Raw genomic sequence first — 111,671 nt, forward strand, 5'->3', positions numbered from 1 at the left:
AGGAAGGCTGGGAGTAAAAAAAAACAAAAAACGCAAAAATGAAAAATGGCTGCGTCATAAAGGGGTTGAAAAGATAAATAATTTATATTTAATAATGTTAATAAAAAATTTCAACAACCAAAGTATTCACAGCAAAAGATATTTTATGATCCAGAGCCAAATCTAGTTCCCAGAACTCTAGACAAGCTGTGATTCCTTAGGTCTTAAAGTTCCTGGCCCCATCTTACCCTTCACTGCATCATAATTCTAATCCTACTCAAATCCCACAGAAGGTCTGTGCCTTTAACTGTGCCAGTGTCCAATATCAGGGTAAATCCCGTGGGAGAGGGCATCGTGTGTTTTCAAAACAGGTGCCCGCTCCTATTTCTTATCATGGCGCCCGGTCAAAAGTGGCCTGAGGAGCCAGTAATAATAAGGTGTATGGTGACCTTACTATGCGACATATGATCAATATCAGACAGGAACATTTAGGCTCAATTCACACCTGAGCGTTTTACAGCTCAACAAGGAGAAACCAATGCTTCCCTATGGGAATGGTTCTCACCTGGGCGTTTTACAGCGCGTACGATCGCGCTGTAAAACGCCCGACGCTCACACAAGTACAGGAGCGTTTTTTTGGGCGCTTGTCGCGCGTTCCCGTACATAGACTTTCGGGAACGCGCGACACTGTGTGCACACTTGTCTCTGTATGCGCGCTTGTAAACGTCCGTACAATCGCGCATACAGAGCGCTCCTTTCAGAACGCTCAGGTGTGAATTGAGCCTAAGGCTCCATTCACACGTCCGCAAAATGGGTCCGCATCCTTTCCGCAATTTTGCGGAAAGTGTGCGGACCCATTCATTCTCTATGGGGACGGAATGGATGCGGACAGCACACAGTGTGCTGTCTGCAGCCGCAATTGCGGAGCGCGCCCCCGATTTTGGGTACGCAGCTCCGCAAAAAGATAGAGCATGTCCTATTCTTGTCCGCAGCTTGCGGACAAGAATAGGCATTTCAATGGGGGTGACGGGCTGGTGTGTTGCGGACCCGCAATTTGCGGGTCCGCAACACATCACGGACGTGTGAATAGAGCCTTAGGCTGGGTTCAGACTTGAGCGTATTTGATATGCGCGTTTAACGCGCGTTTTTGTTGCGCGTTTTTATGCGCGTTTTTTGCAATAGTAAACGCGCGTTTGACGCGCGTTTGTGTGATTGACTGCAGTGTTCTATGGCCACAGACGCGCGTCCAAACGCCCCAAAGAAGCTCAAAAACTTGTTTGAGCGTAGGGCGTTTTTCAGCGCGTTCAAACGCGCTGTAAAACGCTCAAGTGAGAACCAGGGCCATAGGGAAGCATTGGTTTTCATGTGTTGAGCGTTTTACAGCGCGTTTGAACGCGCTGTAAAACGCTCAAGTGTGAACCCAGCCTAAAAGGGGCTGCTTAGGATTAGAAAAAAAAAAGTTGCAAAAGCTTGTATATCCCTTGATAGTATCTTTGTAGGGGCCCGAAAAATCGTGATTGTTGGCGGTACATCGACCCATGTAAACGGGGGATGTGCTGCTGTCAATATGGAGACCATGTAATTTGCATTGGGCAGTGTAAAGAGCCCTTTAAGTGAGCATTGATCAAGTGGCTCAGATAAGCTGTTAGGGGTGTGTCTGACAAGTTTACGTCGACTGTTTCCAATGGCAACCAGCATCATTGTAACATTTGAAATAATTAAAAAAAATAGGTGAAAATGAGGGAGGAAGTGTGAGTAAACCTATCGATATACCCTCTAATATTCAAGTCAATGGGACCGCTAAAACACGCGGAGGCACACAAGATTGTCATCCGCGTCCGTTTTATTCCTATCATTTGCATGGCAAACCTGTCTTATACTTTTTTTTACATTCCTTTATGTCTGGTGATCCTCCAAAAATAAAGGAAGACACACGAAACAAAAACGGAAACGGATGACGGAACAAGGGAACCCCATTTTGCGGAACGGAACACAACAACGGTCGCGTGGCATGAGGCCTTAAAAAGTGAACTACTTCATTCTGCCACCAGCTGCATGAAAGATATTGAGGGAGATTTATCAAAACTGGTGTAACATTTGATTTATCAGAGCTCCTTTGGAAAATTCAAGGTGGAATCTGATTGGTTGATACGAGCAACTAAGCCAGTTTTATTTACAACCAGTTTTGATAAATCTCCCCATTGGGCCTCATTTATCAAAACTAACACAAAGCGGGAGAATTCTGAAACTGTCTAAAAGAAAAACCAATCAGAGCTCAGCTTTCATTACTTAGACTGCTCTGGCAAAATGAAAGCTGAGTTCTTATTGGTTGCAAAAAGACAGCCAGATTTATAAAACTGTTTCCCATAGCAACCAATCACAGGGCAGCTTTCAATTCATATTATGCTGCTGGAAAATGAAAGCTGCCCTGTGTATGGTTGCTATGGGAAACAGACAGTTTCTCTTTCAGTTTTATAAATCTGCCCCTAAGACTCCTTTGTTGCCAATAACAACATTAGAGCTCAGCTTACATTTTGCCAGAGCAGTTTTAAGTAATGAAAGCTGAGCTCTGGTTGGTTTGGCTGCTATGGGCTGTCAATAGAGTCAACTATTAGACAGTTGTGATAAAAATGGTCAGTTGTATAGAAAAATCCTATTATTACCCTTATGTCCCCCTTTATAGGGTTCTACATATGACTAAAATCGCCTACTCCATGTGCCCATTAAATGTACACGGTGGGCTACAAGACGGGTGATGGGAGAAGAGTGAGGGGCTTACATATGGGTCTACATATTACAAATGGCAGCTCTGGTGTCCCTATAAGGGCTCATTCACACAACCGTATGGTGCAGACCCATTTATTTCAATGGGTGTTCCGCTCCGCAGGGTGGTCCGTTCCGCGGCCCCACAAAAAAGATAGAGCATTTCCTATTCTTGTCCGCATTTACGGACAAGAATAGGCATTTTCTATCATAGCGGCAGTCGTGTGCGGATCGCAAATTGCAATTGCGGACCACAAAACACTACAGGCTGAAAATGGGCAGGGCTAACAATAATATCGCCCATAAGTGGACGTTTTCAGGCAGAGTCTGGGCATTCCCAGGGGCAGGGTTTTGGATGCCCCTATTTTACCAACATAAACGTTGGTAAGTATGCAAAAATGTCAGGAATGGTGCCCTGTTCATGGCACAAAGAGGAAATGGGCCCTGTGCCGCAAATACAGCGGTGCGCATGAACCCTAATTGGAATTTATGGATTTAATAAAGAATAACTGAACCCAAAAAAATGTGTAATGTCAGTGACCCCGGGTGAGAGGCCGAGCATCAGAGCCTCATGATGTCCGATGTGCCACATTAGCACATGTGTTGACCCCGGCCCCCTCGCCTTTATGCTGCTTTCTGTAAGTCCTGCTGGATTTAACACTTAAACGCTGCGCCCGGACTATATTAGAAATCTGCATCATTATCCGCCGCTCAGCTGTTCTCTGCTAATCCTGTGCTGTTCCACAACGTGGATTCAGCGCGGCCTAAAAAAAATCTGTACACGTCACCATGTGCCACCTGCAAGGGCTTATTCACATGTCAGCATGGAGAACACGCACAAGCATACATTGATTTAAATGTTTAGGCCCCTTTCACATGGGCGAGTTTTCCGCGTGGGTGCAATGCTTGAGGTGAACGCATTGGACCTGCACTGAATCCGGACCCATTCACTTCAATAGGGCTGTTCAGATGAGCGGTGATTTTCACGCATCACTTGTGCGTTGCGTGAAAATCGCAGCATGTTCTACAGTACAGACCAAAAGTTTGGACACACCTTCTAATTCAAAGAGTTTTCTTTATTTTCATGACTATGAAGGCATCAAAACTATGAATTAACACATGTGGAATTATATACATAACAAACAAGTGTGAAACAACTGAAAATATGTCATATTCTAGGTTCTTCAAAGTAGCCACCTTTTGCTTTGATTACTGCTTTGCACACTCTTGGCATTCTCTTGATGAGCTTCAAGAGGTAGTCCCCTGAAATGGTCTTCCAACAGTCTTGAAGGAGTTCCCAGAGATGCTTAGCACTTGTTGGCCCTTTTGCCTTCACTCTGCGGTCCAGCTCACCCCAAACCATCTCGATTGGGTTCAGGTCCTGTGGAGGCCAGGTCATCTGGCGCAGCACCCCATCACTCTCCTTCATGGTCAAATAGCCCTTATTTTCAAAGTTTTCCCAATTTTTCGGCTGACTGACTGACCTTAATTTCTTAAAGTAATGATGGCCACTCGTTTTTCTTTGTACTGTATATTCTTTTTTTCACGCAATGCAGGCCCCATAGAAATAAATGGGTCTGCGTGAAAATCGCAAGCATCCGCAAGCAAGTGTGGATGTGGTGTGATTTTCACGCATGGTTGCTAGGAGATGATAGGGATGAGCAACCCCGGAACCCATTAAAGTCTATTCACTGTATTATTTTCCCTTATAACATGGTTATAAGGGGAAAATATAGCATTCTTAATACAGAATGCTTACTAAAATGTGGCTTGAGGGGTTAAAAAAAATAAAATTAAATTAACTCACCCCATCCTCTTGTTCGCGCACCCGGCATGTCTTTTTTCTTCTTCTTTTAGGACCTGCAAAAGGACCTTTGATGATGTAATTGCGCTCACCACGTGGTGAGCGCGGTGACGTCAGCACAGGTCCTGCTGAATGAAGATAGAAGGATCCTTAAAGATCCTTTTGCAGGTCCTGAAAGAAGAAGAAAGAAGACGATGCCCGGCTGCACGAACATGGGGATGAGGAGAGTTTAATTTTTTTATATTTTAACCCCTCAAGCAACATTTTACTAAGCATTCTATATTAAGAATGCTATTATTTGGGGGCGTGGCCGGAAGCTGATATGAGCGGTCGCATGTAGTGGAGCTCCGACCCAATACCCTAACTTCTAACTAATCCTGACATTATTTGCCGGAAAAATTACATCCAAAACAGGCAGGAGGTCGGGAAAGACCCGCAACACAAACATGTCCCGGAATAGAGCGCAGTCGGCCGCTGACCGGCTCCGAGAGTTTACCCGCGTGGAAGACCAAGATGGCGCGGACTCTCGTTCGCCATCGTTAGATGGGACAAAGGAAGATCCTACACTTGAAGGAGCGGAACAGGCAGCCACTGAACCATCTCTAAAACAGGTCACTGAGCATCTGCTGCAAGCGATAGCCACCTGCCGCAAATCGATGGTGGGTAAGCTGGAGGAATTGAAGGTGGATATAGGCCTACTCCGCCATGACATGCAGGCCATACGTGACCGTGTAAAAAAGACAGAAAATAGGATCTCAGACGTGGAAGACCGCTTGCAACCACTTCCCACAAAACTACAAGAGCTGGAGCAGAAGGTTAATTTTTGGCAACAGAAATGTGACGACTATGAAAATCGCACGAGACGCAATAACTTGCGGATAATCGAGATGCCTGAAAAAGCAGAGGGCAACAACCCATGTGCGTTTGTCACTACCTGGCTCCGCAACTCCTTTCCAGAGGCAACATTTTCATCGGCTTTTGTCATAGAACGTGCACATTGCGTTCCCGCCAAACCCCTTCCACCGGGGGCCCCTCCAAGAGCTCTACTCGCAAGATTACTAAACTCTATGGACAGAGATCATGTGCTACAGATGGCACGCAACAAACAGGAGCTAAAACACGATAACAGCAACATCATGATCTTCCCGGATTTTTCGTCCGAGCTGCAGAAACGCAGGGCGACATTCAGCACGGTGAAGAGGAGACTTCGTGAGAAGAATCTACCCTACTCCATGGTGTACCCGGACCGATGAAGAGTAGTGGATGGGGGTGTGAGCCGGTTTTTCAATAACTCTGAAGAGGCCACTAACTGGCTGGATGGAAGAGGGAGGAATGCTAGACCTCCAAGATGACAGCCTGTATAGTCATACACAGCTTACGGCATGGAAAAGGGGTCTAAGGACTTGGACTCGGGACCAGCAGTATCTGATCTCTTGAAAGTTTTGGTGTTATATTTGCTCCTGCCCTTACTAGATCTCACAAGAGATAAATTGATTATGTCCATAGTCGGTTAAGGAAAGAAAAGTGGGATTAGAGGGAAGTTAGACAAGATAGGATAAAAATCTCACATGTTATAGGTATTATCTAGTAACTGAGGAGATATTTAGATTGACAAGAGATCCCCGCTGGACTAAACACCCGGGACCCGGGCCTGGATCCCATTAGAAGTTGGGGATTGAGTCCCTAGTTAAGTCACAGTTTTCTTATATATAAGGTACAAGATATACGGTGCTACTGGTAAATTACCATACGCACACCCCGTTCATTTGAAGTGCCACACAAAAAAACGAGGTATTCTGTCTTTAAATGTCAAGAGTGTTGTAAATGGTTTAAGGTTTCACCATGCAGGCACTCGCAGTATATATCAGGGTACGCCTGATGGTTCAAATGTTATATGTTATGTGCTGTATTGGAGAGGATAAGGTGATGGGAGAGAGGCAGGAGGTAAATAAGGTCCTATACATTAGACTGAAATGTCGGAAATACGTATAATGTCCTGGAACGTCAGGGGACTGGGTACAGCCAGGAAACGCACTATGGTTTTTTCTGCAGTCAGAAGATTCAACCCACATATTCTCTGTCTGCAGGAAACCCATTTAACAGCAGAAAATACTGGACGTATCCAAAAGCCCTGGGTCCAATGGGCACAACACTCATGTTATACTAATATGTCAAGGGGAGTGTCTCTCATGGTGCACAAATCCCTTAGGTGGGAAATGGAGGCATGTCAGATAGATTCAGCTGGGAGATATGTGTTCATAGCAGCGTACATCAACTGCATACTATATGTTGTACTAGGTATATACATTCCACCGCCTTTCTCCTTACAGATTGTTCAGCAGGCAGTGAGTTTTGCAGCCTCATATGCGTCAGCCCGTATAGTGAGTCTTGGGGACTTTAATATGACCTTAGACAAGAATCTAGACAGACACCACACGGCGGAGGCTACTGACAACCGACCTAATAATAAGACGTCATTAGCTGCATTATTGGAGGAGGTAGGATGGATGGATATGTGGCGCCTTAAATATCCTGACAGCAGACAATACTCATGTCACTCAACTAGTCATAATACGCTATCACGAATAGATTATGCCTTGGGTAACTCAACTATGTGCTCCCTATAATATAGAGTATGGACCAAGGGGTATTTCTGACCGTGCGCCGATACAACTAGCGTTGAGGCTGGGAGGGGATGCGATCAGACGCTCAGCGCGGATTAACCCTTTTTGGTTGTCCCTGTTTGGACCGTCTGATCGCATTCCTGATCAATTTAAGGTTTTTTGGAAGGGCACAAAGAGGTTACAGATTATGCATTGTTATGGGAAACTATGAAGGCATATTTTAGGGGTTGCCTTAGATCTACTTTATCATTCATTAAAAAGTCAGCAGCTAGACAGGAGGAAAGACTGGCAGCGGAATGCTCTAGACTAGAAGCAACGTATATTGCTGATCCCAATGATTTAAATAGAGAGTCTTGGTTAACAACGGGAAGTCCATATCTAAACCTACTTAAAGAAAAGGCTCAAAGGAAAATGTTCTTTGTTAAACAAACGTACTTTGAACTGGGCAACCAATCCAGCAAATTACTCGCTCACATAGTCAAACAGAACCAGGCGTCCCCAACAGTATTGCGCATCAAAGCATTAGATGGCCAGATATTGTCGGATCCGGAGAATATAGCGGGTAGATTCCAAGAGTACTATAGAGACCTATATGAGACCAAAGTGAATTATGGGGTGGATGACGTAATACAATATCTTGAGGATTTGGAATTTCCTACTTTAGCACAGGAGGCAGTAGAAAGTTTGGAGGCTCCTATAAATACCCTGGAGTTAGAGGAAACTATAGCACAGCTAGGGGTAAATCTCCCGGTCCCGATGGACTACCTCTAGAAGTATATACCAAATATGCTGCCCACATCAACCCATTACTGATAGGTATGTACAAGGATGCATTTCAAAAAAGATGTTTACCACCATCATTGTATGATGCAACCATAGTGGTCCTTCTAAAACCGGGTAAAGAGCCAGACGAGTGTGGGTCATATCGACCGATATCTTTATTAAACATCGACTATAAGATCATAGCAAAGATATTGGCCATACGGCTTGGGAGAGTGGCTAACACCTTGGTGCATCCGGATCAATCTGGATTTTTACCAGGTAGGTCCACCACTGAGAATATCAGGAGGGTGCAGGTTGTGACCCAGATAGGAATACAGAAATGGGAGAAATGGGCTCTGGCGTCTTTGAACACAGCAAAGGCGTTCGACTGTTGAGTGGCCCTACCTGTTTCAGGTTCTTAAAAGATTTGGATTTGGTCCTAATTTTATACAATGGATAGAAATGCTATACAAACATCCCAAGGCGGGCATATTAGTGAATGGGTTGATGTCGGATAGTTTCAGCTTGGGACGAGGTACACGACAGGGATGCCCTCTGTCACCATTGCTGTTCGCTCTGGCTATAGAGCCACTAGCTATGCGATCAGGGCGGATTCGCAATTTCATGGAGTCCAAATAGGAGAGCAAGAGGACAGGGTCGGCTTATATGCTGATGACATGGTGCTCTTCATGTCAAAAAACGGAAACCACACTTCCTAGAGCAATTACCATAATTGAAGTATTTAGCCAGTATTCAGAACTAAAGATAAACTGGTCCAAATCGACCTTATGCCCTCTATACAAGTTAGAAGATTCATTTCCCCATGGAGAGTTACCTATTGTGACTAGTTATAAATATTTGGGTATACACATAACAAAAGATGCCACCTCCTTTCATACACTAAATATCCAACCTCTCATAGAATGGTATGGCAGGGATTACCGCTATCAGTGTCAGGGAGGATTAATTTGATAAAACGGATTATTCTGGCAAAATGTTTGTATATTCTGCAGCATGCCCCATATATAGTCCCAAAAGCTTTCTTTCAGAGACTTACTTCCTTGATGTCACCCTTTATATGGGGTGTGAATAGACCAAAATTATCTATATTAAACCTGACACGTCTTAAAAAGGAGGGTGGCATGTCTCTGCGGATATTTACTTATATTACTAGCTGGGCAATTAACCACCTCCGGACCGCCTAACGCAGATTCGCGTTCCGGAGGTGGCAGCCCTGCGCACAGTCACACATCTACGCTTCATCTCGCGAGACGCGAGATTTCCTGTGAACGCGCGCGCGCGTTCACAGGTTCGGAAGGTAAGCGAGTGGATCTCCAGCCTGCCAGCGGCGATCGTTCGCTGGCAGGCTGGAGATGTGATTTTTTTAACCCCTAACAGGTATATTAGACGCTGTTATGATAACAGCGTCTAATATACCTGCTACCTGGTCCTCTGGTGGTCCCCTTTGTTTGGATCGACCACCAGAGGACACAGGTAGCTCAGTAATATGTGCACCAAGCACCACTACACTACACCCCCCCCCCCTGTCACTTATTAACCCCTTATTCACCCTTGATCACCCCCTGATCACCCTATATAGACTCCCTGATCACCCCCCTGTCATTCATTCACCCCCCTGTCATTCATCAACCCCCCTGTAAGGCTCCATCAGATGTCCGTATGAATTTTACGGATCCACTGATAGATGGATCGGATCCGCAAAACACATACGGACGTCTGAATGGAGCCTTACAGGGGAGTGATCAATGACGGAGGTGATCACCCCATATAGACTCCCTGATCACCCCCCTGTCATTGATCACCCCCCTGTAAGGCTCCGTTCAGACGTCCGTATGAATTTTACGGATCCACTGATAGATGGATCGGATCCGCAAAACCACATACGGACGTCTGAATGGAGCCTTACAGGGGAGTGATCAATGACGGAGGTGATCACCCCATATAGACTCCCTGATCACCCCCCTGTCATTGATCACCCCCCTGTAAGGCTGCATTCAGATGTCCGTAGGATTTTTACGGATCCCCTGATACATGGATCGGATCCGTAAAAATCATACGGACATCTGAATGGAGCCTTATAGGGGGGGTGATCAATGACAGGGGGGTGATCACCCCATATAGACTCCCTGATCACCCCCCTGTCATTGATCACCCCCCTGTCATTGATGACCCCCCTGTAAGGCTGCATTCAGATGTCCGTATGATTTTTACGGATCCACTGATACATGGATCGGATCCGCAAAACACATACGACATCTGAATGGAGCCTTACAGGGGGTGATCACCCCATATAGACTCCCTGATCACCCCCCTGTCATTGATCACCCCCCTGTCATTGATCACCCCCCTGTCATGATCACCCCCCTGTAAGGCTCCATTCAGACATTTTTTTGGCCCAAGTTAGCGGAAATTATTATTTTTTTTTCTTACAAAGTCTCATATTCCACTAACTTGTGTCAAAAAATAAAATCTCACATGAACTCACCATACCCCTCACGGAATCCAAATGCGTAAAATTTTTAGACATTTATATTCCAGACTTCTTCTCACGCTTTAGGGCCCTAGAATGCCAGGGCAGTATAAATACCCCATATGTGACCCCATTTCGGAAAGAAGATACCCCAAGGTATTCCGTGAGGGGCATATTGAGTCCATGAAAGATTGAAATTTTTGTCCCAAGTTAGCGGAAAGGGAGACTTTGTGAGAAAAAAAAATAAAAATCTATTTCCGCTAACTTGTGCCAAAAAATAAAAAATTCGCCATGCCCCTCATTGAATACCTTGGGGTGTCTTCTTTCCAAAAGTCTGGGATCCAAATGTCTAAAAATGCCCTCATAAAATGAATGTGGGCCCCTTTGCGCATCTAGGCTGCAAAAAAGTGTCACACATGTGGTATCGCCGTATTCAGGAGAAGTTGGGCAATGTGTTTTGGGGTGTCATTTTACTTATACCCATGCTGGGTGAGATAAATAGCTTGGTCAAATGCCAACTTTGTATAAAAAATGGGAAAAGTTGTCTTTTGCCAAGATATTTCTCTCACCCACCATGAGTATATGTAAAAAGACACCCCAAAACACATTGCCCAACTTCTCCTGAATACGGCGATACCACATGTGTGACACCTTTTTGCAGCCTAGATGCGCAAAGGGGCCCACATTCCTTTTGAGGGGCCCACATTCCAAGAGCACCTTTAGGATTTCACAGGTCATTTACCTACTTACCACACATTAGGGCCCCTGGAAAATGCCAGGGCAGTATAACTACCCCACAAGTGACCCCATTTGGAAAGAAGACACCCCAAGGTATTCCGTGAGGGCATGGCGAGTTCCTCGAATTTTTTATTTTTTGTCACAAGTTAGCGGAAAATGCTGATTTTTTTTTTTTTTCTTACAAAGTCTCATATTCCACTAACTTGTGACAAAAAATAAAAACTTCCATGAACTCACTATGCCCATCAGCGAATACCTTGGGGTGTCTTCTTTCCAAAATGGGGTCACTTGTGGGGTAGTTATACTGCCCTGGCATTCTAGGGGCCCAAATGTGTGGTAAGTTGTTTGAAATCAAAAACTGTAAAAATTGGCCGGTGAAATCCGAAAGGTGCTCTTTGGAATATGGGCCCCTTTGCCCACCTAGGCTGCAAAAAAGTGTCACACATGTGGTATCTCCGTACTCAGGAGAAGTTGGGGAATGTGTTTTGGGGTGTCATTTTACATATACCCATGCTGGGTGAGATAAATATCTTGGTCAAATGCCAACTTTGTATAAAAAAATGGGAAAAGTTGTCTTTTGACAAGATATTTCTCTCACCCAGCATGGGTATATGTAAAATGACACCCCAAAACACATTGCCCAACTTCTCATGAATACGGAGATACCAGATGTGTGACACTTTTTTGCAGCCTAGGTGGGCAAAGGGGCCCATATTCCAAAGAGCACCTTTCGGATTTCACCGGCCAATTTTTACAGATTTTGATTTCAAACAACTTACCACACATTTGGGCCCCTAGAATGCCAGGGCAGTATAACTACCCCACAAGTGACCCCATTTTGGAAAGAAGACACCCCAAGGTATTCGCTGATGGGCATAGTGAGTTCATGGAAGTTTTTATTTTTTGTCACAAGTTAGTGGAATATGAGACTTTGTAAGAAAAAAAAAATAAATCATCATTTTCCGCTAACTTGTGACAAAAAATAAAAAATTCTAGGAACTCGCCATGCCCCTCACAGAATACCTTGGGGTGTCTTCTTTCCAAAATGGGGTCACTTGTGGGGTAGTTATACTGCCCTGGCATTCTAGGGGCCCAAATGTGTGGTAAGTTGTTTGAAATCAAAATCTGTAAAAATTGGCCGGTGAAATCCGAAAGGTGCTCTTTGGAATATGGGCCCCTTTGCCCACCTAGGCTGCAAAAAGTGTCACATATCTGGTATCTCCGTACTCAGGAGAAGTTGGGGAATGTGTTTTGGGGTGTCATTTTACATATACCCATGCTGGGTGAGAGAAATATCTTGGCAAAATACAACTTTTCCCATTTGTTTTATACAAAGTTGGCATTTGACCAAGATATTTATCTCACCCAGCATGGGTATATGTAAAATTACACCCCAAAACACATTCCCCAACTTCTCCTGAGTACGGAGATACCACATGTGTGACACTTTTTTGCAGCCTAGGTGGGCAAGGGGGCCCATATTCCAAAGAGCACCTTTCGGATTTCACCGGCCAGTTTTTACAGATTTTGATTTCAAACAACTTACCACACATTTGGGCCCCTAGAATGCCAGGGCAGTATAACTACCCCACAAGTGACCCCATTTTGGAAAGAAGACACCCCAAGGTATTCGCTGATGGGCATAGTGAGTTCATGGAAGTTTTTATTTTTTGTCACAAGTTAGTGGAATATGAGACTTTGTAAGAAAAAAAAAAAAAAATCATCATTTTCCACTAACTTGTGACAAAAAATAAAAAGTTCTATGAACTCACTATGCCCATCAGCGAATACCTTAGGGTGTCTACTTTCCGAAATGGGTCATTTGTGGGGTGTTTGTACTGTCTGGGCATTGTAGAACCTCAGGAAACATGACAGGTGCTCAGAAAGTCAGAGCTGCTTCAAAAAGCGGAAATTCACATTTTTGTACCATAGTTTGTAAACGCTATAACTTTTACCCAAACCATTTTTTTTTTTTACCCAAACATATTTTTTTTATCAAAGACATGTAGAACAATAAATTTAGAGAAAAATTTATATATGGATGTCGTTTTTTTTTGCAAAATTTTACTCCTGAAAGTGAAAAATGTCATTTTTTTGCAAAAAAATCGTTAAATTTCGATTAATAACAAAAAAAAGTAAAAATGTCAGCAGCAATGAAATACCACCAAATGAAAGCACTATTAGTGAGAAGAAAAGGAGGTAAAATTCATTTGGGTGGTAAGTTGCATGACCGAGCAATAAACGGTGAAAGTAGTGTAGTGCAGAAGTGTAAAAAGTGGCCTGGTCTTTAAGGGTGTTTAAGCCCTGGGGGCTGAGGTGGTTAAGAAATATTAAAACGTGGATATCGCTGGGAGGCTCTCTCTGCAGACAGGAGAAACATCTTGCGGAATTTCTGAATCTTACCAACTTATGGCCAGTTCTAGAACAACCTAAACTGTTCCCACGTAGACTGTTACCGATTCATAGAGTAGCTGTTCAGGTTTGGTCAGCATGTAAACGTTTACATAATGTAGAGTCAGACCTGTTGGAAACCCCGATTTGGCATAACCCTATGTTTCCTGACCTGATGGCACTGCGGGATGGGGTGTTCTGGAGGGAACATGGGGTTGCCACATTGGGAAACCTATAGGCTGGTTTCACACGGGCGTTGCGGGAAAAGGTGCGGGTGTGTTGCGGGAACACCCGCGATTTTTCCGCGCGAGTGCAAAACATTGTAATGCGTTTTGCACGCGCGTGAGAAAAACCCGAACTTCTTGGGATCGGTGTTCTGTAGATTGTATTATTTCCCCTTATAACATGGTTATAAGGGAAAATAATAGCATTCTGAATACAGAATGCAAAATAAAACAGCGCTGGAGGGGTTAAAAAAATAAAATAAAAATTTAACTCACTTTAGTCCACTTGATCGCGGCCCGGAATCTCCTTCTGTCTCCTTTGTTTAATAGGACCTGTGGTGAGCATTAAATACAGATACAGGACCTTTGATGATGTCACTCCGGTCATCACATGATCCATCACCATGGTAAAAGATCATGTTACGTACCATGTGATGACCGGAGTGACGTCATCAAAGGTCCTGTAACTGTATTTAATGCTCACCACAGGTCCTATTCAACAAAGGAGACAGAAGGAGATGCCGGCTACGCGATCAAGTGGACTAAGGTGAGTTCAAAATATATATGTTTTTTTTGTAACCCCTCCAGCCCTATTTTACTTTGCATTCTGTATTCAGAATGCTATTATTTTCCCTTATAACCATGTTATAAGGGAAAATAATAATGATCGGGTCTCCATCCCGATCGTCTCCTAGCAACCGTGCGTGAAAGTCGCACCGCATCCGCACTTGCTTGCGGATGCTTGCGATTTTCACGCAACCCTATTCACTTCTATGGGGCCTGCGTTGCGTGAAAAACGCAGAATATAGAGCATGCTGCGATTTTCACGCAACGCATAAGTGATGCGTGAAAATCACCGCTCATCTGAACAGCCCCATAGAAATGAATGGGTCGGTATTCAGTGCGGGTGCAATACGTTCACCTCACGCATCGCATCCACGCGGAATACTCGCCCGTGTGAAAGGGGCCTTATAGTAACAATGTCTTTAACGATTATGAGTCCATGAATAATAGACATGAACTTCCTAGACATGCATTCTACAGATTTCTACAGCTAAGGCATGCCATGCAAACACACTCGTGATGCCCCAGTACTATTGTCTACATTTCCGATGATCGGAGTTATGCGCTCTCGAGGACCACGTGGCTTTATATCAGCATTGTATACCCACCTTCTTTGTGTTAAACTGAAAGGTAGCCCAATGCAAGCATTGTCAAAATGGAAAGAAGTGATCCCGGATTTGTCTAATGATGATGAAGAGGATATTCTTGAATCCCGCACCCTAGTGTCACCTGCCATAAACAATAAGTTTATTCAATTGTGTATATTACATCAAAGCTACCTAACCCCACAGAGACTACATAGGATGGGTAGGCTTGCCCATTCTGGATGTCGCAGATGTGCGTCAGAACGCGCTGATTTCTGGCATCTTATTTGGGCATGCCCTTCCATACATAAATTTTGGGAGGAGGTGGTAAATTTACTTTCAGATCTATTGGAGTATACAGTGCCACTGCAACCTAAAACGTGTCTCTTTGGAATATTGGATGAGACTGCCTACTCTCATCATATAAGGATATTCCTGAGAGAAACACTGTTCTTAGCGCGAAAAGCAATAGCCATTAGATGGATGGGAGATAGAGCACCCACTTTAGCGCAATGGAAGCAAATGGTCAACACTATTATACTGTCACGGAAGGTGTACAGAAAACTAGAAGACACAAAATGAAGATCCGACTGACTGGATCCAAAACTAAGGAACCAAAGGGATAGCCCTGCAACAGACCTGGCTCTCTCCCTAACTGCTCAGCCTACGCAAAAATCTCAATGGTAGATGATCGCATATCCTCGTACCTCGACTGTATAACACCTGAACACCCTATAATAGTGAGGGGACACGACCACCGGCTCCCTACACTTGATACAGAGGGAGTCAGGGTCACCTGGGATCCAGCAAACAGGGAAATACAAATGAATGAACAAAACTTATCTGTAGAAGACTCAGTAGAAGCATCCAGCATGCATACACTCCAGGAAGTTGTATAAACCACAAAGTGATGCAGTATGGGAAGGGATTTAAAGGGATGCAATCAGTGCAACTACATGACAGCTGAGAGAGGCTAACGAGATGAGAAAATGAAAGCAAAACAAAAGGAACCTCAAGGAGGAGGTTCTGAAGGACGTCTGTCAGAGCTTCTCAGATGTCTGGTGGTGACATATACCATATGAGAACATTGTTTTCAAGAATAGGGGCTGTATGCCCAAGTTTCAAAAGGTGTGGGGGGTATGGTGTTCATCACCGCAAACTCTTTACTCAGTTCACAGATTAGCAGAAGCTTTACGGGCAGAACAAGTTGGATAGTCATAAAGTCTGACGGGAGGGAGAAGGTGGGACAAAATGAAATAGATAAGCCACACTAAGCCGATAACCTCACTGGTCTCTTTGATTAAAATAAGATCCTCCTATCTAAAGATAGAAATAATTGTACCGATACAGCACAAGTGTTAATTGTTTATTTTATGAGTTAAATACATGATATATGTACAATCCAATTAGATTTTACTGATTTATAACTATTGACAGATTATGTACAATGTATATCAATATAATTGGCTTTGTGTGTTCAATAAAGCGAATATAAAAAAAAAAAGAATGCTATTATTTTCCTTTATAACCATGTTTCAAGGGAAAATAATAAAATGAACAGAACACCTAAGGCCTCTTTCACACTTGCGTTGTCCGGATCCGTCGTGCACTCCATTTGCCGGAGGTGCCCGCCGGATCCGGAAAAACGCAAGTGTACTGAAAGCATTTGAAGACGGAACCGTCTTCCAAATGCTTTCAGTGTTACTATGGCACCCAGGACGCTATTAAAGTCCTGGTTGCCATAGTAGGAGCGGGGAGCGGGGGAGCAGTATACTTACAGTCCGTGCGGCTCCCGGGGCGCTCCAGAATGACGTCAGAGCGCCCCATGCGCATGGATGACGTGATCCATGCGATCACATGATCCATGCGCTTGGGGCGCCCTGACGTCACTCTGGAGCGCCCGGGGAGCCGCACGGATGGTAAGTACACTGCTCCCCCGCTCCCCGCTACACTTTACCATGGCTGTCAGGACTTTAGCGTCCCGGCAGCCATGGTAACCACTCTGAAAAAGCTAAATGTCGGCTCCGGCAATGCGCCGAAACGACGTTTAGCTTAAGGCCGGATCCGGATCAATGCCTTCCAATGGGCATTAATTCCGGATCCGGCCTTGCGGCAAGTGTTCCGGATTTTTGGCCGGAGCAAAAAGCGCAGCATGCTGCGGTATTTTCTCCGGCCAAAAAACGTTCCGTACCTAAACTGAAGACATCCTGATGCATCCTGAACGGATTTCTCTCCATTCAGAATGCATTAGGATAAAACTGATCAGGATTCTTCCGGCATAGAGCCCCGACGACGGAACTCTATGCCGGAAGACAATAACGCAGGTGTGAAAGAGCCCTAACCCAAACAAAACTTCAGTGAAGAAGTCCGGGTTCGGGTCTGGGTACCACATTCAGTTTTTTCTCACGCGCGTGCAAAACACATTGCACTTGCGCGGGAAAAAACTGAACATCGGAACGCAATCGCAGTCAAAACTGACTGCAATTGCGTGCCTACTCCTGCGGGTTTCCCGCAATGCACCCGGGAGTCGCATCCGGAGCAAATCCGGGACGGCCGTGTGAAAGAGGCCTTAGTCACACATCCTTTTTTGTCCATTGACTGTGAGCAGGGGCGGACTGGCCATAGACCCTACAGGGAAAATGCCCAGAGGGCCGCCTGAGCCCTCTTCATGGCCGCCAGCCAGGAACATAATGATCTGATGCTCTAAGCCAGGGATGCCCAACCTGCGGCCCACCAGCTGTTGCAAAACTACAACTCCCAGCATGCCTGGACAGACTACAGCTATTAGCCTACAGCAGGGCATAGTGGGAGTTGTAGTTTTACAACAGCTGGAGAGCCGCAGGTTGAGCACTTCTGCTCTAAGCATTTATTTATGCTAGAAGCATCAGGTACTTATGCACCTGGCCAGAGTACTTATGCACCTCTCCTGAACTCAACTGTATCATCGTCCTCAGGATAGTGATACGGTTGAATACTGTAGCGAGGGTGGCAGTATTTTGTGCTGCACTGTTGTATTTGCTTCTGCTGGGGAGGTATTTTGTGCTACACTACGGTATTTGCTTCTGCTGGAACAGTATTTTCTGCTGCACTATGGTATTTGGTTCTACTGGGGCGGTATTTTGTGCTGCACTGTTGTATTTGGTTCTGTTGGGGCAGTATTTTGTGCTGCACTATGGTATTTGGTTCTGCTGGAGTGGTATTTTGTGCTGCACTGTGGTTTGCAGGCCCTGCCTATTTCTTTTGTCTCTGCCTACTTGTGTTGCCCCACCTTCTGTCAATTGGGACCTACCTACAACATTGGTGCCACTTTTATGTTATTTTCCAGGGCAACTTTACCGAGCAACGAGAGAGACTCCTGCGCTTTGAAAGCCGCTGCCCGGGACAGGACCAGAGATGGGTGAGCCACCTGCCTACTCTCCGGGATCAGGGACGCCGCCCTACCCCTGCTGGCAGTCATGTGAAAGTTTTCTCAGGCCGAGTCCCGTGTGGCCTGCTCCTCTAATGGAGGAGATACGCGCCGCTGTGGTGTGCAAGACAACCCAAACAAAAATGTACTTTGAGGAAATCGCTAAGTCCATCCATGAGGACCCTAAAGACTGTCAGCACCGCCAGGAACGGAGGTCGGGCACGGTCATCACCTTTGACAAGGACCAGGGTTTTGGATTCATCAAAGACCACACTACAGGCCGGGACCTATATGTTAATCGAAGGTCCATCATGCAGAGTTACTTACCGGGGTACATGCATAACCTCCAGGAGGGGGAACAAGTGGAATTCACCCCTGCTGAGGGGTCCGTACGCTACAGCAGCGACTCGCCTGCGGCCTCAGTCAGAAAATTGGGAGGACTCAGATAACCCTTTTTTCCCAGAGACTGATCAAGAGGTCCCACTGGAGCCGATCCGAACCACCTACCAGAGCCTAGATTCACCATCCATGATGACCAGGGTGGAATGGACACCTATTTGTAAGGAGGCCTGCTAGGTCAACACCTGCATCATTATGCTTTAATGACTGTTCCAGTACAGTTGTCCTTTGTTGCAACAATGTGAGCTGCTGCCAGTTCCCCACGGCCCAGTGGCAGTTCCTCAAGTCACTCTGGATACCAATGCCCGCATTGTGCCCTTTTTTCAGGACTCCCTGTCTGACAAGACTTTCTCAGATAACCCTTCGTTCGGTAAAGCAGTCACTTCCAGTAAGTCCGAAGGCAGACTCTGCCTTGACTCTTGCACGCCCCCTAGGTACTCCAGTATAGGGTAGGCGGTGCATATATTTTGTCCGTGCAAATGAGGTTATGGCGCAGCAGAAATACCGTTCCTGCTTCTCAGCACAGTGGCGCCAATATTTTCCTGCTGTGAGGGGGGTGTGACTTAGTTTTTTCCGCCAAGCTGCTCAGTGATGGTGCAGCAAACAAATACAAGTCCTTTAGGTGGCCATCTTAAATGCAAAACAGTCCATTCAAATAAAGCAAGCAGCGGTATTGACTCTAGAAAAATCCACAATTTTGCAGTTTTAAAGATGCGATTTTGTAGTAGGAGTGTAGCGCAGTACATGCAGACAGTCTATAAGCAGCCTAAACTGTTCTTTGGTCCAATAAAAGCCATAAACAGTTGGGGCTCATTCACAATAGGCAGTCTATAATGATGCAGGGTTTTGCAAGTCCTGTTCACAGCGCCAATTTATTATGGCGGTACACAAATGCAGCGATGCACAAATCCAGTTATCAATTAGGAGCAAAGGAATTGAATCGCATCCTGTTGGAGGTGACGCCAATTTATTTTATGCGGTATGCCAGACCGACAGGGGAATTACACGTGAGGTCACAGTGTGAGCAATAGGAGGGCCGAGGTAAATACAGTTCTGGTTACTCACGGTTATGTCGTCCCTGGGCAGGCTCGCATAAGTGAAAAGGAGAACGGCACAAGGATTCTCTGGGGCACACTCCGGTGTAAGGGACACTGGCCAGATGGTGGTTTCGAGGTGCCCTTGGTGGTCTGTATTAATGTGCCCATGGCAAGGTCCCTTGTAGTCGTGACGCCAGTACCTTTTGTGGTGGTACAACCATTTACTGTAGTGTTAATTGAGGAACTGAAGACTGAGACAAGGATGGTGTAATCCAAATTATAACTTTTACTGAACGTTGCTCCTAGTAACAATTCCATCCATTATAAAACAGTCCTTTGTACATCCCAGTATAAAGTACAGTCTCATGCATACGGGGGTAGGGTGATGTAAGTCCTCAGAAGAAACAGGCTCTTAGTTATATATATATATACACAGTTGCAAGAAAAAGTATGTGAACCCTTTGGAATGATATGGATTTCTGCACAAATTGGTCATAAAATGTGATCTGATCTTTATCTAAGTCACAACAATAGACAATCACAGTCTGCTTAACTCCTTAAGGACACGGCCTTATTTCACCCTAAAGAGGACCTTTCACCGATTATTACTCTATGAACTAACTATACAGACATGGAGAGCGGCGCCCAGGGATCCCCCTGCACTTACTATTATCCCTGGGGGCCGCTCCGTTCTCCCGGTATAGGCTCCGGTATCTTCAGATTTTCGGCTCAACTGGGAGGAGCCTGTCGGCGTCTCCTTCTCCCAGGATGTAGCGCTGGCCAATCGCAGGGCTCAGGGAGAAAAAAAACCTCTCAGGCTATGAGCTGAGCGCTGCGATTGGCCAGCGCTACAGCCTGGGAGAAGGAGACGCCGGTAGGCTCCTCCCAGTTGAGCCGAAAATCTGAAGATACTGGAGCCTATACCGGGAGAACGGAGCGGCGCCCAGGGATAATAGTAAGCGCAGGGAGAACCCTGGGCGCCGCTCTCCATGTCTGTATGCTTAGTTTACATTTTTTATTGTAATTAAAGGTCCTCTTTAAGGACCAGGCCATTTTCTGCAAATATGACCAGTGTCACTTTAAGTGGTGATACATTTAAAACAATTTGACTTATCCAGGCTATTCTGAGATGTTTTTTTCGGCACATATTGTACTTCATGACACTGGTAAAATGGAGTGAAAAAAACAAACCATTTTTATTTATAAAAAAATACCAAATTTGGCAATTTTTTAAATTTTTTTGCAAATTTCCAAGTTTTAATTTCTCTGCTTCTATAATACATAGTAATACCTACAAAAATAGTTATTACTTTACATTCCCCATATGTCTACTTCAGGTGACGGTTAGATTGGTACTATTTTGGTGGGAGTACGCCTTTTTAGTCGCTTGCTGTTGTACTTTTTGTGATGTAAGGTGAAAAAAAAAATGGTTTATTTAGGACAGTTTTATTTTTTTATTTTTTACGGTGTTCATCTGAGGGGTTAGGTCATGTGATATGTTTATAGAGCCGGTCGATACGCACGCGGCGATACCTATTATGTCTATTTTTTTCCCCCCTATTTTTTACCAATTTTTTTTTACTTTATTTGGGGAAAATGACGTTTTTGTTTATTTTTACTTGAAACTTTTAATTTTTTAGGGGGAAAACTTTATTTTTTCAACTTTTTTTTTTCACTCTATTTTTTGTCCCACTTTGGGACTTCAACTTTTGGGGGTCTAATCCTTTACAATGCTTTCCAATACTTCTGTATTGGAATGCATTGGCTGTATGAGTAATACAGTGTGTATTACTCATACAGCTTCCGGCCTGTGAGATCCAGGGGGCTGGATCTCACAGGCACAACACCGGAAGGCAGCGCGATGCCTTCCTTAGGCATCGCGCTGCCTTCCATGCCATCGGGTCCCCCTACAGCCCCATGGGGACCCGAAGGCACCGCCGCCCGCACCATAAAAAGCCGCAAACCACAGGTCTGAATTGACCTGCGGTCTGCGGCAATCGCCGACATGGGGTGGGTCACGGGACCCTCCCCCCCCCCCGCGCATTTAGCCGAGGTGCCTGCTCAATGATTTGAGCAGGCACCGGCTTCCGATCACCACCCGCCACGCGGCGGTGATCGGAAATACACAGGTCGTACAGGTACTTCTATTTTCCAGTGTTTTCTGACAGATGGCCTATCTGTCCTCTGGGTTTAAACTGGAAGGTATGGATGCCAGAAGCTGTGTCCTACACCTGCTTGCAAAGGTGCCTGGGAAGCCTTTAAGCCTTTGCGTCTCTGCGGACCGTAAAAAGGATACGGTGGTGTGCATGGGGTCTAACTGCAGTGTCCCACTACATGGCTGTGGGCACCGCAAACTTGTTTTATTATGTTTTATTATCATATATTATGCCTGTATGCTGTATTTCATCTGTCATATTCTCCCATGTCACAATGTGATTTTTACATGTAAGATCCTTTACACAGGCCTAGTTAGGGTGCACTACACTAGTTTCTCCACAAGATGGGGCAGTGTCACAGTGTATATATAGCTTAGCTCAGGCCTAGTTTAGGCAGGTTCAGACAAGTTTAGTCAGAGAGCAGCCATGATGTAGCTGCTTGCTGGAGGGAGGCCCCCTGCCTCTCTGCTCTCTCCCTGTTGGCTCCACAGCCCAGGGTTAAAGCCACAAGATTCAGCCCAGAGGTGAGACGTCCACTTCTACAGCTCGCTTCTCTGGGGTGACCAGTGTCCAGCTACTAAAGCAAGTATTCAAGGGGATTTATATATTGTCTTAAAGTCAAAGGATAGCATGGTCATAGAAACATAGAAACATAGAAACATAGAATGTGTCGGCAGATAAGAACCATTTGGCCCATCCAGTCTGCCCAATATACTGAATACTATGGATAGCCCCTGGCCCTATCTTATATGAAGGATGGCCTTATGCCTATCCCATGCATGCTTAAACCCCTTCACTGTATTTGCAGCTACCACTTCTGCAGGAAGGCTATTCCATGCATCCACTACTCTCTCAGTAAAGTTGCATGAGTGCGTGTGGCATGGGCAGCTTGCATGTCTGGAAAGGCACCATCAATGCAGAAAAACAAGGTAAAAGAGGAAAGAATATTTAAAAGAAGAAAAACTGCTACAAGAGGACATAGTTTTAAATTAGAGGGGCAAAGGTTTAAAAGTAATATCAGGAAGTATTACTTTACTGAGAGAGTAGTGGATGCATGGAATAGCCTTCCTGCAGAAGTGGTAGCTGCAAATACAGTGGAGGAGTTTAAGCATGCATGGGATAGGCATAAGGCCATCCTTCATATAAGATAGGGCCAGGGGCTATCCATAGTATTCAGTATATTGGGCAGACTGGATGGGCCAAATGGTTCTTATCTGCCGACACATTCTATGTTTCTATGTTTCTATGTTTCTATGACCATGCTATCCTTTGACTTTAAGACAATATATAAATCCCCTTGAATACTTGCTTTAGTAGCTGGACACTGGTCACCCCGGAGGAGCGAGCTGTAGAAGTGGACGTCTCACCTCTGGGCTGAATCTTGTGGCTTTAACCCTGGGCTGTGGAGCCAACAGGGAGAGAGCAGAGAGGCAGGGGGCCTCCCTCCAGCAAGCAGCTACATCATGGCTGCTCTCTGACTAAACTTGTCTGAACCTGCCTAAACTAGGCCTGAGCTAAGCTATATATATACACTGTGACACTGCCCCATCTTGTGGAGAAACTAGTGTAGTGCACCCTAACTAGGCCTGTGTAAAGGATCTTACATGTAAAAATCACATTGTGACATGGGCGAATATGACAGATGAAATACAGCATACAGGCATAATATATGATAATAAAACATAATAAAACAAGTTTGCGGTGCCCACAGCCACGTAGTGGGACACTGCAGTTAGACCCCATGCACACCACCGTATCCTTTTTACGGTCCGCAGAGACGCAAAATGTGGATACAGCCCATGTGCCGTCTGCATTTTTTTTGCAGACCCATTGACTTCAATGGGTCTGTGGTCCACATTTTTTAGACATATTCCATAGTTGCCAACTGTCCCAAATTTGCAGGGACTGTCTCTGGTTTGCAAATTCGGGCTGTACCGAGCCAGAAATGGGCTGTGCTAATGATAACCCTGCCCATAAGCGGCGTTTTGGATGCTCTGATTTTACCAACCTAAATGTTGGTATTCTTTTTGTAGAACGGACATACGGATGCTGAAAACACACGGATGATCTGTGAGCTTTCCGCACCCATATGTCCGTTCCACAAAAATAGAACATAGTAATGAGCGAACCGGTTCGTCTTGCTTTGGATAGATCTACATAACCCGTTTTCATTGCGATCCATATAGCCATACGTGTATTAAAATATATTGCTTGCGATGAGGCTCTTTCAATAGGGCCGCTGTTGACAGGAGACTTTATTCGTCGCTCGCATGCGCCGTAACTGTGAGTAGCGGCACATTAATTAATGCATTACATTAATGAATCCGGGTTCGGATTCGTTATATAATACATTAATGCATGCGCCGCACTCACAGTAACAGGGCATGTGCGCGACTACAGAAGTCTCGCGTTACTGGCAGCCATATTGGAGGAATACATTTTAATTCACGTACTTAGGGATCACAATGAATCGGGTTTGTCCAAAGCGGGATGAAGCAGTTTGCTCATTACCAATAGAACATTTCCCACATTTGTCCACAAAGCGTTGACCATGGACCCATTGAAGTCAATGGGTCCGCAAAAAATGCGGATGCAACAAGGATAGTATCCGTATTTTGCGGATCCGCACTTTTCAGACTGCGAAATACAAACCGGATTCCAAAAAAGTTGGGACACTAAACAAATTGTGAATAAAAACTGAATGCAATGATGTGGAGATGGCAAATGTCAATATTTTATTTGTAATAGAACGTAGATGACAGATCAAACGTTTAATCCGAGTAAATGGATCATTTTAAAGGAAAAATACGTTGATTCCAATTTTCACGGTGTCAACAAATCCCAAAAAAGTTGGGACAAGTAGCAATAAGAGGCTGGAAAAAGTAAATTTGAGCATAACGAAGAGCTGGAAGACCAATTAACACTAATTAGGTCAATTGGCAACATGATTGGGTATAAAAAGAGCTTCTCAGAGTGGCAGTGTCTCTCAGAAGCCAAGATGGGTAGAGGATCACCAATTCCCACAATGTTACGCAGAAAGATAGTGGAGCAATATCAGAAAGGTGTTACCCAGCGAAAAATTGCATCTATCATCATCAACTGTGCATAACATCATCCGAAGATTCAGAGAATCTGGAACAATCTCTGTGCGTAAGGGTCAAGGCCGTAAAACCATACTGGATGCCGTGATCTCCGGGCCCTTAAACGACACTGCACCACAAACAGGAATGCTACTGTAAAGGAAATCACAGAATGGGCTCAGGAATACTTCCAGAAACCATTGTCAGTGAACACAATCCACCGTGCCATCCACCGTTGCCAGCTGAAACTCTACAGTGCAAAGAAGAAGCCATTTCTAAGCAAGATCCACAAGCTCAGGCGTTTTCACTGGGCCAGGGATCATTTAAAATGGAGTGTGGCAAAATGGAAGACTGTTCTGTGGTCAGACGAGTCACGATTCGAAGTTCTTTTTGGAAATCTGGGACGCCATGTCATCCGGACCAAAGAGGACAAGGACAACCCAAGTTGTTATCAACGCTCAGTTCAGAAGCCTGCATCTCTGATGGTATGGGGTTGCATGAGTGCGTGTGGCATGGGCAGCTTGCATGTCTGGAAAGGCACCATCAATGCAGAAAAATATATTCAGGTTCTAGAACAACATATGCTCCCATCCAGACGTCATCTCTTTCAGGGAAGACCCTGCATTTTTCAACAAGATAATGCCAGACCACATTCTGCATCAATCACAACATCATGGCTGCGTAGGAGAAGGATCCGGGTACTGAAATGGCCAGTCTGCAGTCCAGATCTTTCACCCATAGAGAACATTTGGCGCATCATAAAGAGGAAGGTGCAACAAAGAAGGCCCAAGACGATTGAACAGTTAGAGGCCTGTATTAGACAAGAATGGGAGAGCATTCCTATTTCTAAACTTGAGAAACTGGTCTCCTCGGTCCCCAGACGTCTGTTGAGTGTTGTAAGAAGAAGGGGAGATGCCACACAGTGGTGAAAATGGCCTTGTCCCAACTTTTTGGGGATTTGTTGACACCATGAAATTCTGATTCAACATATTTTTCCCTTAAAATGGTACATTTTCTCAGTTTAAACTTTTGTTCCGTGATTTATGTTCTATTCTGAATAAAATATTAGAAGTTGGCACCTCCACATCATTGCATTCAGTTTTTATTCACGATTTGTATAGTGTCCCAACTTTTTTGGAATCCGGTTTGTACATACTTTGCATGCATGGGTGAATATAATGGGGGCATACCTGGATTATTATGGTGGCATGTGATTTCGGGCACTGTTTTAAGGGAATGAGGACGTTTTGGGTAGTATGTGACTGGCACTGATATGGGGGCATGTGTATGCGCTCACATCTGCGTCTCCTTCATACAGTGACCCTCCAGTGACCGCACAGATAGTTGCGTGAACAGCTCCGTCCCTGGAACCCTCTGGAAAATGACCACCGCGTATTACACAATGAGGAGGGGGGGGGACCAGCTGTACTCAAATGTCAAATGCATTCGCACAGCTGACACCAGTTGCTGAAAACAGAACATGGCAGCAGGGTCATAAATTCTCCGTGAAGTCTTCCATGGCTTAATATAGCTCAGGCCTCAGCTGAAGTCACTGTCGCCTCAAGTCACTCATGGTGGCTTCTTCTCGGAGGATACAACACGCTGCGCCATAATCGCCTGTATCTGTGGACCGTACGTTAACCATGTCTCAGCACAGCCAAGATTCGGACTTGGACGAACTGTTTGGAGATATTGATGAAGATGAGATTTTGGCCAATTTATCTCCTGAAGAGCTAAGAGAGCTCCAGAGCGAGATGGAGGTACTGGCGCCGGATCCGAGAGTACCAGTGGGCATGATTCAAAGGGACCAGACGGAAAAAGCACCGACCGGCCAATTCGACCACAGGTCGCTCATCGGTTATCTGCATTGGGAAAAGGAATCTAATCGGATGCTGGAAGAAGAAAGGCTCCCTGTTACTCTTCTACCATCAGAGGTAAATGTTCAGAGGGTGGAAATAAACTCACTGGAGAGGAGCGAATTTCATATTTTGAAATTCGTTCCCGCTTCGCTTGGTGGTAAAAGCAGAATGGCGTTATGGATTCCGTTACCACGGACCATGACGCAATTCTATGACGGGAGAGACATTCCGTTATTCATTCCATCATAATAGAAGTCTATGGGCTTCAAAACGGATCCGCCTCGTTTCCGTTATTAAAGGGGAGTCCTCTCTGGATAGGAGCAATGTATAATGTGATAGAAAAATGTATCAAGTCAGAAAAAGGAGGCAAAATGGACAATCACGATACATTAGTCAGCGCCTTGTATTAACGTCCTCTACATGATCAATGCCATTTGCTGGAGTGAGACGACCCCTTTAAACAAAAACGACGCCATCAGGTGGGCAAACCATTCCTCTGTATGCACAAGAGATTAAAAAGTTTGCATAAGGCTACTACATGCACACGACCGTATGTGTGTTTTGCGGTCCGCAAATTGCGGATCTGCAAAAAAAACGGATGACATCAGTTTTTTTTTTGCGGATCCATTGTAACAATGCCTAAAACGAACAAGAATGTTCTATTTTGCGGGGCTATGGAACGGTACACGGTGTGCTGTCCGCGTTATTTGCTGACCCATTGAAATGAATGGGTCCACATCCTATCCGCAAAAAAACGGAAACGGACACGGAAACAAACAACGTTTGTGTGCATGCAGCCTTAGGGCTCATGCACACGACAGTATTTTGCGTTCAGTATACTGGCCGTTTTTGGAGTTCAGTAATGCGGTACATCTACGGAACCATTCATTTCAATGGTTCAGCAAAAAAAACTGAAGTGTCTCCATGTGCATTCTGTTTCCGTATTTCCGTATTTCTGTACCGTGAAAAGATAGAACATGTCCTATTCTTGTCCGCAAATCACGGTGCTTGGCTCCATTCAAGTCAATGGGTCCGCAAAAAAAAAACGGAACACATATGGAAATGCATCCGTATGTCCTCCGTATCCGTTCCGTTTTTGCGGAACCATCTATTGAAAATGTTATGCCCAGCCTAATTTTTTCTATGTAATTACTGTATAATGTATATGGCATACTGAAAAACAGAAAGGAAACGGAAACACAACGGAAACAAAAAAACGGAACGATGGATCTGTAAAAAAACCGGAACGTAAAACACTGAAAAAGCCATACGGTCGTGTGCATGAGCCCTTAATGTAAAAAAATGCATGGATGGAAATCAATGGCTTCAAAAATAATCGATAGTATTAACTTACAGGGTAAAGCCTGATCTAGATTTAAAAACCAAATACCGTACATAAATAAAAACAAAAAACTATTTCACTCTCTAGCAGAATTATGCTCTAAAAAATTCTCATTTAGGGCTTATTCACACGACCGTGCCGTTTTTTTACGGTCCGTAAATTGCGGATACGCAAAAAAACAGATCCCGCCCGTGTGCCTTCCGCAATTTGCGGAACGGAACAGGAGGCCCATTCTAGAAATGCCTATTCTTGTCCGCAAAACGGACAAGAATAGGACAGGACTCATAATTTTTGCGGGGCCCACGGGACAGAGCAACGGATGCGGACAGCACACGGAGTGCTGTCCTTATCTTTTGCGGACCCATTGAAATGAATGGCTCCGTATACGGAACGCAAAATACGTTCGTGTGAACAAGCCCTTAAGCAGACAAGGGGCCCCGATTTAATAGGTCACCTCTCCGCCTAGTCAAGTTCTTATGGACGTGATGACTTTCCCACAATCCAGTGTGGCGACAGTGCGATCATGTTGTTGTCGGTGTAAACATGTAGCGTAACATCGATGGCATGTAAAAGGTTAAAATAGCACGAATCAGAGAAAAATCAAGTCTCTTACAAAAATTGCTGAAAAATTATCGGCATCTGGGAAAAGCTAGATGGCAACCAGTATGGCTGCTTCCGCAGCAGATTTTATGCAATGTATTTGCTGGGACTTGTAGTCACATGATGCCTCCGTTATAAGAACACATGACATGGGTTAGATGGCATGCGAGGAGAGCGTATGGTCAGAGCGATCAGAATAGCAGCAGGTCACATGACCCGTCCAGCTGTCTGTTATTTACAATACCGTCATTCACCGCCGGAGAGAAAACCAGGACGTTATTTTATTCCATTATTTTTTTTTACTTAATTTACATTTCATTTCTACTTTATCCAGCAACCGCATTGGAGAAAATACCAGTATGTAATGGAAACCATCAGCAGGCAGCTGTTGGTGGATTTGTTTAAGGCTACATGCACACGACAGTTGTTTTTCTCTGCGTCCGTTCCGTTTTTTTGGGCTGATTGGATGGGTACCCATACATTTCTATGGAGCCGTTAAAATTGCGGTGTAGTCAACCTTTTCTTTTCCGCGTCTGCTGTCCGTGTTTCCCATCCGCAAAAAAAAAACGTTTTGCGGACCCATTGAAGTCAATGGGTCCGCAAAAAAATGCGGATGACCAACGGAAGCCATCCGTATATCATCCGCATCCGTGTTTTTTTTGGCGGATGGTTGCTGGGAAACCTGTGTATATTAAATTTCAAGAATTACAGCCTTCAGGTTTTTTTTTGGGCGGACTGCAAAAAAAAACTGAAGACACACGGAAACACAACCTACAAAATTGGCGGACAAACGGAACGGATGTGGATGTAAAAAAAACAGGAACACGGATCCGCTATTTGCGGACCGCAAAAAAGCATGTAGCCTTAGAATGGGTAGTGAGTTTGATTGGCTCACCTGCTTAGTAAGACATTAAACCCATTTAAGTATCAAGTATAGGTATAATTAGAATAAGGCCTCATGCACACGGACGTTTTTTTTATTTTGCGGTCCGCAAAAACGGTTTCCGTTGTTCCGTGATCCGTGTCCATTTTTTCTTCCGTGGGTCTTCCTTGATTTTTGGAGGATCCACGGACATGAAAAATGAAAAGTCAAGTTTGCCTTTGAAATGATAGGAAAAAACGGACACGGATCACAGACACGGATCACGGACGCGGATGACAATCTTGTGTGAATCCGTGATTTTTCACGGACCCATTGACTTGAATGGGTCCGTGAACCGTTGTCCGTGAAAAAAATAGGACAGGTCATATTTTTTTCACGGACTGGTAACACGGATCACGGACGCCAAACGGTGCATTTTCCGATTTTTCCACGGACCCATTGAAAGTCAATGGGTCAGCGGAAAAAAACTGAAAACGGAACAACGGCCGCGGATGCACACAACGGTCGTGTGCATGAGGCCTAAATGTCCAAATTTGAGGTTCCTAGGCCAAATTGTAAGGACTCATGCACACGGCCATTGTGGTTTGCGGTCCCCAATGCACGGGCAATATCCGTGCGGATTCCGCAGACGGATCCAGACCCATTCAACTTGAATGGGGCCGTGATCCGTCCGCACCGCAAAAAATAGAGCATGTTCTATTCTTTTGCAATGCGGAGGCACGGAGAGAAACCCCACGGAAGCACTCCGTGGTGCTTCCGTGGGGTTCAGTGCCTCTGTTCTGCACCGGACCTTCCGGATTTCCAGGGCGCACGCTGCCAGTGCCCGCATTTTGCGGGCCACAATACGGGCACGGCCGTGTGCATGAGTCCTAATAGTTCTTGTATCCTCCTATGGGCCATTGCCCCACCCCCACCCCAGGCATTAAGGCTTGGATGTGACTTCAACGTGCACCCCCTGTTGTTATTCCCCTAAGATCCTTCAGTTGAAGCTTGCTGACGGTTTCTAGTAATGATAATAGCAAAGCGGAAAGGGAGATATATTACAGAGGTCCTATATTGTATTTTTCTATGTATCTACTGATTTAAAGGGGAATTCCACGTTAAAGAGCGGGGTTTTTAATGTATGTAAATCTTAAAGAGCAAGGTGGAGAAGATATAGAGGTCCAAGGAGACTTCACATCATCAGGACCCATCGGTCTATGAGTTACTGTACATACATCACAGGGTGGTGGGACACTTGGAAGAATTTCATAAATATTGGTTATGCTAAAATATGCTGCTCTTAGGGTAAATGTAAAATATTTTTAAGCCTCGGAAACAGATGAAAGCAAGATTCCCGGCTACCACCTAACCATTCTGTTATAGCAGCTTTCAGAGGTGCCACTTAAAACTCATGAGCCCCAGTACAAGACCTGTAATCTTGGGACTCCCCTCCATTGCCCAAAGCAAAAGAGTCCTGCAAGAAGCATCTTGTGCTCAGAGACTTGGTGCAACCATGTTTTAGGTAGGATTATATCCCTGGCTGTAGCCAGGGTGTTCCTTGCACGACATGAGGATAATTGTGGTTGAGGGACACAAGATTGTTCATCATGAACTGGACAGCAGGGTGAACTTGCACGTGAGGTGGGGGGAGACTAGCTGCAGTGTAGCTCTCCCCCGAATGTTTTAGGCCTGGGCAGTCATGAAGGTCAGATGGAAGTCTGGTGTCTGCCTGCGGGCACAGTCGTGGTAGGTGGGTATAGCTGGCCCAGCGCAAGGTGGTCAGCTGGAGGCAGGCGGGTCTCCAGCTTAGGGAATGTGGTGATTGGGGTCAGGCTCCTCTAACGCTATGTTCTTATGTTTAAGTGAACAATAAATTGTGGCACTGGCTACTAATAGTTTTGCCCCAAAAAATTCATTGTGTTTTTATTGGGGGGGAAATGGGAGGTGGGGAGGATTAGTCTCTATGGGGTTAGCGGGTGCACACCTTAATGCAGACTGATATCTACAGAGGTCTTTCGTTGAGTGCAGGCTATAGTCTGGCCCCCAGCTTCATATGAAAATTCACCATAAATATTCTTATTTTTTATTTTAGAGAATAATTGCCAGAGAGGAGGAGCAGGAGGAAATGAAGAAGTCTCGTGAACAAGATGAACAAGAAACTGAAGAAGAGCCACAAGAACCAGAAGAAGAAAGTAATGCTGAAACTGTAGAAGAGTTTTGCGAAAAAGACAATGAGACAACAGATGAAGAAGAAGAGAAGACAGAAACAAACCAAAGTGTCGGATCAGAAACGGAATCAGAAAAAGAAGAAAAAACGAACGGTGAAGTCGCTGAGGAAAGTCCTTCGGCCTCTCCACCGAATGAAGAGATTACAGAGGAAGAGCCACAAGAAGAGAAGAGCGATGAAACCAGACCCACCACTGATGAAGCTCCAGAACCTGCTGAAAACATTGAGGATAAAAAGCCACCTGAGAAGATTTCAAAATTAAATATACCAAAGAAATTGGCACTGGACTCTAGCTTCATTAAGATGACCGCGAGGCCTTCTGGCAATCAGACCAACTTGGACAGAACATTGCAGAGCATCCGGGAGAACAATCCAGATGTGAAAGAAGTCAATTTAAACAACATTGAGAATATTCCAAAGGAGATGCTGGTAGACTTTGTCAATGCTTTGAAGAAAAACAAACACGTAAAGACTTTTAGTATGGCAAATGTTGGAGCCGACGAGAACGTGGCCTTCACATTGGCCAATATGTTAAGAGAAAATAGGAGCATTGTCACCTTAAATATTGAGTCCAACTTCATCACTGGCAAAGGAATTGTGGCCATTATACGATGTCTTCAGTTCAACGAGTTTTTGACTGAGCTGAGGTTCCACAATCAAAGACATATGTTGGGTCACCACGCAGAGATGGAAATTGCAAGACTTTTGAAGGCCAATAACACGTTGTTAAAAATGGGTTACCACTTCGAGCTGCCAGGCCCAAGAATGGTCGTGACTAATCTGCTAAGTAGAAATCTAGACAAACAAAGGCAAAAAAGGAAAGAGGATCAACAACAGCAACAGATGAAAGAACAAGAAGAGATCATTAATATGTTGGAGAACGGTCTAGGCATGGGAATTCCACCAGAACTTTGGGCAATGCTGAACCAACCTCCACCAACAACAAATTCCAAGATGCCCCCACCGACTTCCAACTCAAGAATGCCAACTATTGCAGAGGAACCGAAAATCCCGGTGCCACCACTCAGAAAAAGTAAACAGAACAAGCCAGAGTTGAACTCTGAAAACAAGTTCAAATCCGAACCCCCGCCTTTCAAAGACGTGAAACTCAAAAAGTTTCAAACAAGATCCACGGCCCAAAAGTTAAGAGAAGAAGCAGATAAGACTAGTTTGCGAGACATGATACAGCTCAAAAGGGCAAAACCCAAGTCAAGCTCTTCTCAAAATTCAGAGCTGGCAGAGAAAGTCAATCTTAAGGATGTAATGAAAACCCTGAAGCCCGTGCCAAGGAATCGTCCACCTCCTCTTGTTAACTTGACGCCAAGAGATGAGCTTCTAAAAGATATTCGCCAGAGTAATGTGGCCTATCTAAAAGCGGTAAGGAATTATTTATATGGACATAAATTATATAGTTGCACAGATAGGTAGGTTACTATAGAGATACAGTAGGTGTTTTTGATAAATGGAAGTTCATAAAACAGTAAAGGAAATGTATTCTTTGTACCGGCTTTGGTCAGACTTTTAGTACATTGGGGGAAATGTATCAGTACTGCCCTACGTTTAGTAGTCTTTGTGCTTGGTATTGCAGCTTTGTCCCATTCACTTGTATAGCCCTGAGCTGTACACCATCAAGTTTTATACATTTTTGACAACCTATTCTAAGATGAGGGTAACACTATATATAGATCACTGGGTTGTGGGACAGTGAGAAGACTGCTCTGCTCCTAATCCATCCCATAACAAATCCAAGCTCCAGTGTCCACCTTTGTAGCCAATATTTTAATTGCTCCATCTGCTCCAGCAAAGTCATGTAAAGCCTCATTCACACGGATGGCACACGGACAACAAAATGCATCACGGATGCATTACTGACCACCTTCTCACGGATTTGAGCACAGATGTGTGAATGAGGCTTAAGGCTAGCCGAAAGCATTAAATATCTGCCTGTCAAATGCATTGTTGGCCAGCAGCTGTCTCACCTGACTAACCTATACATATGCATGCATGACTCGGCTGAGCATGCATGTGTTCCTAATAGAGATAGGAGAGTAAGCCATTGCAAGACACCTGTTATCTCCCCAAGAACAAAAGGATTGGGCATGCTGAGATACAACAGCCTGATCTGGTGTATTCACATTTGATGTATGTTGACTGAACCTGATCATTTCGGGAGGACTGGTGGACCATCTAATACAGGGATCAGCAACCTGCGGCACTCCAGCTGTTCTGAAACTACAACTCCCAGAATCCTCCTTTCACTTCTGTGGGAGTTACAAGAACAACCAAGTAAGTGTGCATATGCTGGGATTTGTAGTTTCACAGCAGCTTCAGTGCCGAAGGTGACGGATCTCTGATCTAATATGTATGGGACCTCCTGACTCTTCTCGAAGTGGCAGATGTTACTGCTGAATTCACATTGTGAATTGGGGGAGGTACGTTTTAAAGTGTTTGATAAGTGTAGCTTGTTTGGCTGCAGCTTCTGATGGCAGAAAGTAGTTAGCCAGGTGCAATAAAAAAAAAAAAATTACAAAAATGCTGATCAGTTGCAATATCAAACATGACCACTAGGTAGCAGCATTGAAGGTTTCCGTTTGAGAATGTTACTGCCCTGTGTATAAGGGGGTGCAAGAAAGAAAGGAAAGAAACTGTGCCGCTGTCGTTTATTGGTTGTGTCTGGTATTACAGTATTCAGATGAATGGGGCTGAGCTGCAATACCAGACACAACCAATGGAAAATAGTGGCGCTGTTTCGGGGGGAAAAAATACAGACCCTATTTTCTAATCTCATACAATCTTAAATCCAGAGTAAGGACCGATTATTGATTACTCTATCTTTTCATACAGGTGCCACTCCCGAAAGGGCTGGAGGAACACTTGGAGTAAATGTGAAGAAGACTCTTTTAAATAGACAGTCCTAATTTTGCTATCGGTGAACCACTAAAGACAATGGGGAGACTGCTGTTAGTGTCATGGGATCAACAACGAACGTGGAGTGAGAAGAGCAAGAAGTGAACGTATTCAGATGAGACACATTGGGGCATATTTACTAGCACCGTTGTGTACCGCCATGCGGTGTGCATTCTGAATGCGGAGCGAACCGTACCCTCAGCGCGGTGCAGCTCGTGAGCTATGACCGATTTTGTGAATACGCTTTCCAGCACTTCATTGAGCTTTAGTTAAAAAAATATATATATATTAAAAAATTGCATGGGACTTCATAAATATGGAGCTCAAACCGAATGCTATTATGCAAGGATAAATAAGCCCCATCGGAGAGATCCCGCGGAGGGATAGTCAAGGAAAGCGGTCCCGTCAGTTTGGACTACGTGAATTAGGATGGCGAGTGCTATGGGCCACTACACAACAAGGACTTGCCCCTATTGTAATTACCTATATCTAATGTGAAATCCTAGACAGGTATGTGAACATTTCTGGTAGGTAGAACAGACCTAACCAGAACCAACGGCTTCCCTGCAATCAGCTGTGATCTGTGGAGGGATCCTAGTCAACAGTGTTCTCTGCAGCACCCCCACAGGTGAAATGAGGAATTGCACAGTTACCACTGTAATTAAAGGGGTTGTCCCATCACAGACAATGGGGGCATATCGCTAGGATATGCCCCCATTGTCTGATAGGTGGGCGTCCCATCTCTGGGACCCGCACCTACATCGAGAATGGAGCAGGGAAAGGCGTCCCCATATTTCCGTCGGCCCCATAGAGATGAATAAGAGCAGTGGCCGCGCAAGCGCGGTGCGCTCCCATTCACTTGTATGGGGAGAATGCTTGGCGGTGGCCAGAACCCGGGAACTCCCAATGACCAATATGAAAATCCCAGAGAACCCCTTTAAACTGACAATTCCCTAGTAAGGTGATGGAAAATGGATTGAAAGTTATTCCTAATGGAAAGAGAAAAACAAAAAAATCAGGAAATAAAGTTGACAACCTGTGGTTCTCTACTACAACTGCCAGCATTCTGCAGTCAAGACATGCTGGGGGTTGTAGTTTTCCAGACGCTGGAGACTACTGTGGGATGCATTCTAGTGTGTTCTAAGTGCTTGCCATTAGTCCCAAACAGGCGGCGTCATGACTGATCTGCGAGTCCACGCGAATGGGACTTCTATAGAGAGTAGGACATCGGGTAATCTATGTTCCATATTGGAATGTACAGAGGTGGAGACCACCTTCACCATGGTGTGTAGAGCCCACGACAGGCATGGAGAACAGAACAACATAAATCTGGAAGACAAAAACCTCCAGGAATGTTAAATAGTCATCAGAAACCCTTCCAAGGCATCTCCACGTGTTTGGTACCAGGCACCACCACCAACCTCACACCATCTGGAGGGAGGTGAAACCTGACAAGAAGCAGATGATCTCCAGACTCAGGAAGTGATTGGGAGGGAAGCGACGTCCGAGTTGTCTCCATATTAGCTACCGTTTTTACAGAAATTTGTTTTGTTAAATCTAACGAGGATGTAATAAAATTGCCATTTGAAAGAACCGGTCATACATGTCATTCCTGTCGATATATACATTTTTGCCAACAGACTCATATGGACCATGAAAGGGGGCAAGGATTATATTCTTTTGATTTGATGAGTCTTCCCAAGCGCAATGGGGGAAGTCTTAGAAAGGTCCACTTTTTGGGATCAGAATATTCATTTTATCACGCAGTTTTAACCTTTTTTTTTTTACTCACGTATTTGGAGGATGTTCTTCCTTTTCTGTGGGTGGGCAGCAGCTCATCAAGCGCCTGCATCTCCCAGGATGCATTACAATTAGCTATTGTTAATACCTTCTTTCCCTGCATAGAACATAGTCCCTCAAAATATAGCCCCCAGAGATACATACGGTATGTGATGCCCCCACAATTTCCTAAAGAGAGAGATAGAGATGAACTTAGGATGAATGAATGAAGGGTCTCCAGGAGCTTCACTCGGAGATCACTATGCTGGTGCTATGAGCATGTCTGTCCACCACTGAATGCAAGAGAAGGTGGACCAGAGGGATAAACAGCAGGGGGCGCTACCAGAGAGGAAAATGTAACGTTCATTAAAAAAACGGACAATATTTATTGCATGCATATGCTAACAATACTCCATTTACAATGCCTTATTCATGTCATAGTGATACTTTTCGTGAAATACCCCCTTTAGGCTACATGCACACGACCGTATGTGTTTTGCGGTCCGCAAAAAAAAAAACGTATGCCATCCATTTTTTTTTTTTGGGCGGATCCATTGTAACAATGCCTAAAATGGACAAGAATAGGGGGTTACGGAACGGACATACTGATGCGGACAGTACAGTGTGCTGTCCGCATTTTGGAAATGAATGGGTTACGCATTATATCCGCAAAAAGAACAGAACGGACACGGAAACGAACAACGTTCGTGTGCATGTAGCCTTAAAGCAACCTTCAGTAAAACCTTACAGAGGGTGGTGGGTGGATTCAGGTGTTACCCCCAGAACACAAACAGGTAAATAGGGGTGTAATACACCTGCCAGCCTTGCCAAATCCAGTCCCTGATCCTCAAATTCATCTCCCTTCATGAAAACCTTCTATTTGCCCTTGGAGTCATTGGCGCACATTTACTAAGGGACTTGGGACTTTTTTAGGCAGAAAATTTGCGCAAGTCCCCTTTATTACCTGGCCGTGCGACAATATTGAGCTGCACAGATGGTTTTACGACATGTCCACCTGTTGGGTGGGACGGAGGTGGAGTATGTTATGGCTACAAATTAGTGAAGAGTGCTACCAGTACCAGTTTGGGAGGGGACTGGCACATATAGGTGTGGGTGCATACAAGCTTTGCAGAACAGGGCAGCACTGTGGCTCAGTGGTTAAAACTGGTGCCTTGCAGCGCTGGGGTCCTAGGTTCAAATCCAACCAAGGACATCTGCATGGAGTTTGTAGGTTCTCCCCGTGGGTTTCCTCCAAAGACATACTGATAGGGAACTTAGATTGTGAGCCCCATTGGGGACAGCGTGATGCTAATATCTGTAAAGCGCTGCGGAGCAGAGTAGTGCTATATCTTATATATAGTGTATTTAATAAATAAATCCCTAGATAGTGTATATTTGGGGGATGTTTTTTTTACCAGTGAGTAAAATGAAGATGCAATGGTACGGCTATGCAAGAACAGCGACATCCATTTGCGTGTGGCTGGGTGCGATACTGCAGTTCACAAGGTCAGGTCAACATCAATTTGAAGTCCTGGAAACATCCACGGAGTATATCTCGATGCCTTAAGGATACTTTCACACTAGCGTTATTCTTTTCCGGCATAGAGTTCCATCCTAGGGGCACAATACCGGAAAATAACTGATCAGTTTTATCCCCATGCATTCTGAATGGAGAGCAATCCGTTCAGGATGCATCAGTTCAGTCACTGAACGCATGCTGCGGTATTATCTCCGTCCAAAATTCCGGATCAGTTGCCGCAATCGGCATTAATTTACATTGAAATGTATTAGTGCCGGATCCGGCATTAAAAATAACGCAATACCGGATCCGTCTCATGTGCAGACCGGTAAAGATTTGAAAAAATATATATAACGTATCAGTTTCTCCGGATGACATCCGGAGAGACGGATCTGTTCTTGCAATGCATTTGTAAGACGGATCCGCATCCGGCGACAGAACTGCTTGCCGGATCACTCTGCCGCAAGTGTGAAAGTAGCCTTACAGGTCAATAAACGTCAGATTGCTGGGACCCTAAGCGATCCCGAGCAGAGGGGTCACTGAATGCCCCCGTTGTGTGGATAGGGAATAAATGCTGTTCGAGGGATAACCCCTTTAAGAAAAACAAGACACAGAAATGCCAGGTTGAGTCAGTTTATTGGTACGCTGCTTCTCATTTCCACATCGGTGAAATATTGCACTAACACTATACATTACACAAGCATCGCCGCTAGAAAATCCTGGTTCTTTTGCCGCCACTGAACGAGGCATCAACATGTATTGCACCCGAATCTGTCACGTCATAAAAAAGTACTCACAATGGCTTCTGGAGCATATTATGTACAGCAAGTTAAGGAAAAAAAATCCTTCAAGTGAAAATCAATACAAGAAAAGGAGAAGTCAGGAGTCTTAAAGGAACAGTCGGAGGTTAAGAAAAATGGATCTGCTCAGGTCCCGAGATTTCACCAGAGCACAGTGCTGGCAGACAGATGCGAGCGCTGCCTGGCCCTGTCAATCAGGACTTGGAGGGAGGCGACAAAGGTGGGAGAACGGAGCCTCTAGGAGCAGGAACAACGCCCCCTCTGCACCTAGAGGCTAATTAGCATATTATAAAAGTTAGATTTCTGGTGTAACGGGGGAATAGATAAAAAGTAGGAATAGGCTAGTTAGGTTTAGGCTACTTTCACACTAGCGGCACGGACCTCCGGCAGGCTGTTCCGTCGCGTGAACAGCCTGCCAGATCCGTCCTGCCGCTAGTGACCGTGTGCCCCCGGACTGCCGCTCCGTCCCCATTGACTATAATGTTGTAGTTTTATTCCGGCCTCTCGCCGTGCTCTGCCGTAACTCCGCCCCCATTATAGTCAATGGGGACGGAGCGGTAGTCCGGGGGCACGCGTGAACTAACGGCAGGACGGATTCGGCAGGCTGTTCACCCGACGGAACAGCCTGCCGGAGGTCCGTGCCGCTAGTGTGAAAGTAGTCCTAGCTGACATTAGCACATCACTAATGTCAGCTAGCTTAATAGGGTTAAATCTGGTGACAGAAAGCCTTTAAGTAGGACAGGATCATGGACTCATGCTTTTAAAATACTCCACCACCCAAAAGGGAAAAAAATAAAATAAAATCTGTACTTTTTGGGGCGCTGCAGTCGGTGCCTCCATACACACCAGGTCAGTGACAGATCCTCCTCTTTGGTTTGATACCGCACATAAATAAGAATTATTATGGATGCCTGCAAGTGAGGTCAAAGGGCAGAGATTATAATGTTACAAGCCGCGGGGCCGAACAAAAAAAAAAAAAAACAAACACACAAAATGGAGAAGGCCAAGTTATATGAATTTTTTTTATTTTGTGTTGAGCTCTATAGTAGATAAAATATCATACAGATAAATAGAATATAAATCTCTGGGTCAGATTGCTTCCGTGGGGTTTCTCTCCGTGCCTCCACACCGCAAAAAAAATTGAACATGTTCTATGTTTTTTGCGGTGCAGACGGATCACAAACCCGTTAAAGTTGAATGGGTCTGGATCCATCGCGGCAGCCGCACAGATGTGTTGCCCGTGCATGGAGGACCACAAATTGCGGTCCCCAATGCACGGAACCCGCTGAGCAACGGCCGCGTGCATGAGCCTTTAATCTGCAAGTAATCAATTTCCCTGCAGCGCCACCACAGGTAAAATGAAGAATTGCAGTTCCCATTGAACGTTTGTGTTACGTATGGACGTGTCGGGTCCTCCAATGCAAGAGACACTTTTTGCAGCCACTCTGCTCTGGATTATATAGGAGGGTGCTGAAACGGTGTTTCTAAACCGGACGACCCCTTTAACTATTTCAAACATGAAAGCCGATACCCGACTAATTATTAGACGGGAGGCGAGAGAGATACTGATCAACATGGCGTCCAGTTATACAAATACAGCAGATCCTCTATTCTCTATACATGTTTCATAGAGGCATTTCTCACACAATCATCAGTCCAGGAAGGAGTGTTAAGAAGGATGAGATTCCCTAGAGCAGGCATGCTCAACCTGCGGCCCTCCAGCTGTTGCAAAACTACAACTCCCAGCATGCCCGGACAGCCTACAGCTGTCCGTCTACAGCAGGGCATTGTGGGAGTTGTAGTTTTACAACAGCTGGAGGGCCGCAGGTTGAGCGTGCCTGCCCTAGAGCATTAGTCAGCAACCTCCAGCACACCACATTTTGTGAAACTACAACTCCCAGCATGTACACTTGGCTGGGCTGTTCTTGGAACTCTCATAGAAGTAAATGGACGATGCTGGGAGTTGAAGTTTTACATCAGCTGGAGCGTCCAGAGATTGCCTAACCCTGCCCTACAGAGACAACTGTCAGAGCATGCTGGGAGTTGTAGTTTCCCCACAGCTAGAGAGTCATATGTAAGAACACAGCTCTACCGTATTTAGTGCAAAAAAAAAAAATAAAACGCCAAAAGAGCAAATTTATGGTTTCTATAGGATGTAAGGTTTTGCATAGACTTTGCCTTTAATTTATGTGCAAAAAACTGCAGGAAATAGAGAATATAATAAGATAAATTTCATATTAATACTGTATATATACTATAGAAATATTAACCTAAAATAGAATTACATTATTAAACATACAGAAAAATTAAAGGGACAGCAAACTGTTCAAGCAACCTATTTTTCTGAGGCAGCCGTTATGCACTGAACGGTGGCCGTGTGATCGGCTGATCTGCCATTGCTTTCCAGTGGTCCCTCGTGTCAGTTTCCTTATCCGTCACATCTAAAGTTAATGAACTAACAACTGTGATAAAGAAGAAAGTAGCGCCATTTGGCAACCAGTTTGCACCCTCTGTCAATCTTACACGCGTCACACGACTTTACCAATAGTCAGCATTCTTTTTTTTTTCAACAAGGGCCACACTTGCTTCAGAGGGGTCAGCTCCATTCCTAAACGCTCCTACAGAATGGGTTTTCCATGCACCGGCGCTACATCCTGCATCGGTTATTAGCGTGCTAGCCGAGAGAATAGACCAGGGGTAATAATATGGGATACTGGGATAGCAGGTTTGTCAAGATATATATTTTTTTTTTTAGTTTATCGAAGAGAACTAGTCGTGACCATTGTAATTTAAAGGCTATGGACCCCTTTGGGAGCACATTTTTTTTTTTTCTAATTATTGCATTGTACTCATTTTCAGCTAAAAATCTTTTTTTTTCAATTGGTCTTTATTAAACATTTTGAACCCCTTTCTCTGTGCAGGCTTGCCTTTCTCTAGTAGCAGGATCTGAATTTTCACTGTGTTCAGTCAGGCAGCTCAGCTGACGGCTCCTTATCTACGACCTTATAAATACTTCTTATAGCTCAATTCTTATACTACTGATAAGAATGCAGTTTAAATAAGTCTTTATGACCTTTTAGTAATTTACAGATAAGGTTTATTAGAAAGGGAAAGTGAAAGTACCTGTCACACAGCTAGAAAAAGTTAACCCTTTGTTTCAGAACAGGTCAATAATTTTGAATAAAGACCAATTGGAAAAAATTATTTTCAGCCCAAAATGAGTAAAATGCAATTATAAAAAAATAAAAATAATTGCTCCAGGAGGTGTCCATAGCCTTAAAGTGAGTAAGGCCAGCTTCATACAAGCGTGACCTGTTTGGGAAACACCCTCCTTGTGATGGCGACATTTACTGGACCGACCGCGGCTCTACTGTTCTGCAGTCACATAATGCTGCGAGTAGACATGCAGTCAAGTAAGAACTCAGAGCATCACAGATCACTAAGATACAGCGAGTTCGGAAAATGCGGCCGTCACACAGAATGAGTCTCCCGGACCGAAGAAGCTCGTGTGAAACTGGACTTATACATTGGTGCCCTTCTACAGTTACACGGTGACTTCTGACACCGCTCACCAAGAAACAAGCACACTAGGAAGTGCCGAAGGCACCGCTTATCTCCCAGGGAGACAATAACCCATTAGACTGCTGGGTGCATCTGTGGACATATGTAAGGTTAGAGAATTGCTAGGAATAAGGCTTTGTTCACATCTGCGCCATTTCTGTTGTTCTGATCCAAAAGTGCTAAATCAGTTGCATCGATGACAGGAACCGAGCCGGACGGACCCCACTGACTATAGCGAGGTCCGTTGGGTTTTCACAAGGGAGCCCGGCATTTGTGATATGGAATCTGCAGCGGCACCTTCAACGCAGATGTGAACAAAGCCTAACATGAAAACGGCAGGTGCTCTCTCAAATAAACTTTATTTGTTTTGTCCCCGACAGCCCCTTTCACCAATGGTCACTTATTCTTTACAACCTCTGTAACAGACACGGCCAAGCGCGATGACCGGAAGGAAAAGAAGAAAAACCTAAAATAACAAAATAGATACACGAGCCTTAAAAACAGGGGGTGGATTCCTGAAAAAGGCAAACTGGACATTCCTCTGTATCCAAAGCAAGTGCAATTAGCATTTCTATACACTAATAATATTATGGAGAGAGGGGTTGTTGGGGGTGAAGGGGACACCGGACTGGGTGAAGTGCTACTCCCCGCTTTTCTAAGACCTAATATCTGTCGGCTATGATAAGGTATTAAAAAGCTGGCCCCATTGTTGACCCAGCAGAGGGGCCACCAAGCCACACCGAGAAACACAGTACAAAATCAGGTCTCCATGTCGGACCAAGAGAATAGGGAAGGAAAGATGGCAGTGAGGTGCTGCCCCCAATACACACAACTGAAAGATAAAGATAGCCTCAAATGGTAGAAGATGGAGGAGTGCGGGGGTCTGTCGGTGAAGGGGCGCCGTTAGGTTTATTCCTTCACTTTACTTATGAAGTCAGCTATTTTCGAAAAATTTTCCTCCTGTTGTTCCAGGGCATCGAGTACAACCCCCATTGGAGTCTTCTTCAAGCCGATGGCTTCGCTCTTGTTCTCCAGCTTGTTCTTTATGTTGCGGAGCCTCAGAGACGCGTGGATGAACATTACTAGGGGGGCAGAAGAAGATTAGGTTAATAGCAAATATAGGAAGTCACCTTTAGGGCTCACACACACAGCCGTTCCAGCAAATTGTGGTCCCCAATGCATGGGCAATATCTGTGCGGATTCCTTGAATGGATCAGTGATCCATCCGCACTGCAAAAAATAAATAAATAATTGAACTCAGCAATGCTTCTGTTGGGGTTCCGTGCCGCACTGCACAGATTGCGGACCCATTCAAGTGAACGGGTCCGCATCCGTGATGCGGTGACAACACAGCAGGTGCCTGCATATTGCGGGCACGGCCGTGTGCATGAGCCACTAAAGTCCTTGTGTATTTAAAAAGGTTCTCTAGTTAGGATTGGGACCCTCCTGTAGGAGCCAGAATGGAGTGCTGGTGGACTCAAGCTATTCTGTATTTCATCTGAATGGCCACCCTGTAATACTACATTTCTCCTGCACAGAAAAAAAATAAAAATAAATGAGAATTTGCACACAGAAGCTATAGACTAAGGGCTCATGACGTCCGTGTGCATTCCGTATTTTGCGGAACGGAACAGCTGGCCCCTGATAGAACAGTCTTATCCTTGTCCATAATGCGGACAATAATCGGACATGTTCTATTTTTTTGCGGGGCGGAAATACGGACGTACGGAAACTGAATGCACATGGAGTAACCGTTTTTGTTGTGGACCCATTGAAATGAATGGTTCCGCATACGCTCCGCAAGAAAAACGGAACGGACACGGAAAGAAAATACGTTTGCGTGCATGAGCCGTTACTCTGCGACCGGGTGACAGATTTAGAAATCCTATAAAATTGAAAATGTGGGACAATATAATCTGTGTGCCTACGAGTAAAATGTTGCACTGGAAAACCGAACTCATGGATCTAGTAGCTCAGTTAAAGGGGGTTTTCCGGGATTTAATGCATTGCAAGAACGGATCTGTCTGTCATATGGACAAACGGATCCATTTCTATTTTTTTTTTTTTACATTTTTAAAAAGGTCTGCGCAGGCGGATCCGGCATTGCGGTATTTTTACATTCCTATGGAAAAAAAATGCCGGGTCTGGCATTCAGGCAGGTGTTCCGTTGTTTTTTTTTTTTGGGCCGGAGATAAAACCGCAGCATGCTGCGGTATTATCTCTGTCCTGAACAGTCAAAAAGACTGAACTGAAGACGTCCTGATGCATCCTGAACAGATTGCTCTCCATTCAGAATGCATGGGTATAAAACTGATCAGTTCTTTTCCAGTATTGAGCCCCTAGGATGGAACTCTATGCCGGAAAAGAAAAACGCTAGTGTGAAAGTACCTTTATTGGTATAGAGAAAAAAAAAAAAATACACCAATAAACCAGAAATAAGCAAAATAAATAAATAAACACTTACAGAGAAGAGGGAACGTTATCCCAAACACAAAGACCATGACTCCTCCAAAAATGGAGATGAGAAAGTAGCTGGACAGCATGATGGACATGACGAAGAGCGTGGGATACTGCTTCTTAAACTTCCGGACAAAATCCTTATTGTGTGATGTCCACACGAATGCCATGAAGACCAGGGTGACCACCGTGGCTCCGAGGAGCATGTTTAAAGGACTTAAAAACCTGGAGGAAGATAAGGAGAGAAGGAATAGGAAGTGTGAAATCGTAAGGCACGAAAGAGGCGACAATGTATAGTGTAGAGTCAGCCACCAATTATCTTGTAAGTAAATGCACAAAAATCCTACTCCCTTGCTCTCCATCAATGGGGAACGTTACGACCGGCCTTACAGACTCACAAGGAAGGTCTCCGGGGTCGGACTGGCCCATCCGAGGATCCTCTGGTAGGTCCAGGTTCTGACTCCATACTGACAACCCCACTGGATGGAGAGTAAGAGGCCATCACTTGCTGCCAAGTTTACAGTGGCAAATACCTAGTCTTCAAGATCACTAAACAAGCCTAACCTACCCGGAGGTGATCCAGGTCTATTGTGTACTATGAGGCGACACAACAAAAGGGAGTGCCCTGTGCGTCCTGACACGGGGACTGTCAGTAATTTGCTCTACAATATCTCTCCTGTGGGATCGGACCAGATGGACTGAGCCTTGGTCACCCAAGACCCCGTCGCCGGTTGTCCTTCCTCAGTCCACTCTTTGTAAGGTACTAACCACTATGACCGGCCGTGTTGGAGATGCCCTGGTACAGAATCTAGCCATCAAAGTCCCTCTAAGGCCTCGTGCACATGGCTGAATCCGTTTCGTGGTCCTCAAATCGTGGATCTGCAAAACACAGATACCGGCCACGTGAATCCTGCATTTTTACCCTTTTGCAGGTCCGGCACTATGTTACAAATGCCTATTCTTGTCTGCAAAACGGGCAAGAAAAGGACACGTTCTATTATTCGGCTGGGCCGTGGAACGGTGCTACGGATGCAGATAGCACTTGGTGTGCTGCCCGCATCTTTTGCAGTCCCTGTTGAAATAAGTTGGTCTGCATCCGATCCGCAAAAAAAACGCAGATCGAGTGTGTACCGATAATATGGTGGTGTGCACGAGGCCGAATCTGTAGACTTAAACACTTTTCTTGTTTCCGGTCCATGTAGTTAAAGAACTGACTGTTCACTTGCTGACTGCCCCCGACAAAAAAAAAAACATTTCTCAGCTTTTATTTACATTTGAGCAAAAAATACAAGAAGTTCCGCACTGTGGAAAATCTCAGAGGACGTGGTCGGAAGCCAAAAGTGACACCTGTGCTGCCAGGAGCATAGTTAGAGAGGTGAAAAAGAATCCAAGGATCACCACCAAGGCCATCCTGGAGAATGTGGGCTCTGCTGGTGGCAATGTCTCAAGGCAGACAATCCAACGGACACTGCACACTGCTGGGTTCCACTTCTCCAGATAAGGCACACAAAAGCTCGCCTGGCCTTTGCAAAAGCTCATCTGGACAAAGAAGACGACTTCTGGTCTTCTGTGTTAAATCAGATGAAACAAAAATTTATTGTTTGGTCGCAATGATGTTTCCTTCATTTGGCGTAAAAAAGGAGAAGCCTTCAACCCAAAGAACACCATCCCCACTGTCAGACATGGTGGTGGGAACCTGATGCTTTGGGGGTGTTTTTCAGCCAATGGACCAGGGAACCTAATCACAGTAAACGGCACCATGAAAAAGAGCAATACATGAGGATTCTCAACGACAACATCAGGCAGTCTGCAGAGAAACTTGGCCTTGGGCACCAGTGGACATTTCAGCATGACAATGACCCAAAACACACAGCAAAAGCGGTGAAGAAATGGTTAGCAGACAACAACATTAACGTTTTGGAGCGGCCCAGCCAGAGTCCAGACTTGGATCCAATTGAGAATCTGTGGAGGGAGCTAAAGATCAGGGTGATGGTAAGAAGACCCTCCAACCTGAAAGATTTGGAGCTCATTGCTAAAGATGAATGGGCAAAAATACCTGTGGAGACCTGCAAACAGCTGGTCTGCGATTATAGGAAGCGTCTGATTGCTGTAATAGCCAATAACGGCTTTTCTATTGATTATTGAGAAGGGTAGGAATAATTTTGGACTGGACACTTTTTGCTCAAATGTAAATAAAAGCTGAAATTTTTATTTTTTCCCCACAATAATGCCTCTTGTACATCGTCTTATTATCTTTTGGGAGACACCTATGCTGGTGTACTTGCTGGTTGAATAAAAGTAACAGTCAAAATTTGCCAGGGGTATGAATAATATATATATATATATATATATATATATATATATATATATATATATATATATATATATATATATATATATATATATACACACACACACAAAATAAATCACACACCTCTTCCCAGAATGCCCCTTGCCATCCGGCCCCCCACCTGCTCCACTCACTCCGTCATTACATTCACTGCAACCCGATGATGACTTGGCCGTCTTCCTTTACCAGCAGCGTGCAGCAGATCAGAGGAAGGGGGGGGACACGTAATAGGCACAAGCCAAATATAGAAGACAAACAGCTCATAACGGCCTGGAAAAAGTGAATATCATCAAGGCCGCAGGAACAGAACAGTAACAGATGTGCGCCCACACAGCCAACTCCTAAACGGTGCCACGTAAATAGAAATCCCACAAAATGCTGGATGGCAGTAGTTGCCAACCCGTAGCTCTCAAGCCTGCTGGGGGTTGTAGTTTCAGTGCACAGGAGAGCAGCGTCCACATGCCCTCCTTTATCTATTGTTACATTTTGTATTTAGACAGTTTGTTGGGTTGTTTGGCTTAAAGGGCACGTCCACCTTTGATCAGTAATCAACCAGCTAATGGAGGGACTCTTTACCGCCTGTATTATAGTCCGGAGTTACATTCACAATTCTGAAGGCTTCAGAGCTGAAATCACTCCCTGATGTCTGTAGTGCAGGGATCAGCAACCTCCGGCGCTCCAGCTGTTCTGAGACTACAACTCCCAGAATCCTCTTTTTTCTGCCATGTAAGTGAGCATGCTGGGAGTTGTGGTTCCACAGCAGCTGGAGTGCCATAGGCTGCTGATCCCTGTTGTAGTGTCTGCTCAGCGCTTGGGCGATATGCATTAAGGGGGCACATACGATGTGGAATACTACAGTCGCTGCGGACGAGAGGCTCGGCTGGCCGCGGCTTCTCAGACGGGCCCGCATTTTGAGTGGGGGGTTCTCTGTGAGGAGAAGAACTTTTTGTGTCCCTTTATGCCAGACCTTTAAAGGGGGCGTCCAGAAACATGTCTGCCTGGCATACCTGTCCTTGTCTGGTACTGTGGCTCGGCTCCGCTGAAGGAATTGGGGCAGAGCTGCAATACCAGACACAGCCTATAGAAGAGAGTGGCGCTGCTTTAAAAAAATAAAAGAAATACTCTTTTATAATCCTGGGTTTGCCGGCTATAATTTCACCTTTCGTGCGAACCTCCTGAGCATAAGATTAGGTGACAGTATCAGACGGTGCTATATTTGCCTCTGTGAGCATTACAGCGCGGATTAGAAGAACCCCAGGGATCAAGAGTGGCCTTAAAGGATTCCCAGGCTTTGCCAATAACTATTGATTGCATCCGCCCTGACAACAAGTAAAATAACACTAAAACAGGGCTGTCCTGGGCATCTAACCCTGGCAGCGCGGGCAGTCAATGATAGGGCAGAGACGGGCTCATTTACAGGGTGATAAGAGGTCACTACAAAGTGGGTGACATATGGCCGCCTCGCTATCATACCCCTATATGGTAGAACAGCCAGGATACAGGATTTATGATAGTGTCGAAACGCAGTCAGCGACAAACAACTCCTTGTTATACGCCAGGGACGCTGCAGCAAATTTTCACGTGTAAGCCCCACCTCTCATCTTGCCACACCCGAGTCCCTCCCGCCCATCAAAGCCCCCACAATGCAGTGCCGCCATCAGACTGGTCATGCACACGGTAACTACACAGTAATGCCACCTTGGTCAGGGCTCTACAGAACAAGCCTTGTGCCAAGCGAGCCAAGTCTTACTACGGTTCGCCGTTCCTATACTGCCGCATAAACAGTGCCCTCCAACAGGCGTGCAGTGCCCTGCACTACCGCGACTGCTCAAATAGCAATTCTCAGTCATCAATATCTGATCGGTGAGGGTCCGACTCCCTGCACCCCGCCAATAAGCTGATTAGCTCTGTGGCCTCTTCCTAGGACAGTGACCTAGGCGCAGCTCAGTCACATTCAAGTGAATGAGCCTGGGGTGCAATACCAAGCATGACCACTATCCAAAGTATGGCGCTGTGCTTGGGAAACTGTAAAGAATCAGCAGCGCTGATCAGCCGGGGGCGTCGGACCCCCACGATCACATACTGATGACAGCCATCAATATTGTAGTCCTGGGAAACCCCTTTAAATCACGGCATATCTCCCCCCCCTGCCAGGTCACAAAGCATGCCCTCAACACTCTCCCGTGGATGATCTCCAGTCAACAGGTTCCTATGGTCCATGGCTGTAAAGCATCTCTTTAAATGCTATTAAAGGGGTTGTCCGCATTATTTGTTTTATTAAGGCCTCCTGCACACGGACGTTTTTTTTTTCCCGTTTACTGGCCGTTTTTTGCGGTCCGTATACGGAACCATTCATTTCAATGGTTCCGCAAAAAAAACGGAATGTACTCCGTATGCATTCCGTTTCCGTATTTCCGTTCCGTTTTAACATAGAACATGTCCTATTATTGCCCGCAAATCACAGTCCGTGGCTCCATTCAAGTCAATGGGTCCGCAAAAAAACGGAACACATACGGAAATGCATCCGTATGTCTTCCGTTTCCGTTCCGTTTTTTGCTGAACCTTCTATTGAAAATGTTATGCCCAGCCCAATTTTATCTATGTAATTACTGTATACTGTATATGCCACACGGAAAAACGGAACGGAAAAACGGAAACACAATGGAAACAAAAAACGGAACAACGGATCCGTGAAAAACGGATTGCAAAACACTGAAAAAGCCATACGGTCGTGTGCAATAGGCCTAAAGCAAACTGCCTAGGCCCCGAAATAATATTAAAAGCACCGCCGGTCACCTTTCCAGGCCCTCCGATCCAGGCTGCAGCCATTGAAGTCTCGCATGCCGCTGCAGCCAATCGCTGGCCTCTGCTGTCTTGGGCTGTTCAGCACTGAGGCGGTATAAGAAAGTCACACACGCATCCTGGGCAGCGGAGGGTGGCTCAGTACTGGCTCTGAAGATGTGGGGCGCAGGTCTGCGGTGACCTCTGGGATATTCCACAGATGTCGTCACAACTTTTACATGAAGCTAAATTTCCAGTTGATCAGATGACTGGGCCCCACAGGAAATTTTTTAAACGGGGGCCACCCCCAGTAAACTCGTCGCAACCTTTAAGCCTGTGGCTAGTCAGGCGAGGCGGCCGCTCCGTCCGTTTCCTACAGCGTCTCTGTATATAATGTCATTTTATAATACTATGACCATAAAATCTTTTAGCCCTCATCCTGGGTGGGCCCCTACTAAGTTGGGGCCCCAAAGCAGCCACTTTCCCTATAAGCTACGCCGCTGCAGGTGACATTTTCAAGAAGATTGCCATCAGACATTCACTCAGTAATACTAAAATCGCACGGTGCCGCGTCACCTTATGGTCCAAGTGGCAGGGCGGCGCCGCGTCACCTTATGGTCCAAGTGGCAGGGCGGCGCCGCGTCACCTTATGGTCCAATTGGCAGGGCGGCGCCGCGTCACCTTATGGTCCAAGTGGCAGGGCGGCGCCGCGTCACCTTATGGTCCAAGTGGCAGGGCGGCGCCGCGTCACCTTATGGTCCAAGTCGCAGGGCGGCGCCGCGTCACCTTATGGTCCAAGTCGCAGGGCGGCGCCGCGTCACCTTATGGTCCAAGTGGCAGGGCGGCGCCGCGTCACCTTATGGTCCAAGTGGCAGGGCGGCGCCGCGTCACCTTATGGTCCAAGTGGCAGGGCGGCGCCGCGTCACCTTATGGTCCAAGTGGCAGGGCGGCGCCGCGTCACCTTATGGTCCAAGTGGCAGGGCGGCGCCGCGTCACCTTATGGTCCAAGTGGCAGGGCGGCGCCGCGTCACCTTATGGTCCAAGTGGCAGGGCGGCGCCGCGTCACCTTATGGTCCAAGTCGCAGGGCGGCGCCGCGTCACCTTATGGTCCAAGTCACAGGGCGGCGCCGCGTCACCTTATGGTCCAAGTGGCAGGGCGGTGCTGCGTCACCTTATGGTCCAAGTCGCAGGGCGGTGCCGCAGATGCACAACAAGACCCCTAGGATTATGGGGACCATCTGTTCATCAATACTACTCTTTGGGCAGCAGCAGAACCACAAGTGCCAGCATGGCCTCCAGGGGGCGTCTTCCTCATCAGCTGGAGAACTATATGTCATTACACTGTGCAGTGTCTCCGGTCACCCCAGTGACCCCCTCCCCCATCTCACCCCACCCTTTCATTGCTGCATCATCCCTACTTACCCCACCAGGCAGATGACGGCCGCGGCCAGGGCCAGGTAGTTGGTCTGGTAATACAGCAGGTTGCTCACCACTCTATTATTCCATTTGGAGATGTCTTTAAAGTCCGGTCGTCCGAAGCGGTCAAAGCCCGGGAAGAAATCACCCCAGGGCCGCAGCGGCGCTACCTGCACGTCCATGTTCATGCAGCCTGCTAATTTTCAGGAGGGGGTGACGAGAGGCACAGCGCATGCGCGCATTTCTTCCGCAGCCCGATTACCTCACCAGACAGAACAGGAGCGCATGCGCTAAACGTAGTCGTCAACCCAAACAGACGCTAGAGGTCGCTATGTCACCTAGCAGCAGCAGCAGCAGCCGCCGCCGCCGCCATATTGCGGCTGGCAAAGGAGGGCTCTGGCGCGTCATAATAATCCCATAGGAAGGAACTTTTTATTTCCCCTGCTTTCTACGTTTATCCACCAGCGTCACCTGACCTAAACCTCCCGCGAGCCCATACACTGCAGAGGTTGTGTTCTATGTCATGTTAGTAATAAAGTTATTGTCGGGGGAAAAAATAAAAAAATAAAGCCCAGCGTTTGGCGGCACGTTATGGCCTGTCGAGGCTTGGCCACGCCTCCCGTGCGCCGATGCATTGTGGGAAGAGAGAGGCTCAGGCAAATATGGCGGATGTTGTAGAGCCGTGAGTATCTGTGTCCGCGCTGTGAGCCCCCGGCTCCCTCCCTCCTCCCCGTCCCCCTCTGTGTCACAGGCCAGGAGCGTGCACTCCAAACCCTTCTTTTATTCTCTCTCTCTCTTTTAGGGAGAAGAAAAGAAGGCGGATAGAAGAGCTGTCTGACAAGTTAGTGCTGGCACAGGGGAGGTGTTAGGACATGGACAGGTTTGAAACAGGAAAACAAATCCCCCCTTATGAAAAATCTGTAGAAGCCCTCTAATGTACAAAGGGGAGGGGCTAAGCCACCTGTCAATCATGAGAGCTATGCATATTAATGACTTGCTATTCTCTATACATTAGGCTTCTGTTATTTTTTCACCTTTTGTTTTCACGATGATGGCTTCTGTGGCATACGTCATCCATAGGCCACCAAAATGGGGGGAATTATGTGCAGCTGTCTACACTATGATGGTTACCTGCAAGGCAGAGGCTAGATTAAAGGGGTTGTCCCATGACATTGGGGGCATATTGCAAGTGCGGGTCCCCCACAAAAAAATGTGGCATCCTTTGGGCCTGTGGCCCTATTAGGGCAGTGATGGCTAACTTCCGGCGCTCCAGCTGTGGAGAAACTACGACTCCCAGCATGCTCCATTCATTTCTATGGAGTTCTGAGAACAGCCGAGCAAGTGTGCATCTTGTGAGTCGTAGTTTTACCACAGAGGTTAGCCATCACAGTATAGGGGTATGTTCACACAGCTGACCTTCTGATGCATCTGCCACCATTTCTGCACCGAGGAGAGACCCCCGTCCCTTCTTGGCAGTTTGAAAATCTGCGCAGAAATCGTCCAGGGCAGAATGAAGGGCAGTGCGGATTCTGAGCGAATTTCAATGTAGAAATCCACACGCAAAAAAAAAAAAATCCACTGTATGAACGAGCCCTTTAAGGGGTTCTCCCCATGAAAAGTACGTGCGCATATCCACAGGTCATCGGTATCTGATTGGTGGGGATCCCCCCGCCAATCGGCTGTTTCAAGAGGCAGAGTGCCACGGCCTTTTCTAGTCCACCGCTGATTGTATCGCTTTTCCGAGATTCTTAGGCCTCTTTCACACGACCGTATGGCTTTTTTTCAATGTTTTGCGGGACGTTTTTTCCGGATCCGTTGTTCAGTTTTTTTGTTTCGGTTCAGTTTTTCCGTATGGCATATACAGTTTACAGTAATTACATTGAAGAAATTGGGCTTGGCATAACATTTTCAATAGATGGTTCCGCAAAAAAACGGAACGGATATGGAAGACATACGGATGCATTTCCGTATGTGTTCAGTTTTTTTGGCGGACCCATTGACTTGAATGGAGCCACGGAACGCGATTTGCGGGCAATAATAGGATATGTTCTGTCTTTCAACGGAACGGAAATACGGAAACGGAATGCATACGGAGAACAGTCTGTGTTTTTTTTTTTTTTTTGCGGAACCATTGAAATGAATGGTTCCGTATACGGAACGCAAAAAACGGCATGTAAACAGGAAAAAAAAAACGGTTGTGTGAAAGAGGCCTTATACTGATGAACTATTCTCTGAATAGGTCACCAGTATCTGATCGGCGGGGGTCCGACACCTGGGTCCCCACCGATCAGCTGTTTGAGAAGGCACCGGAGCTCGGCCTTCTCTCAGCGTTCCCTAGGCCATGTGATGTCATGTTCATCGGTCACATGGCGTAGTCGCAGCTGATCAGTAAGCTAGAGTAGTCCGAACACGATTCGTTTGAAAACTTCGGTCAGAATACGCGCTCCGTACCGCGATAAAACGTATTGGCTCCACCGAGGCCTTGTTCTTCTCGCCACAAGTAACGCGAGACTTGCTTAGTCTTGTGACGTCACAGTTCGCTTCTGCGCATAAATGACTGTTTCAAAATCCGAAGCCAAACTTTTGGGTTTGTGCCTCAGTTTGGCTTCGGATTTTGAAACTGTAATTTATGCGCAGAACCGAACTGTCTCGCGTTACTTGTGGCGAGAAGAATAAGGCCTGGGTGGAGCCAGTACGTTTCATTGCGGTACGGAGCGCGTATTCTGAACGAAGTTTTCAAACAAATCGGGTTCGGATAGAGTAGTCCGAACCCGGTTCGCTCAAGCTTAGTGATGAGTATAAAAGTCTTGGAAAACCTTATTGTGTCACCAAAAATGTTATCTGTCCGTTAAAACCAGATGGCGACACAACTTTTTTTTATTTTTTATAATCTGATTGTATTAGTTTGTATTCTATTTCCTGAACATTTACACAGCATTAAAAAAACAGGGCCATAGACACAATGGGCAGGAGGGGACCGCATTGACCTCTATAGGAGAGTTTTCTAGGCATGTCTGTGCCAGTTTTTTTATTTAAACTAAAAAACACAGAACTCCGTAGCCCCCGATTTCCATTGACGTCTGTGGAGTGCGGCTGTCAGCGGTCTGGCCACTTGGATAAAGCATTAACGTAACCAGTCAGATCACTGCTTTCTCCGACGCACTGTACAGCTGGGTGTTACCAGTCACAGGGTGGAGGGTGGCGTCCTGCACGGTCTGATACTATCCAATCAGTGCTGCCGGTGTCGCGCCCCCAGCTGGTAACACCCAGTTGTGTCATTATTAATAAACTTCTAGTATGAATAATAGAGGAATGGTACCACATAGTCCTAAGAATAGACGCTCTAGAATAGTTATTACATTGAGGAACGCTAGTAGTTACTAAACCAAACATAACAGGAGAAGGGACAGGTCATCTTTAAACAGCATGGGGGACACAACACCACTGCAGGCGATCAACTGTGTCTGCAATGCGGCTGAGCTGCAGTTCAACACCAAGGCCATGGGCAGATGTGGCCCTATTTCTGGAAGAAAGCAGCCATGTTTTGTAATACTGTACAGCCCCTCTAGAGGGCATCAGTTGAAATAAATATTTCACTGGACTGAATCCTTAGGCTTGGGCCGCCTGGTAACTTTGGTCACTTGACATCAAGCCACCTACAAGTGGTGCAACCAAAAAATTGCATGATTTGTCCGATTCGCGGGACGGCCCGGGAGTCGCCTTGGATTTAGGATTTTTGGCACTCATTAGACAGTTGCTGATCTGTAGGGAAGTGAGATGCGGTCGCACGTGACTTATATTCATGTCTGTGATTTTAAAGCTGCTTCCAATTTGCTATCTGTGACCACGAACCCCGCAGATGAGGATTTTGCAGTCGCCTCATGTCACGTGTTGTAACACGACCATTATCAATACCTGTGATGTCACAGCGTGACCCCGTGATATTGTCACCTGAGCGACTGGTCCTATCCTTATTATCATGGCGCCTATAAGATACTGTAAACAAAAGTAAGTTGGTGGCGGCGCCTGCACCTTCCATTTAGGGCACAAGTAAGGCTAGGTCTACACGACCTGTGTCGTGCGACAGACAGGTCACAACTGCACTGCAACCTGTGTCGCGCGACAATTTTTATAATGATAGTCTATGGTGTCGCACTGCAACATACTGCGATGCTACAGTTGCAGAAAAATAAATTTCAAATGGATTTTTTGCGACACCATAGACTATCATTATAAAAATTGACGCGTGACATTGGTGCGACACGTCGTCATGTAGACCTAGCCTTACCATTAGGCCAGCCCTAATGGGGCGTTAGGTGGTGCAGATGCTAAACTGTGACCTTTTTACAAAGAAATGCAAAGTTGTTGAAAAAGAAAAACTTTTCAAACTTAGATGGGGCAGTAGGTCGCCTGGCCTGTTGATACTGTCAGCACCGCTTAAAGAGGTCCTATCAGCTCCCCTTACATGTCAGATTAAGTAAATACTTATATGTCCATGAAATAACAATTCCGATTTTTTTTAAATTTTTTTTTAGAACTCTGAATTGAACTGTTCCTCTATTATTCCTCTTGGAAACATAATAAGGCAAGGGCTACACGGCAACACTGGTCGCAGCCAGAATCGCTGAGCAGCGATGATGCCATAGAAATGAATGGTTTCGCCGCAGAACTCCAGCCGTGTTGGATTTCTGAAGACTGCCGCTGCGATCCCATTGACTTGTATGTGATCACCGCTACGCTGCGATCCTGGCCCTAAATGGACAACTGGGAGTTACCCTGTCTATAGACAAAAGGGTGTGTCCCTTCACCGGCAGCACTGATTGGATAATGTCAGAGTGTGTAAGGACACCCCTCCACTTAGAAACGGTTAATATAATCATAGCTTTCTATGAGGAATAATGGAGGAAAGGCACAATAAAGAGGTATCAGAATAGATGCTCCCAAGGTATTTTCATGGAGAATGTCAGGAGAGGCGACCGGTCCTCTTTAAGTAGCCATACAATACTAGTGATAAGTATTTGCCATTCACCCTGTCACCATTGCGCTCTTGAGTTTCCCTTTTTAAGGTTTCCCCCCCCGCTATAACCCGGTGCTCGGTAAGTGAGGCCCTCGGCCGTCATACCGCAGGACTCCTGTATGTGGTGGTTGTGGTCTCAGAAAACTCATGTAACGTTCATGTCCATGTAGTGAAATGTCCTGTGTTCTATGCAGAATGGCTGTGGATGTTGGGTGTGGGGACACTGGAGACTGGGAAGGTCGCTGGAACCATGTTAAGAAGTTCCTCGAGCGATCAGGACCTTTCACACACCCCGAGTTCGAACCAAGCAACGAAGTGAGAACCCCGACCTTTCCATTCATGTATTTGTAGCTTTGCAGCTGACGTTGTTGTTCCCTCTGTGTCTTGTGATGAGCTTTGTTCTGCCTGCGTGAGCAGAGGACGGACTGACGGCGGATTGGTGCGCCCCCCATTGCAAGCATGTTATGTTATTTCTTCTAAGAAGCATCTAGCCTTTCTTAAAAAAATTATAAATATCCCATTGTTTGGCATTTACAGACTTGTGTGTCTCCATGGTTACAGACTACACACAGTTGCTGTGTGTAGTCTGATCCGTCAGTCGTGCTCTTATTTGTTCCATACATCTTAGGCTACTTTCACACTACCGTTCAGAGCGGGTCCGTCTGATGTCTGCTCAGACGGATCCGCTCATATAATGCAGACTTGGGATCCGTTCAGAACAGATCCGTCTGCATTATATTGTAGAAAAAATTCTAAGTGTGAAAGTAGCTTCAGACGGATCCGTCCAGACTTTACATTGAAAGTCAATGGGGGACGGATCCGTTTGAAGATTGAGCCATATTGTGTCATCTTCAAACGGATCCGTCCCCATTGACTTACATTGTAAGTCTGGACGGATCCGTTTGCCTCCGCACGGCCAGGCGGACACCCGAACGCTGCAAGCAGCATTCAGGTGTCCGCTTGCTGAGCGGAGCGGAGGCTGAACGCTGCCAGACTGATGCATTCTGAGCGGAACCGCGTCCACTCAGAAGGCATTAGGGCAGTACGGATGCATTCGGGGCCGCTTGTGAGCCCCTTCAAACGGAGCTCACGAGCGGACACCCGAACGCTAGTGTGAAAGTAGCCTTATGCTGCATTGAGACTACGCGAGGAGCAGCCTTTTGTCGGGAAGGATGCGTTCCTTCTGACCGACGGCTGCTTGTCACGTGGAGGTGAAGCGGTGCATTTACACGCAGCGGTCGCCTTCACAGTATGAGGACGAGCAGCGGCAGCTGCTGTCGCTTATCCCCATACAAAATCATTTCTCCTGGGCCGCTGAGTGCTGTTTGAACAGGTCGATCTGCTGCTGCCCAGGAAGAATGATTGCGGTGTCCACACCTCAGATCATTTCACCCGATGACCATTTCGCTCGTTCATTGGGTGATCTGCGGCCCCTTTAGACGGGCTTGTCGGAACGTTCGTTCTCGATAATCGGGCCACGCAAATCCACCATTAGTCCCAAGTAAGGGCTTGATCACGCGACCGTATGGTTTTGCGGTCCGTTTTTTTTCACTGATCCGTTCCGTGTTTTGCATCTGTTCCATTTTCGTTCCGTATTTCCATAAAAACAGGAACTTTGTAATCATTGCAAACACCAAACACATGTGCAAAATGGGCAGGGCATAGCATTTCCGCAAAAAATGAATGACATACGGACATGTGTTCCGTATGAATTCCGTTTTTTTATACGGACCCATTGGCTTGAATGGAGCCACTGAACGTGATTTGCGGATATTAATAGAACCTGACTCAAAATGTTGCGGAACGGAAATACAGAAACGGAGTGCATTCCGTTTTTTTTGCAGACCATTTGAAATTATTGGTTCCGTATACGGAAAGCAAAAAACGTTTGTGTGAACGAGCCCTAAGAAGCAGTGGAAGAATGGGAGAGAGGGTGACTGCAACATCAGACTACACAGGGTTCTGTAGCCATGGAGACACAGGGTTGCATGGAAGCTGTGTGTATATATGTGTGTGTATATATATATATATATATATATATATATATATATATATATATATATATATATATAAAAAAAAATTGATTTTAAATCACTTTTTTTTGGTTTTGCTTCATATATAATAATTATTATATTTTTTTTAGAAATGTTTGCAATTGAGGGTATGCTCGAAAGTGTCTGTCTGTTATTCCCATAGCTATACAGTTATGCCTTATTTTCTCCTAATGAAAAACATATTTTTTTTTGTAGATGAGATGCAGGATCAGCACGGTATTAATATTTTTTTAAAGGTTATGTACACCTTCAGGGCAGTTGTTTTTTATTTAATTTTATTAATTTTGGGCTAAAAATTATTTTATTTTTTATTTTTTTTATTGGTCTTTATTAAACTTTTTCAACCATTTTCACATGAGCCATCAGCTGACGGGACTGAGAAGTGATACTTTGCAAACAGACTGACTTTTTTTTTTTATGGTGAAAAGGGTTTTTATTAAAATTCTGCACAGGAAAAACCAAACAAACCTATACTTGGCTGTATCAAAATGACATGGATCACATGTGCCCTTTAGAAAAAGAAGTACAATGGTGCAGAACAAACAGACTGAGTTTTAACCTCTATATCAAAAATGGCTGAAAATGTTTAATAAAGAACAATCGAAAAAATGATTTTAGCCCAAAATGAGTAGGGCTACTTTCACACTTGCGGCAGAGGATCCCGGCAGGCAGTTCCGTAGATCCGGCAATCCGGACGCAAACAGATGCATTTGTCAGACGGATCCAGATGCGGATCCGTCTGACAAATGCACTGCAATACCGGATCCGTCTTTACGGTTGTCATCTGGAAAAACAGATCCGGTATTTATCTTTTTCACATTTTTAAAGAATCCATTTTTCTGGAACACTTGGGGCCGGGTTCGGCATTAAAGCATTTCAATGGAAATTAATGCCGGATCCGGCATTCCGGCAAGTGTTCAGGATTTTTGGCCGGAGAGAAAACTGCAGCATGCTGCGGTATTTCCTCTGGCCAAAAAATGTAAGAGGGACTGAACTGATGCATCCTGAACTGATTGCTCTCCATTCAGAATGCATTAGGATAAAACTGATCAGTTTTTTTCCGGTATTGAGCTCCTGTGACGGAACTCGACACCGGAAAAGAAAAACGCCAGTGTGAAAGTATCCTAAAAATGCAATCATTTAGAAAATTACTCTGAAGAGGTCCATAGCCTTAAACTTAAAAATCTGACCCTTTTGTTACAGTTAATTTTTTTTGCCAGCTGGACAAGTAGAGGCCCTTTAATTGCCCCAGATATACTATATAACTTTCATACCTTTACGTGTTTGTACTAATCTGTTTCTCTCTTTCCAGTCTCTGCAGTTTCTCTTAGAAACCTGTAAACTACTGGTTGTTGGAGCTGGGGGATTGGGGTGTGAACTCCTCAAAAATCTGGTAATTTATTTTATATTCTGTACGTTTAAGTCTATGCGGTGCAAACTTACAGTGCTCCTAGCACACACGGACTTAGGGCTCATGCACACAAACTTATTTTTTGTCGTACCATCTTATTTGCGGCCCGTATGAATAACCATTCACTTCACTGGGGCCGCAAAAAACGGAAATGACTGTGTGCATTCTGTTTCCATATTTCCGTTCCACAATTTTTTTTGAACATGTCCTATTATTGTCGGCATTACGGACAAGGATAGGACTGTTCTATTAGGGGTCAGCAGTTCTGTTCAGCAAAATACGGAATGCACACAGCCGGTATCTGTGTTTATGGACCACAAAACATCAAACGGTCGTGTGCATGAGCCCTTATATATAGGAAGACCACAGATATGTAATCACTTAAAATTTGTGCAATCTTGGTGTAAAAATAGAATAGGCCATCAGTAGTGTAATCTTGAAAAACCCTGAAGGGGGTCCTCTGTCCTGGATCTTGAGTTGTGGCTTCTCATTCTGGAGGACCTGTCCTGTTCTGCATTACACAGGCAAGTGATTCATGGGAATGGACACAGTGTAATTCTCCTTTTCTCCTGTGATGGCGCTGCTGGCAAGTCGAACACTTTCTGTTAAAGGGGTTGTCCGAGTTATTTCTTCTTTATATGTTTCTTTATATCTAATCAAATGTAACAGCTTTACCATGCACTTACTGCATCTGTAGTTGCTCCTTTATCAGATTTCACTGAGGGTCACATGATCTATGATGTCAGCTTCTCTCTCTGCTCTGATAATGATTCGCAGAGCTCTCTCCCTGGATTCTTAACCCCTTCAGCAGCACAGACTCAGGGCTGAAGGCTTGACTGAGTAGCTGCAGGCAGTGAGGAGACAAATGCTGGGCACAGGAGCTGACAGAGGAGTTCTGCAGAGCATTGCAGGTAGGGGGAAGATCCTGTGTGTATCAGCAGTGTCATTGTACAGCTGGGACTTGTAGTCCTACACATACAACATGCTGCAGAGTCTCCCAGCAGGTAGACATGTCACTCAGGGCAGGACTTGTATTCACTCCGTTTGTAGAGCAGGGGGAGGGGCAGAGATTGTTGTTGTTGCAGGTAAACAAAGGGCCAGAAGGAAATTAGGAAAAATATATATTTCTTTTTACCTAAAACTTGCTTAGCTCAGTTATATATTGCTGCCCATCAGATTTACAGTGCTATATTATTATTATTATTTTTTTTTTTCATAACTCGGACAACCCATTTTAATGCTTCCCCACAGTTCACAGCTGATTGCTGGGGGTCCCATGGGGGGGGGGGGGGAGACTTTGTGATTAAGTTTATTTTCATTGGACCCTTTGTACGGGTAGGGATTGAATAAAATGGAGAAACCCCCCTTCCCCCCATGGTATAGAAAATGGTTTATACAAGTGGTGGAGTGACTACGCCAGGACTGCTGGGGTGGGTTGTTAGGGACATTGTCTAATTGTGTGAGCTTTATATAGGACTTATTACATTACTGTGACATTGGATATCTTAACTGAGGGCTGAGGCCCCTTTACAAGGGCCAACAGTTGGGGCAGTTATTGGCATGGAGTGTTCCAAGGAGAGGTGTAAAGGTGACGCTATCATCATTTCTGAGCAGGACATTGTGATGTCTAAACAGTGATCTGCAGCCCAAAAGCAATCATTCTGTATGTGGACGAGCACTCAGAATAGCGTTGTCTCCATAGAGTGGAGTTGATGTCTGCGTGTAGATGCAGCTCTCACTTCCTCTGACGAGCAGGCAGTGATCAGGAATGAACGGTTCTTTCCAGATCATTGCCTGCTAAGACGGCCCGTACAAGGTGAAGGCAGATATGACCATTTCATGTAAATAATGCCCCTCTTTTCTAATGATGACGCCAGCTAAGCATCCATTGATGGTTTCTGGAATAATTAGGGATGGAGATGAGTGCCCCAGTATTGATGGTAAATGCATCACTGGATCTATACCGCCTTCTGAGTAATGGGCTATTAGAGCCTTCTGGTCTCTGATCTGTAGAGTTGTTTAGTGGGAAAGATGAAAATGTACCAACAGGATTATGTGATATGTCAGTAACCGCTTTCTCTCCACCCGTCAGGCCCTGTCAGGGTTTCGGCAGATCCATGTCATCGATATGGACACCATAGACGTCTCTAATTTGAATAGACAGTTCTTGTTCCGGTAAGTGATGCCGGCCTTTTTTCTTTATTATTATTTTTTTTTGTATGAGGTCTAAAGGGGTCATCTCATTAGACAACACCTTTTTACTTCCATGTAGTATTACATGGACGAGCTGCATCTGCCAGTAGGGGGCTCTCTGCTTTAGTTTATTTGAGGGTGATTCGGGTCTCCACCAATCCTGAGAATAATTGAGACAAGTCGATTGCACTGCACTGTCTAATGGCCGCGACGGCCACTGTGCAGGGAAAAACAGCGCTGCGCCCCCGCCAATTTCTGGGTCGGTGGGATCCCAGAGGTTGTTCTTAAAGTGATGGCATATCCTAGCAATAGAAGATCACTTTATAAGATGGGAATAGTCCTTTAAGGAGAGGAGGTTCCTGGACACCATTGATACCCGTATACCAAAATAGTAGATTTTGGCACAGGATCTCTTTGAAACAACCCATTTAAACAGCATTTCCTCTTCGTAGAACAGCCTGCTGGGTGTTGGCACCATGTTCATTGCTATATCACTGCATCTATTCTGGTTCTAACAGATATTTTTTCATTCTACTTTTCAGACCTAAGGATGTTGGAAGACCCAAAGCCGAGGTTGCGGCTGAATTTATAAACAGCAGAATACCTGACTGTTGTGTCACACCGTATCCTTTGCTTAACACATTTTAGCCTTTTTGTCCCACCGCAGCACACAGGATAGGTGATGAGTATCTGACTGGTTGGAGACCAACTGCTGGGGCCCCCAGTGATCACGGGAACAAGGGTCCTTGAGTGAATGGAGCTATGGTCGTGCATATGCGCTGCCCCTCCACCCATCTCTATGGCACTACCGAAGTTTGCCAAGTGCTATACTTGCCCACTCTTTGGCAGTCCCATATAGTTGAATGGAGTGGCAATGTGTATCTGTAATTACAGAGATCTTTTCCAAAAGTGCTGCACTGTCTGGGTATTATTACCATTCTTATTAAGAATTAAGGGTGCACTTATATGTAGGGACGGATATGGGGTCCCTCATAGGGTCTTTATAGTATACATTATTTTAACTTTGTTCTTTTGCTGTGGCTATAGTAGATTGTTCTATTTGATATTTTGGGATGTGCTGCTTTTTGATATAGTCCTTCTGTTCTGTTGCATTCCACTCCGTACAGGCCCAATTTCTCACCAGAACCTTTTTGTGAATTAACATTTTTCCCTTAACAAATGGAAATTTCAGACATTATAAAAAGATTCAAGATTACGATGAATACTTCTACAGAGGTAGAGAGGATTACTTCACGTCGTTCTTTACGCACACATGTATATTCTGAGCGTGACTGTATGCTTCTGCTTTTCTTACCTTTTCAGAGTTCCATATTATAGTGTGCGGCCTGGACTCCATTATTGCCAGGCGCTGGTTAAATGGGATGCTGGTAAATATTCCCTTCTATCCACATTAAACAACAGTCCATACAGAGCACTAGTGAGACCTCACCTGGAGTATTGTGCGCAGTACTGGAGACCATATCTCCAGAAGGATATTGATACTTTGGAGAGAGTTCAGAGAAGAGCTACTAAACTGGTACATGGATTGCAGGATAAAACTTACCAGGAAAGGTTAGGCTACTTTCACACTGGCGTTTTGGTTTCCATTTGTGAGATCCGTTCAGGGATCTCACAAGCGGTCCAAAACGGATCCGTTTTGTACTTAATGCATTCTGAATGGAAAAGGATCCACTCAGAATGCATCAGTTTACATCAGTTTGGCTCCGTTCCGCCTCCATTCCGCTCTGCAGGCTGCTTGCAGCGTTTTGGTGTCCGTCTGACGAGACTGAGCCAAACGGATCATGACACAATGTAAGTCAATGGGGACGGATCCGTTTTCACTGACACAATATGGCACAATAGAAAACTGATCCGTCTCCCATTGACTTTCAATGGTGTTCAAGACGGATCTGTTTAGGCTATGTTAAAGATAATACAAACTGATCCGTTCTGAACGGATGCCTGCGGTTGTATTATCTAAACGGATGCGTTTGTGCAGATCCATGACGGATCTGCACCAAACGCAAGTGTGAAAGTAGCCTTAAAGGACCTTAACATGTATAGCTTGGAAGAAAGACGAGACAGAGGGGATATGATAGAAACTTTAAATACATGAAGGGAATCAACAAGGTAAAAGAGGAGAGAATATTTAAAAGAAGAAAAACTGCTACAAGAGGACATAGTTTTAAATTAGAGGGGCAAAGGTTTAAAAGTAATATCAGGAAGTATTACTTTACTGAGAGAGTAGTGGATGCATGGAATAGCCTTCCTGCAGAAGTGGTAGCTGCAAATACAGTGGAGGAGTTTAAGCATGCATGGGATAGGCATAAGGCCATCCTTCATATAAGATGGGGCCAGGGGCTATCCATAGTATTAATTCGCGGATCCACAATACACGGGCGCCGTTTCGTGGGCATTCCGCATCACGGATGCGGACCCATTCACTTGAATGGGTCTGCAAATCTGGAGATGTGGAATGGTGCAGAACACTCTGGAAGCACTATGTAGTGCTTCCGTGGGGTTTCGCCCTGTACTTACGTTCCGCAAAAAGATAGGACATGTTCTATCTCTTTTGCGGAACGGCCGGATCGCGGACCCATTAAAGGGAATGGGTCCGCGATCCGCTGCGGCTCCCGCGCGGTCGGTGTTCGTTCATTGCGGCCCGCAACACGGCCAGGGTGCGCACACGTTTGTGTGCAGGAGGCCTGAGAGAGGAGCTCAGTATTATATTACTGGGGGGGGGGGGGCCCACTGATCATTATTACAGAGTACCCCAGAATGCATGGAGCTGTGTGCAGAGGAAATCACAGTGATTTTATATTAGCATATGTGTTAGGCCCCATTCACACGACTGTATTTTTGCTCCCCATCCGATCCGCATTTTTTCCCCAGGTCAGATGCAAACCCATTCATTTCAATGGGGTCGCAAAAAAATGTGGAAAGCACACCGTGTGCTGTCTGCATCCGAGTGTCCGTTCTGCACTCCAGCAAAGAAGATAACAGTCCTATTTTCTGTTTTGCGGACAAGAATAGGCATGGTTACATTGGGTCCACAAAATAAAAATATGGATGCAGCACGGACTTCATTTGCAGACCGCAATATACATACGGTCGTGTGAATGCATCCTTATAGCACGCTTTGGGCATGGTGTTTCTCTGGTGTGGAAAACGCTTGTACTAAATGACACAAAATTGAAAACACCCTAAAAAGTGCTTGCTACGTATGACAAACACTGACATTTTAAATTAATCAGACTTGCAGAGATCCAGGGGGATGCCAGGCAGTATAGTTGTCGAGGCAGCTATTTGACGCCCAGCGAATATAATACACAGGTCCCATTTATTAAATTGGAACCTGTGCGCAAAACCCGCTGGGTGTCAAACAGCTGCCCTTATATACTATCTATCTCCTGTAGGAGGAACTAGCGAGAGTTTCCTTTCTGGAAGAGAGCTCATGTGCATATAATAATAAATGATCCTTTCCAGAGGTACTAAGTGGTTGAGACAAGTGATGTGGTATATGGCGAGACCCCTTAGAAGCAGCAGCTGCATTCCTTCAGCCCCCTGTTTGGCGCTTGAGAAGGGGGATTGTTTAGTGGATGCAAGTAAAGGGCTTATGCATTGTCAGGATATTGATGACCTATCCTCAGAATAGTTCGTCTACATTAGATCAGTTAGGGTTCTACTCCCAGCACCCCCGCCGATCAGCCGGGTTTAAGAGGCCACTCATACAAACCACCGATGGTCTGATGTTGATGACCTATCCTGAGGATCGGTCATCCATATTCAGACACCGCACAACCCCTTTAAACTGTGTGTCATAGTGGCAGGTTCTCTTGAAGTTTGAGAGACATTGGAGGAGATTTATTAAAACAAGGACAAAGTAACAAAAAAAAAGAAAAAGTAACACAGTTGCCCATGGTCTATTAAAGTATTTTTTTTGTATTTTACAGTCTTTTTATTACTTATTTTTCCCTTGGTAGATGTCTCTTCTGAACAGTGATGATGGAGTACTGCAGCAGAGTTCGGTAATTCCTCTAATAGACGGTGGTACAGAAGGTTTTAAAGGAAACGCCCGGGTTATCTTACCAGGAATGAGCGCCTGTGTGGAGTGTACTCTAGAACTGTACCCACCGCAGGTGAGGATGCAAGATTTAATTACATATTTTTTTTATGCTATCTGCACCCGGTGTTGTGAACCTGTGCTAATACAAGTACATGATGATAACAAACTCCATGTATTCACAGAGATATGACAGGAAAGAGAGTATTAATAAGAGACTTCCCACCAGTGGCCCCTTTTCCCTCTAATAGAGTAGGCATGTTAGCAACAAAGGGGGCATGGATATCTCACCCTAAATATTCATACTGCAGCCAAACTAAAGTATAACTAAAGTCCATTCTGCACCCTCATACATATCGCGCTATGCCTGTGTATACAACTAACAACTGCTGTGGGCCCCTTATTTTTGCTGATTGTGGGGGGTCCCAGGGGTCAGACCTTTAAAGATACATCTCCAATGTTATCAGCAGATTTGTACCTATGAAATTGGCTGACCTGTTGCATGTGCGCTGAGAAGAATTATGTTTTAATATATACAAATGAGTCTCTAGGAGCAACAGGGGTGTTACCGTTACACCTAGAGGCTCTGTTACACCTAGAGGCTCTGTTACACCTAGAGGCTCTGTTACACCTAGAGGCTCTGCTCTCTCTGCAACTCCTGCTCCCTCTGCACTTTGACAGGGCCAGGCAGTTGCAGAGAGAGCAGAGCCTCTAGGTGTAACGGTAACACCCCCGTTGCTCCTAGAGACTCATTTGTATATATTAAAACATTTTTCTCAGTAATGCGGGCACATATGAACATGGGACCAACACAGATGCCTTCAGCTGCCAAGCGCACATGTAACAGGTCAGACAGTGTCATAGGAACAAATCTGCTGACGCCCTGTAAAATCTCTTGTAAAACGTCACACATTTTCTGAACACGAGTCTTATGTGTTTTGTCTGTTTCCAGATTAATTTCCCCATGTGTACCATTGCGTCTATGCCCAGATTACCAGAGCACTGTATAGAGTATGTCCGGCTATTGCAGTGGCCAAAGGAACAGCCATTTGGAGGTATGAAATTTTTATATATATTAATTTTTTTGTATATTAATTTTTTTGTGAGTCAATGGCAATTGCCTGTTATGTTGAGAAAGCTGAAGAAAACGTACAGTGTAATTTGTGCTGTAGTACTGTATGTTCTGTATATGTTACGGATGCCTGCCGACAGGATAAGGCCTGGGCCACATGGAGACTTGCTTCTGGGTTCTGGATAATGATGGCCTATCCTCAGGATAGACCAGCAATATCAGATCAGTGGGGGTTAGCTGTTTGAAGGGACATCTGCACTTGTGGGAGCACGGTGGTCTCCTCATTGTTTACCATGATCCGTCTACCTGCACTCTTTCTTCTTAGTAGCGGCAGTGCAGAGTGTTGCATCTTCATCTTGTTCACTTGAATAGGAAGAAGCTGCAATACTCTGCACAAACACTAGGTAGTCTGACCCCTGTAAACAGTGAAGAGGCTGCAGCACGTATACAATCTTTACCACTTGTTGAAACGGCTGATTGGTGGGAGTGCTGGGTGTCGGACCACCACCAATATGTCCTGAATTTGGAAAACCCCCTTTAGCTGTCGAGTGACTGCTGCAGTTGCATACAACTCCATGTATTTCTTTGGGCTGTAGGTGTGATTTGGTATTTAAGAGATATTACTATGTTATTAAGGGATGGCATACCAGAGGACGGACCCCCATCGATCTTGAGAATAAAGGGGCTGCAGCACTAGTTGAGCACTGCGTCCCCTTCAGTGTTTTTTCCCTCTGTGCAGGGAACATAGCATGGCTCAAGCCAAGTGAATGAGCTCGTCTTCAGTACCATGGGAAGCGGCCGGGTCTTCTGGAGGGAAAAAACAGCCAAGGGGATTGAATGCGAAATCAATGCTGTGGCCCTTTCATTCTAAGGATTTTGGGTGTTTATACATTAATGGCATTTCTCGCCCATTTTCCTTGGGGGACACAGGAAACCATGGGTATAGCTCTGCTCCCTAGGAGGCGTGACACTAAGTGAAAGCTGTAAGCCCCTCCTCCATCAGCTATACCCTCAGCCTGGAGAGAGAGACTGCCAGTTTTTGCTTAGTGTCCAAGGAGGCAAGACACTCCCTGCTTAGGCAGGGTCGCTTTCCTATAATTTTTTATTTTTTGCGTTATTTGTTGTTTTTAATTCGGTTTTTTTCTCTACTTGCAGGGACAACAGAGGCGCACTAGACCCCTCTGTTTCTCCCGGGGTTGAGTTGCGCCAGTGCCGGTAATTCCGCACTGCCGCCTCCCCCACAGAAGACAAGGTGGACCAGGGCAGCCTCGCTCCCCTGCGTCCCGCCAGCTCAAGGGTCGCCCGCACGCCAAGTCCCTCCCCCGGCTTCCTGCCACTGCGGTGCCAGTAGCTGAAGGGGCGACCCTGCTGGATGGATTGAGGGTGAAGACAGCGGATGGTGAGAGTGGCTGCTCCAGCCTCCCCCCTTTCCCTCCCTCCCACCGCTGCTACGACTACGCTTGAAGGCTCACGAGCGTTTTCCATCCATCATCCTCCCCCCAACCCCCCCTCCCCCCCAGGGAGGTTTTTGGTGCCCCTTTCAGGGGCACATTTTCATTGGGGGCACCTTAATGGTGAGGGGGAACTTCAGTTAGACCGCCTCCCCGCATTCCCTACCATCCCAGCTGGGAGGTTCGGTGCCCCTTTTCAGGGACACATTTTCTCTTGGGGGCTCTTATGGGCATAACAGGGCCGGCAACTTACCGGGCATCCTTTGGGGGGACTTCGGTCTTCTCCAGCGGCAGGGCATCAGGGGGACGGCTGTGGGCAGGAGGCCGTCTGCCTCATCCAGGCGCGGCGGGGGCCGCGTACTTGGCGCGAACGGCGCCATTTTAGCTTGGCCGGCACTTCATCTTTTTTGGGGGTTAAATCATTTTGCCGCGCGCGCGGCTCTGCCTTCTCCTTCAGCGCGGCGGGGGGGCGGAGCTTCCCCACATGCGCTCCGCTGCTTCCTGCTTCGTCGGGCAGCACATCTCTAGTGCTGCGTGGAATCCTCTGCTGCCGTCTGATCCTGAAGCTCTTCATCTTTCCTCAGGAGTCACCCTCCGTGCCTGCTGCCACTCCTCCACAGCCTCCTTCAGTCTGCTGCCCTTACTACTGCCGCTTGCGCTGTCCGCGGGTCTGGTAGGACTGTTAACCCCCTCCGTGCCACCAGTGCTGCTGCCTGGGTGTAATCCCTGTTCCGTTTTTTCTCTGGGGTCTCCCCCTTTAAGTGCAACTTTTTTTTTTTCTTTTTTTTTTTTCACCATGTCAGACCCTTCTGCAGCCGCCAAGCCTTGGTACCATGCCTGTACCGCTTGTAGGGAACCCTTTCCCCGGGGGCAGTCTGATCCACACTGTCCTGCATGCCGGGCTCCACCGCAGCCTCATTCGCCTGCTGTGTCGCTCCCTGCTTCCTCTGACCCGCCTGACTGGGCTAGATCCCTGTCCCAGGCCGTGGAAAGCCTCACCCATGTCGTGGGCCGCCTAATAGACAGGCCGCCTACCCCGCAGGATGCCACTCTTACTGTCGCACCCTCCGGGTCCACCGCTTCTGCCGCTGCGGCGGGTTCACCCTCTCTTAGTGACCCTTCCCGAGCTAGGCACTCTCAGAAGCGTTTTAGAGTAGAGCGCGCCTCCTCCTCGGATGCCTCTCTCTCTCCGCCACGCGTGCGCACTCAGACGGGCCTCTCCTCTCCAAAGGATTCGCCCTCTGAAGGTGAATTGGCGGCTTCGGATTTGGAAATGGACTCGGCCCTGCCGTCCAAGCTAGCCTCAGCGATGGGTCAACTCATCTCTGATATTCGTGACACCTTTAAAGTGCAAGATGACCCCCCTAGCTCTGACGCAGCTAGCGTCTCCTTTATCAGACCCAAGCAGGCCTCCAAAGTCTTTCCGATCCACTCTGATTTCTCTTCCGTGGTGTCTAAGGCTTGGGCTCGCCCGGACGCCCGTTTTGTCAATCCCAAGAAGCTGGATATTTGCTATCCTTTTCCAGCCGATGTCGTGGCCACCTGGTCGTTCCCACCCAAGGTGGACCCCCCTGTGGCCCGTCTGTCAAAGACCACGGCCATTCCTGTTCCCGACGGGTCCTCTCTTCAGTCAGCGGAGGACCGTCGTATGGAGACCCTTTCCAAGGGCATTTTTGCTGCCTCCGGTTCTGCCCTCAGACCGTTTTTTGCCTCTGCCTGGGCGGGTAAAGCAATCTCTGCTTGGGGTATGCAGCTGGAGCAGGAGTTGGACTCGGACGTCCCCATCCAGGACCTACGTTCCTTGGCCCAGCTTATTGTTCGGGCTGGGAATTTTGTTTGTGAGGCCTCCCTTGATGCGGGAGCCCTTATAGCACGCTCCTCCGCCCTGGTCGTTTCCGTCAGGAGGGAACTCTGGCTGAAGGTTTGGAAAGCGGACGCTGCCTCCAAACGTTCCTTGGCGGGGCTACCTTTTGCGGGTTCCCGCCTTTTCGGGGCCCGCCTAGACGAGCTTATTTCGGAAGCCACGGGTGGTAAAAGCACCCATCTTCCTCAACCCCAAGCCAGGGGCGCCCCTCGCGGACGCCCTGGTGCGTCTCGTTTTCGGTCCTCCCGCAGGACCTCTGGGGCTCGCCCCGCAGCTGCCGCTTCGGCCCCTCCCCAGGATAAGCGTAGGAAGCCGTTTTTTCGGGCACAGCCCTCCTGGCGCAGGCCGCAGGCTGCCCGCACACCCGCAGCAAAGCAGTCCTCTGCCTGAAGGTGCGCCCCCACCCACCCGGGTGGGGGGCCGGCTCCTCCTTTTCAGGGACGTCTGGATGGCTCACGTCTCCGACGCCTGGGCTCTCGAAATTGTGTCTTCCGGATACAAAATCGAATTCGCGTCCTTCCCTCCAGATCGGTTCTTTCGCTCCCGCCCTCCGCGGGACCCGAAAAGCGCGGCCGCGTTCTCCGCGGCTGTTCAAGCCTTACTGGACAGGGGGGTGATTACCCCCGTTCCTCTAGAGGAAAGGTTCCAAGGGTTCTATTCGAACCTCTTTGTAGTTCCCAAGAAGGGAGGTTCGGTGCGGCCCATTTTGGACCTCAAAAGGCTCAACCGTTTTCTCCTCCTTCGACGGTTTCGGATGGAGTCCCTCCGTTCCGCGGTGGCTTCCCTGGAGCGGGGAGATTTCATGTCTTCCATCGATCTACAGGATGCCTACCTCCATGTTCCGGTAGCCCGGTGTCACCATCGCTTCCTCCGATTCGCCGTGGGGGACCTTCACTTCCAATTTGTCGCCCTTCCCTTTGGGCTGGCGACAGCCCCCCGGGTGTTCACCAAGGTCCTGGCCCCGGTTTTGGCCTTACTCCGCTCCAGGGGTGTTTTTCTGCTGCCGTACTTGGACGATATCTTCATCAAGGCTCCGTCCCTTTCTCAAGCGGCTGCCAGCGTGGATCTCACTCTAGAGACCCTGGCGAGGTTCGGTTGGGTCATCAACTTCCCCAAGTCCTCCCTTCCCCCCTCCAGACAACTGGTCTTCCTGGGAATGCTTTTAGACACGGGAGCGGCGGAGGTACGTCTTCCCTCGGAAAAACGTCTGACCCTCCGTCGGGCGATTCGGGGTCTCCTTCTCCACCGTCGACCGTCCTTCCGCTTCTGCATGCGGGTCTTGGGGCAGATGGTTGCCTGCTTCGAGGCGATCCCATTTGCGCAGTTTCACTCCCGCCCTCTCCAACGGGCGATCCTCTCCTCCTGGGACAAATCGCCGGAGTCTGGACCATCTCTTCCGTCTATCGCCTCCGGTGCGGTCATCCCTCCGCTGGTGGTTACAGGCCCCTCTTCTGGGCAAGTCCTTTCTGCCGCTCAACTGGCTGGTGGTTACAACCGATGCCAGTCTCTTAGGCTGGGGAGGCGTGTTTCCTCCCCGATCCGTCCAGGGCATTTGGTCTCCATCGGAGTCCAAACTCTCGATCAATGTCCTGGAGCTGAGAGCGGCCCTTCTGTCTCTGCGACACTGGACTCATCTGCTGCGGGGTCATCCAGTTCGTGTGCAATCGGACAACGCCACGGCCGTGGCGTACATAAACCACCAGGGGGGCACTCGCAGTGCAGCAGCGATGCGGGAGGTCACCAGCATTCTCCTTTGAGGCGGAAGCCCACGTCCCGGCTCTATCTGCAATTTTTATTCCAGGGGTGGACAATTGGGCGGCGGACTTCCTCAGTCGCACCACCGTCGACCCCGGCGAGTGGTCTCTTCACCCGGAGGTGTTCGAGGCCATTTGCCTTCGTTGGGGCATGCCGGACGTGGACCTCATGGCCTCCAAGTTCAATCACAAGGTCCGCACCTATCTGTCCAGGGCCAGGGATCCGGGAGCTTGCGGAGCCGACGCCCTCGTTCTTCCTTGGCGAGGCTTCGCGCGTCCATACATATTCCCCCCCATCCCACTCCTGCCCAAGGTCCTTCGGAAGATCGCGGCGGAAGGCGTCTCGGTGATTCTGGTCGCTCCGGACTGGCCCCGCCGGTCTTGGTACGCCGACCTCATGCTGCTCCTGGCGGACGCGCCCTGGCCGCTGCCCGCCAGGGAAGATCTTCTCTCTCTCAGGGACCGATCTTCCACCCGCGTTTAAGGTCCCTACGTTTGACGGCGTGGCTGTTGAGACCACCGTCCTGACGCGTAGGGGTTTTTCTGCGGACGTCGTCCGCACCATGATCCGCGCTCGTAAGCCGTCCTCTTCTAGGATCTATTATAGGACCTGGAGGACCTATTTGGGGTTCTGTGCCGATCTGGGGATTCCTCCGCTCCGCTTTTCTCTCCCCACCGTTTTGTCTTTCCTTCAGAGTGGCCTTGCCCAAGGTCTGGGTCTTAGTTCTTTGAAGGGTCAGGTGTCTGCACTGTCCATTTTGTTTCAGCGCCCACTGGCCCCCCTTGGTCCTGTCAAGACTTTCCTTCAGGGCGTGGCTCACGCGGTTCCTCCGTACCGCCCTCCGGTACCGCCCTGGGACCTGAACCTGGTTCTCTCAGCGCTCCAGGCTTCTCCTTTCGAGCCTCTGCGGACTGTTTCCTTGCGGCTTCTGTCCTGCAAGGTTATTTTCCTTGTAGCCGTCACCTCTCTTCGGAGGGTGTCCGAATTGGCTGCACTCTCCTGTCTGGAACCTTTCCTAGTGTTCCACCAGGACAAGGTGGTTCTTCGTCCGGTCCCTTCCTTCCTAAGGTGGTCTCCACCTTTCATCTGAACGAGGACATCGTTCTCCCCTCCTTGTGTCCTTCCCCTTCCCACCCCCGGGAGAGGAAGCTTCATCGCCTGGACGTTGTCAGGGCGCTGAAGGTTTATCTGGAGGTAACCAGCTCTTTCAGGCGTACTGACTCGCTCTTTGTGGTTCCGGAGGGGTCGCGCAGAGGGATGGCGGCGTCCAAAGTTGCTATCGCCCGTTTTGTCAAGATGGCTGTTACTGAGGCTTATCTCGCCAAGGGCAAGGTTCCGCCCCTTGGTGTTACCGCTCACTCCACTAGAGCGGTCGGGGCTTCCTGGGCTCAGAGGAATCGGGCTTCTACGGAGCAGATTTGCAAGGCGGCCACTTGGTCCTCCTTGCACACCTTCACCAAATTCTACAGGGTGCATACTCATGCGTCGGCTGACGCTGCTTTAGGCCGTCTGGTGTTGCAGGCGGCAGTTGATTGATGCCTCTGGGTGTTGGTCTGCTTGTTCTGGTCCCTCCCTTCTGGGACTGCTCTGGAACGTCCCATGGTTTCCTGTGTCCCCCAAGGAAAATGGGCGAGAAAAGGAGACTTTTTGTATAACTTACCAGTAAAGTCTCTTTCTCGCTCTTCCTTGGGGGACACAGCACCCGCCCTTCATTTGGGTTTACAGTTGTGGTTCCGGCTTGGTTGCCCCCGTTGGGGCTTGACAGTTCTTTTTTTCCGGTTGGTGGTTATCTTTCACTACTTGGACACGCAACTGGCAGTCTCTCTCTCCAGGCTGAGGGTATAGCTGATGGAGGAGGGGCTTACAGCTTTCACTTAGTGTCACGCCTCCTAGGGAGCAGAGCTATACCCATGGTTTCCTGTGTCCCCCAAGGAAGAGCGAGAAAGAGACTTTACTGGTAAGTTATACAAAAAGTCTCCTTATCCTTGTGAATAGGGTACTTCAAAATCCATATTGGTAAGGGTTGTAAAATATCCACATGATGATTTCTTTCCTTGCTCGAGGCAATCTGCATTACAGTTTTTACTTTTAAAGGGGTTGTCTCCCTTCAGTAAGTTGCATTTATAATGTAGAGAAAGTTAATACAAGGCACTTACTAATGTATTCTGATTCTTCATATTGCTTCGTTTGCTGGCTTTTTTCCCGTCACATTATACATTGCTCGTTTCCATGGTTACAGACCACCCTGCAATCCATCAGTGGTGGTTGTGCTTGCACACTATATGAAAAAGTTCTGCCTCTCTGGTGGCCGGGACCATGGAAGTGCACATAGGCTGGTGCTTTTTATTTATTTTTATTTTACGCACTTATATAGCGCTACTATATTCTGCAGCACTTTACAGACATTATCATCACACTGTCCCCAATGGGGCTCACAATCTAAGGTCCCGATCAGTATGTCTTTGGAGTGTGGGAGGAAACCGGAGAACCCGGAGGAAACCCACGCAAACACGGGGAGAACATACAAACTCCATGCAGATGTTATCCTTGGTCGGATTCGAACCTAGGACCCCAGCGCTGCCCAGCTTTTTCTTATATTGTGCAAGCACGACCAACACTGATGGATTGCAAGGTGGTCTGTAACCATGGAAACAAGCAGTTTATAATGTGATAGAAAAATTGATCCAGCCAGCAAAGGAGGCAATATGGAAAATCTCAATACATTAGTAAGTGCCTTGTGTTAACTTTCTCTACATGATAAATGCCACTTACTGAAGTGAGACGGCCCCTTTAAGTGCACTTGCGTTCAATGTAGTATATTTTAATATAAGGCTGGATTTCTTTCTTTCTTTCGGCAGAAGGAATAGCACTGGATGGAGATGACCCTGAACATATACAGTGGATTTTTAAAAATTCTTTGGCACGGGCGGCACAGTATAATATCAGAGGCGTAACGTACAGACTTACTCAAGGTGAGCCCAGAAAACTGTGCATTGTAAAAAGAGATGTGTAAAAATCCACCTTGCTGGTGCATTTCCTATTGCAGAGTCATACAGTCACCATATTTATAATGGAGGTAGTAGTGCTGTAATACAGAATTTCAGCCTCCATTGTCTAATATGGGGGAGGTACAGCTCTGTAATGAAACGCTGACGGTGAATTTTCATTTTGGCCAAGGAGCTTGACCATAAAGTTTACAGCCATATTGCAGTTGTTTCGTCCACCCTTAGATCATGTGGCAAGCTAAGAGAAAATGTAATCACAGCCCATTTTATAAGTTTCTCAAACCACATTTACATTACAGTCCAGTGTCTTATAGTGAATTTCTTTCTTAGGTGTTGTGAAGAGAATCATCCCTGCTGTAGCATCTACAAATGCAGTAATTGCAGGTAAAAACTTGTAAAATGCAGACCTATGTGTCTCGTCGTGAAGCTTGTGTAATATGTCTGGTTTATAGATTTTTATTTTATTTTTTTAAATCTTTTTATTGTAGTTTTCATTTACAGTACATATGAATAAAAGGTATAACAAATACAAGTCCTAAAATAAAAACAAAAAAAGATATATAAATATTTAACTTAACATTAATATTAAGATGGATCTAAATACCCAGGGATCTATAAGGCTCTGTTCACACTAGTGCCAGGCTTCCATTTATATGGTATGTCTGAGAGCTTTGCTGGATTAATTTAGGATTGGATACCAAAGAATCCCGATTCAACTTTATCATCTTCAATACGGTTTTATGTTAGATATACTTGTTAGATTTTTTTTCCCTTATTTTCCATGTCACTATCTATATTATTAAAAATCCTGCAATCTTGCTGTTTTTCCTCTGAACCTCATAACAGGCTGACACTTCCCTGTTCTGTAGACATTTCTTCTCAGCAGCCATCTCATTATCATCACAGGCAGGATTACAATGACAGAGCATGCTCTTGAATATGTCAGTGTGCCCCCCCGCCCCCCTGTTATTACTGAGTGTCAGGTGTGAAAAATCCAAACCCTACAGGTACAAAGAAAGCGTAAGGTCTCTCAGTGATGTGATGATGCATTTTGTGTTTCAGCCGCCTGTGCCACTGAAGTGTTCAAAATAGCCACCAGGTAAACATGTCCTCTCGGTTTATTAAGTAGGTAAACTAATGGAGATTGCCTTAAAGGGGTTCTGCAGTTTTTTTTAAACTGATGATTTATCTTCTGGATAGATAATCAGCGTCTGATCTGCGGGGTCCGACACCTGGGACCCCTGCCAATAGGCCGTTTGAGAAGGCAGCGGCGCTGGCAGTAGCGCCACGGCCTTCTCGCTGTTTACTGCAGGCCCAGTGACGTCACGACTAGTATTAATGGCCTGGGCGGCGGTCCCGGGTGTCGTACCCCCGCCGATCAGATGCTGATGATCTATCCAGAGGATAGAACATCCGTTTAAAAAAACTGCAGGACCCTTTTAAGCTTTTACCAACAACTTTGTATTTTTTTTTCTTTGTGGGGCAGCGCTTATACTCCGCTGAATAATTACCTAGTGTTTAACGATGTGGATGGACTGTACACGTACACCTTTGAAGCAGAAAGGAAGGTATGTTAAGATGTCATGTTGTGTCCTCTTACAGTGAACCATTAAAGGGGTTGTCTGGAGGCCAATCCCTCACAGATCCCCCCCCGTTACAGCCATTCCGACACTTAACAGGTCCCCTCTGCCTCTTGACACACAGGAAATGTCTGATCAGCCAGTCACTGGCCACAGCAGTGCCCCCTCCCCTTTCGGGCCTGCACGGGCATTTACCTGTGTGCTGAGAGGCACCAGGTAGTAGAGACCAGAGGGTGACCTTGTAAGTGATGGAATGGGCATGACAGTGGATTGGTCAGTATTCCCTGTTTTGTTTTACCAGGTGTGGTTTCATTGTAGATATGCATGTTTTTTTGTTTTTGTTTGTTTTTTCATTTTGTGGTTTGCGGCCACGTGGGTTTGTCAGATAACAATGAATTTCAATACTGCACCAGTTTGCAGTAAAACCACGTCACCATGGCTGCTATTTGGCAACCCACCCTCAAGGGTTGCACCCACACAGTCTGGCTTCTGCAGGCTGCAAAAAGTTGTGCGACCATTGGCCACTGCAGTGGGAGTTTCAGCAATGTGCAGCAGTCCGACCCTGCCTCACCCCAGTATCCTGGATTATTTTTGGGATGTATCGTACTTTGCTCTATGCAGATGCACCTTATTGAGATGTGTGCGTACCCACATACGGAACTGAGCCGCCATTCTATGTTGCTGCATCTTCATTACTGATTTTTGATGTACTTGCATAGGATGCAAACATTAGACACGTGATGCAAGATACTGCAGCAGTGGGCAATAGAAAGATACCTGCAGTATTTGAGGCAATTTTTTATGTTTTTTGAGTCACAGACAAAAGTGGTTTCTAAAGAAAGGACTCGTGCTTCTCCTTCCTGCTGGATCCACTTGTGGCTTTGGCTCAAAAGATTGCATGTGTGCTACCAGCCTTAAAGGGTTTGTGTCACTTCAACAAATGGCATTTATCATGTAGACAAAGTTAATACAGTCCTGATCAAAAGTTTAGGACCACTTGAAAAATGGCAAAAATCCATATTTAGCATGGCTGGATCTTAACAAGGTTCCAAGTAGAGCTTCAACATGCAACAAGAAGAAATGAGTGAGACAAAACATTTTCTCGCCCATATTCATTGGAGGACACAGAGACCGTGGTATAGCTATGTCCTCTAGGAGGCGCTGACACTAGTAAAAGCTGTTAGCTCCTCCCCCGGCAGCTATACCCCCTCCAGCCTGGAGAGACAGAGCTTCAGTTTTTTCTAGTGTCAATAGGAGGCAAGTGGACAAGTGGACCAGGGCAGCCTCGCTCCCCTGCATCCCGCCAGCCACGGGGTCACCTAGGTCTGCCAAAAAGAATACCCTCCCGCCATACCAGACTCCTGCCACTCCGGTGCCAGCTGCTGAGGAGGTGACCCTGCTAGAAAAAGGTACCTTAGGGAGGGTGAAGAGAAGAGGAGGAAAATAGGGGAGTACAGGACTAGGTGAGTATGTTAACCCCCTCCCTCCCCTTCCTATTAAAGGGTTCTACGGAAAGGCTCCTTCTTTGGCCAGACAAGGGCTTCATTTATCACTAGCCCAGCTCCAAGTCTTTCTTCCCTCCCCCTCTGTGACTTTTTTATTTTCGGGCACATAAAGGGGTTAATGACCAGCTCCCCGCAGGCACTATCATATTATACAGCGGGCTCCGTGCGCACTGCTTTGGTCGGGTGTGGGGAACGGACGCAGAGTGCCTGCGCAACTCGCTGACACAGGGGTCGTTTATAACTTCTGCTCCCCTGTGATATTCATCCCTGGAAGCGGGCGCCTAAGTGCGCAACGCTCCAGGAACCTAACGCCAGCTTGGCTCCGGACACCACTAATCTGGCTCCGCCTTCACTCTGACCTGCGCTCCCACATGCGGGCGCATCGCTCTACAGTCTGGCGCCATTCTAAAGCGCTACCTGCGCTTACAGCGATGTGTGTGGTACGCGCCGGACCTTTTGACCTGCGCATTCCGATTCGGCCGGCGGCGGTCATACACAGTTGTCCCCACAGCCCTCGGTGCGCCGACGGTACAGTCGGCCGGGTCCCATGACTTTAGAGCCCAGCTTGCGGCCTACTAGCCCACAATTCTTCTCCGGGGAGGGGGGCGGTCTGGCGCGAATTCTTCCCGCCTTGCCTTCCCCTCCCCCTGTAGCTCGCAGTTAACCCTTCCTGGTCAGCCTTTTCCTGAAGCTGACACAGGGTTATATGGGGTTCTGGCTGAGGGGCTTTACTGTTGAGGGACTTATCTCCTCTGCCTCTTGCTCAATTGAGGTGAGCATCCCAGTTAAAAAAAATAAAAAATTTTAATTAACACAAATAAGTCCAGTCGGGTCCTCCCCCTCAAACTGTGTCAGACTGGGCCTGGGTCCTATCACGGTCAAAAGAGGACCCTTCAGTTTTTCCACACTCACCCTCTGAGACCGTGTGGTTGCCATGCGCTGCCTGCGCAATCCAACGGTGTACATGCAGACCTTCCCACTCGCCCTCTGGGGTTGTTTGGTTGATAGGCACCACCTGCGCAATCCGACTGTGTACGTCTGCACCTTCCCAATCACCCTCATGGGTCGTTTGGTTAATAAAGCGCTACCTGCGCAATCCAACTGTGTACGTCCGGACCTTCCCAATCACCCTCAGGGGTCGTTTGGTTAATAAAGCGCTACTTATGCAATCCAATTGTGTACATCCGGACCTTCCCAATCACCCTCCGGGGTCAGTTTGGTTGTTAAAGCGCTGCCTGCGCAATACAATGGTGGATCTCTGGATCTTTCCAATCACCCTCCTGGGTCATTTGCTGGGATATGCGCCGCCGGCATAATCCAATAGTGGATCTCCGGACTTTCCCAATCCACCCTCCGAGGTCGTTTGATTAAAGAACTGCCGGTGCAACCCAATGGAGGACCTCTGAAAATTCCCATTTCACCCTCTGGGGTCTTTTGGTTGATGTACCTCCGCCTGCGCAATCCGGTGAGTGAGCCTCTAGACGTTGCCATTCCACCCCAAGTAATGGGGTTGATGGATTCCACCGGCGCAGTCTCAGCTGCCATGGGCGTATTCTTGTGAGGCAGGATTGCACATAGTGGGCCAGAGCGGGTTATTTTCCTCCTCGGTCACCTCTACACCCCCCACCCTTCCTCCCTAGGGTCACGCTCAGGTGCACCCTCCCTCCCTGAAGAGGTTCGGTCTGAAAGGGGGATCAGTGGTTTGGTCTCGGCCGTGATTCCGGTGCGATCTTCCAAGATGGCGTCCGAGGAGACAGCAGTACTTGTCGTATGCATTACCCCCTTCCTCAGGCGGAGTATTTGCACTACTACTGGATGCAGTACTCCCTTGGTTGTTACCTTCTTCTATTGGGGTCTAACCGCCCTAGCACGGTTTCAGTGCCGGCAGTAGGTGTTTCCCCTTTTATGAGGTGGGGGAACTGTTTTCCCACTGGGGACAGTACTTACTGTATGCATTAGCCTCTTGCGTAGGTGGCGCTATGGCATTGTCCCTGGTTCAGTGTTTGCTGTATGTATTAACCCTTTACGTAGTGGGGTATGGATACGGGACTCTCCTTATGCCTTGCCTTTTCCGTAAGAGGCTGTACTCTCTCTACTTGGATTCAGTTCCTGCTAGATGCATTACTGCATCACCACCCTCATGATGGAGTATTTGCACTACCACTAGTGTAGTGCTTGCCGTAAGCATTACCCCCTTTTAAATGGTGGGATCATTGCAACATTGCCCTTTTCACGACTGATCCACTACCGTGGGGAATGAGTACACATCTTGGATGTTGCACTTCAACTACGCCACGGTTATAGTTGTCTTGGCTTCTTTTACAAGTGGAGCGTAGCGAGTATCGATACACGCTGGGGCCCTGTATGCTTCTTCTAATGGTATTTCGGTGCCGCCAGGGATACTGTGGCTGTTTCCACGTTGTGTCTTGTTCTTGGTACCGTTTTAGGGGATGAGTATGACGACCTCTCTCCAATATGGGTCTTCAACAATCTGTAGTGCGTACCCCATGGCACGTAATGTTGTGATTACGTTTCAGCAAGTCGAGTGTTAAACTGACTCCATAGTCCCTATCCACCATCTTTGATGTGGGAAGTAGTGGTGCTGGCACTCTGGTTTAGCATTGCAGCGTGTTCTCCTCCGCTGATGCGTATTTTTTTACGCTGATACTAGCGTTCGCAGTCGCTGCAGTGGGTCATTCCCTCAGGTAGGGGTTCTACCCTAACGCTGGCTTGGCGGTTGTTCCTGTCTAACGCCCTTCCCTGGTGAAGTATTTAAGGTTAGCTCTCCTTCCTGAGGCAGTATGGTACCGTGGCCTCTACCGGATCCCTCTAGTCTGCCCCTCAGCTTGGGCTGGCGGGCGCCCTGAGGCTACTACAGTACGGGGGTCCTGGAGTAGCCATTACATACTCTGGCTCCTCCTACACGGCTCCTCCGTCAGGTGACTAATTCTTCTATCGCTAGATTCGGTGGCGTGCGCTGCATGGCCCCCTCTTTAGGCGGAGTGTGGCACCGCCACTATCATCCGGTGGCTAATTCGGTGTAGTGCTAGTCTCAGATGGGGAATGGACTTCGCCTTGTCATTTTTTTTTTTTTTTTCTTTTCTTCCGATTTTCTTTTCCTTTTCTGGCTCAGGGTTCACGGCCACTCCGCAAACCTTGGTAGCTCCTACGTTACTACTTCCCCTCATCTATGTGGATGCAGGGTATTGGTTACGTGTTTTTTTTTCTTCCAAGTCCTGTTCCGGACCGACTGTTGGCCTGCCTGTGACGTTTTTTCCAACTCCTACCCGTTGGTTCTGGGTGCACTACCCGTATCTACAACTACCTCTCAAGACTTGACTAGTGACTGCCATGTCAGTCCGATGTAGTCATGCCTTTTCACTGCACGTTCCGTGGCTAGACTATGAGACTCACCACGCCAGGCTGAGCAAGGGTGCTGTCATGACTGTTGATGGAGTTTCGTTTATGGAACACCGCTTCTTTTCTTTCTCTTTAAGGCAGGATTTTTTATATTTTTTTCTCTCGTCTTGGTCTGTTCGAAATTTCCTGTCAAGCAGTGTTGCTACTCCGTTAATACACGGTCGTTGACGGAACTCCACCGCCGGTGTTTCTCATATCGTCTTGGCTAGCCAATGTGTTGTTTCCTGGGCAAATGCGGTTCCTCCATACCGTCCTCCTTTACCGCCTTGGGATCTGACCTTAGTTCTTTCAGCGCTCCGGGATTCTCCCCTTGAACCGTTGCGGGAGATGTCTCTCCGACTCCGGTTCTGAAGGGTGTTTTTTTTCTTGTGGCTATCACATCCATTAGATGGGTGTTTGGGTTGGGGTGCTCTCTTGCGGAGAACCTTCTGGTTCTAACAGGGATAAGCGGTTCCCCGGCCCGTTCATTCCTTTCTCAGACGGTGGTCTCTGTTTTCCATTTCAATGAAGAAACTGTCCCTTCCATCACTGTGTCCCTTCCCTTCACCCCCTAGGGAACGGGAGTTAGATCATTCCGAGGTACAGACTCTCCTTTTTTGTCAGCACGGTGGGTCCTCGCAAGGCATTGGCGGCCTCCAGGGGGCAATTGCACATCTACGTGACCACTGAGGAAGGGAGAGCGAATCTACCCGAAACGCGTATGGTGAAACAAGTGATGTACCTGTATTGAGAAGCCTCCGATAAAACTGTATGGCCATACAGAGAAAGGAAAAAAAAAATTTTTTACAGTAAAGGAACAACTACTTTTATCGTCGAAAAGCTGTACCGAAGGAAATTGCAGAGCAGAGTGTCAACTCCCGCGATCTTTGGAACTCCCGCGAAATTTGAACCAGCTTGTTGGAAGGAGCGATCAAATAAGCCGGCAGACATTTAAAGCTCCACTCAAGCAACAGGGAGACAGCAGATACCAGACGGTAAGCCAAATACCGATTTTAAAGTTTACCTCGACTTTAAAAGGAAATACCATAAGAGACTTTTTATTCCAACATTATCAGGATTCCTGTGGACATTTTTATGAATACACTACGTTCCCAGGGGAAATACACCCACAATATTTAAAGGAAACCTGTCACCAGGATTTTGTGCATAGAGCTGGGGACATGGGCTGCTAGATCGCCGCTAGCACATCCGCAATACCCAGTCCCCATAGCTCTGTGTGCTTTTATTGTGTTAAAAAACAGTTTTGATCCATATGCAAATGACCTGATATGAGTCCTGTGTCCGGAGATGAGTCAAGCGTCCTCCGAATCTCCTCCTTGCTGGCTGACGTCACAGAGCTGGAGCGCCGAAATCTCGCGATGCGCGAGCTAGCGCATGCGTAGTTCGTTCCCTGTGCTGATGCCAGTACAGGGAATGAACATGATGCCGACACTGCGCATGCGCTAGCTCGCGCATCGCGAGATTTCGGCGCTCCAGCTCTGTGACGCCAGCAAGGAGGAGATTCGGAGGACGCGGGGCGGTGCTGGGCTCCTTTCCGCTGGACTCATCTCCGGACACAGGACTCATATCAGGTCATTTGCATATGGATCAAAACTGTTTTTTAACACAATAAAAGCACACAGAGCTATGGGGACTGGGTATTGCGGATGAGCTAGTGGCCATCTAGCAGCCCATGTCCCCAGCTCTATATACAAAATCCTGGTGACAGGTTCTCTTTAAAGTGACACTCATTTTCCCAATCTGAGATAGATTCACAGAGGAATTACCTCCCCCTTCACAATAACACCTATATAAGACCTGGACAATACTTTGAAGTTTTTGGTGTGTGAATTTATCGACTATAGACTAGTATCGAATATTTTATTATCATATATTTTAGCATTCAATACAATATCGACTATACTATTATATCTACTATAGTTTATGTGATTGTAGTTTTTGTATGTTATTGCTATAATACACTGTTTTTATTACTTGAATTTTATGGGGATTTAACAATAAATATTTTCTGCATATGTCAATTTGGTTGCTAAGTGTATGAGTGCTCGCCCATTTTTCCATTGTTACATCTACATTTGCTTAAGCGTACTGCACCCGGGGCAGGGTCCCGCCCTTCGGTGTCACGGCTCACTCCACCAGAGCGGTGGCACTCTTGGGCTCGGAGGATTCAGAGTTCGGCCGCGCAGTTGTGCAGGGTGGCTACTGTCCTCCTTGCGCACATTCACAAATGTTTGCCAGATGCATGCTTATGCTTCGGCGGGCACCGCCTTTGGACCACTTGGTCTTACAGGCGGCAGTTCTTAGTTACCTGCAGGGGCGCTTACTCCATGGGTCTGTGGTTTTCCCTCCCTGTGGACTGCTCTAGGACGTCCCACGGTCTCTGTGTCCCCTAATGAATATGGGCGAGAAAACTAGATTTTTGTAAAACTTACCAGTAAAATCTCTTTCTCGCTCTTCATTGGGGGACACAGCACCCACCCAATATTGTTGTTTGACCACAGTTGTGGCTGTTGCTGGTTAGAACCTGGTTCAGTTCTTGGCATTGTTGCTGTTACACGTGTTTCCGTTGGTTTACTTGCTTCTCCTACTGCTTCTCCCAAACTGAAGCTCTCTCTCCAGGCTGGAGGGGAGGAGCTAACAGCTTTATCTAGTGTCAGCGCCTCCTAGAGGACATAGCTATACCACGGTCTCTGTGTCCCCCAATGAAGAGCGAGAAAGAGATTTTACTGGTAAGTTTTACAAAAATCTTGTTTTTTGAGCATTCAATTTAATGAAAACAACGAATAAACTGAAACAGGCTGTTTTTCAGCTGATCCCAAGTTTAGGACCACATGCCTTTTTAAAAGGCCAAATCTGTGCAAAGATGTGGATTCATTGTCATTCTCTGTCAGGTAGTCACACGTTGTGATGGCAAAGGCAAAAAACCTCTCCCTTTTTGAACGTGGTCGGGTTGTTGAACTGCATAAGCAGGGTCTCTGACAGCGCGCCATCGCTGCTGAGGTGGGACGCAGTAAGACAGTCATTTGGAATTTCTTAAATGATCCTGAGGGTTACGGAACAAAAAAGTCAAGTGGAAGACCCAAAAAAATTTAATCGGCACTGAGCCGGAGGATCCAATTGGCTGTCCGTCAAGACACTGGACGATCCTCGACCCAAATTACGGCCCTTACTGGTGCTGACTGCAGCCCCATAACCATCAGACGGCATCTGAGACTGAAGGGCTTCAAAAACAAAAAAATTCTTCAAAGACCTCGTCTCCTTGAACGCCACAGAACTGCTCGTTTGGACTTTGCAAGAGAGCACCAAACATGGGACATTCAAAGCAGTGCTCCAGATGGCGACCAAAATGGTCGCCAATGCGACTTAGAATTAGAAAATGGCGACAAGACTTTGTAGTCTTGTCGCCATTTGCGCCTAAACCCTCTGCTGCTCTGTCTCTTTAAGGCTGCGCGCCGGCTTTTTCTTCTGTGGTTCCTTTTACACTTAGCCGACGCTCTCTGGTGTCAGGAGAAAGCCCCGCCTACCCACTTCGCCATTGGCTGCCAGGTATAACCCGGGAACTACAATCTGCTGGTCTAGTTAGTAGGTGAGGAGAGCTCCTCCCACTGATTCGTCAGAGCCACCCGTTCACTGGAGACAAGTCGGGGAGCTCCGGAGTCCTGTGTTCACTCTGCGCCGTGCATTATAATTCATGTATAGTGTAATGCTCCCCCTGACACATTGCCTCAGGACTGTGCCTCTGCCGAGCATGATGCGGCCTCCACATACCAGGTAACGAGACTGACGAGCAGAGGCTGGGCTCTCTTTAATGGAATCTCTGTCTCCTCTGCCCTGAAATATGTCATGAAGCCGCTCAGTATAGATTTCATGCTGGCTCTGACACGGTGGTTTTAACTTTCAGCGCTGATGTCACATAGTAAGTCTGCCTTGTAGCTGAAGATGAATGGATCCTGTGAAACCTCCCACATGTCAGCATTGTGATCTCCAGGTCAGGTTTAGACCATGTACTGCAGAGGCTGCTGGGGGGGGGGGGGCTGTTGTTGAGTGGTTAATTATAACTACACTTTTTTTATGTATGTAATTCTGCTCTCCTGGAGATGTAACTTTTTTTTTCTTTTTTTTTCTTTTTTTTTTTTGTATTTTACTATATCTTAAGTGTATTTTTATTTTATAGTACCCCTTTACAATCCTGGGTGCATCATAACTGCCATGTGTTACAGCAAAGAAGGGGTTTTCTCACACTGGGGTCCTCACCAGTCCATAGACCCAAGGGGCCACAGTGCTAGGTAAAGTGTCCCACTGAAGTTTTCTCTGAAAGGTGCCTCTGACAACCCCTACCGTGCTGGATACGGCCAGTGGGGCGGAGGTGACGTTCAGTCAGGAGTGTTTGCTGTGTTTGGGGACCTGGTGACAGTCCCTACAGTCAGCCGCCCTCTGCCCTGTCTGATCGTCCGGTCACAGCCATAGCCGCCCTCTGCCCTGTCTGATCGTCCGGTCACAGCCATAGCCGCCCTCTGCCCTGTCTGATCGTCCGGTCACAGCCATAGCCGCCCTCTGCCCTGTCTGATCGTCCGGTCACAGCCATAGCCGCCCTCTGCCCTGTCTGATCGTCCGGTCACAGCCATAGCCGCCCTCTGCCCTGTCTGATCGTCCGGTCACAGTCACTGTATCGGGTGATGCCCCTCTTCAGGACTAAGGTCCTCATACACATTAGATGCCAGTGGCTGCACACATGGACTCCTGTCTGCTTCCCTTGCATTATGTTAAATGGTCATGTGATGCAAGGGAAGCAGATCTCCACTGTGACCAGTAATCGTCTTGATGGCACTGCAGTCTAACGTTTTCATAGCAAAACCCAAGACAAGCAGCGGAGGCTGGGAAGCGAATGAGCCAGGACCCAGCCCCTAGGGATTACCAACGTCAATCTGCCTAGTCTGACAGTGCCATCAAGACGATTACTGGTCACAGTGGAGATCTGCTTCCCTTGCATCACATGATAGGTCATGGGAATGAGTGCACAACCCCTTTAAACTGCGTGGGCTGTAACCTAGAAAACCCCATGCTCCTAGTCCTAAGCATCCCAGCTATATTATATGCATTTTAAATTTGGCGACTAAAAATTTCATTTGGCTCCTAAATTTTTCAGGTTAGGAGCCAATGGCTCCTTGATATTTTTTTTTGTCTGGAGCCCTGCAAAGGTGGAAGAAAGTTTTATTCTCTGATGAGAAAAGATTTAACCTTGATGGTCCTGATGGTTTCCAACGTTACTGGCATGACAAGCAGATCCCACCTGAGATGTTTTCTACGCGCCACAGTGGAGGGGGCGCCATAATGGTCTGGGGTGCTTTTTCCTTCAGTGGAACAATGGAGCTTCAGGAAGTGCAGGGGCGTCAAACGGCCGCTGGCTATGTCCAGATGTTGCAGAGGGCATTCCTCATGACTGAGGGCCCTCGTCTGTGTGGTAACGACTGGGTTTTTCAACAGGACAAGACTACAGTACACAATGCCGCAGGACAAGGGACTTCTTCCAGGAGAATAACATCACTCATTTGGCCCATCCTGCGTGTGCCCCTGATCTAAATCCAATTGAGAACCTTTGGGGATGGATGGCAAGGGAAGTTTACAAAATCAGACAACAGTTCCAGACAGTAGATGGCCTTCGTGCGGCCGTCTTCACCACTTGGAGAAATGTTCCCACTCACATCATGGAAACGCTTGCATCAAGCATGCCGAAACGTATTTTTGAAGTTATAAACAATAACCGCGGAGCTACTCATTACTGAGTTCATGTTTGGAAGTTGGATTTCTGTTTTGGGGGGGGGTTTAGTTTTGTGGTCCTAAACTTTTGATCAGCTGAAAAACAGCCGTTTTCATATTTCATTAAATTGAATGCTCAAATTTTTTAGGTCTCACTCTTATTTCTTCTTGTTGCATGTTGAAGCTCTACTTGGAACCTTGTTAAGATCCAGCCATGCTAAATAGGATTTTTTGCCATTTTTCAAGTGGTCTTAAACTTTTGATCAGGACTGTACAAGGCACTTAGTAATGTATTGTTATCCATATTTCCTCCTTTGCTGGCTAGATTCATTTTTCCATCATGTTATACACTGCTTGTTTCCATAGTTACGACCACCCTGTAATCCAACAGCGGTGGTCATGCTTGCACCATATGGGGAAAAAGTGCCAGCCTGTCTTGTGGCTGGGACCACGTGAGTGTGCATAGTCCAGCACTTTTATCTATAGTGGGCAAGCACGGCCACCGTTGCTGGATTGCAGGGTGGTCGTAACCATGGAAACAGTGTATAATGTGATGGAAAAATTAATCTAGCCAGCAATCTGGACAATCGCAATAAATTAGTAAGTGCATGGTATTAACCTTCTCTACATAATAAATACCATTTGCTAAAGTGGTCTTCTGGGACCCATTCATTGTGCTGATGTTTAAGGGTTGGACCCCAGCCGTCAGATATACAAGGTGCCCATATACACTGGGGTAATAAGGCTTCGGGTATTTATATTTCATCGTGCCCGATACTTTGTTGTCATAGAATAGATGTCTGACTAAAAGATAGATCATCAGTAGTAAAGTCTTAGAAAACCCCTTTAATATGAAGAAGCAGAAATTTTAATGTAAAAACTAATTACAGTGATAATCAGATCTAAAATTTTGGTAATATAATGTTAATTTTTTTTTTTTTACAGGAAAACTGTCCAGCCTGCAGCCAGCTCCCCCAAAAAATCCAGTTTCCTCCATCTGCTAAACTCCAAGAAGTTTTAGATTACTTAGTAAATGACACATCGTTGTAAGTAATACTTGATTCAGCATGACCTCGATAGATCCAAGATCTTTACATACATTTCAGAAAATGCATTATTGCTGTCCTGTTTCTAGGTACCAACCACAAGTCGGCAGTAAGGCTGGGTTCACATTAGGGCTGCAACGATTAATCAATGTAATCGATAATAATCGATAACTGGATTTGTTGTCGACGAATCCAGTTATCGAATAATCGCCGATTCGTTGCTATGCGGGCGGGCGGTTTACTTTAAGTCACTGCATCTTTATTTTACCTTACAATCGTGACGCTCCAGTAACAACTGTGCAGGCAGAGCGGAGGGCGGCGTAACGTCACTTACTCACGTGACGCGCCTGCTCCGCCTCCTTCATTCATAAAGTGGGCGGAGCAGATGCGTCACGTGAGTAAGTGACGTTACGCCGCCCTCCGCTCTGCCTGCAGAGTTGTTACTGGAGCGTCACGATTGTAAGGTAAAATAAAGATGCAATGAGTGATTAGTCTGCTGTGAGCAGCAGGGCCGGGGCTGTTATGGGTAGGGGGATCGGTCTATGGCACTGTTATGGGGAGGGGGGATCTGTGCACTGTTATGGGGAAGGGGGATCTGTGCACTGTTATGGGGAGGGGGGATCTGTGCACTGTTATGGGGAGGGGGGGATCTGTGCACTGTTATGGGGAGGGGGGGATCTGTGCACTGTTATGGGGAGGGGGGACCTGTGCACTGTTATGGGGAGGGGGGGATCTGTGCACTGTTATGGGGAGGGGGGGATCTGTGCACTGTTATGGGGAGGGGGGGGGATCTGTGCACTGTTATGGGGAGGGGGGGATCTGTGCACTGTTATGGGGAGGGGGGGATCTGTGCACTGTTATGGGGAGGGGGGGATCTGTGCACTGTTATGGGGAGGGGGGGATCTGTGCACTGTTATGGGGAGGGGGGGATCTGTGCACTGTTATGGGGAAAGGGATCTGTGCACTGTTATGGGGAAAGGGATCTGTGCACTGTTATGGGGAAAGGGATCTGTGCACTGTTATGGGGAAAGGGATCTGTGCACTGTTATGGGGAAAGGGATCTGTGCACTGTTATGGGGAAAGGGATCTGTGCACTGTTATGGGGAAAGGGATCTGTGCACTGTTATGCCCATAACAGTGCACATATCCCCTTTCCATAACAGTGCACAGATCCCCCTCTCCATAACAGCGCCACCCACAGATCCTCCCCATAACAGTGCCATCCACAATTTGTTTTAATATGGCCTTTGAACATAATTTTTCAAGTAAAATCATATAAACCGCTTGTAATTTGGTCGTTTTTCCCGTTTAATCGATTAATCGTAGAAATTAATCGGCAACTAATCAATTATTCAAATAATCGTTAGCTGCAGCCCTAGTTCACATTGAGTTAAAGGGGTTCTGCACTTTGTTTAAACTGATGATCTACCCTCTGGGCCTGCGGTAAACGGCGAGAAGGCCGCGGCGCTGCTGCCTTCTCAAACAGCTGATCGGCGGGGGTCCCGGGAGTCGGACCCCCGCCGATCAGATGCTGATGATCTATCCAGAGGATAGATCATCAGTTTAAACAAAGTGCAGAACCCCTTTAATGACTCTGACTGGGCTTTACGTTGGGGGTATATTTTTTATCACCCATAAACCATATTCAGACGTATACCACAATGGATACATTCACTTTAATTAGTGAACCAGAGTGCTTTCTGTTTTCTGGCTTTTTTTATGCCAGTAGACCGCGCTATTCTGCTGTCACCTTTTAGCCTTAGCCTAACTGTTCTCTTTGGCCCTGTCCTTCATCCTTTGGGGGAAATATATTGAACCCTATGGTCCAGAACTGTGGTTTCAAAGTATTGTAAAATAGGGCTTTGTGACATTTTGGGCTTACTTGTGCCCTGCGCCAAAACTGTGCTACTTTACACCACTCTAGTTTTGAAAAATCGGTGGGAAAGGGCACGGTTTGTGATGTTAGTTTCACTCCAGATTTATCACTGTGCTGTAGTGCAGACAAAAAGCGGGAGTAGCATTTCTAGACTTAGATATAAAGGGGTTTTCTGGGATTATCATATTGATGACCTGTCCTCAGGGCAGGTCATCAATGTGAGATCGGAGGGGATCCGACTCCTGGAACCCCCGACAATCAGCTCTACGAAGAGGCTGCGGTGCTTGGTGAGTGCTTAGGCCTCTTTCTCGGCCATATGACGTCACGTGGCCTAGGCGCAGCTCTGTCCCGTTCAAGTGAATGAGGCTGAGCTGCAATACCAAGCAAAGCCACTATCAAATGGAAGGCGCTGTGCTTGGTAAGCAATGAGGAAGGTGTGGCACTCACCAGAGCACCATGGTCTTCTCACACAGCTGACTGGTGGGGGGTCCCTGGAGTCAGACGCCCGCTGATCTCATATTGATGTGCTATCCTGAGGATAGGTCATCAACCTGATAATCCCAGAAAACCTCTGACATAGGCCAATTATGGTATTACTTGTAGGGCAGCCCCACTGATGCCATAGGTGTATATTATTTTTTTATTTTATTTTTTGCGCGGTGCTGTATTGTAATGAGCTGTAACTTCGCAACGGGGCGGAGACGCAGTCTTCTGCTGTGGGCGTCTCCTTCTCCCTGGCTGTGATCCAATCAGAGCGGACCACAGTGGACGAATGGTGGGGGGGTTGGAAAAAACATCCATGGCATCAGTGGGGGCCGCCCTACAAGGTAATACCATAATTGGCCTATGTCAAAACTGATGAAAGGTCCTCTTTAACCCCTTAAGGACACGGCCATATTTCACCTTAAAGGGAGCCTGTCACCAGGATTTTGTGTATAGAGCTGAGGACATGGGCTGCTAGATGGCCACTAGCTCATCCGCAATACCCAGTCCCCATAGCTCTGTGTGCTTTTATTGTGTAAAAAAAACAATTTGATACATATGCAAATTAACATAAAAGAGTCACATCTTACTTGTGTGACCAGAGAAGAGTCATATTTTCAAGCTCTGACTCATCTCAGGTTAATTTGCATATGTATCAAATCGGTTTTTTTACACAATAAAAGCACACAGAGCTATGGGAACTGGGTATTGCGGATGGGCTAGCAGTGATCTAGCAACCCATGTCCTCAGCTCTATACCCAAAATCCCGGTGACAGGTTCCCTTTAAGGACCAGGCCATTTTTTGCAAATCTGACCAGTGTCACTTTAAGTGGTAATAGTTATTACTTTACATTCCCCATATGTCTACTTCTTGTTTGGATCATTTTGGGAATTATATTTTAGGGATGTTAAAAGGCGGCGGTGATCGGAACTACACAGGACGTACAGGTTCACCCTGTGTCCTTAAGGGGTTAAAGAGATAACAAATAGCAAAGTAAGCCAATGCAGAGTCAAGCATAACAGACTTCGCCTCATGATAAATCCCCCTTTTGTGTTTTTAGAAAACCTTCAGATCCACTTAGTTCACAGTGTACAGAGCAGGTACAACTCAATAGCCTAAACTATGCCAATCCCATTGACCAACCTGCCGTTGTGTTTCCCTGTAGACAGATGAAGTCTCCTGCCATCACTGCAACTCTGGATGGGAAGAATAAGACCCTGTATCTGCAGGTAAGGACCTACAGTCAGGAACAGGAGTATTTGAACACCCTGCGATTTTGCAAGTTCTCCCACTTAGAAATCATGGAGGGGTCTGAAATTCACATTGGAGGTGCATTCCCACTCTGAGAGAGAGACAGGATTTTTTTTTTTAAATTCAGGAAATCACATTGTATAATTTTTAAAGAGTTTATTTGTCTTGCACGGCTGAACAGAAGTATTTGAACACCTGAGAACATCCGTGTTAATATTTGGTCCAGAAGCCTTTGTTTGCAGTTATAGATAGGGGTGCACTGAAATTCCGGCGGCCGAAAATATCGGCCGAAAATGGGCCTACTGCATTTCGGCCGATATTGGTACATATTGGCAGAAAATATGGGGTTTGGGATTTGTGGGATTTGTCACCCGCGCCGGGCGGGCGGTTTACTTTAAGTCACTGCATCTTTATTTTACCTTACAATCGTGACGCTCCAGTAACAACTCTGCAGGCAGAGCGGAGGGCGGCGTAACGTCAATTACTCACGTGACGCGCCTGCTCCGCCTCCTTCATTCATAAAGTGGGCGGAGCAGGTGCGTCACGTGAGTAAGTGACGTTACGCCGCCCTCCGCTCTGCCTGCAGAGTTGTTACTGGAGTGTCACGATTGTAAGGTAAAATAAAGATGCAGTGAGTGATTAGTCTGCTGTGAGCAGCAGGGCCGGGGCTGTTATAGGTAGGGGGATCGGTCTATGGCACTGCTATGGGGAGGGGGGGATCTGTGCACTGTTATGGGGAGGGGGGGGATCTGTGCACTGTTATGGGGAGGGGGGGGATCTGTGCACTGTTATGGGGAGGGGGGGATCTGTGCACTGTTATGGGGAGGGGGGGATCTGTGCACTGTTATGGGGAAAGGGATCTGTGCACTGTTATGGGGAGGGGGGGATCTGTGCACTGTTATGGGGAGGGGGGGATCTGTGCACTGTTATGGGGAGGGAGGGGGATCTGTGCACTGTTATGGGGAGGGGGGGATCTGTGCACTGTTATGGGGAAAGGGATCTGTGCACTGTTATGGGGAGGGGGGGATCTGTGCACTGTTATGCCCATAACAGTGCACATATCCCCTTCCCCATAACAGTGCTCATATCCCCTTTCCATAACAGTGCACATATCCCCCTCTCCATAACAGCGCCACCCACAGATCCCCCTCTCCATAACAGCGCCACCCACAGATCCCCCTCTCCATAACAGCGCCACCCACAGATCCCCCTCTCCATAACAGCGCCACCCACAGATCCCCCTCTCCATAACAGCGCCACCCACAGATCCCCCTCTCCATAACAGCGCCACCCACAGATCCCCCTCTCCATAACAGCGCCACCCACAGATCCCCCTCTCCACAACAGCGCCACCCACAGATCCCCCTCTCCATAACAGCGCCACCCACAGATCCCCCTCTCCATAACAGCGCCACCCACAGATCCCCCTCTCCATAACAGCGCCACCCACAGATCCCCCTCTCCATAACAGCGCCACCCACAGATGAATTTCATTCATGAAAAAGAATTATTAATAAAATTATTTAAAAAAAAGTATTTTAAAAGTATTTGGGCAAAAAGGCAGTTTCGGTTTCGGTTTTCGCTCAAGGGCATCCTGAATTTTCGGTTTCGGACCAGAATTTTCATTTCGGTGCACCCCTAGTTACAGAGGTCAGACGTCTCCTGTAGTTCTTGACCAGGTTTGCACACACTGCAGCAGGGATGTTGTCCCACTCCTCCACACAGATCTCCTCTACATCTGTCAGGTTTCGGGGCTGTCGCTGAGCAACACGGAGTTTCAGCTTCCTCCAAAGATGTTCTATTGGATTTAGGTCTGGAGACTGGCTAGGCCACTCCAGACCCTTGATATGCTTCTTACGGAGCCGCTCCTTGGTTATCCTGGATGTGTGCTTCAGGTCGTTGTCATGTTGGAAGACCCAGCCACGACCCATCTTCAATGCTCTGACTGAGGGAAGTCAAAATCTCACAATAAATGGCCCCATTCATCCTCTCCTTAATACAGTGCAGTCGTCCCCTTCGCAGAAAATCACCCCCAAAGTATATTACCACCCCCATGCTTCACAGTAGGGATGCAGCGCTCCAGATGGCGACCAAAATGGTCGCCAATGCGACTTAGAATTGCAAAATGGCGACAAGACTTTGTAGTCTTGTCGCCATTTGCGCCTAGACCCTCCGCTGCTCTGCCTCTTTAAGAAATTGCATCCAGTTTGGAGTAGAGTCTTTCACCTCACCCTGATTGGCTAGCAATTTTCCCGTTCATCGCCCCTTGACGTGTATTCGCTACTGCAGGAACAACGCTCGTTTCTATTGGACGGTTGCGAGTCTCCTCCTGTGTCCTGCTCGCTGATTGGCTTGTGAGTGTGGTGGGCGGAACAAGCGTCGGCTGGCGTGCACATAGATGCTGAGAAGGGAACTGGCCATGTTATGTGCTGGGTGAGTGTTTGCTGTGTGACAACTTTGCAAATAAAGTGACATTTTCTTATGAAGGGACGTGGTTTGTAGCGGCCTACACGGTGTATACTGCCGCTGACCAGTCCAGACAAACCTTTATCTTCAAAATGGAATGTCCTCCCTTTCCTCTTGCCACGCTGCATCAAATTGAAGATGTCTGCTTGCTGTCGGTGAATGCAGATGCTCATGCTTGCATCCAAAACCTGCAATCCAGTGGTAAACGCCATGCTTTATCCACACTGATACATTGTAACGGAACCTCAGATGTAATAAGTAGAAGGTAAAGATAGTTTTCAGTGTCCCAGTGGCTGACTGCAAGCAGAGAGTTTGAAAATAGTGAGGTAGTAACACACAGTGAATAAACGCATATGTACAGAGGCTGAAAATCCATCCTGGTGACAGAGCTGTGGGTTTGTTACAGTGTGTCAGTGTAGCTTGGTGCTGTACTTCTGGTGAGGGTAAGAGGGGTTGTACCCCAGCGCCCGCTGGTTTGGTTGCATTGGCGCCTCTCTAAGGGTACTTTCACACTTGCGTTGTTTGATTCCGGCAGGCAGTTCCGTTGCCTGATCAGGCCTCTATGCAAACGCATGGCATTTTTCTGACTGATCAGGCATTTTTCAGACTGATCAGGATCCTGATCAGTCTGAAAAATGCATTGCAATACCAGATCCGTTTTTCCGGTGTCATCAGGCAAAACGAATCCGGTATTTATTTATTTTCTCATTTTTAAAGGTCTGCGGATGCATGCCGGATCCGGCACTAATACATTCCTATGGAAAAAAAGGCAAGTCTTCCGTTTTTTTTCGCCGGATATAAAACCGTAGTATGCTACGGTTTTCTCTTTTGCCTGATCAGTCAAAATGACTGAACTGAAGGCATCCTGAACGGATTGCTCTCCATTCAGAATGCATGGGGATATGCCTGATCAGTTCTTTTCCGGTATTGAGCCCCTAGGACGGAACTCTATGCCGGAAAAGAAAAATGCTAGTGTGAAAGTAGCCTTAAGTGATTGGCCTTTTAAGGAGTGCAGTGGGGATGGTTTATTTTGACCCATTCTGTGTCACATATAGAAGAATATTGGTTTGAAACGCCCTTAAAAAAAATTAACTCCTTAAAGGGTTTGTATACAGTAATTTCTGAAACTAGCAGGCCCTTTGTGGGTGATCATACTTACCTGATCCCCAGTGCTGGGTCCCGTCTCGTTTGCTCCCCAGCCCCCGTTGCTTGTCTTGAGTCCCTTCATGAAAACTTCCTGTTTGACGCCGTTGCAGCCAATAATTGACCACTGCTTCCCTTGCATTATGTTAAAGGGGTTCTGCAGTTTGTTTAAACTGATGATCTATCATCTGGATAGATCATCAGCATCTGATCGGTGTGGGTCTGACACCCAGGACCCCCGCCGATCAGCAGTTTGAGAAGGCAGCGGCGCGGCCTTCTCGCTGTTTACCGCCGGCCCAGTGACGTCACGACTAGTATCACTGCCTTTTTAAACAGCTGATCGGCGGGGGTTCCGGGTGTCTGACCAACACCGATCAGATGCTGATGATCTATCCAGAGGACTGATCATCAGTTTAAACAAACTGCAGAACCCCTTTAAATGGTCATGTGATGCAAGGGGAGCAGATCTCCACAGTGGCCAGTGATTGGCTGCAGCGGCATCAAGATAAAAGTTTTCATGGAGAAACCCAAGACAAGCAGCGGAGGCCTGGAAGCGAATGAGCCAAGGCCCAGCACCTAGGGATGAAGGAAGCATGATCAGCAACGCGAATCTGGCTAGTCTGAGAGGTCATAGAAATGAGTGCACAACCCTCAAGATTCATGGTGTTAGAGGAACAAATCAAAAGGAGAGAGAAATGGGCATCTACACAAGGTAAGACACTTTTATTTTTATTTTATTATACCATAATTATATGCATTTTAAATTTGGCAACTAAAAATTTCATTTGGCTCCTACATTTTTCAGGTTAGGAGCCAATGGCTCCTTGATATTTTTTTTTAGTCTGGAGCACTGGGGATGATGTTCTTGGGATGCAACTCATCCTTCTTTTTCCTCCAAACACGACGAGTGAAGTTTAGACCAAAAAGTTCTACTTTGGTCTCATCTGACCACATGACTTTCTCCCATGCCTCCTCTGGGTCATCCAGATGGTCATTGGTGAACCTCAGACGGGCAATGCATGATTTGAAACCATGACGGCGTAGTGTTCTACCGACAGTGACCTTTGAAACTGTGGTCCCAGCTCTCTTCATGTCATTGACCAGCTCCTCCCGTGTAGTTCTGGGCTGATTCCTCACCTTTCTTATCATCAGTGATACCCCACGAGGTGAGATCTTGCATGGAGCCCCAGTCCGAGGGAGACTGACAGTCGTCTTTAGCTTCTTCCATTTTCTAACAATTGTTCCAACAGTTGATCTATTTTCACCAAGCTGCTTGGCGATTGCCCCGTAGCCCTTCCCAGCCTTGTGGAGGTCCACAATTTTGTCTCTGGTGTCTTTCGACAGCTCTTTGGTCTTGCCCATGGTAGTAGTTGGCGTCTGACTGACTGTGGGGTGGACAGGGGTCTTTACAGAGCTCAGACAGGGGCTACTAAGTCAGATTAATGAGTGGAGTGGAGGTGGACTTTTTAAAGACACGGTAACAGGTCTTTGAGAGCCAGAATTCTTGCTGTTTCTCAGGTGTTCAAATACTTCTGTTCCTCACTGTATGTGGAGACTTCTGTATCTCTGCAGATGTATATGCTCAGTTACTTAAAAGATCCTTCTGTTCTGCAGACGGTAGCATCTATAGAAGAACGAACAAGGCCTAACCTGTGCAAGACATTAAAAGGTGAGGTTGTCAGTGAGATAAATTAACGGATTGCATTTGATGGACATAAGAACATGTCAGTTGTACTGTGTAAATGGTTATCCCACTGATCTGACGTATCCTGAGGACCCTGCAAATGACTTTGGAACCACTATAACAGTCTTTCAAGACAAAGAAAACACAAAATGCTAATGTTTATTGGAAAATGAAATGCGTAATGTGCAGATTGCCACCGGGTATAAAATGCCGCTATGTAACTTCCCCGCCGGTCTTCTAGTTTACTTTGAATTTCCTACATTTAAATGTATATTTTCTTCCTGTACAGGTCCTTCTCAAAAAATTAGCATATTGTGATAAAGTTCATTATTTTCTGTAATGTACTGATAAACATTAGACTTTCATATATTTTAGATTCATTACACACAACTGAAGTAGTTCAAGCCTTTTCTTGTTTTAATATTGATGATTTTGGCATACAGCTCATGAAAACCCAAAATTCCTATCTCAAAAAATTTGCATATCATGAAAAGGTTCTCTAAACGAGCTATTAACCTAATCATCTGAATCAACTAATTAACTCTAAACACCTGCAAAAGATTCCTGAGGCTTTTAAAAACTCCCAGCCTGGTTCATTACTCAAAACCGCAATCATGGGTAAGACTGCCGACCTGACTGCTGTCCAGAAGGCCATCATTGACACCCTCAAGCAAGAGGGTAAGACACAGAAAGAAATTTCTGAACGAATAGGCTGTTCCCAGAGTGCTGTATCAAGGCACCTCAGTGGGAAATCTGTGGGAAGGAAAAAGTGTGGCAGAAAACGCTGCACAACGAGAAGAGGTGACCGGACCCTGAGGAAGATTGTGGAGAAGGACCGATTCCAGACCTTGGGGGACCTGCGGAAGCAGTGGACTGAGTCTGGAGTAGAAACATCCAGAGCCACCGTGTACAGGCGTGTGCAGGAAATGGGCTACAGGTGCCGCATTCCCCAGGTCAAGCCACTTTTGAACCAGAAACAGCGGCAGAAGCGCCTGACCTGGGCTACAGAGAAGCAGCACTGGACTGTTGCTCGTCATTCGGAAATCAAGGTGCCAGAGTCTGGAGGAAGACTGGGGAGAGGGAAATGCCAAAATGCCTGAAGTCCAGTGTCAAGTACCCACAGTCAGTGATGGTCTGGGGTGCCATGTCAGCTGCTGGTGTTGGTCCACTGTGTTTTATCAAGGGCAGGGTCAATGCAGCTAGCTATCAGGAGATTTTGGAGCACTTCATGCTTCCATCTGCTGAAAAGCTTTATGGAGATGAAGATTTCATTTTTCAGCACGACCTGGCACCTGCTCACAGTGCCAAAACCACTGGTAAATGGTTTACTGACCATGGTATTACTGTGCTCAATTGGCCGGCCAACTCTCCTGACCTGAACCCCATAGAGAATCTGTGGGATATTGGGAAGAGAAAGTTGAGAGACGCAAGACCCAACACTCTGGATGAGCTTAAGGCCGCTATCGAAGCATCCTGGGCCTCCATAACACCTCAGCAGTGCCACAGGCTGATTGCCTCCATGCCACGCCGCATTGAAGCAGTCATTTCTGCAAAAGGATTCCCAACCAAGTATTGAGGGCATAACTGAACTTAATTATTTAAAGGTTGACTTTTTTTGTATTGAAAACACTTTTCTTTTATTGGTCAGATGAAATATGCTAATTTTTTGAGATAGGAATTTTGGGTTTTCATGAGCTGTATGCCAAAATCATCAATATTAAAACAAGAAAAGGCTTGAACTACTTCAGTTGTGTGTAATGAATCTAAAATATATGAAAGTCTAATGTTTATCAGTACATTACAGAAAATAATGAACTTTATCACAATATGCTAATTTTTTGAGAAGGACCTGTATGCTTAAACTTAAAGAGGACCTTTTTACCGGTACTAACATTACAGTATAAGTACCTGGCACTGTAGGGCATGTTCGTTGAGATGCTACACTGTGCCCCCCGTTCTGGTTTCCCACCCAGTATGCTAATCCATACCATCAGGGAGGAGGAGATGGCCGTGTTTCTCAGGGGGCGTCTCCTTCTCCCTGGCTGTGAGCTGGCCAATCACAGCAGACCGCTTCACAGCCAGGGAGAAGGAGACGCCCCCTGAGAAACACGGCCATCTCCTCCTCCCTGATGGTATGGATTAGCATACAGGGCAGGAAACCAGAACGGGGGGCACAACGAGGATATGGAGCAGCCGATCTGGAGAAAAAAAATTATATATATCTCCCAACACGCCCTACAGTATTGTAATGTCAGGACTGATGAAAGGTCCTCTTTAATACAATTAAATGAATGCACAGAGTTGATATATTCTGTTCTCTTCTTTCCACTTTAGAGCTCGGACTCGTCGATGGACAAGAGCTTGCAGTTGCTGACATCACCACACCACAGACGGTGCTGTTCAAGCTTCATTTCACAACTTAAACAGGCCTAGGATGTGATCCACGCGGCCACTTCTATGAGAAGACAGGACTGTGTGCAGTAAATTATGGAGTCAAAGGGTTGGCAACTTATCCATTACTAGCTGCACATGTACATCTACATGCAGCTAGTAATAAATCATCGACTCTAATGTCTGATGGTTTAAAATGCATAAGTTATACTTGCAGGTTCGCTTACCTGATTCTGGGCGCTGCACTTCCAAAATGGCCTATGACGGAGGGTCCCATCCATCAGCGCCCTCCATTCACTTCCACTAGGGATGTATAGTCCATCACCAATGGAAGTGAATGGATGCCATGCAGTTGATGGATGGGACCCTCCATCATAGGCCATTTTGGAAGTGCAGCATCGGGAAGCAAGTAAGTATAAATTAGGCATATTAACGCCCTGGACAGCGGCGCTGATGGTTCAATAATGCCTATTACTAGCTGTATATATTTGCTGTTCCCATCACGTGCAGCTAGTAATAGACAGTGGCCAACCCCTTTAATATGCAGTGAGATGGAGGTCCGACTGACGGAGAACAGTGGCTGAGCATCATGAAAGCGAATGAGCACGTATTATCGTTATGATGTAACATTAAGCAATTATTTATAAAGTGGAACTGATTTTAAAGACCCCCCCCCCCGAGCATTTTAAAAATGCGTTTAGAGACATCCGGCATGTACAGCGTCGTGTTTGCTCTGATAACTGCTGTGTACTGTATAAAGGCATGTGTGTTTCTTTTATGGATTATTTTTTTTCTTATGACAGGAGAGCTGTAAACAATGTAATTAGACACAATAAAACCCTCTGTACCTTGTGCAGGAATAACTGTGTGGAGATTATATCTATTCTCAATATCAGATCAGTGGTAGGTCAGGCCCGATCAGCCCCTTCATTGCCAGTGTCCGTCTACCTGCATGCTGTCTTAGTGGCAGTGCACGGGATGGTATAGACTGGCTACTAAGTGGACACTTAGAGGGGTCCATGTGCTGTATTTTCTGGATAAGCACCATAGACCCTTCAGACAGCTGATCGTCAGGGGTGTCCAGAGTCAGAACCGCCCCTCCACTGATCTGATACAGATGCCCATCAATATGCTGAACCTTGAAAACTCATTTAAAGGGAATCTGTCTCCATCAACCTCCCGATTCCCGTTCACCTGATTAAAACGGTTTTCTTTTGTTGATCCGAGGCTCCATTCCCCAGTTATACTTTTTTCCATTAATAGAAACATGGGGCGAGATTTTTCTAACTGGTGTAAAGTAGAACTGGCTGGGTTGCTTCATAGCAACCAATCGGATTCCACCTTTCATTTTGGACAGCTCCTTTGGAAAATGAAAGGTGGAATCTGATTGGTTGCTATGAGGCAACTAAGCCATTTCTACTTTACACCAGTTTGATAAATCTCCCCCATAGTTTGTAAGGCTGAAAAAAGACATCCATGAAGTTCAGCCTGTTATCCTGCAAGTTGATCCAGAGGCAAATCAGGCCTTTAGAGCAATGAGGGTGTCACCATTGCTCTTGTTGCTCCCAAGCTCCACTCCTTTCTGTGGCCAGCCCCTCCCTCACGGCTTTGATGGACCGGGTCAGCCAGTGGCAAAGCAGCGAGGGAACGGCTGCCCACACAAAGGAGCATAGCAACAAGAGCAATGGTGACACCCTCACTGCAATAAAGGCCTAATTTTCCTATTAGGAAAAAAGCATAACTCAGGAATGTAACCTTGGATCAACAAAAGAAAAGCTGCGCTGTGGACAGATTCCCTTTTAAAGGGGTATCCTGGTTGGTACAAGTTATCCCCGATAGGTGGGGTCCTACCACCAATCATGAGAATGGGGGCCCCATTCCCCCTCCAGCTCCCCTGAAATGACCCTAGCGGCCGGTTGCACATGTGCGTATCCACTCCATTAATTTCTATGGGAGTTCTGGAGATGGCAGAGTACAGCGTTCCACTTTCTCTGGAACTCCTATAGAAATGAATAGAGCGGCTGCGTGCATGCGTGACCGGCCATTTTGGTCATTTCATGGGAGCTGCAGGGGGTACGGGGCCCCATTCTCGTGATTGGTGGGGGTCCCAGCAGTAGGACCCCCACCAATCTTAGTTATCCCCTCCAGGAACTGTACTGTAAGCCTCCATTCAATTGTGGTTTAACACTGCAGCTTCTGCACCAAAAAGCTGTGACTAAAGGTGGATTTAGACGAACAGTCGTTCCGGACACTCTGCCTGTGTAAATGTGCCGCTGACCACCTTATGAATGAGTGAAATGCTCGTTCATGCAGGCACCACTGATCGTGGCTTCTGAGTAGCAGATCATGTGGTCTAAACAGTGCTCTGCTGCCCAGAAGCCATGATTCTGTAGGAGGGCGAGGGATTGCTATAAGTGATCCCCCGTCCTCCTACAGTGAAGGAGATCACTGCATGCAAATGCGTGGTCTTCACTGAATGAGCAGCCGACTGTTGGGAAGGAACAATTCCTTCCCGACAATCAGCTGCTCAGACCGCCCATCTAAATCCACCTTAAAGGGGTTGTCTGGGTTCAGAGCTGAACCTGGACATACCTCCATTTTCACCCAGGCAGCCCCCGTGACTTGAGCATCGGAGCAGTTAATGCTCCGATGCTCTCACTTGCCCTGCGCTAAATCGCGCAGGGCAAAGGCATTTTCAGGAGTTCCGGTGACGAACCAGGCTCTCCATGTGGCAGCCAGGAAGCCCGGTGACGTCATCGGCACTGATGGGCAGGCTTTAGTGCTGCCCTAGCCAGTAAAACGGCTAGGGCAGCGCTAAAGCACACCCATCAGACCCAGTGACGTCACCGAACACACTGCCGGGCAGAAGCTTCCGCCCGGCAGTGCTATTGTAAACAAAAGAGCACGTGCCCTGCGCCATATAGCTCTGAACCCAGACAACCCCTTTAATTTACAGCACAATACTAGGGAATCTGTGTCCTCTCAAAATCCCATTTGGCATGCTAATGGGAAAAAAAAAAAAACGTGGATTTTAGGGGAGCTGTTTTACCGTAACTTCTAAGAAACTGTGATCCAGGATGAACATGCACAGATTCAAGATAAACCACACGGCCAATACAACTCTGGGAATCCATTTCTCTAGAGCAGGACGCTCCATGGACAACTTAAAGGTTAAAACTTCTCAAACGATAGAGACGGGAAAACGTGGGAATTTAAAATGACGACTACATTCCAGTCATTAAGTGACAGTCTGAATCTCACCCCTGGTTTTATGACCTACTATTTAGACTCCGCTGACCATGTCCACTTGTTGCTCGGCCTTATCTTAATTATGCACTCCTCCCCATTTATAGTTTTTTGCTGTAACATCCTACAAGTGTCGTGCCTGGTTCTCAGTCTTCCATTTGTAATCTCGCCCGAAGAAGGCGCCTTTGTGCTCTTAAAAAAAACTTGCAATATGGATTTTTTTCTGGTTAGCCCATAAAGGTATTACTCAAAATACCTTAAAATATTTGTATTTATAATGCAAAGGTATTTAACGTGACATCGTTTTTTCTGCCCAACACGGCACTATGCAATTCTTGCAACACACCTAAGATCCGGGAATAAAGTAGGCTTAATAAGGCTGAGATACCGGTCCAGATATCTGGTGAGCCTATACAGGCTATGGTTCTACAGTTAACTACATTACCAAGAATATTGCTATATTAAAAGGGAAAAGAACCCTTACCATACAGGAGCACTGCAGATTCTCAAAAGCTGCAATGTGGATTTGCTGAGCAATCTAGGTGTGAACATAGCCTGATATTATGAAGTCACCTGCCGTTGTTGGAAGAAACAAGAAGATTGCAGCAGCGTCAATCATATATAAGCTCTATGCGGACAGGCCGTGTGCAGTTGGCGCCAAGCAGCGGTCGGCGTACCTCACCTAGCTGGCATTCAGGGCCTGTCATGCCTTCAGCAAGTTTATTGTTAATTTATGCATAACTTTCATACATAGTTAATGTTTTCTGTATAATTCTCTGTAGATTGTGTAACAGCACCATCTAGTGGCCGTTTTACATATAATTGCAGCTATTTCACACTACAAGTATGGTCTACTTCAGCTTCCATATCTTAGTGACATCATCATCCCTGCACATAGCAGCCATTTTCTTCATTCACAGTCATCACTGCCTGAGGATAGCACATGGCTTGGAAGCCTGTTGAGACATCCTCTACATCTAAGCTCACAGTAGCATCGCTGGTATGTCACACAGCCACATTACAGCCTGTTTGCATCTGTTTTCATATGTCTTTTGCATATCTTTTTCCTTTTCTTTATAGCAGCTTATAGTTAGCAGCTAGGAACCATGCTTTTTATGCAGATGGGTAACTTGCTCTGGTTTAGATCTGCATCCGTGTTTGTATGTGCATTGCTATGCACAGAAATGTATTATATGCATTACTATATGTCAGACCCCATTAGTAAGCGCATTGTTTTTTCTGTTCCCCAGTTTTACCGCTGATTTACATCCTTGCAATAAAGATAAAGTTGGACGTTACTCCATTGTCAATTCATTGCCGGGATAAGGTTTAGCTGTCTGTCCAGCTACGTACCGTCATACATAAGGAGGACAGCTTACGAGTACGATACGAGGGACTGCGACTCCCTGGCCGTAGTAAACAACTGCTTCTTACAAGCTAGATACTAGAACTGTGATTCCTCAAACCCTGCGAGTCAACAACCTCTAACAGGCTGGACCACATGGCCCTGAACCCTGCAAAGTCATCCACAACAGTTTCAAGTATGGAAACCTGTTCGCAGTGTCATTATGTCATCAAGAGAATCCGAACTGTACGAGACGAGATCTCGCATATCGGCTAGCTCCAGAAGTTCCAAGAGATCAGTGAGCAGCTCCACGGTCACCATTGCCCGCGCAAAAGCTGAAGCCGACAAAACCCGCGCAACATTTGCCGAGCAAGAAAGACAGTTAAAGGTGCAGAAAGCACGCATGGAAGCAAACGTGCAAGCAGCTATGGCTGATCAACAAGCAGCTTTGGAAAAGGAAGCTGCAGCAGAGGCAGAAGCGTTAGAAGAAGCAGCAAACTCTGCAAGTGATAGAGCCAGCAGCATAGTTGGGCCTAAACCTGATCATAACGATAACTTGCAACGTACTTCAGATTACGTCATGCAGCATGCGGAGTCAGATGATAGCCTAAATTCAAGTCCAAAAGCAGCGTCAACCCCTGCTGAAGAACCCCGCTTTCAACGAGACAACAGTTTCGTAGGACATCAACTCCCAACGCAACCTGCATTCAGACCTACAAATGATCGCAGTATAGTCAAATCCTTTAAGAAAGAACAAGTATATGGTGACTACTACAGCAACAAGCCACCAAACAAAGAACCAGGTATTTCAGAGTTCCTAAAATTCCTTGCCCCACGTGAGTTAATAACCAAGGGGCTCTCCAAGTTTGATGACAGACCTGAAAGCTATAGGTCATGGCGATCATCGTTCAGAAATACAATAAGAGACCTAGATCTGTCTGCATGTGAGGAAATTGATCTTCTTGTCAAGTGGCTAGGAAATGAATCGGCAGAGCATGCAAAACGGATTAGAGCTATTAATATTAACTACCCAAGCACTGGGTTAAACATGATATGGGAGAGACTTGAGGACTGTTACTACTCACCAGAAGTAACAGAGAACGCACTCTTCAAAAGAATTGAGGATTTCCCCAAAATCCAGAACAAAGGGTTCCAGAAACTGCGAGAACTGAGTGATCTGCTGACAGAGCTCCAAGTTGCCACAGCTGAAGGAGATTTACAAGGTCTGGCATTTTTAGATACTGCACGTGGTGTAAACCCCATAGTAAAAAAACTACCTTATAACCTGCAAGAGAAGTGGATTGCTCAAGGTTCCAGGTACAAGCAACAGCACAACGTCCCATTTCCTCCATTCTCTTTCTTTGTGGACTTCGTGCACCAGCAAGCAAAGACTAGGAATGATCCCAGCTTTGACTTTTCAATGTTTGACGCCACTTACCCCAAACCAGGTAGGCCTGTCTTACTCTGTAACATGAAAGGTACACCTGTTGCAGTACACAAGACCAGTGTATCTTCCAAAGACCCCTCGAACAAAACCTACCGTGCCTCAGAGACTGAGAAGATCTCAACAAAAGACCCATGCAGAGAATGTCCTCTACATAAGAAACCGCACTCATTGCTGAAATGCAGAGGATTTAGAGAAAAACTTCTCAGGGGCCGCAAAACTTTCCTCAAGGAGAACCACATTTGTTACAGGTGTTGTGCATCAACCTCTTATCTTGCAAAAGACCGTAAAGTAAAAGTACCGTAAACATCAAATGCTCTAAATGCAACAGTGAAGAGCACAATACAGCCTTACACCCTGGGCCATCTCCATGGACTTTCACACCCTCAGAACAGGCTGTAGAGCATGGCGGGGAGGAGAGAGACACAGCACCTCCTGAAGTGACACCCCAGTGCACCGAAGTCGGCGGAAAAGGTCTTAGTAACAAATCTTGCTCCAAGATCTGTCTTGTCACAGTTTAACCTATTGGTCATAAAGACAAAGCAGTAAGGTTGTATGCCATCCTTGATGATCAGAGTAAGGCCTCATGCACACGGCCGTGTTGCGCGGCCGAGAGCGGTCCGTGGTAACACGGCCTGGATTCCTGTTGAGAGCAGGAGCGCACGGCGTCATTGGTTGCTATATATAGTGTATTACTGTAGTATAGTGTATTACTGTAGTGCAGCGGCGGCATGAAGCGCACAGCGTCATAGCAACCAATGACGCCGTGCGCTCCTGCTCTCAACAGGAATCCAGGCCGTTACCACGGACCGCTCTCGGCCGCGCAACATGGCCGTGTGCATGAGGCCTAATAGATCTCTTGCTAACTTGACTTTCTTTGATATCTTCAATATTAAAGCACACAGCTCTCCATATTCATTTAAAACTTGCATAGGTGTGAGTGAAGAAAAAGGCAGAAGAGCTACTGGCTTCCAAATCGAATTCCTAAATGGTGACGCGTCCCTACCTTAATCGGATGCCAAACAATAGAGAAGAGATTCCTACACCGTAGGCAGCATTACATCATGGACATCTAAAATCCATAGCACATCTCATACCTGCACTCGACCCAGAGGCCCAAATAATACTTCTGCTAGGAAGAGATATCATAACAGTCTACAAGGTGAGGAAACAAATAAACGGTCCTCACGATTCTCCATATGCCCAGAAGCTTGACCTGGGGTGGGTCATTATAGGTGATGTCTGCCTAGCAAATGTTCACAAGCCTACCACAGTGAATTCTCTTTACACGAACACCTTGGCGAACGGACGTCCATCCCTCTTTCAGCCTTGTCCTAACAGATTCCTTGTAAGAGAGAAGCCGACAAGTGTGCTGTATCCTGACTTTTCAGAAATCAAGAACCATCCTTGTGGTGAAGACCAAGACCACTTGGGATGCAAGGTGTTCCAGAGGACAAAGGAAGACCACAAGTTAGCTCCCTCTATTGAAGATGAGACCTTTTTAAACATAATGGAGCAAGGATTCTTCAAGGATAAAACGAACACCTGGGTTGCATCACTTTCAAAACGCAGAGATGCCGTCTTCCCAACAAAAGAGAACAAGCCTTTAAACTAGGGGTAAACCGAAATTCCGGCGGCCGAAAATGGGCCTAATCCATTTCGGCCGATATTGGTACATATCGGCAGAAAATATGGGGTTTGGGATTTGTCACCCGCGCCGGGCGGGCGGTTTACTTTAAGTCACTGCATCTTTATTTTACCTTACAATCGTGACGCTCCAGTAACAACTCTGCAGGCAGAGCGGAGGGCGGCGTAACGTCAATTACTCACGTGACGCGCCTGCTCCGCCTCCTTCATTCATAAAGTGGGCGGAGCAGGTGCGTCACGTGAGTAAGTGATGTTACGCCGCCCTCCGCTCTGCCTGCAGAGTTGTTACTGGAGCGTCACGATTGTAAGGTAAAATAAAGATGCAGTGAGTGATTAGTCTGCTGTGAGCAGCAGGGCCGGGGCTGTTATGGGTAGGGGGATCGGTCTATGGCACTGCTATGGGGAGGGGGGATCTGTGCACTGTTATGGGGAAAGGGATCTTTGCACTGTTATGGGGAAAGGGATCTGTGCACTGTTATGCCCATAACAGTGCACATATCCCCCCTCCATAACAGCGCCACCCACAGATGAATTTCATTCATGAAAAAGAATTATTAATAAAATCATTAAAAAAAAAGTATTTTAAAAGTATTTGGGCAAAAAGGCAGTTTCGGTTTTCGGTCAAGGGCATCCTGAATTTTCGGTTTCGGACCAGAATTTTTATTTCGGTGCACCCCTACTTTAAACGCTTCTGTTCACTCCAACGCAACTTCCAGAAAAGACCAGAAATGATGGAACATTTTTTCTTATTCATGGACAAGATATTGGAGAACAGTCGTGCAGAAGTAGCTCTACCCCTAAAAGAAAAGGAAGAATGCTGGTGCTTACCAATCTTTGGTGTTTACCAACTTAAGAAGCCAGGACAAATCCGAATAGTATTTTACTCTAGTTCACAATATGAGGGAGTCTCTCTCAATGATGTTCTTTTGACAGGACCAGACCTCAATAACACACTTCTCGGTGTCTTTATAAGATTCCGCAAAGAACCCATTGCTGTGGTTGCCGACATACAACAAATGTTCTATTGTTTTCTAGTTAAAGAAGAGCACAGGAACTTCTTAAGATTCTTTTGGTTCAGGGACAATGACCCTACCCAACACAACATCGAATATCGCATGAAGGTGCATGTTTTTGGCAACAGCCCATCTCCTGCAGTCGCCATTTATGGACTCAGACTTTCTGCCCAAGGTGAAAAAGTCTATGGAGAGAACGTTAAAAAGTTTGTTGAAAGAGACTTCTATGTAGATGATGGCTTCCCTCACTAGAGGCCGCAATCAGTCTACTCAAAAGGACTCGAAGTATGCTTTCCTGTTCAAACCTCAGGCTACATAAGATAGCTTCTAAACAGCAAAGTTGTTATGGAGGCCTTTCCTACTCAAGATCATGCCAGTGATTTGAAGGATCTAGACTTGGCAACAGACCCATTACCCATGCAGCGCAGCCTAGGGCTAAGTTAGGACCTCAAGTCTGACACCTTTTACCTTTCAGATCGAACAGAAACCCTTCACACGACGTGGAGTCCTGCCCACCATCAACAGTCTATACGATCCACTTTACAGATGCCTTCTGGAATAAATGGAGGAAACAATACCTCTCCATACTACATGTCAGGAACAAATGGCAAACCAGCAAACCCAACATGGAGGTTGGTAATGTTGTCCTTGTCAAAGACCCTCAGTCTAAAAGAAATGACTGGCCTTTGGGACTGATAACCAAGGCGTTCCCAAGTGAAGATGAGAAGGTCAGAAAGGTGGAAGTTAAAGTCTGCAGGCAACATGAGCCTAAACTCTTCCTCAGACCTGTTACTGAACTGATTTTGTTGCTCCCTCCAGAAGTGACTTAATGTGGTATCCTATAGATACCAGACGGGGAGTGTCATGCCTTCAGCTCACTGAATAATGCATACAATGGAGGATGCCTGTGCGGACCGCATGCACCACAAGAACATCTTACACAAAATAATACATTGTGCAGATGAAAAAATATACATACACAATTCACTGCAGAAAATGCACCAAAATGATACGCAACTGAAAATACTAGCTAATTCCTCAGGCCGATGTTAAAAGCTGAGAACTTTGCCAATATCTTCCAGTCAGGAACATATCGGAGCCCCTCATGCACCACGTCACGGTGTCTCAGCACGCATGGGGTCCTACCACTAACCTGCCCGTGGTGTGTGAACAGGGTCTGAACCAACTCACAGCCAGACTCTCACAGGCCTCCATAGTGGTATCACCAATGCACGGTGAGGTAAAATAGTTCTCAGCTTTTAACATCGCCCGGAGGAGTTAGCTAGTATTGTCAGTTGCGTATCATTTTGGTGCATTTTCTGCAGTGAATTGTGTATGTATATTTTTTCATCTGCACAATGTATCATTTTGTGTAAGATGTTCTTGTGGTGCATGCGGTCCGCGCCGGCATCCTCCATTGTACGCATTTTTTTTTGCTGGGAATTGCTGTTGTCTGCGGACCGGATTTCTCCCCCGGTTATAGACGCGCTACAGTGTCCGGGTTTGGAGCATTTTCACCCTTATGTGTATGGAATGTGCCACTTTATTTTGTTGGTAACATTCTTTTGCACCTGGAAGCTTCTGTGTCACAGGGTCTGTTGTGGGTCCGGCTCACGGCTTTATCCTACCTCACAGTGCATTGGTGATACCACTATGGAGGCCTGTGAGAGCCAGGCTGTGAGTTAATTGCACTGTTCAGACCCTGTTCACACACCACGGGCAGTTGAGTGGTAGGACCCCATGCGTGCTGAGACACAGTGACGTGGTGCACTAGGAACAATCTCCCAAAGTCAACCTATAAACTTTGCTTCTGATAGTGGTATATGTCGGCAAACAAATCCGTACTGCTGTTTGCCAAAGTATGTATAGATGGTATCAACAGTCTCAATCAAAATGCATACTCCAGATATATTGTTGAAATGTACTTGCGGTAAGTAAAGGATTAGCGGCGTCCCGCTGAACTGTACTGAATGCTGCTCCTTTCCAATGTAAGTTCTTGTTGTCGTCCTGTTTGGAAAACTGCTTACTGCATACCCCAAATTAATACCATCTATACATACTTTGGCAAACAGCAGTACGGATTTGTTTGCCGACATATACCACTATCGGAAGCGAAGTTTTTAGGTTGACTTTGGGAGATTGTTCCTAGTGCAGCTGCATAATATAGGACTATTGTACCGGCATCGCACTGCCCTATTTTACCTTAGGCTGTTATTATCATCATCATATAATATGTATATTTAATTTTTTAGGCTGTATTAACCATTGTTGAATATATGTATGGTTTTACAATTTTATGCATATTATCCCATTAATTTTACAAAACATAATAAATTCTATATGATCCCAATATATTGAGTGTGCCCGGTTACATCACATTATTAGTCTTTTTTTCTGGGAGGAATCGCGATTCCTCTTAAACTGTGTGCGCCTCTATTTGGTTTGTGCGCCACATTATTCCTACTTTAATGCATTACTATATGTGATAAAGTTGGACGTTACTCCATTGTCAATTCATTGCCGGGATAAGCTTTAGCTGTCTGTCAAGCTACTTACCGTCGCACATAAGGAGGACAGAACGGGGCCTTTTCAGTGGATATTCTCTAAATGTAAAAATTAGGAAAACCCTTTTTTGTCCCAAGATATAAACTTCTCTAGTCACAGGAGCGTGTGTGATCGGTGGGGGTGCAGCTGCAGAGACCCCCCCCCGATCATGGGGTCCAGTGTCTGCTCCCATGTAGATGGCGCACGCTGCTGCCCCTTATCACTATGGAATTGCTGGGTACAGCGCTCTGCCAGTCCCACAGAGAAGAGTGGCAGCATGCTTGACCACCGCTCCATTTATACAAGGGGGCACGGGCCCTCGTTCTCTCAGCCGCTCGGTCCCCACCTGTCAGATACTTATCACCTCTTCTGTGGATAGGGGATATGTTGGGGGGGGTTCCAGTTACTAAAGGTTATCCCCATAGCCACTGGAGATGGCAGGAGAGAGGATAATTAACTGCTGAGATCCCCCCACTGAT

At 46.6% G+C, this 111,671-nt stretch overlaps 3 protein-coding genes across 5 annotated transcripts; 2 read left to right on the forward strand and 1 right to left on the reverse strand.

The window, feature by feature from the left end:
- Positions 1-26,492: 26,492 nt before the first annotated feature.
- On the forward strand, positions 26,493-35,080 carry LMOD3 (leiomodin 3). The gene is made up of 3 exons (XM_040406592.1): positions 26,493-26,936; positions 31,761-33,272; positions 34,740-35,080. The coding sequence occupies exons 1-3, from the start codon at positions 26,646-26,648 to the stop codon at positions 34,776-34,778; spliced, it is 1,842 nt and encodes a 613-aa protein (XP_040262526.1). The 5' UTR covers positions 26,493-26,645; the 3' UTR covers positions 34,779-35,080.
- Positions 35,081-41,148: 6,068 nt separating this feature from the next.
- Positions 41,149-51,695, reverse strand: ARL6IP5 (ADP ribosylation factor like GTPase 6 interacting protein 5). The gene is made up of 3 exons (XM_040406597.1): positions 51,472-51,695; positions 44,926-45,143; positions 41,149-43,543 (listed from the first exon to the last, which is right to left on the reverse strand). Exons 1-3 carry the CDS (start codon positions 51,651-51,653, stop codon positions 43,371-43,373), a joined length of 573 nt encoding a protein of 190 aa, XP_040262531.1. The 5' UTR covers positions 51,654-51,695; the 3' UTR covers positions 41,149-43,370.
- Positions 51,696-52,109: 414 nt separating this feature from the next.
- Positions 52,110-100,620, forward strand: UBA3 (ubiquitin like modifier activating enzyme 3). Of its 3 annotated transcripts, none has more exons than XM_040406594.1 (18): positions 52,110-52,147; positions 52,268-52,306; positions 56,677-56,797; positions 59,849-59,929; positions 62,040-62,122; positions 62,683-62,763; positions 63,333-63,376; positions 63,464-63,528; positions 66,124-66,279; positions 67,156-67,258; positions 75,204-75,317; positions 75,681-75,734; positions 76,413-76,449; positions 76,837-76,918; positions 88,558-88,658; positions 92,184-92,247; positions 97,493-97,547; positions 99,897-100,620. In XM_040406594.1, exons 1-18 carry the CDS (start codon positions 52,128-52,130, stop codon positions 99,983-99,985), a joined length of 1,389 nt encoding a protein of 462 aa, XP_040262528.1. In that variant the 5' UTR covers positions 52,110-52,127; the 3' UTR covers positions 99,986-100,620. The 3 variants fall into 3 exon arrangements, with proteins under 3 accessions (XP_040262528.1, XP_040262529.1, XP_040262530.1); XM_040406596.1 differs by having other exon boundaries at positions 52,122-52,147; positions 52,268-52,345; XM_040406595.1 differs by lacking the exon at positions 52,268-52,306 and having other exon boundaries at positions 52,111-52,147.
- The last annotated feature ends 11,051 nt before the right edge of the window (positions 100,621-111,671 follow it).

The sequence above is a fragment of the Bufo bufo genome, chromosome 9 (genome assembly GCF_905171765.1).
Source record: "Bufo bufo chromosome 9, aBufBuf1.1, whole genome shotgun sequence".
NCBI lineage: Eukaryota > Metazoa > Chordata > Amphibia > Anura > Bufonidae > Bufo > Bufo bufo.

Excerpts from the sequence above, each read along its gene's own strand:
- LMOD3 (XM_040406592.1), top strand. The coding sequence starts at position 26,646 with ATGTCTCAGCACAGCCAAGATTCGGACTTGGACGAACTGTTTGGAGAT. Across the intron at positions 26,937-31,760 it reads TTACTCTTCTACCATCAGAG|AGAATAATTGCCAGAGAGGA; the intron begins GTAAATGTTCAG and ends TTTTTATTTTAG. Across the intron at positions 33,273-34,739 it reads ATGTGGCCTATCTAAAAGCG|GTGCCACTCCCGAAAGGGCT; the intron begins GTAAGGAATTAT and ends CTTTTCATACAG.
- ARL6IP5 (XM_040406597.1), bottom strand. The coding sequence starts at position 51,653 with ATGAACATGGACGTGCAGGTAGCGCCGCTGCGGCCCTGGGGTGATTTC. Across the intron at positions 45,144-51,471 it reads GCCGTCATCTGCCTGGTGGG|GTTTTTAAGTCCTTTAAACA; the intron begins GTAAGTAGGGAT and ends ATCTTCCTCCAG. Across the intron at positions 43,544-44,925 it reads GATAACGTTCCCTCTTCTCT|TAATGTTCATCCACGCGTCT; the intron begins GTAAGTGTTTAT and ends CTGCCCCCCTAG.
- UBA3 (XM_040406594.1), top strand. The coding sequence starts at position 52,128 with ATGGCGGATGTTGTAGAGCC. Across the intron at positions 63,377-63,463 it reads CGATGAATACTTCTACAGAG|AGTTCCATATTATAGTGTGC; the intron begins GTAGAGAGGATT and ends TTACCTTTTCAG. Across the intron at positions 76,450-76,836 it reads GTGTTCAAAATAGCCACCAG|CGCTTATACTCCGCTGAATA; the intron begins GTAAACATGTCC and ends TTTGTGGGGCAG.